At 37.5% G+C, this 105,722-nt stretch overlaps 4 protein-coding genes across 5 annotated transcripts; 3 read left to right on the forward strand and 1 right to left on the reverse strand.

Moving 5' to 3' along the window:
- Nucleotides 1–13,416: 13,416 nt before the first annotated feature.
- Nucleotides 13,417–22,308, reverse strand: LOC115927592 (alpha-(1,6)-fucosyltransferase-like). Its single transcript, XM_030993667.1, has 5 exons — nucleotides 22,239–22,308; nucleotides 21,565–21,820; nucleotides 17,169–17,345; nucleotides 14,706–14,856; nucleotides 13,417–13,590 (listed from the first exon to the last, which is right to left on the reverse strand). Exons 1-5 carry the CDS (start codon nucleotides 22,306–22,308, stop codon nucleotides 13,417–13,419), a joined length of 828 nt encoding a protein of 275 aa, XP_030849527.1.
- Nucleotides 22,309–41,323: 19,015 nt separating this feature from the next.
- On the forward strand, nucleotides 41,324–50,045 carry LOC586950 (alpha-(1,6)-fucosyltransferase-like). The gene is made up of 8 exons (XM_030992780.1): nucleotides 41,324–41,619; nucleotides 43,134–43,351; nucleotides 43,755–43,869; nucleotides 44,172–44,415; nucleotides 45,920–46,175; nucleotides 47,685–47,888; nucleotides 48,579–48,729; nucleotides 49,656–50,045. The coding sequence occupies exons 2-8, from the start codon at nucleotides 43,173–43,175 to the stop codon at nucleotides 49,827–49,829; spliced, it is 1,323 nt and encodes a 440-aa protein (XP_030848640.1). The 5' UTR covers nucleotides 41,324–41,619; nucleotides 43,134–43,172; the 3' UTR covers nucleotides 49,830–50,045.
- Nucleotides 50,046–60,397: 10,352 nt separating this feature from the next.
- Nucleotides 60,398–80,871, forward strand: LOC100889005 (alpha-(1,6)-fucosyltransferase). 2 transcript variants are annotated; one of them, XM_030992781.1, is made up of 8 exons: nucleotides 60,398–60,690; nucleotides 69,285–69,487; nucleotides 70,008–70,071; nucleotides 70,709–70,955; nucleotides 72,075–72,330; nucleotides 75,881–76,057; nucleotides 78,116–78,266; nucleotides 80,039–80,871. In XM_030992781.1, the coding sequence occupies exons 2-8, from the start codon at nucleotides 69,330–69,332 to the stop codon at nucleotides 80,204–80,206; spliced, it is 1,221 nt and encodes a 406-aa protein (XP_030848641.1). In that variant the 5' UTR covers nucleotides 60,398–60,690; nucleotides 69,285–69,329; the 3' UTR covers nucleotides 80,207–80,871. The 2 variants fall into 2 exon arrangements, with proteins under 2 accessions (XP_030848641.1, XP_030848642.1); XM_030992782.1 differs by having other exon boundaries at nucleotides 60,398–60,590.
- A 15,988-nt stretch (nucleotides 80,872–96,859) lies between these two features.
- Nucleotides 96,860–99,881, forward strand: LOC115927593 (uncharacterized protein K02A2.6-like). Its single transcript, XM_030993668.1, has 2 exons — nucleotides 96,860–98,674; nucleotides 98,964–99,881. The coding sequence occupies exons 1-2, from the start codon at nucleotides 96,860–96,862 to the stop codon at nucleotides 99,879–99,881; spliced, it is 2,733 nt and encodes a 910-aa protein (XP_030849528.1).
- The last annotated feature ends 5,841 nt before the right edge of the window (nucleotides 99,882–105,722 follow it).

The raw sequence follows: 105,722 nt of genomic DNA on the forward strand, positions 1-105,722 counted from the left end.
TGATTTTATTTTCTTTTGCATTCATGTAATCGTGCAGTTTTTCGATAACAATAATGATATAAAGTACAATAAGTATTTTTCTGACAATGAATGATAGATAAGCAAATACATATATATAAATTGTTATTTTCAAAAACGAAATGATAAACTGTCAAAAATACTAAGTTTCCTCAAACATTATAAACCATTATAAAAATATTTGCGGAAGAAGGACTGTCATTGTAAACAGATTGCTTGATAAAACTCATGAAATATATTAACACATTTATTTAGCAGTAACGGATAGGTAATTGAAAATACAAATTTCGATGATGATGATGCAGATGAGAATGATGATGATGAAGATGATGATGAAGATGATGATGATGATAATGATAAAGATGATGACGATGGCGATGGTGATAATGATTCAAATGAAAGAAGAGATGACATGATAAGAATGAAGAGTTGACACAGAAATTCTACCTTGAGTATTCTAGAGCTGATAATAACATCGTTTTAACTTCGGCCTTAAATGAGTAGAGGGAGCAACAAGATTTGATAGATTCTTGGAGAGAGTTCCATTAGGTCGGGATCATGGTGTCTTATGGATCTATGGGCAATAAGTAATTTCGGGTTTACTAGATGAAAATTTGAGGAATTACGGTTAGGGTAAGAATGAATAGCTTTATTCATAATGTAAAAGTTTGAAATGAAAGAGGTAGCATATTATTTAAATACTTAAACATGATCAGTATTAAACTTAGTAGCAAATTTATGTCGAATACTGTTAAGGTTTTCAGTTTGTAGAATATTGGACTTGTTTGAGATAAATATGGTGAGCCAGTACATATACGAAAGGCTTTCTTTTGCAATAAACAAATAGAGTTGATTTTGGTTTTGGCGCTGGTGACCCATACTAAATTGCAATATATTATATACGGTAATATCAATGAATCATAAAGCATAACAAGCGTATAACACAGGATTAATTTCTTCATTTTATATAATAAACCAAGATTCCTAGAAATAGAAATAGTGATATGACGTATATTTGTATTCCAGTTTAGATTTTCATCGATAATGACACCCCAAAATTTAGTTGTTCTCTTTCTTTCGAGAGGGACATTATCTATACTTATGTCGTAAGGAAAGTCAATGACATGAAAATTTACGTGCTTGAAAAACATGAAATTTGTTTATTTATATTAAGAGATAACTTATAATAATAATAATAATAATTTTTGTCCTGTTTTCCGTGAGGGCCCTGCAATCATATCATTACCCCGGTCATCGGATTCAGGCTTACCCGCACACAATGTATGCACATTCTCCACTCCCGGGGGAGCATTCCAGCCAGTGCATCATTTTTACAAGCGCACATTAGCTTTCGCATCCTACCGGGTACCCATTTAACACCTAGGTGGAGAGTGGCAAATGTAGATCAATGTCTTGCCAAAGGACGTTAGTGCCGCGGTGGGACTTGAAACGCGGGCCGTGTGATCCACAGTCCGGTGACATATCCACTCGTCCACGACACCTCTACAATTGCATTGAAACCATAGAGATAATTTTGGTAACGCATTTATGGCACGCCTTTAAATAAATATATGCGACACTTTCAAAAAATATATTTCACTCAAATGTATATATTCGACATTTTTAGAAAATATTTGACAAGTTTTATTTGACAAGAATTTTATTCGACATAACTTTCATTCGACACATTGTTCGTCAAAAATTGTATTGTCGACAAATTTATTCGACAAAAAAAATTTTCGACAAAATTTCATTCGACAAAAATTTCATTCGACACAAATTTCATTCGACAAAAATTTCATTCGACACAAATTTCTTTCGACACAAATTTTATTCGACACAAATTTCATTCGACAAAAATTTAATTCGACACAAATTTTATTCGACACAAATTTTATTTAGCCAGAATACATGCGATACTTCACACAACTAAACCTGCACCGTGCACACCCGCGCAACAGGCGCGTTTACGATACGAAGACTATAGATCCACGTCGCGGCCTATAGCCTCTGGTCAATGAACAGTGGGTTTGGATTGTTTGAGGGTGATGAGAGATGAGAAGAGGGAGGGCAAAGTCATGTAGCCTGGATGGTTAGGGGCTTGTTGGGGGGGGGGGAGGGCGTTAAGGGGGCACAAATTAGTGTCTATTACCTACTTTGTTCATTTTTTATTTACTATATAGATTGTTTTAGGGTGATACAAATGAAGGTGTGGGCATACTGATGTAGTCACCCCGGGTAAGGAGCTGGTGGATGGGGGTGGGGGGGTGGGAGGGGAGTTACGTGGAAACGAAGTAGGTAATATACACTCCTTTATATTCCAATAACGCCACCCCCACCACCACCACTATCCCCTATCCACTCAATTCCAGTCTACATCACTATGCCCTCCCTCTTCTCATCATCCTCATGCAAACAATCCTACCCACTGTTAATAATTAATAAAATAGGTAATATACTCATACATACACTGTATACATACTCTTTTAAAAAAGCAGGCCATTGAACTTCAATACAATTCAATGTATTTCTCCACAAATGCCAAACATAGGAAAATACATAAAATCAAATACATACATGCAATAAAACGACTCCAATATTTATGTTTGAAATAGAAACAAATCAGCAAAGGTAGAAAGGGTAGTCGAGGACTACCCCCCCCCCCCCAATAATAATAACAAATTATACAATCAAAAGTAAATATATGAGGTGGTACCAATAACGAGAAAGAAGAGGGAGAAAATATCAAAGACGGGGGGGGGGGGAGTGCTTCCGTGAATGTTTAACAAAAAATAGTAATGGATTAATTACTTGAGTATCAGGAATGACCTTAACTTAGCCTCAATGAATACAATAAAGGACAATTTATATCAGGTGGAACATGACCCCATAACATATAGGCCAATTGAAGGCTTTCCGTTTTTGTAAGAAAGTCTTAGCTATTATGGGTATATGAAAACTACTTACATTTCTTGCCATAGAAGAGTTCTGTATAAAAAGGTCATCATAGACAGGTAGCAAGTTGTTATGTTTGTACTGGAACATGAATTGAACGAGCTGCATTAACATTTCAAATATTCATCCGTTTTGAAAGGGGTGCCGTATGTGCACAACCCCCCCCCCCCCTCCCCCCCCCCCCCACACACACACACACAAATAGGTCTGTAGATTCGATAACCAGTGTGTCACTTTAACACCCGCACGTGCGTCTTATATACACATGTGCATATAGAGCTGTTGACTGTATAGTTAGGAACTAGAAATAATAAAAACATTTCTTTTTTAAACATCACTTTATTGTTCAAACTTGCACAACAAAGGAGAAGATACAAAAGCCCAGGACAATTCCATTTTACTGGAAAATGCAGGGCATTAAAAGTACATACAGTGTATAATGTTATATAACATCAACAAAGCAAAAGTATAGGATAAATTGATGGCTTGCCTGAGCCAGCTAGCCCAGCTAGCTATGTAGCTGCGCTGCATGCCTAGAATACCTACATGCCGGTGCGTGGGTCCGACGAGAGGCTATAGGCCTTCCTAGTCTTCGTACCGTAAACGCGCCTGTTGTGTAGTTTGCAGGCACAAACCCTGGTCAGTCTTAAAAGAGAGTCTGCAATATAAGACTACAATAGGCCATGTACTATAGCTGCTCCTGACACAACCAGCAGGTAGCTGGGCTAGGCTTCTCTCAAGGCACAATTATTTTTTGATAAAGTGTTAAATTAGGGTCTGTGCTTGCAGACTACCTGTTGCGCGCGCGTGTACTACTGCACGGTTCAAGTGGTTGTGTAAAGTATCGCATGTATTCTGGTTGAATAAAATTTGTGTCGAATAAAATTTGTGTCGAATAAAAATTTTGAGACGAATACTTTTTCGTGGCATGCATTTTGTATGGAACGCCGAATAGCTCCTTTGTTGAATACATCTTTTTCATTGAATACCTTTATTGTCGAAAAAAAAAGGAAAATAATTCCTTGGAATAAAAAGTAAAATAATTCCTTGGAATAATCTTTTTGTAGAACAAAACAAAATGTGCCAAATAAGATTTTGTAGAACTAAATTTTTGTCGAATGAAATTTTCGTCGAATGAAATTTTGTCGAATAAAATTTATGTCGAATAAATTTGTTGACAAATACAATTTTTGACGAACAATGTGCGAATGAAATTTATGTCGAATAAAATTCTTGTCAAATAAAACTTGTCAAATATTTCTGAAAGTGTCGAATATATACATTTGAGTGAAATATATTTTTTGAATGTGTCGCATATATGTATTTGTTTCCCTAAAGGCGTGCCATACGCATTATTAAGTGTATTTACTAAAGTGTTTAAATTAGGATGTGAACAGCAGATGTTCGTGCCATCAGCAATTAAAACAAATGATAATAAAGGTGTTGTATTGGTTAAATCATGAATATATAATAGAAAAAGCAAAGGGCCAAAAATTGATCCTTGAGGAACTCCACATTTGGTAGGTAAAAAACTGGACATAACATAATTATACATTGCATATTGTTTTCTGTTAGATAAATGGCTTTCAAACCATGACAATGCAACTCCACGAATACCATAAGAGTAAAGTTTTTTTCAGTAAAATTAGGTGGTCCAGTGTATCAAAGGCTTTTGATAAATCCATAAAAACTCCTATTACACGTTCTTTATTGGCCATAGCATTCGTTATTTTATCATATAATTGTAAATACTAAATCTTGGTCAGTTGAATGTCCTTTTCTAAAACCATATTGATTTAGATTAAGGAAATGAAAAGTATCTAAAAACTTATGAAGCCTATTGTAAATAATTTTTTCTAAGATTTCGGATATGCTGGGAAGAATACAAAATACTAGGCCTATAATTGCTAATTTCCGGAGGATTGTCTTTTTTTTAAAACAGGATTTATCTTAGCAATTTTCAAGGACTCGGGACATTTCCCGGTATTTATTGATAGATTAAAAATGTGAGTTAAAGGACAAGCGATAAAGTGTATGACGTGTTTAAAAAGGAAAGCACTAATTCTATCGTGACCCTGTGATTTATTTAATTTGAGATTTTTTAGTTATTTCGGTTATTTCATTAAGAACAGTGGGATTAAAAAAACAGTATTGAATTTGAAGGTTCAGGAAGAAATGTAGCAAAATTTTCATTCGGTGTATTAAGTTTATTTGCTAAATTAGGTCCTATATTTACAAAATAGGAATTAAAGGTATCGGCTACATCTTCAGACTTTATAACTCTATCATCTATTGTAAAATTATCATTGGGCAATTATTTTTTTTCTCCATAAAATCATTAATAATCCCCCAAGTAGATTTCATATTTGATATCACTCTATTGAGTTTGTCGGAATAGGACATTTTACGAAAATCTCGAATGATGTTAGTTAATTTATTTCGGTATGTTTTTATATTTGTTTTTGTTGTGAATACTTGAGTTCGTTAGATAAGCCTTATAGGCCCGAATTCACAAAAGGGGTTTGTCGATAAACCTTAATTTTCGTACGTCATATGACGCGTTTTTACGGGTGTTTTACAAACCTGGTTTGTAAAGAACAAAAGGAGGTTTGGCGAAACAAAAGGAGTTTTGTCGACAAACCTCCTTTGTGAATTCGGGCCAGAAAGTTTATTCCTTGCGTGTATTGATTGTAGCATTGCTTTTGTTATCATTTCTTCATATTGTACGCATCCCCTTTGCATTTATTCATATAAATAATTACTTTTTTTTTCATCGTAAGCTTGGCAAGCTAGGAGTGTCAGTTATTTGGGCTAGCTTAACCCATTGCTTACTGGAACCTGGTAGTCCCTGTATTGAGTCTTTGGGAATTAGATAATTCAGTAGTCAACGGCTTAACTTTCTTAATGTAAACAAAATGATACTGAATGTATCGAGAAAACTGTACTAATCCATACAAATGAGACTTTGATCTTGTATACATGGGTTATCACCACTTGCCATATTTGTGGCCATTTAATTGGCTTTTTATATTTCCTTTCATTTTAAGGGGTAGTTTAGTTTTGTTACAAAGAGCGCTACACAAAATATTTGTGTGTGAAATAATGAAAAAACTTAGTGTCAAATTTGAAAGAACATACAATTGGAATGACAAAAATCATCTTTGTTTGATCAAAATCGGTTCAGAGACGGCTGAAATATTCATAAATATAATGGTTTCGAATACGTGTGTACTGGTGTACCCCCACAAATATTAGATAATTTGAAAAAGCCGTTGAAAAAACAAAATAGGACCTTTTACGTCGTATTTCAGCCGATGCCGATGTTGGCTTTTTTGTTGGCATGTTTGTGTTGGTTTTTTTACGCATAACCAGCCTGCCCATGTATTGTTATTTTTAATTAAATGATGAATTAACGGTCACCGTATTTTTTGGAAAGTGGAGCTGAATTCATATGATCGTATTGGCTAAATTTCACCCATTTTGGGGTCTAAAATTACCTTCATACCAATTTTAGGTTCTAAAAGGGCACTAGAAATGTCAAAGATAAGAATAAAAGCAATAACCATGCACTTTGAAGGCATTTGCGGTCTGTATAAAGAACTTAACTATCCCTTTAAAGGAATGTTTAGCTTCTTTTTATTTCGATATAATTATCTTATTTGATATAACTCCAAATAGGTTTAGTGTTTATTTCATGTATAATTTTTTTATTGATTGATTGATTCATTCATTCATTCGGTTTAAAAACATCAACACGTAAACTTCAGGAACTCATACTAATTGGTTTACAATGAAATTGAATAGTGTAAACAAAATTGAACCAAAATATACACACTTAAGAAAAACATGTAATTTTACACACATGGAAATATGGTTGAAATACAATATTCAACGGCTGGCTACATGTAGCTAGACCAAGGCGAGATATGACGAGGAAATCAGAAAGAAGAGAAATGACGAGAGAGAGAGAGAGAGGGACAGGAAAGGGATGGTATAAAGAAAGAGAGAGGGGAGAGGGAAAGAGATGGGAGGGGAGATACGGAGGGGAAGTGAGGGAGAGAGAGAGAGAGAGAGAGAGTGGCGAGAGAGAAAGGGAGGGAAAGGAAAGGGGACGGTAGAAAGAAAGAGATAGAGAGAGGGAGAGAGAGAGAGAGAGTGGCGAGAGAGAAAGGGAGGGATAGGAAAGGGGAGGGTAGAAAGAAATAGAGAGAGAGAGAGGGGAGAGGGAAAGAGAGGGGATATATGGAGGGGAAGTGAGGGAGAGAGAAGGAAGAGAGAGAGAATAGAGAAAAAGAGAGAGAGAAGAGAGATAGGGAGAGAGAGAGAGGTATAGAGAGAGAGAGAGAGAGAGAGAAGGGGATAGAAGAGAGAGGGGAGAAAGAGAGAGAGAAAGAAGAGATTTTTAAATGGCAAAAGAAGAAACAAGATAGAAAAAACGTAACATTAATAAATTTCTTATAAACATCTACAATTATAAGATAAACCATATCTCATCAAATGTTATCAGATGTCCACGACAAACGAATGATGTTTTTAGTATGATGCAATTCTTGTTAGAAAGATCTGCCTCACTGTTTCATTCATTCGTATTTGTAGGGACAAGACTGTAAACATCTGGCAGAAATCCTGCGTGTAATATGACACATTTGCTGAGGCAAGAAAAAAATGATGGTCTGAAGAACAGGATGTACGTGAGGGAAATAAACCAGTATTCAGTAATCTCAAATAACAGTGCATAACACCCGCAAGTGTAACATTTTCCAACATTAACACGTGTATAATTACACACAGTCTAAGGTTCACAGAACATTATCCCTTGCCCCCTACTTTCCCATCCTCAAACAAGAACAGGAGACCGGGCATTTCTTCTTTAAGGGAGTTTACAGATACAAGGTCATTTGTACCAAAAAGGTAAAACCCACAGAGATGAATACTGGACATGCGCTCATGAAAGTTATGTAACATTATTTATGTATGCACCAACTGTACATTTTATGATACGCAGGTGGAAGTATTCTTTTCAAGAGGGCAAACAAAAGGTATTCATGAAGCACATCTAGGACTTTGGCAGTTATTATTCTAATATGCTGAAAGTGGAACTTCTCCATGTGTAAAAGATCTGTGGATATTTGGGTTCATTTGTACCATGTGCTATCTGTAAACCCCCTTATTGCTCCTCGCCTGTGGAATTCTCTCCCAACCTCTATTTGCGAAATTGACAACCTGGACCACGTCAAAGCTTCAATGAAAACTCACATCTTCCTTCAGACATTTAAAGCTAATTTTATTGGGGGAGCTTTAAAACATATATATGGCGCTAGTCAAATGCTGTTCATCATCATCATCATTAAACGAATAATTAATAACAAAGCTACATAATACATTTTGATTTAATTTAATTTAATTTATTTGTTTATTCACGGTAAAAGCCCAGTTCAGCTGTTAAACTGTTTTACAATGGGGCCGTGCATATACAATAAAACTACAAAGTAAACCCAAGAAAACATATATCATATAAAGATTAACAAAATAGTAGAATAACTGATGACACACGAAGAAGAGATAAATTATATGAGTTCGTTTGCATGTTTACGTAAATATAAGTTTGTTATAAGTTGGTTTTAAAACGCATATTGTAAAGAAATATCAAAGAATTTTAAACATGACATAAATATCATAAAAGATGCTGAAATATGATAAAAATATAAAGGATATACATGAAATATGGGTTTTCTAAATATATATATATGTTTAATTACGATTAAAAAACAACAATATTGGATTGCCAAGTTGTATTTAGGCAAAAAAACAAATAAGTCAATTATATTTTTAAACCTATAATATACAAGGGTGGTATAAATTAGTATTAGTACAAATATATACATACAATTTAGTGTACCTTTCCATCTCACTGTCACTTTCTGTAACAAAAATTAAAATTTGTGGAGGGGGGCATCTATTGTATTTAGCCAATTATTTCATTTCATTTCATTCAAAGGGACTCGGTAACATTGTTCAGATGAGAGAAAACGGTGCTAAAATAGTGACATCAATGCTAAATGTACAATTGTAGATAATCTAAAATATTGAGTTCAAGAGATTAGTATTAACGATAACACTAGGCACAGTCCAATGGGCATAAACAATAACTGCTATTACATCTGCGTGCAATCATGCAAGAAGCAGAGGAGCAGTAGCTTGCTGAGGTGTACTAAGCACTATAGCAATAGCGTGCATGCATCATTATGGCAGGCTATGCGCTTAAGAATGACACTTGGGAAAAGCTAATGTGAACGATTCCTAAATTCTCCCAACTATGATATCATTATAATCAAAATGAATTTAAGGTGAATGTAAATCATCACAACGCAATTAATTGGCTCTAGGTACCGTTCTTAACTATTAAGTGTTGACAGATTTTAAAAAAAACCTGTGTTATGTCTTATTTTCATTGAAAACGGTTGGAATAATTCCAAAATTGGTCGAAGAATTTACTGTCAGAGGGAGATACACATTGACGCCTCAAAGAAAATCATAAATATCTGGGGAAAATGCATATTTTTGAGGTTTCTTCTATCAGAAAAACTCGTTAATTGATTTAAAAAACACACACATAGGAGGTCTAACAATAAACAACTAAATAAACTAGTATCTCATTGAATTTATATAAGACTTAGAATTAATTCATTACAGAATTGAAGGAATGCAACTAAATTAGATGAGGAAGATATATGCTGTGAAGTTTAGTTAATCAAGAATGTAGCTCCTTCCTATTAATCTCAACATTCTTCGACAGTATTTAGATTGTGGTTTTACGACGGCTAGCTAGTTTCCAACTGAGCGAAGGTAATGTTGTGGTGTTAAGAATAAAAACATTTCATGGAAAGTTGGTGCAGTCAAGTTATGAATTGTTTTAAAGGTCAAGAAAGTCAATTTTTTCTTCGCAATTATAATGTATTATAATAAATCGCTTGATGAATTACGTGATAAGACATCTGTCGATGATGACTTTATTTTTTTGTTTCATTTATATGTTTATTTATGCATGTTCACAATTTCATAATTAATTGGAGTTAACATCAGATACAATTTAACAAAAAAAGTCAAATCAGTTTAAATTTTACAATCCATTTGAATTGACTTTACATAAAATAGAATGTAACAACGTTTTATCAAAGACAAGTTGCAACTAGTATACAGTTTAAAGAATAAACACACACAGGTGATGAAACATAACCATATAGAGCTTGAATCGTTACAACACCTTTCAAATCTATAATATATCTTGTACAGTACCCCAAAAAACGAAATCATGGGGGGGGGGGTCGATCGTAAAGTCTTCCTGTAAAGAAAACCTCATCCCAAGAAATAACTTTACTTGTTCTGAGAGATATATTATAATCTTGCCATACAATATTCCCCACTGAAGTGTATAAGAGAAGCATTAAGCAAGAATAATGTACCGTTTCTCAGCGCCACATAAGTCTTTCCATTTTCTTGATAACGTGACGTATTATGTTAAGTCGTTTATGAATGAAATGTTCTGAAATATATGAACGCCCATGTGGGTATGGTAATGAAGCATTTCGTTCACCTGTTATTATCCTCGGTACTACAATTGCCAGAACACAAATTGTACAAATAAGTTGGTGCTCTTCTGGGGTGAAACTTTCTCATGAATGAAATAGATTTTTAAACTGCTATACTCTAGTTTCTTTTAATGACTTAGTTACAATTGTTTCCCTGTTCTATATTTTCAACAAATATATTTTTTATTTTCTCAGCTATGAATTTTCCTCAATGAAAAGTAAAGGTTTTGTTGTTGATCTAAAGAAAAGTCTTTCCAATTAAAACAAGGTGCATAAAAGATCTACAACTGCAACTAATACGTCACATTTTCATGAAAATGGCTGCGCCCATGTCATGCTAAAAGGCATTACATCATGCCAAGAATATCTTCATTTATATATATCTTGTACATTTTCGTAAGGAATATTGTACATGACAGGGTAGGAATGCATCTCATTATTCAGTATGCCAACACTTGTTCTTTGGGGGTGAGTATCCATTAAAACTTACCTGTTCAAAAATGCCTTTGATTAATTAAATATTCCACATTTCATCTTTGTATTCATGTATATATCCTCATTTATGTCTACCTATATCTTTGATGTACACTGAAATTAAATAATTCATGCGCTCTGTATTAAAAGATTAAATACTAAGTCTAAATACAGTTTTTTGTTTATGTATACTCTCAACGTCCTGAGCATTTCTGCAAAATTGATATGGCGATTTACAAATATGATTAATAAAGATGAAGTTGAGTTCTGGTCATGCGATTGCATTGTGAAAGAAACGGTGTGGAATCGACCAGAAAAGGTTGATCATCTAGCACATAAAAATTCGTGTGTATTGCAAGGTTCTGGAATCATCAAAATGATAAAAAATTGGGCCAAGTCTTGGTAAAGTTACAAACACTGTACACAGAAAGATGTATAATTATGGGACTACACGAACACGTGGCGTAAAAATCCTACCCTGGATTTTTACGATGTTACATGACATATTTAGAATATTAGAAAATGATGGCCTTTCAAAAAATTAGCTTGAAGGCTTTGGGTATTAATGATAACAAGGCGATTTTTTAACGCTCATAATAATTAATCTTTCTAAAAAATATTCGGCAAAAAATTGCCCAACTTTTACCAAACATGAGGGCGATTATGTGTCCAACCAACTGTTGGGTAAATTAAAGATTTTGCATGATTTACCCAGTGTTGGGTAAAAAGAAAATACCCAACTTGTAACCAACAAAAATTTACCCAATCAAAAATTCACCCAATTCTCACCATAATGTGTAGCTTATATTAGATACTAGTAGGACAAATAAGTTGGATAAAATATTACATGCAAAAGGACATAAGTGCCGCGGCGGAACTCGAACCGCGGACCGCGGGATCCGCAGTCGTGTGGCATATCCACTCGACCACGACACCTCTAATTTAAGGGTATACCCTTATTGTTGTATAATAATGTTGCCCGACTTACGTTTGCCTAGTTACATCTGCCCAACTTATATTGAAGATGTAATTGGGTAAGTACATGTAGTAAATGATTGGGAGAAAATAACCCAAATGTTGGACAAAAATGGCCCAACTCTAATTTGCCCAATAACATTACCCAATTATTTCATCGGTTACTACATTGTTGGTAGGAAATAACCCAATTGTTCGACGACAATTTCCCAACATCGATTTGCCAAGTAACACCTACACAACCTATTTTTTACCTTTCATGACGTAACTTCATATAGTAAATGGTTGGGAGAAAATAACCAAATTATCTGACAAAATTTGCCCAACTTCGATTCACCCAGTAACATCTGCCCAACTTTTTTAACAGTGTATAGGCGGTATGGTGACAAAATGTGATTATCACCAATTTCTCCTTCAATCGTTATACCAGTAGGCCCGAATTCACAAAGCAAGGTTTGAGCTCAAACCTCCTTTTGTTTCGCCAAACCTCCTTTTGTTCTTTACAAACCAGGTTTGTAAAAAACGCGTAAAACGGGTCATATGACGTACGAAAACCAAGGTTTGTCGACAAACCTCCTTTGTGAATTCGGGCCATAGTGTTCTCAACAATTAACTCGCCAACAAAAGTCGTGTTCTCATTCATAGAACGAGCATTTCGGTGATTGACGCGTAACTGAGGAGCGTTACACGTAGTTCTTGCTGGAACAGGATGTTGTGTTTAATCAGCAGCAAGGAATCATAATGGTGTAGAAAGCGGAGTGTTGGCTCAGTCAGTAGAGCGTCCGCCTCACAACCGGGAGGTCGTGGGTTCGAACCCCGGCCGCGTCATACCAAAAGACGTTAAAAGATGGGAAGTTGTTGCTTCCTTGTTTGGCGTTCAACAATAAGGGATATAGCAACGTCGATCTGGCGCTGCTCAGTGGCTGCCGGGCTCACGATCAATTGGGCAAAAAGATTTAAAGGTTTAATACAATTTGGAGTGGACTATTAGGCTATTATTATTATTAGTATTATTATTATTATTATGTGGGAAACTATTACATTGCTGGCCCCAGGAAACAACAAAAGTAACACAGAAGAAGGATTTAAGCCACCCCATTATTCTTGTCATTGACCTTCACTCAGACAGTATAAGATGTGGTCAATGGAGGTCGAGGCTGAGTGAACATGAATCCATGTAACATTACACGTACAATGTAAGTTCAAAGGCTGCATACAGTGACTTTTTAATCAGCGGCTGAAAATGTTGCACCTTCAAATGTAAGAACATGATATGGAGGTATCCTGTCGGACCGTGGTAAACTTGAAGAAGAGACTGTTGACGTTCGCTATTAAACTTTATTATCAATCCAAAGAAATAATATACATCAAAGAGAGCCTGCGGGAATAGGCAGCTTATCAGGCCTCACACACCATCCAAGTAAAAGTTCTCAGCCCTTTCATACACAGGCATCTTTGCAGTTTTGCCTTTGGCTTTGGCATTCTGTCCCCACCAGAAGTATTCTCTGTCAACGCTGATGAGTTTCTCGGAGGCATCTAAATTGGAATGCTGCATCATCTCGTAAACCAGTCGACAAATCTGCGTTAATAAAAAGAAAATTATCTTTATTATGTTTTTGTAGTTGCATAGGGCATTTTCGTGCTATTACTTGACAATTTAAAAAAAAATTAAAAAGAAAAAATGTTGATTGTTTAATAGTTTTTGAACGGTCACAACTGTCCGTTTGTGATTTGGGATTCGATATCGATACGTAGTTTTGTGAGATGTGGGAGACCGAGCATAAGAGGAAAAATAGGATTGTGAATTGTGCAAATTGTTCACGTTGTTGAACGAAAATGGTGACCTACTGACTGAGAGTTCATTGTTTTCTAACTAATAAAGAAGGCAGGGAAAAACAGGAAAGCTTTTGAAGACTGGACGTCCTGGTGTGCTGCAAACTATGTGTGTGAGTTCTGGGCACATAAGGCGGTTATATCACAAGGCACTAGCTGGGCATGTATGATAATGAGGCACCTTATTCAAGGATTGAAGTTGCACATTTTGGTGTTAATTGTTTCTCGACTGCTCGCCAGTAACCGAGGTGAATTCCTGTATTCAAGATTTTTGCACTACTTCTTGCAGGGTTGAAAGTAGCTTATCCAACTTGTAAGAAGGAACCTATAACTCCAGACATTCTAAACAAGGTACGGTTATTCCAATTCTTTTAAGGATGCCAGACTGTGCGTTATGACGCAGTTAGCTTTTTAATATGCAGGCCTTTTTAGGCATGCTGAGCTAGTGGAGGTCAGAGTGTGTGATATCTGTGTACATACTTCACATGTCAAATGTTTCGTTCAGCATAGTACAACTGACCAATATCGAGAAGGTGCCTGGGTAATCTTTGCTGCAATAGCCAAACCAACCTGACCGGTTGCTATATTGAATAATATCCCCAAGCCCCTAATTGAATCATTCCAATCAACAGGTATTACACTTTAAAGTGACCCACCCCTCCCCCTAAATGATAGTAATAACGATGATAACAATAATAATAATACGAAGAAGGAATAGACATAATGTAAGACACGCCTTTTCAAGTTGATCGAAATAAAAATGAATAGGTAGATGAGTGAGTTCAAGAAAGAATGATTAAATGAATAACAATGATAGCATAACATGAAAGAGAAAATCGTCGAAATTGAAGAAATACATACATTTGAAGAGCAAGTGCAAACCACAAAATCCGAACGAGCCAGAAGATGTAGGTCTACGATGATACCCATCAAAGATTCCTCTGACCATCTTACTCTCACTCTCGCTGACTGAGATATATTATTGTCGCTCACAAACACATATCCAGGATATCTGTCAAAGAATAAAATCATGTTGCAATTTACTTATCAGCGTTGTCGTAGTCGTCTAATGGTTTAGACCATGATTGGCCAACCCGCGGTCCGCGAGCTCTTCTGGTGCAGCCCGCGGAGCTTTGAAAAAGTAAAAATAAATAAAGCTCATGAATGAAATGCGGTCCGCTTAGCATCGATGAAATAGGGTTAAAAATTTACACAAAGCTATCTCTATTTCCATAATTTGTTTTCACTAGTCACAACATATTGACTCGTTACTTGGTTGATACAAAAACTCAATACAATTAACGACATTAACATCACTCGCCGTGTTAATTTCAGTTTGTAATTTCCGCACGCAGTAATGTTTGTAAATATACAAATGTTGTGAATCGAGAAATATGTTTCAAATGACTTGACATATTAGTGACCGGTCTGACTTGCTGAAACTCTTCCATCAAATGCAACCCCAGAAATCACTCTAGAAAGTAAGCCTGATTTTTTTTTTCTCACTGATTTTGTTGTTTGCTTGTTTGTTTTTTTGCAAAATTGCAGGTGTGTACACGTATCGCATGAGAGTGTGTGTGTGGGGGGGGGGGGAGGGGTGGGGGAAGAATACTTACACTGTGAAAAGGTTGGGCAATATCTTTTAAACACTTTGCCTAACGTTGTGCCAATAGTCAACCCAACAATCTATTTGGCAATATTTTGCCCAGTGGTATTGGTAAACGTAAGTACCGTTCTTCACACGTGCATAATTGTTTCGTATTTTGACTAACATTTCGGCAAAGATATGACCCTTCAACTGCCCGACTACGGTAGCCCACTGGTTGGGAAAATCTTGACCAGCTGTTGGGCAAAATACGAACATATTGCCCAATAGATGGTTGGGTTGACTATTGGCACAACGTTGGGCAAAGTGTTAAAAACATTGCCCAACTTTTCCACAGTGTACGGCCCACCAAGTTATGTCTATTTTGAGCTGTGGCCTGCTAGCTTTAAAAGGTTGGCCATCCGTGGTTTAGACAGTAGAGATGCGAAGGTCACGGGATCTAAGCCTGGCAAGGAACTTCATAAAATGCTTGTGAAAATGTGATTTATTCGACATATGCAATTTCATATCTTCGTAGAACTTTATTGATCAATCTCTATGAATGTTTAGATTGATCAATAAAGTTTGGAGAAGATAGAAACATTATCTATTATCGATAATAGATCATATTGTCACAATAACTTCATTAAAAGAGGTAGAAGATAATTTATTCCAAATTCATGGGCAATAACGTATTCCCCTTTCAAAGCAACATCCATTTTTCCAAAATTGCTTTCTCCTCCCGCGTGTTAATCGTGAGCCAGAAAGGATGCAAAAGTACTTTTTTTTTTTTACAGAATGGTGAGCATCTCAAAAAGGCGCTTGGCTGTAATGCTTCCAGGAGACTGGGGAATTCTAATACACACCTCAGCGTCTACATTGTGAGCGATCTAGTCTGAATCCGATGACAGGAGTGAATAATAATAATAATACTACTAATAATAATAATAGCCTAATAGTCCACTCCAAATTTTATTAAACCGAAACAGAAATTCTTTTTGCCCAATTGATCGTGAGCCCGGCAGCCACTGAGCAGCGCCAGATCGACGTTGCTCTATAACGCCAAACAAGGTAGCAACAACTCCCATCTTTTATTTTATTTTATTTTTTTATAATTTTTTTTTTAATGATTTTTGTGATAATTTTTTTGGGGTGAGAATTATTTGTTTTTCGTGTTTTTTGATTATTATAATCTTTTTAAGAAAAAAAAAATCTTAATTTTTTTTTTCTTTTTTGTCTTCAAAGTTTACAGTTTAATGTGCACCGACAATTTTTTTTTTTTTGCGTCCGGTAAAAAAAAATTACCGGACGCATGATTTTGCCATGCATCCGGTAAATCTGTAAAATAACAACATTTTGTATTTTTGACAATTTTTGGGGCCCTAACTTATAAAACAGATGATGCACAGGTTTAATTAGTGGGTCGGTGGAATTGTGTGCACGTGGTACCTTTGAATTTGGTCTAAAACCATTCAAAGGTACCTTGTGCACACAATCCCTACCGACTCACTCAAACCTGTGCATCATTTGTATACTCTTCACTTTCGAAATGGAAACAGTTTTGTTTATTCATTGTCAATACTAATATGTATTGTTGAAATGGCAATTCATAATGCTGGATTGAAGACATAAAGAATTTTTTTTTTTCTTTCATCTAGTCAAAAATAAGAAGTTTAAGTATATGTATGAACTCAATTTTACAATATGGCCTTAAGCCACGAAGGCTGTCCTAAACTCACTTCTTCTTGGCTTCATAGAGTAGACCGACATCGTCTGTTGCTAAGAAGACTCTCCTGACGTTCACTGCTTGTCTCTTCTCCAATTGCTGGTAGTATTTCTCCACATGGTCCATATACTCCTCGATACCATGAAATTTGGCTTCCATGTCGAGTTTATCTGTCCGCCTGACATGAATGCTTTTTTGGGGGGATGGGGTAAAGATTATTGTGAAAGCCATATCAACAAGATGCTCGAAAGAACTCTACCCCTCAGCTCGTTTTTTCTGACTGTTTAAGCTTAAAAAAAAAATACATTTCATGTTATAACAGGTCTTTATCAATGCGACACGTACATTTCTCTATACTGTGTACTATTTGGCGATATATGTTATTGTGTGATATAAATTTACCGATGTTAAAAGGTAGCTTAAAACTGTCTAATCCGTTCGATTATTTATGTGTTAAAATTTAAGAATAAGAAGAAAAAAATGCCCGACATTGCATGCATGCCCACTGTTTACACACTTTCATTTGCAGTGTACAATTACGAATTAAAAAATGTGTTTCCAGACTAGTAGTAGTAGATAACAGGCACTTGGCAGATTTACGTATAGAGCTACTACTTGGTTAGCGCTCATGTCTGTCAAACCTAAAACTCCTGGCGCTCCACAATCATTACCCCGGCTTTAAGGCCGGCTCACATAGTAGCGGCAAAGAGCCCGCGAAAGGCGACTGGCGTGAAAATTACAACATGTTGGCGGTAAAGCAAAAGGGGAAAATCAAATTTCGCTGACGGGTGGGAAGACCTTCAGCGACCACACGACGGCAAGGGTCAAATGGCTGCGGCAGAGAACGGAGTCTAGCGACCAAAATAGGACGTTGTCTGGGCGGCGAGTGACGACGTCTCGACGGAGCCCGTCAACAAGGAGGCTGGCAGCGGATTGGCTGGCGGCCAGGAACGGCGGCTGACAGTGGGTTGCGGCGACGATGACGTGACTCAGCGGCCGACATCAAAGCCTGTGTGTGTGCGGGTCACTGACGTCAAAAAACGTGAAAAATCGCACTGAAAGTTGAAAATCGTGGACCATCGTTGCAAAATCGTAACCCATCGCAGATCGCCGTTGCAATGCCGCAGGTAGTCGCAAACGACAAGCCGTCAACAGTCACCAACGAGATGTGAGGTTACTTGCCGTTGTTTTTGCCGTCAAGGATCGTGACAAACACAACGACTACCAACGAAATTGTGACGACCTCAAAACAACTAGAGACGGAATCGCACGGCATGGAAACGTCTAGGAAATGAGGATTACCGTCTTTAACGAAATATGAACGGAATCACAACAATTTTTGTTGCTGCCATAATAATTATGCTGATTTGGTTAAACTTTATTATAGCGCGAATTAGGCGAAACATAGCTTCATGTTAGCTCGAGCAAGCAGCATACATCCAGCTACATATGACAGCCTAACCGTAGGCGGAGATAGGCCCTGTATTGTAGAGGGGATTTCATTCATAAGTCCCTCTAGCGTTCTAAAGTGGAAAGTCTTGTTGTTGTTTTTAAAGTGGATATACACGTCGTGCATTACCGCTAGCCTGAAGCACCAAATAGGATTCCTGCCGACACATGTCATGATAAGTTTGAAGAGTAATAATCAATGTATTATTTCGTTCATTTTCTGACCAAATGTGATGTATTTGTGCAAAGTTATGTTGCTTTAAAGAAGGGTTTATTGAAGTTTTTTGTTGTTGCATGCCCTCAAACTTTGCTGGATCCTGACCCATATTAAACATGGATTAAATACATTTTATGTGCACTTGAAAGCCAATATTGTGGGGCAAATGTTGAAACCAAATTTATTTGGGCTCAAAAATCGAGTTGTTTTCAAAGTTTTTACCTTTGTAAAATAAAACATTTTTTAACGTGAAAATTGAATTATTTACAGGATTCGTATAATGAATATTTAAGTAATATTGACTGACTTCTGGGCAATACGACATATATCGCCCGAACCGAAGGTGAGGGTGATATATGACAAGTCGTATTGCCCTGAATTAGGCAGTCAATATTACTATTATTAACCACATCAGACATCTAGAGCAAACAAGAAACTCTTACTATCTTATACTCTTAAATTATGTAGGCTACACAGGGTTTCCTACCATTAGAAGTCGCAAAAACATTGTCAAACCAGCACTGTTCATCCAGTGTTTGACAGATTTTCGATACACTGCAAACAGTTTGCCTAGGGTGTGATTGTTACGTCACAATGGAGTTCGCGCAAAGTGCGCATTTTTTAATACACGATGCGCGATGTAAATTACAACTGGCACTACATTATTGCGCACTAGTTTAACACGCATTTTGCCATTGACTTTTCAGAGCGGGCTAAAATATTTGTCCATTGACTTACTGTATAACCTATATTGCCCGCCAAAATACACACAAATCCCATTGACTCTTCTGAGCGGGGTAAAATATTTGCGCATTGGTTTTCTGTATAACCTATATTGCCCGCCAAATTACACACAAAATCCCATTGACTTTTCTGCGCGGACTAACTTATTGTAATTTTGTTGACTTATCCATCAAACCTTGAGTGCAATAACATTTAAAAATTGCCCTGCTCAGATGTCTGATACGGTTAATAATCTTAAATATTAAATAAATCCAGATATTTACTTTGATATTGCATGAAACAGAGCGCAAAAAAGTAATAAAATGAAGGAAATATCGTCGTTTCAAAATGTGCCTTCTCGGAGAGCTTTACGGTATGAGTCAAACCAGTCCGAGGACGCCGTATTAATAAAATAGACGTGTTTTTGCACTCTTGCCTTTAGGCTGATTATAGCGAGTTTTCGCTCAGCGACGGACAGACCTTCTACGACGAGGTAGACCACAGACCGCCCTCGTTACAATAAACGATTTCATTTTTCACCGGCAACGCACAATAACTTTGCAATGCAATGACAATGCCCTGCCACGCAATACAGTACAGACGCGACTACACGACTAGCACAACTTCTCTCGACCAAGCCACAAAACGTTTTTTTTTTATCATATTTCACCGATTCATCATTCAGTTTTAAAACAATTCATGTTATAACCATATTTATGTTGTTACAATGAAGAAACAATAACCAAGAAGAAAAATCACCTAAGACCCGTTAGCGCTGAAATTCGTCATCCTTTTTCCGTCCCCTGATGTTATCATCGCATGCAATAACAAATCTTTGGTACAAGCTTGCTGATTGGCTGTAGATTCACCTGAACGTCCGTAGATTCTAAAGGCCAAAAACCGTTTTGAATTTCAGTACCACAGCGGTCACTCCGCTGTTATATACTATGGTAGCTTCTCGATTTTGCACACGAACCGCAGATTCTCTGTCCGCGTCGAGCTTGCGAAAATTCCGTTATGACACCGAATTGTGCAACGACATGCAGCGACTAATTTTTAGGAGCTTATGCACGCCGTGTTAATACACTTTGAGACCTAAAAGGGACTTGGTACCATTGTTCAGATGAGAGAAAATGGTGCTAAGGTAGTGACTTCAATGCTAGATGTACAATTAAAGGTTATTTGAAAGTTTGAATGAAAACAGACCCTTAATAATGATACAAATTTGGAAAAACTGATCTAATCGATTCCTTAATTCTCCCAACTATATTATCAGAATTTAATACAAAAATTAAGTGAATGAAAATCATCACAAACAATGAATTGGCTTTACATGTATATACCATTCCAGACACTGAAGAATTAAAATATTTGTAAAAGCCTGTCTTACGAGTTATTTTCATAGGAAAACGGTTGGGAAAATTCTAAAATGGTTGGGGGAATTTACTTTTAGAGGGAGTCACACAGTAACGCCTTTAAATAAAAAACATAAATATCTTTGTGATTTCAGAATTTTCCAGAATCGTTTGCATGGTAGAGGGTTAGTACAGTGGAAGGGATATAATTAGGAAGTAACATTGCATACAAAAATTACGCAGTTTTTTCATCAACCTTCAACAATATTACCGACTCACTTTAACATTCGGGTTCTAGGACAAGAAAAATTACCCTCTGGGCAATCACCCCCGGAAAAATACCCCCGTAAAACTACCACCAAGAAAAATCCCTCCCCCCGTAAAATTACCCCCCCCCCCGAGGACAACTACTCCTGGGGTAGTTGTCCTCGGTGGTAGTAGTCCTCGGGGGTAGTTTTCCTCGGGGGTAATTGTCCTCGAGGGTAGTTGTCCTCGGGGGGTAATTCTCCGGGGGTAATTTTCCTGGGGGACTTTCCTTGAGGGGTAATTCTCCGTGGGTAATTTACAGGGGCGATAATTGTCCTTGGGGGTAGTTTTCCGGGGGATATTTTCCGGGTGGTGATTGCCCAGGCGGTAAGTGTCTTAATACGTTACATTCGTCTCACCCAACGATCGGATGTGTGAATCCCAAGGCAGTTGCCTTTTTGTCAATGAATTCTTGGGTTTGAGGCTGAGGTCTCAGAATGTAGGTAAAGATCTGTCCTATCCACCAGACGAGGGGTTTACTGTGGACCCTCCTCAGTCTCTCCGAGATATCTTCTGGAATCGCCAAGGGCAGGAAGTCAGGTATTTTGTTTGTTTTAGCAAACTGCCTTACGAGGGGGAGTTTCACCACTTGAATGCTTTCATTTCCATTAGGAGCTGTTGATGAAAAACAGGGTAAATGCATTCAGTTGATATATTTGTACCAATTTTTAATTCATATTATATATTTTCCAAATTAATTTTGATTTTTCACTATCAAGTGTCATATGATCGATTTACTAAATCTCCATATCATAACGCTACTTAATTTACCTGGGTGTGCTGTTTGTCATTGTACTATAAGTATAACAATTCATAATTAGTGTACATTAAATTGGTAAGTCAAAATTTCTGAGTTGACCACGAAAATAAAGGAGTAATTGAATTACTTAAAAGTAAAAAAAAAAAAAAAAGTAAATTGTGTCTTATACTATTCTAAATACCTGGGTATATCTTATTAATTGTTGGAAATATTTATTTGGTCCAATAATCTAAGATATTTTGCTCCTTGTGACCGGATGATCCTGCTACTTGCAGTGTCCGCTGCAGTACGCTGCAGTCTGCTGCATCCGGCTACTTGCAGTGTCCGCTGCAGTCTGCTTCATCCTGTTACTTGCAGTGTCCGCCGCAGTACGCGAGATAAGTTGTAGAGAACCTAACCCGGAGGAAATGATTGGCTCTGGGCACTGTTTCATAAAACTTGATACCGATAGCAAGTTACAAGCTATAGTTATTAGCTAATGGAATCATGACATGCGATTGGCTGAGAGAATTTTTCTCATAGAAATTTAGCATTTGTTTATAGATAACAACGTTTTATGAAACGGGCCCCTGGTTCTGTGCAGCTGAACAATTTTAGGCAGGTTTTTTCGAACTTATCATTGTGAGTTGCGGATGTATGATTCTGGGAAATAGATGAAATTGGAGACAAGGGAACTGGGATAAATTTTGAGTGTGAACTTAGTATTTCTGCAGGCACAGGCCCAAGGCCAAGCCAAAGGAAAAATGTTCTAACTATAAAACTATGACCGTAGTGGCTAAGGCCGTCGGTATGAGCCTTACTTGCTGCTTGGGTCAAAGCCATTATATAACGGTCATTAGCGCCAATAAGATATACCTAAATGAATGACTTGCACTCGACACACTCGTAATTTCAAGTTTAACCCGTTGACTACTGAATTATCTAATTCCTATAGTCTTAACAAAGGGACCACCAGGTTCCAGTAAGCAATGGGTTAAAGGATTTACGTACTTAATTTTGTGGAAAATTCACAAATTAAGGTTTTCATATGTGCTTCCACGCCGTACAAAACCCGAACAAAAAATAATGTAGAAAATAAAAAAATTACTTTACCTTGTTTTCGCGATAATTTGTGTGACTCCAGTCAAAGAATCCAAATGGATTCCATCACGACATTCTCATCAAACACGACATTGCCACCACACCACACACGACCTTTTATCTTTTAGGCTTGAACGGATTTTTGTCGTTTATCGCCTAGCATGACGTGTCGTTTGTTATGTTTGATGTGCAGTGATTGAGTCCTGCGTTTAGTCTATGTGTGTGATTTATAGGAAGACTACATTACTAAATTTATGTTAATGTTTATCATGTCAATATGACTCTCACTGAACTTTTTCTATAATCATAATTAAATGGTTTTCATGAGGCAAAGGAAAATGTTACAGAAATTGATTTACTACTTCATTATGCTATATTTGCAATTTATAAAGCGAGTGTTGTAGCAGCGAAATTAATAAGCAAACATTTTTTGTTCATGTTAAAATACAGACTAAAAGTAGAAGAAAATAAAACTGAGACAACAGATGTGAATACTAATGAGGTGATGAAGATAATTACTGATTTACAGGAAATGCACGTACAATTTGCTTTCAAGTAAATACAGATAAATAATTTGATCTCATTTAAACATGTGATTTTAAAGTACTTGTTATACATATTTATGTTTGATGTTTTCCGTGATTTTGTATCTGAATAAAGATTTATTTCAACAACAAAAAATAGTAATATTAATAATAATTAGATCGCGTAAGTCGCTGAAACCATACTCATTTACAAAATCATCGTTATCATCATCGTCATCATCATCGTAATCATTATCATCATCGTCATCATCATCGTCATCATCATCATCACCACCATCACCATCATCATCATCACCATCATCATCACCATCATCACCATTATCATCATCATCATCATCATCGTCATCATCATCGTCATCATCATCATCACCACCATCACCATCATCATCATCACCATCATCATCACCATCATCACCATTATCATCGTCATCATTATCATCGTCATCATCATCGTCGTCATCATCATCATCATCGTCATCATCATCATCATCATCAACATCACCACCATCATCATCATCATCACCATCATCATCATCATCATCGTCATCATCATCATCATCATCTTCATAATTATTGTTATAATAATAATTATTATTATTATTATTATTATTATTATTATCATTAGTATTATTACTATTGATAGTAGTATTAACATTTTATTTGTATAAATATTATCAGGTACAGTTTAATTTTCCGTTCCAGTATACCTACTTGGCCACTTATTGTAAGCTGTGGTCTCTCCTTGTTTATCAAGGCAGTTCTCACTGAGAGGGCGAAAGAATTTGTCCCATCCCCCCGGGGAATAGACCCATTTCAAGGAATTAAGGATGAGGGTTCTCTCACTGCCGTATGCCATAATCAGGCAGAACGACAAATGGTGAACACCGGATCCGAAGCCGACGCGATTGTTGAAATCACACACAATCTTCTTGGCTTTTCTGCAATCTGGAGGATTCTGGTGAAAAAGATAGGGACGATAAAATCACAAAGTATTGATCTAAACACGATCAGAACGAATTGAAACAATATCTAACTATTTCAATAACCTATTGTATTGCCCTCCATGTTCACATAAAGGCATTATACTGTTCGCTAATTTCATATGTGAACGTCATGTGTCGCCTTAATATTGCCCTTTTTTCTTTGACAATTTTTCTGATGACAGCTTCATTTAAATAAATACATGTATCTCTTGTTAATTTTGATGGAAACAAATGCCTCACTACATCTCTGCCTATTACTTTACCTGAAGGAAATGGAGTCTTTGCTGTATAAGATTTGAGAGCGTCATTAACTCATCTTGTTTCCACGATGAATTTCCATCCACTTGAGTCAGAGTGGCGTTAGCCGACAAGATGTACCTAGGTGGAAATACAAAATATGAAACAGCCGATGAAAACACACTTTTCCTTTAAAGGTACTATGTCCCATTTGCAGGCCGAAAAAATGAAAAAGTTAAATTCCAACTGCATTTGAAAGATAATACTAATTTAGAACTTCCCTAAAAAAGGTGGGGCTTGAAAATGTCTTCAAGTGGGAAAATAACGACTATTAGTTGTCAAGTCGACTTTAGGGCTATAGAGCCCAAAAGTACTAGTGTTGATTTTCAGACAATTGTACCGAATGGTCATACGTTTTATGCTGCGCAAAGATTCAATCAGTTTAATCTTGGCCATCACAAGAAGTGGGTTATTGATGTAGACAAATGCTCATGTACCCTTTACAACTCTTTTCATTTATGTTATTACCAAGGAAGAAAAAAGCCAGTCAGTCACTCAATAGTGTCTGATAGTGAAGTCTAGCAAGTAAACGGGTTTCCTTGCATAATTTGAATATGAGGACACTGCTAATGTTTAAATTTCACAGATAGGACATACATGACATATTCATAATTCCTGCAAAGTTCTACAGAATTTGAGGTTGGCTGCAAAAGGGACATAGTACCTTTAATAGAAAGACCAACCAATGAATAAAATAACAACGATTTTTTTTTTTCTTTGTGCATTAAAGACCACATTCATTCAGAAAGAGTCATCAAGTTCAGGTTAAAGGAACGGAAAATGATAAAAGCTTGAAATAATGCGTGGTCCAAGGAAACCAAATACTTTGATTTAAGTTATCTATAGGAAACAGACTGTTTTTCTTTAAACTGATGCCCAAGTAGAGTTTATATAAGGACAGTCCATTTTGGAAATAGCTTTTTTCTCTGTCTGTCTCTTCTCCCCTTTCTCCCTCTTTTGCCGGTTTTCGTGCAATTATTTAATAATTCACGGTAGCAGAAGTTGAGTTTGGCAGGAGGGATGGGGGGGGGGGGGCTGGATAGTGCTTCGTTCCTAGATCTGCCATTAGATATCAAATAGATAGAAAGAAAGAGGATGGGCAAAATAAGAGAAGAGACGATTACTTTTGTTCTTGGGAAGGTTTTATCAGGCTCATGTACAGTTGACTGACGTTGGTGAGCTCCGGGCGAGGGGATTCCTGCTTGGAAGACTTCATTCGCTGGATATACCGAGGAGATGTTTCTTGGTCAAATAGGATGAAAATGCTGATAAGCAATTCTAGCGTAATCGTCAAAAACAACTTGTAGAACGTATCCATGATCTCGACTTTCCTTTCCTAGACAACCAAAGCTTTTTCTGCTTTCTGCATAATAGATTAAGATAATAACATACACAGTGTTAAATTAATCTGTTTCACAAAAACAATGTCAAAGGTAGTAGACATTTCAGTTCTCTCGAAAACCGAAGATCGTTTTTCTCCTCGTTCTCCTCCTTCTTGTATTATTCTTCTCCTCTCCTTTCACCCACAGTTTGAAGGAGTATTGTCGTACCTCAAACATACTATTTCGTTTTTGATAAATAGCTATAAGTGCACTAAAATTGCTCAAAATTCACTAAATTTGACCAGGCTGAACTGACATCTTAGAAATTAGAGTTTAGTAAACTAGAATGATTGACTTATAGCTACCAAGAGATGGGTGTATTTCACAATGAGGCCGTGGCGCATTCCTATGTGCATCACCCTATACTCTCTAAAAAAAATCGAGTGGTCACGGACGTCACTCCTCTGGAGAGTGAATATGTAGTGAAAATAGAGTGAACATTCACTCTTTTCTTCTTAGAGAGCACTCTAAAATCAATAGATTTTCACTCCTTAACAAGTGATCACGGACGTCACTCCCAAGAAAGTGAAAATAGAGTGACAATTCACTCTTTTTTTTAAGAGAGTAAATAGTAGAAGTTAGGGATGGTCGGTCCGTATACGATAACTATGATAACGAAATTCCGGATAAAAGGTAGGCCTACACCCTACTAATATGTGTTTGGTGTTAGTATGCTAACATACATCAGCTTACCCACACAAGCCCAATATAAATGTTGAATTCAATTTCACAAATTAAGCAATGCTTAATGATAGCGTATATACGCGGAATTTTAATTATGCTAATTATATAATTTATGTATTGCAGTTACAACATAGATGTAAATATTCCTTACTACATTAAACAATGACATACTACATGGATAAATACTGGTTGAAAAGTAACTCGATAGGTAGCAATGAGAAAGGTGACAAGTGTAAGGAATTTGCGTTTATTACAAATCTCGTATATCATAGTTCAGGTCTAAAGGCTCATGTTTATAGCTGCCTTTGCCGATTGAGTAACAAAGTGCTAATGTAATATTCACTTGTCGTCCAGTAGAGCCCGGGCATGAGCTTCGCCTTGAAATCATTCAAGCATCTGACTGGAGAAAGGCACAATTAGTGTTTGGTGATGGTATGATCACCACGCCTTGTTTTATCTCAAAATAACCAGCAACCTTGACAAGTTGACCAATATAACGTCACAACTCGGTACTCTATCAATTTAAGGTATAAAGGCGTCATTTAAAAAAAAAGAAGCTTTGTATGCTCCTTATGATTAAATTGTGATAAATCATAATATGCCAGGAGCGTGCCAATATTTCATAGTAACCCCTATTCAATCCATAACAGCTACTAAGACTGTCTGTCAGTCTGACCGTAGCCTAGTGTTCAGGTACAAACCGTTGTTAGTCATTCTGCGTAACGGAATGTCTATAGTGAGACTTTGAGATATGGACTCTACAGTCCATGTACTATGTAGACCAGCCAAACATAAACCAAAAAAAAAGACTCAAGAAAGATATTCCATTGCATTTTTAACGCATGGCATCCATGCTAAAACCCTCGCACAACCTGCAGGAAATGAGTGGTTGACACACGGAATGGTTTTAATTATTACTTGTTAATGTTTACCAATAATGTCATTTTAGGCTCAGAATTTAAAAGAATGTTACAATTTATGATTTTGTAATTTTTGACCAAATATGTATTGATTCCACTAGGTTGATTCCATTGCTCTGTGATTAAGCCGAGATAGCTAGAAGTGAACTTTGTAAATAATAACTATGTTGTATTTTTGTTTTAATTTGTTAATCGCGCCCTTGAAAGGTTCCACCTCATAATTATAATGTATGCACGCTCGTTACGTCCCAGTTACGGGCTAGTCTGCAGGCACAGACCCTAATTTGACACTTAATCAAAAAATCATTGTGCCTTGAGAGAAGTCTAGCCCAGCTACCTACTGGTTGTGTCAGGAGCAGCTACAGTACATGGTCTATGGTAGTCTTATAGTGCAGATTCACTTTTACGACTGACCAGGGTTTGTGCTTGCAGACTGTAGACTGCTTCTGTTATTCATATTCATATCATGTTTTAATTAAAGTGCAGCTGCGCCTATTGATTGACACAATATATTGTTTCTCGCCATATTTGTGCATTGTATACACACGTGACTGAAAGTTGCTATTAAAATTGTAAATGTATGAATTTAGCACTGCCTGTCTCATTTTCACACGCTTAAAGGTAATACAAGTTTTGGTATGGGGTCAAGAATTTGGTTCAAATAAACATATTGGAAGCGTATACGATCCTACAATATTCAGTTATCGTTGTCGCGGTCGAAATCGACTCTAAAGTTATGAAATTGTAAATAATAAACACTTTATGTTGAATAGCTCCCTCTCAAGGTCAAGATATCAATTGAGCTACAAAACAATGTTTATTGACTAAAATCAACCGATTAGCTATTCTCGTTCGGAAATTATATACAACTACATACTCTAAAATTGTCATGGTCGCAGCTACCATTGTACGGCCGAAGGAGTTATTTGAAATTCATAAAAATTTACCGGGAGCACCGGTAAATCTATATATTCAAGTTTTTTTGAAAGCAGAAGTGTTTTAGGGGCAAAAATTTCTGGTGTTTTTAATACATCCACAGGAGCATCCAAATATATCAAAATTGTAAAGAATCACTATCCACCCATTTGTCAAATTTTCCCAAAACTTTGTAATACCTTTAATCTGCTGCAGAGCAAACGTAGCTCGCTCGACGTCACTACCAAACTAACCAATCAGCTGTCAAGAACGTCATGTTATATGCGGCGGCAAATATATTTCGTGAAAGTATAGAGAAAAGTATTAGTTCTATTAGCAAGCTAGTTTACTTTTGGGATTAAATCGCAGCAATTGTGATCTAGAAATGCATTGAAGTCCTCAGGTTTAATAGGATAGGTTACTCTTATATCATTCCTGAAAATCATTTTGCAGATAAACTTTCAATTTCCTAGAATGTTTGACTGTGTTGCAAGGGCAATGATATGCAATCATAACATACTAAGTCAAAAATATATCATACTCCACACTCGTCATATGCGCATGACAACAAACGCCTTTTACAACAATTATTGATCTCAAATAGTTTAACATTTATTATAATAAACCTACCAAACTGTTTAATACAGTACAATACTTGGTTGAAATTAGAGGAGTTTCAAGCGGTCTTCAATCGCATCCATCTGTTATTAAGCGAATAATCAAATACATGTCATGAATATTCATACATTTTGCTTCCCTCGGCAAAATGTTTGCCTATCTTCAATGGAAAAATAGACTATGTGATAACCGCTGAAATTGTGTTTTTCCGTCGGGCGTCTAATGCAATCATGTTTCTTTGGCATGATAATATGTGTAATTATAATTATACAGAAGCAAATTTGACATGTTGCAAACCTTCACACCTGCTTCCGAACTCAAAGTTTAAAAAAATATTATGCGATGTTGTACGATCGATTTCAATAATAATTCGGCCATTCACTGCGTCTGTTAAGAATTTTACTACGCGCGAAATAGGGTGCGATAGCATATATGCAGCTCAGTCTCGATCGTTATTATTTTTACCCTGCATATGCACTGCATTGCACACGTGCAGGGTCCATAATGACAAGCATCGAGTAGGCGTCGAAATGGACTAGGGAGGCTCCTTCGATAGATGATATACGTTTGTTGACCGTCAAATAATCACATTTTTCATAGAGGGGACTCGGGTCCCGAGGGAAAAAGCAAATTCTCCTCTGAAATCTGTGTACAGATATCAAAGTTATATGGATTTAGCAACTAAAAGCAAGACGTATACTCTGTTTTGCTCTCATTCAATGTTTATTTGACTATGCTAACCGTGCATGGTATACATAAACATGTCAGATCAAAAGAAGTTGAAAATTATACAGAACAAAATGATGAGATTCATCAACTGTTCTGGTCCAAGAACTCGTGTTGGCTACAGCAAACATTCTAAAGCTGCTTTTCTTGAAGTCAACCACATATCAAAACAACTTGTATTGCATCACGTGCATAAAATGTTTCTTACTAGGTCGAATCATTATTATTCGATCCAACTTCGATCCTGTTACTGACTTACATGATTATGATAGAAGAAAAGGCCGATTCAACTTCAACTTACCAGAAAGAGTGGGTAGTACTGGAAATTCGTTATTATTTCATTGCCATAAAACATTGGAATTCCCTTCCTAATGATATAAAGGAAATAGAAAACTTTTACTTGGCAGTCAGAGGAGAGAAGCGAACGACGTGTAATATGATTTAAATAGCCTGAACACATATTTTTCTTTCTTCTGCCGGTTCATACTTTTTTAATTTCGCATATACTTATTTTGTTGTACGTTATAAACATTCAACAAATTCAACCTCAGCTTCTTCATAATCCTCCTCTTTTTCTTCTTCTCCTTCACACACAAAAACGGAACTAAGTATGGTGAGTAAAAATCGTAGCCCACTCATTCAGTCGAGAGAATATATCAAATAAATGCATTATTTTACACATTTGGTGAATACACCACCTTTCTCTTAGTAAAAGTGTGCACATATGATATTTTAAACGAGTATGTGACCCGTATACTTTCTCGATCAGTCTTTTTACTCATTAAAGTACATGTAATATTGGATGAGTATTCTCCAACTTTAGTGACCGAATGAGTAAAAATATTCACAAGTGTGTAGAGTGGCTTTTTGCTCCCTAATAAATTATGTCACAGACTCTTTATCCGTTGGATGATTAAAAAACCAACAACCTCAGTCTCTTCGAAGCTTTACTCGTCTTAGGAGCTATCTTACTCTTTGCATGCGCGTAAATATTTCGCTGATGAATATTTGTACGCGTTCGTGAGCGTACGTACGTATCCGATTGTCACGTTTTGAGCGGCCGGCGAGCCACAGAATAAGTGTTGATTTGATTTTTCTTAATTTTGAATCAGTGTGTAGTAATATTACTGAAAGAGATACCTTGAAGTTTATTCAGACTTTTTCTAAAACAAATTAATGCTACCGATTAGATATAGAATCTAGATCTAATGCTGAAATGTTTAAGCTCTTATTGTGCATGACTGAAGTGTATGGAGTGCATGGCGAAGTCCTGCAATCGCGAGGCCCATAAGCAAGGCTATACGGGGCTCTCTCTCATCTTAACTACACTGTTGGTCATAATGGTGGAATATTTTTTTTTTACCCCAGTTTAGGGAAGGATTTAAAAAAATTATTTATTTCCTATAAATCTAGATAATGGCATACATTCTCAGATTTTATTGAATATTAATTTGCGAGTGTTTGTTTTGCGTGACTGCTTAATCATATGTGTGCTACTATGTAATCAGCTAAGGGACATACGTCCTTAAGTCATAATTGAAAGTAATGAGGATTAATGCCTCACAAAAGGGCACTAATATATAGCTGATCGACACGATTTTTGTCCTGGGACCTCACAGTAACGATGCCATTGCTAAGCCCCTGAATCATGACTGTAGGCAGTGTTTGCTAGGGTACGCGGCGCCTTCCACGAATCCCCCAAAACGAAAAAAATGCAATAAATTGTCAAAAATTCATTGCATTTTTCCCCGGCCCCCAACAGGAAAAAATTCATCTGTGTGGCCATGCCTTGAACCATAATGCATGGCCCTACAGAGGAATTTTCCCTGTGAAATGCAATTAATTTTTGACAATTTATTGCATTTTCTTCTTTTTGGGGGATTTATGGGGGCGGCCGCGTACCCTAGCAAACACTGCCTACAGTCATGATTCAGGGGCTAAGCAATGTCGTGTCGATCAGCTATATTAGTGCCCTTTTGTGAGGCATTAATCCTCATTACTGTCATTTATGTTTTAAGGACGTAGGTTCCCTACCTGTTTAGCATAATAGCACATACATGATTTAGCAGTCACGCAAAACAAACACTCGCAAAAAATATTCAATAAAATATGAGAATGTATGCCATTATCTAGATCTATTAGAAATAAATAATTTTTTAAAATCCTTCCCTAAACGCAAACTCTCACTCGTAAAATTGTGGTCAGGCGGCGTTGGGGTGAGTGGCTAAAGAATAATATAATCGTTAGCTTTCTGCTGGTATTAAACTTGTTTTGATTGTTTTTTGTCGGAATTTACTCATTCATATAATGGAACTACTTGCTCGATGAAGCCAGTGGCCGTGAGCACATAATTGTACATATAACTAGAACGCTCATAGTTGTTCGAAAAAATATGGCCAGCGCTCGTACGTGATCACATGATATCCGCCATCTTCGTTAGTCCTCTGTTTTGTTCACCGCTTTTTTTTAACGACATGCCAGGCTGTAAAAATCCTGGACTATAAAGCAAAATAGCGGGGTGTGCACTCGAGCGTATCTCCCGACGAGTTCAACGGCCACACGTCGATCTGTGCCGCGACCCCTGCACTCAACGCTGTGTGTTGTGGTCAACTTATTTTATAGACAATTCCAAGCAAACGTTTCCATATTGAAATCACATTAATTTTCAATAGCCTTGTCCATCATCTATACTAAACCAACTGTACGAGTATTAGGTATATACAGTGACGTTTTAAATTACCTGAATAAGATTTTCATGGGATACAATAGGATATAATTAAAGTAATAGTAGTAAAAATAATAATGATTATGATGATAATAGTATAGGGTTTCCCGGCCAAATTCGCGTGTTTGTCATTCGAATGCATTTACTTTGCATTTAAGTTAGCGCAGATCGGCTTTGCCATGCCAGTTATCATTCAATTTTACAGTTTTTGTAGTTAGGATTTAGGATTTAGGATTTAGGATTTTGGTCGAAGGGTTTCATAGATCTGTCATTCAATTTAAAAACTGCTCAACTAGCATTCAAATTAATATTCACTTGTCGAAGCGTAATTTTTATCATTCAAATTAACACCTGTCATTCATATTCGTAACATTTTTATTCAAGTTAGGAATGTAGGGGAAGAATTGCAACAAACTTTTACAGTTTTTAAATAATGCAGTTAAAATGCATGATTAGCCATTGGGTTTAAGCTGTCATTCCATTTATTTATTTTCAGGACAATGCAGGTGGGTGTAGTCAGACATAAAGTAAAGAAGGGGCAAAATCAAGGGATATGGCATTTCTGCACTGACATTTTCATATACCCGGGAAAGGTGGGGGTACCCTCAATCGCCCCTTTTTACTACAGACTCGGAATTTTACAAAAGTAATTCACATCGTCTCTTATACCCAGCACACCCCTCTGTTTTTCTTAGAGTTTCATAGTTTACTTTCCCGCCAGTAGATCGATGGCTAAAGACATGGCTAAATAATTAATCATGTTCAAATTGTTGACTCTAGTCCCTACCCCAGTCACAATATTCTACCCTTCTTCCATAATTTCATTATGGTGAAATTATAATAAATTTATGATGAAACAAGAGACAAACAAACTTCCTTACATGAACATTTACAAATATACTGAGCCATCATGTCCGTAGATGTAAGTCGTTTTTTCTTCTTATCAATCAAACTTAAATGCTGATGAATACCAGTTAAATCTAATAAGTATAAGTGTATAAATGCAAGAAAACGAAATATGATGAAATACACATGAAAAAACAATCTTGACAGAAAAAGAATGAGCTATAAAAAGTGTGTAATAAACGAGAAATGTATATTGACCATCAATTTAAGTGCACAAAGTGCTAATTTGAATGCTACAAATGAATTCGAATGCTAAAAGTACACCGTCGCGTTGTCAGAAAATCGTGTTGCGCCAAATCGAATGACCAAATAGCGAAAGAAGCACATTGTTCATTAATTTTAATGAAACATACGTAGATTCTAACGAAAATTCCATAGATTTGAAAACTAGAAAAGGGAACATAAACCCGAGGTATACCTGACTGCACTAAAACCGTCAAATTTGAACGCAACACAAATTAATTTAAATGACAAACTCGCGATTTGGGCCGGAAAATCCTATATTAATCATAATACAAATAGTAATAGTGATAATAATAATAATAATAATAATAATAATAATAATAATAATAATAATAATAATAATGATATTATAACAGTACTACTAATAATAGTTATAATATAGGATTTCCCGGGGATTTTCGCGAGTAGGTGATTCGAATTCACTTACTTTGCATTTAAGTAAGCGCAGATCGGCTTTGCCATGCCAATTATCATCCAATTTTCCCGTTTGGGTATTAAATTTAGGATTTTGGTCGAAGGGTTTCATAGACCTGTCATTTAATTTAGAGACTGCTCAACTAGCATTCAAATTTATCGTCACTTGTCGAGCCGTCATTTGTATCATTAAAATTCACACCTGTCATTCGTATTCGAATTATGTTTATTCAAGTAAGGAAAGTTAGGGGGAAGAAATGCAACACACGTTTATAGTTTAAAAATGAAATTAAATGCATGATTTGCCATTAGGGTCTTTTCTGTTATTCCATGTATTAATTGTGAGGACAATGCATATGGGTGTAGTCAGACATTAGGTAAAGAAGGGGCTAAATCAAGGGATATGGCATTTCTGCACGGACAAAATACCTACCCAAGTCACAATGTTGTACCCTTCCTCCATAATGAAATTGTGATAAATTTATGATGAAACACAAGACAAACAACTTCCTTACATGGAAATTTACAAAAATATTGAGACCATCAATTCCGTACATGTAAGTCGTTTTTTCTTCTTAACAATCAAACTTAAGGGAAGATGAATATCAGATAAATCTAAAACTATATAAATATTAAGTGTATAAATGCAAGAAAATAAAATATGATGAAATACACATGGACAAAAACAATTTTGTAGGAAAAGGAATGAGCTATAAAAAGTGTGTAATAAACGAGAAATGTATATTGACCTTCAATTTAAGTGCACAAAGTACTAATTTAAATGAAACAAATGAATTCGAATGCTGAAAGTACACCTTCGCGATGTCAGAAATCGTGTTGCGCCAAATCGAATGACCAAATAGCGAAAGAAGCACATTATTCATTAATTTAAATGAAACATACATAGATCCTAGCGAAAACTTCATAGATTTAAAAATTAGAAAAAGGAATATGAACCCAAGATATATCTGACAGCACTAAAACCGTTGAATTTGAACACAAGACAAATTAATTTAAATGACAAACTCGAGAATTTGGCAAAAAAAAACCTATAATAGTGATAGTAATAATAATAATAATAATAATAATAATAATAATAATAATAATAATAATAACAATAATAATGATAATAACAGTAATGATAATAATAATAACAACAATGATGATTATACTAGTACTTCTCATCATAGTGGTAATAATAGAAATGTTTACCCACTGAGGCATCATCTACATCAATGCTGTTCTTCCTGCGGCCATTGCAATTATCATTACTGGATGGAGAGTGATAAATGTCGATTAATAATGTCTTACCAAAAGACTTTAGTGCATTACTGAGATTCGAACCTTCAACATGTTCTTTTAATATTAAAATTGCCATTGACTTAATTTCCAAACAGGCCTACACCATACAATGTCTTACCAATCAGTGAAGATTTAAAGTTGTCTTCGATCCAATCACTTCTGCAGAACTCTTGAACCGCTGCCAGAGGTGCAAGAATGACTAACAGGAATAAAATGCTTTGGATATTTCCGTATTTTTTTTTTTGGGGGGGGGTACAAAATTGGTTTAGAGACGGGGGTCGATTTGTATATCTTTCATAAGCAGGTTTTAGAAACAGAAAAACACCTGGTAATTAGTCTATAAATTGTTTTTTAGAGAAATTTATCGGCGTGGAAGTAATCAAGATAATATAAAGCTGTGACAGGTGGTCGTATTTAATGAAACATTGATTTAATTAATAATGATGGTCATATGAAAGAAGGACATATTGACTTATCCTGAGCATATTTCTATTTTCAACTAACTGTCGTCCTTCTATATGTCGTTCCCTCCCTCGGGTCTCTCTTTTTCTCTTTCCCTTCGTCTCTCCTTTTCTCTCTCTCTCCATCTCTCTCACTCTCTCTCTCTCTCTCTCTCTCTCTCTCCCTGCCCCCTCTCTCTCCCTCCGTCCCTCTTTCCTTTGCTGTCTCTTTGTTTTTCGTTTTCTGCCCTCCTCGATTTCTAGTTGTATATATATATATATATATATGATATAAGCCTATATATATAATATATATACGTAATCTTACATGTTGTATTAGCATGACATCTATATATTACCCTTATACATTAACAAGACATCATAAAAAAGCTGGTATATAATCCTAACCCGTATCCTAACCCTAAACCTAAATTCAAAACAATATAAATAATTAATTAATAATAAAATGACTGATGAGGGAGTGCTGGAAGTTTATTGTGCCTAAATACGTACGTAGAGGGCAGTAATTATAATGTTCAATCGTTAACAGGACATGGAAATGCCCTGCTAATGACCATGTCTACTTAATGACTCATGTTTTAACTACATAGGCCTATGTCCTTCTAATGACGCTGTGAAGTATAATTTCATATTACATGCATGCTTACATACATACAGTATATATCATATAATTAAAAGCAAACGTAATTATACAACTATGCACTTCTCCTGGAAACGAAAGTAACATGAAAGAAAATGAAAGAATAACGCAACCGTTATTCTCTCATTTCCTTTTGCATTACATAATATTATACACGTAATGTATGTATAGAATGCATCCCAGAAAAAAACGAAACCCGAAACAAACGGTCATTGTAAGAAAAACTGAGGTGTCTAGATATAGTTTCTTGCTGTTGACAATGGAAGTAAAATGCTTCTCCAAAAACATAGTTTTAAAAATGGAATGTAATATAGTTTGGAGAATTAAGGAATCAATCACATCGGTTTTTCCCAATTTATTTTCATCAGAAATGGTTTATTTTTACTCAAAATGTCAGATTGTCTATAACTGTACATTTATCATCGAAGTCAGTACCTTTAATAGCACCATTTTCTTCCAATGAACAATGTTACCGAATTGTATTATATGTATCTTTGTTACTAATTATCAGTTTGTGTAAAGAAACGTTCGATATCATATTTATATATACATGTGCTGTAAGTCTGGACCCGTCGATGGAACAGCGCCATCATGTTCGTGGATGCGGGGTAGGGCCATCCAGTCGTTTATCTCTTATAGTATATACATATTATGTTTTGTTTCGATTATTGTACTTCTTTTTACATGGAAATAAATACAAGCGATATTTGATGGTGTAGGTTTCGGGTTTGAATATAGAGTATGTAGATGGCATTATGAAGGGCAGGCTAGACATTGCAGATGAACGAGCGTGTCCTAGACATATTATGTTTTGTTTCGATTATTGTACTTCTTTTAACATGGAAATAAATTCAAGCGATATTTGATGGTGTAGGTTTCGGGTTTGAATATAGAGTATGTAGATGGCATTATGAAGGGCAGGCTAGACATTGCAGATGAACGAGCGTGTCCTAGACTGTGTAGAGCAATGTGTTAGAAGTCTGCCAAATTTCAAATGAAATATGTGAAATTACTATGAAAAAAGAGCTGAAGGAGGAAGATAAAGAAGGGAGAGAGAGAGGGGGGTTGGTGTGAGAGGCTGGATGTTAAGACAGAGCGGAAATCAGTGGTATACCTTTATCCTGCATCAAATAAAAATTCATATTATATTAATAATAATTCTATGCGATCTTTTCGGGGAAATGGTGATCGAAGCATGGCTTTTTTTTTATTATTGAAGCCCGGCAGCAGAAACAACTTGAACTAAGACTACGTGCACAGCCTTGGCTTCGAAATACTGTAGTCATATTCATTTGTGTCAAATTGAAAAGTAACTGCGACACAAAGGAACTATTGTCGAAAGGGCGAATTTGGAGGTGTTGTGTTCCAGTGCACAATGCATTGAATGTTGCTTTTGAAATTGTCAATGTATATGAATGGCACAATATGCAGTAGTTTGAAGCTGGACAATAACCAACTCGGAGCCATTGTGATTGCGTCTGAAGCACAAAAGGATGGGACTCAAGAAGAGAGAGGGAGGGAGGGAGAGAGAGAGAGAGAGAGAGCGAGAGACTGGAGGTAGAGACAGAGAGAGATTCAAATTTCAATGGTATACTTTTAAGCCGCATCACATAATAATTATTATTGTTATTTATATAAGGCTTCCAAGTGGGACAATAAGACAGTGTATTTAATACCTTTAGCTCGGTACCCAGATGACAAATCAATATTGTTTTCATATTGCTCTGTCATCCTGGAACTTCAACTGTCGATGCAATGTTGTTTGATTATCGAATTGTGTTATTTTGCTAGTCAGCCTGTAATAGATAATACTACTAGTACTGTATGGCTTTGTTTTCGTGTGATATAATAAGAATATATTGCTCTCGCTATTTCGATAGATCGAGGAATATATTCTTTTATCACACTCAAAGCCATCCAATATCATATAAATATTATAATAATACAAATTGAACATCGATCTTTTCGGGCACATGGCGATCGAACCATAACTAATCAACTGAAGCCCAGCAGCAGAAACAGCTTGAACAAAGACTTCGTGCACAGCCTGCGCTTCGATACAATCATGTTCATTTATATATACATATGACGTCACATTGAATAGTAACTGCGAGACAAAGGAACCATCGTCGACCGGGCAAGAGTTGGGGATGTTGGCGTACGGAAGCGTTAAAATGCCATTCTACTTGACGACATGACGAGATATTTCATCTTGTCAAGTCGACTTAATATCCACATAATATCACTGGCGTACCTATGGGGGGGGGGGGGCAGGGGGGGGCAGAGTGCCCCCCCCCCCCCTGACGGGCTCCAGGGGAAAAAAGAAAAAGAGGAAAGAAAAGAAAAGAAAGGAAAAGGAAAGGAAAAGAAAAAAGGAAAAGGGAAGAAAAAAGGAAAGAAAGAGAAAAAAGGAAAAAAAGGAAAGAAAAAAGGAAGAAGAAGAGAAAAGGAAGAAAAAGGGAAAAGAAAAGGAACGGAATAAAACTGGGTAAATTAAAAAAAAAAGACCATGGCCGTACGCACCGGGGGGGGGGGGCAAAAGTAACCTCATGACCAGTTCGATCGCTCGAACTCCCTTCACTCCTTTTGCTTTTGAGATTCTTCGAAACTTTTAACGCATCTTTCCCCCTCCCCCACCAGAAAAATATTCCGCATACGGCCCTGAAAAATTAAAACAAATGAAAATAGGAAAATATAAGTGATATAACAAATGTGAAACTCTTCGCTGGCGCGAACTCCTTGCTAGCCTATTTTGTATTAAATGTTTTCACTTGCTCGTCCCCCTGAAAAAAGGAAAGGATTAGTATTGCCTAGAATACAATTGTGCCTGCCCAGACGGGCCCCGACCTGCAACCATGGCAACAATAACACACAATATATGTACTAAGTGTTACTAAAAGAGACTAATTCATTTTTCTCGCTCGCTACACTCGCTCGCGAATAAAATGAATAGACATTGCTTTGGAAACAATTATTGTGCCCACCCTTGACCTGCAACAATATCATTAAAAATGGAAGAGTTTTTTCGCCCTTTCGCCAAAAAGGAATTGAATCGCGTTAAACGCGATTGCGTCCATCCTGACCTGCACCAATAAAAACAAGTTTATTTATTAATTTCTATTAAAAGAGAATTTATTTTTTTTGCTTGCTCGCTATGCTCGCTCGCCAAAATGGAATTGACACCGCTAATGTACCCGCCCCAACCTGCAACAACCAGTTAATAATTATGTACCAAACATTATTCAAAGAAGTTTTGGTGTGCTCGTGCTCGCCAAAACGGAATTAACATCACCTTAGACATGATTGTGTAAGCCCTGCCCTGCAACAAAAAAATCTGAAATTTATGAACCAATTATCATTACAAAAATGTTGCTCGCTCGCTACGCTCGCTCGCCGAAATAGAAATAACACCGCTTTTAATAATCACGTCCCTGACATGGAACAATGAACCCAAGTTTATATACCATATTTTCCCTATAAAAGAAAAGTGATTTTTTTTTTGCTCGCTCGCTTCGCTCGCTCGCCAAAATAGAAATAACACCGCTTTTAATAATCACGTCCCTGACATGGAACAATGAACCCAAGTTTTATGTACCATATTTTCCCTATAAAAGAAAAGTGATTTTTTTTCGCTCGCTACGCTCGCTAGCTCGTGGAATTATCCACTAACCTGCTACAATATCATTAAAAAGAGAAATATAGGGGGTTGCCTGCCCGCCAAAATGGGATTGACATTGCCTTAAACACGATTGTGCCCGCCCCCTACCTGCAACAATGAAACAAATTTTATATAGCAATTCATTGAGAGAAAGATGTATTTTCGCTCGCTAGCTAAAATGGGTATAAAATCACCCTAAACACAATATTGTTCCCGCGCCCTGCATGGGACAATTGAACCAAGTTTAAGTGGCAATTATTAAAAAAGAACTGATTTTTTTTCTTGCTCGCTACACTCGTTTGCAAAAAAATGAAATTAACGTCGCTAACAAGTGAATGTTCCCACCCCCAACTTGCAACAATACCAGTTTATATACCAAACGTTACTTAAAGATTTTTTTTGCTCGCTCGCTCGCCAGAAGTGAAAATTAGCATCGCCTTTTTTGTTTGTTTCGGTCGCTTGCCCCCCCTGACGGAGTACCCCAGGTACGCCACTGCATAATATCCACATAAATTTTTGTGAACTCGACTTGGCAAGATAATTTATTTCGCCATGTCGACATTACTTTTTGGGTAGTCGACTTGGTAAGATAATATATGTCGCCATGACGACATGTATGTTTTAGAAGTCGACTTGGTAAGATAACTTATGTCGTCATGACGACAGGAACTTTTTGTGAAGTCGACTTGGCAAGATAATTTATTTCGCCATGTCGACTAATAAAAGTTGATAAGTCGACATGGTAGGTTAAATATCTTTACATGTCGACATGATATGGATATTAAGTCGACTTGACAAGATGAAATATCTCGTCATGTCCTCAAGTAGAATGGCACTTTAACGCTTCCGTATTGGCGAGATCGAGAATTGACACAATATTTTTGTTCTTGTCCGTCATGTTTTTGCAATGCATGCAAACTACGTTTGATGTTGCTATTAATTGTTTTACTTTATATGAATGCCACTAGTTTGAAGATGGACAATATCCATTTATGCGCTATCTTGATTAAATCGGATGCACAAATGATAAATTGATATCGGTGATTTTTTTCTTCGTCCGACAAATTGCTCATTTTAGACGGGTTCTCTACGTTGTCAACGTGCTTTTGGAATATACATTACGAAACTTAGAATAGCAGCTGACCTGTGTATCGGGTGAGATATATTGTGTATCGTTTTAAGTATGAAATTGTCTGGATTTTTAACACAGAACTATGATATGAATGTTTGCAAAATGAAACGAGTGTCATGTGAGTAGTACCGGGTGTTGTTATACGTTTGTGATAGGAGGTGGAGGCTAACAGGAAAAGGAAAATTATGGTGATCGCATGTTCTGATTAAAGGTACTATGTCCCATTTGCAGGCCATCAAAAATGAAAAGATTAAATTCCAACGGCATTTGAAAGATAATACTTATTTAGAACTTCCCTAAAAAATGCTCATTTTCGACGGGTTCTCTACGTTGTCAACGAGCGTTTGGAATTGACATTACGGAAGTTAGAATAGTAGCTGACCAGCGTATCGGGTGAGATATATTGTGTATCGTTTCGAATATGAAAATGTCTGAATTGTTCAGACATAACTATGATATGAATGTTTTAAAAAAAACGAGTGTATGTGAGTAGACTTATAGTACGGGGTGTAATTATATGTTTGTGAGAGGAAGTGTTAGAGGCTAAAACAGGGAAAGCAAAAAGTGATCACATTGCCAGATGTTAATAAAGCGAAATGAAGCACTAGAATTTGTTTTCTTACATAGTGATATGAGTTTAAGCAGTTGCATGTTTGTGTTTGATTAATTGCACCCTTCAAAATCATAATTTTCCTAGTTTTAATTTAACTTTTTTCAAACTCTAAGACAAAGGACAACAGAAACAAAGTAAACGCAAACATTGTAACCCGACCAGGGATTCACCTAAGTGAATGCTATAGGCAGTTTTCATTATTCTAGTACCTCCACTTGAAATTCATACTGTAATACTAAGACAATTTCCAAGAAATCAGCCTAGCCCATTTGCTGCTCAAGTTTAGTTAATTTTAATGCACTTGTAGCGTTTAATCAAGAACGAAATAGTATGTTTTAAATACGACAGTACCCTCTTCCAACAGAGGATGGAAGGAGGAGGAGGAGAAGAAAAAATAGAACGAGCAGGAGGAGAACGAGGAGAAAACGATCTTCTGATTTCAAGACAACTTAAATGTCCCCTACCTTTGACATTGTGTTGGTGATACAGATTAAAGATGAAGTTGAGTTCTTGTCATGCGATTGCATTGAGAAAGAAACGGTGTGAAATCAACCAGAAAAGGTTGATCATCTAACATATAAGAATTCGTGTGTATTGCAAGGTTCTGAAATCATCAAAATGATAAGAAATTTGGCCAAGTCTTGGTAAAGTTACAAACACTGTACACAGAAAGATGCATATGGGACTACACGAACACGTGGCGTAAAAAACTTACCCCCCGACTTTTACGAGTTACATGACATATTTAGAATATAAAGGCATTTGAAGAGCCATGCTTTTCAGGGAATATGTCTTATCTGATGTTCTTCCACATTTGCATGATAAGAATGATAACGCTCACAAATTATTTTTCACCTCTTCCCAGAACTCAACCTTCTTTTTAAGTTAACACTGTCTTTGTCATTATCTAAATCTATTATGCAGAAATCAGAAATCGGTTTGGTTGTCTAACACGGGAGAGTTATGAACATGGATACCAGGTACAAGGTGTTGTTGGTGATTACGCTAGTCTTGTTTATCAGCAGTTTCATCGTATTTGAACGAGATATATCTCCTCGGTATATCCAGCACATGAAGTCTTCCAAGCAGAAATCACCTCGCCCTGAGCTCCACAACCGAGGAAAACCTGACGAAGAACAAAAGTATTATTTTTGACCTTACCCTCATTTCGACAATCTTTTTTTCTTTCTGTCTATCAGAATCATATTGATATACAATGGCATATTTAGGAAGGATGTACTAGAGGAGAAGAGAGATACAGACTGAGAGAAAGAGAAAAAAAACACCTGGAAACAGAGCTATTTTTTTTTAATGGACTGTCCATATGTTAACTCTACTTGGACATCAGTTGAAAGAACCTCAGTCTGTTTCCTTAATTAATTTGTATTCTTTCAATTTAAACTTCATGACCCTTTGTAAATGAACATGGTCTTACACGAAGAACCACATAATCTTTGTTTGGGAATGTGTTCATCGGTTGGTGTCTTTCTGATAAAGGAATAGTGTGTTTTCATCAGCTTTTATATCTTTTAAATTTCCACCCAGGCCCATCGTGTCAGATAACAACACTCTAAGTCAAGTGGATGGAAATTCATCATGGCAAGAAGGCGAGTTGAGGAATCTATCAAATCTTATACAGCAGAGACTCCATTTCCTTCAGGTATAGTAATAGGCAGAGATGTAGTTGGGCATTTTTTCCTCGAGTTTGCCAGGAGATACATGTATTTATGTCAGTGATGATGTCATCAGGCTATTGGTCAACGACACAAAGGCAATTTAAATAGCATTACATGACGTTGCCATTAAAAACGTGCGAAAAGTACAATGTCTTCATGCGAACTTGATTTCTAACGGAGGGCAATAAAATAGGTTATTGATATATTTTTTATATTTTATTTAAGTCGTTGTGATTGTGTTCAAATCAATAAATTGTGGTTTCATCGTTCATATCTTTTTCACCAGAATCCTCCAGATTGCAGAAAAGCCAAAAAGATCGTGTGCGATTTAAGCCATCGCGTTGGATTCGGATCCATCGTTCATCATTTGTCGTTCTGCCTGATTATGGCATACGGCAGTGAGAGAACCCTCATCCTTAATTCCTCGGAATGGGTCTATTCCCCAGGGGGATGGGACAAGTTCTTTCGCCCCCTCAGTGAGAATTGCCTTGATGGACAAGTAGAGACCACAGCTTACACTAAGTGGCCAAGTAGGTATCCTGAAACGGTACATTAGATTGTTTCGAATAATATTTATAATAATATAATTATAATACTACGCTGTCGCTCATAAAGGTGGAATATTTTTTTTTTATTCCAATTTATGGAATTCTTTTAAAAATAATCTAAAAATAATAGATCTAGATAATAGTATACATTCTCAGATTTTATTGAATAATAATTTGCCAATGTGTTTTTTGCGTGACTGCTTAAGCATGTGTATGCTACTATGCTTATCAACTAGGGGACCTATGCCCTTAAGTCATAAATGGCAGTAATGAGGATTAATGCCCCACAAAAGGGCACTAATATAGCACATCGACACGGTTTTGATCCTGGGGCCTCACAGTTACGAGGCTATTGCTTTGTCACTGAACCATGACTGTACGCAGCGGGGGCTAGGGTAGGGGGCAGTTTCCATAAATTAAAAAAAAAATGCAATACCTTTTCAATAATTTATTGCATTTAACCCCGGTGCCTAACATTAACAAAATTCTGTGTGCCCTTGCCTTGAGACATGATGCATGGCCTTCCAGAGGATTTTTTTTTATGTTGGGGACCGGGGTAAAATGCAATCAATTATTGAAAATTTATTGCATTTTTTTTGGTTTTTTTTATTTATGGAAACTGCCCCCTACCCTAGCCCCCGCTGCGTACAGTCATGGTTCAGTGACAAAACAATGGCCTCATAACTGTGAGGCCCCAGGATCAAAACCGTGTCGATGTGCTATATTAGTGCCCTTTTGTGGGGCATTAATCCTCATTACTGTCATTTATGACTTGAGAGCGTAGGTCCCCTAATTAATAAGCATAGTAGCATACACATGATTTAGCAGTTCCGCAAAACACACCTTGGCAAGTTATTATTCAATAAAATCTGAGAATGTATACTTTTATCTAGATCTATTATTTTTAAATATTTTTAAAAATAATTCCGTAAATTGGTGTGAAACTAAAATATTCCACCTTTATGAGCGACAGTGTACTAATAATAATATTGCTCATTCTTGTTCAACTGCAACGCTCCAAGCTGTACAGATCAATACTTTCAAGTGAAGCCCCCATCACACGTACTAGCCACTGTTTACGATCTGTTTAAGAACTCCTTGGTCGGGAAGGGTGATCTAGGACTTTAAGCATGTTCAAAATTTTCCCCGTCCGGCAATTAGACGTGGTGACAACGTACTTAAAACGAGATGTACGTACTACGAACGGAATAACCGCACTTCGATCCTATATCCTTCATAGTACGGCAATCAGTCCGTTCGTAGTTCGTCCATCTCAGTCTGAGCCCGTTTGGCAACATTTTCGAGAACGTAGTAAGAACTAGTTTGGTGTGATGAGGGCTTAAGTAAACAGAGATTATAGACAGATGATATGATGGATGATTGTGAAAAATCAATAAATAATGGAAAATTATGCAATATGTTGTAGAAATCGGTAGAAATATATAACAACTGAATGCATGCATCTTTTTTTTTTTTTCATGTAAAGCTCCTGATGGAAATGATAGCATCCAAGTGGTGAAAATCCCCGTCATAGCAGACTTTGCAAAAACGAACACAAAGCCAGACTTCCTACCTTTGGCGATTCCTGAAGACATCTCTGAGAGACTGATGAGAGTCCACAGTAAACCCCTCATCTGGTGGATAGGACAAATCATCACCTATATTCTGAAACCTCAGCCTCAAACCCTAGAATTCATTGACAATAAGACAACTGCCTTAGGATTCACTCATCCGATCGTTGGGTGAGACGAATGTTAAGGTCTTTAAGTGTAAAACGGTGCATAAGCCCCTGAAAATAGTCGCTATTTCGTTTCCATTATAAAGTGCGTCCCAGAAAAAACGAAATCGAGAGTTATCGATGTTTTATCATAACTTAATCATAATTATAGTTAATAAACGACACGTATTTTTAATGCTTAGACCCTCTTCTTTCATCTGATGAACTCGTATGCATGAGTAATTAAAAACAGTTTGAATATTAAAAGGGTACCAAAAAGTCATTTGGCGTACGGTATCTAATTGTTGAAAAGAATATCACATTTCTAGAAAGTTTATCTTCAGTCTTTTCATATGACACCTCAATCACGACAAATGAGCCAGAAATAACAAAGTTCTGTGTGTTTAAAGCTATGCTCGCATTTCCATAATTGTATTAAATGAATTTGTTTTCACTGGCTGTCTGCTGTAGCAACACAGAATACGAAATGAATCGGAGTTTATTTTTTGTTGTTGCTACAGCTAGCAAGATGCTATGTTTCGCCGAAATCACGCTAAAGTTTAACCATATCAACATTTAAAGGCTGAGTAGAAACCGATAAGAAAGAGCATGCCTTGGCATGAGTCGGTTTATCGCCTACGTTTTATACAGTAGGCTTGCGGATGCACCATGTGAGAGAGGGGAGGATTGAGGAGTCCTGAAAATTTTTCTTGAGGGTGTGTAGTCCTGAAAAGGACTGTCGGTTATCTTTCTTAGCGCTGATTCGAGAGGATGGGTGGCGGGAGTGAGCCACTATAAAATAGCTCTAGTATTTAAGCATCGCGGTTGGTCAAAACGCGTTTGGCCTGTTTTAACTTAGGCCTAGGCCTGGGGGTGTTCCACAAAGATCCTAAGTTGAACTTATCTCTAAGTTGGACTTAAAAATTATGGAAAGCCATTAGCTTCTTTGAAAATATTTTGTAAAAGTTATTTTGAAAGGCATTAATAAATTATTCAAATCATTCATATTTTCTATCATCAAGGAGATTTCATGTTCTGGATGTGGAATTTATAAAAAGTCTAAAATACTTGAATTTCTGTTTTTTGAATATATTTCATTTTAGGACTCCAATTGCTGTCCATAATTTTTAAGTCCAACATAGAGTTAAGTTCTACTTAGGATCTTTGTGAAACACCCCCCCCCCCCCCTGTACTAGTATGGATTTAATAATGGAATTTTGGATCAATAGCAAGGTCTAATTATCTTTTCATTTGCTAAAACTAACATAACTCTTTTTGCAGCTCTATACTACCATTTAACATCGGTTAATGTATATCACACAATAACTCATGTTGCCAAATAGTACATAGTATAGAGCAATGTACGTGTAGTATGATTAAGACTTGTTTTAACCTGAAGTGTATTTTTAGCTTAACCAGTCAGAACAAAACAGAGCTGAGGGGGCAGACTTATTTCAAGCATCTTATTGACTATTGACTAGGTGGCTTTTTCAATTATCTCCCCCTCCCCCTCCCCCCCCCCACAAAAAAAAAGCATTCAGGTCAGGCGGACAGATAAAATCAAGAGCCGGAACGCCAAAAACAACTTCAAGGGGGAAGCCAAATTTCACGGAATCGAGGAGTACATGGACCATGTCGAAAAATACTACCAGGAATTGGAGAAGAGAAAAGAAGTGTCCGTCAGGAGAGTCTTCTTAGCAACAGACGAGGTCAGTCTGCTCTATGAAGCCAGGAAAAAGTGAGTTTAGGACACCTATCGTGGCTAAATGCCATATTGTACCAAAGCACTACTGCAACATTGAATTCATACATATATATGTATACATATATATATATATATATATATATATATATATATATATATAAACTTCTTAATGTCGACTAGATGAAAATAACGACAACAAAAAATCTTCAACCCAGCATTATAAATTGCAATTTGATCAAATGAAATGTATCATTATTATTAATCCAAATATATATTAGTATTAACAATGAATACAAAATTCATTTCGATTTCAAAAATGAATGTTACAAATTATTACTATAATCGATTATAGATAATGTTTATATTTTCTCCAAACTTTATTGAAAAGTCTAAACATTCATAAAGTTTAATCAATAAAATGCTACGAAGATATGAAATTACATATCTCGAATAAATCACATTGTCACTATCATTTTATGAAGTTCTTTGAACGGGCTCGATCCAAAGACCTTCGTCATTCTATTATCTAAACTACTCGACTACGAATACGCTAAGAAGTAATTTGCAACATGATTTAATTTATATAGTAGGCTTGCGGATGCGCCATGTGAGAAAGAGAGGGAGGATTGAGGAGTAATGAAAAGGACTCTAGGTTATCTTTCTTGAGGGTGTGTAGTCCTGAAAAGGATTGATTTAATTTGTTTGCATTTTATTCTTTGACAGATATCCTGGATATGTGTTTGTGAGTGATAATAATATATCTCAGTCAGCGAGTGTATCATTAAGACAGTCCGAGGAATCTTTGATGGGTATGATCATAGACCTTCATCTTCTGGCTCGCTCGGATTTTGTTGTTTGCACGTTATCTTCAAATGTATGTATCTTCCATGTTATATTATCATTGTTATCTATTTATTAATTCTTTCATTTTCTCATTTATCTATCTATTCATTTTATTCCGATCAACTTGAAAAAGTCTAACATTTTACCGATTTATTCTTCTTATTATTATTATTGTATTATCATTATTCAAGTACACTTGAGGGAGGGGTGGGTGATTTTAAATGTTTAAACTTGTTCACTTGAATGATTCGATTAGGGGTTTTGAGAATATTATAGACAGAACGCTGGTAAATAGTATTCCCTTTGCAGTGCACGTCATCCCCTCCCCCTTCACACTCCCCTTCCCCGTATCAAATGTCCAAAATCGTACTTCTTCCTTCAGGAGAAAAACGGCACATTGGATATATAGGTAAAACATAATCCTCGCTAAAAAAATGATGTAAAATGAGGCAAATATAATATTATACAAATAAATAATACACAGCAGTGAGGGCATTAAGAATTACACACACAAGGTCCTTTTGGAACAGTATAACACGCCCGAGGCGATAGCCGAGGGTGTTTCGAAGGTACCGAGTGCGGGTAATTTTACTAGTGCCCGAACAAAATGATGTGTATTATTTGTTTTATAAGATGATGTTTTAATTGTTTTAAAACATGATTTTACTAATGACCGGTCATTATTCAATTTACGTGTAATAAATGCCTGGTCACGTGTACGCTCTCGACCAATCATTTGATTAGGATTTGTTTCATCATAAAATGCCATGCCCACATATCATAAACGGCCAGTTGTGACTGTTTGAATACTCACAAGCAATCTTTTTTCTTTTTTCTTTTTTTTTTAAATAGAAAGTGTCAAGTTCTCACAAGGTAATGCCCTATTCCTAAACTAAAAATAGCTAATTATAATAGAAATGACAACTTGCATACTTTATTTTCTTTTTGTTAACGCAGATATGTCGACTGGTTTACGAAATGTTACAGCATTCCCATTTCGATGCCTCCAAGAAACTAATTAGCGTTGACAGACAATACTTCTGGTCTGGTGAGAATTCCAAAGCCAAGGGCAAAACTGCAAAGATGCCTGTGTATGAAGGGGCTGAGAACGTTCACTTGTATGGAGTGTGACGCCTGATAGGCTGTCTTAATCCACAATCTTTCTTTGATTTTCATTCTTTGTTTGGTGTGATAGTAGAGTGAGTGAACGTTAACAATCTCTTCTTTAAGTTTATCAGCTGAACTAGGCTTTTACCGTGAATGAACAAATAAATAAAATTAAATTAAAACAAAATGTATTATGTTGCTTTGTTATCAATTATTCGTTTGATGATGATGATGATGAACAGCATTTGACTAGCGCCATATATATGTTTTTAAAAAATTCAAAGGCGCGAGCTCCTCCAATAAAATTAGCATTAAATGTCTGAAGGAAGATATTCATTGAAGCTTTGACGTGGTCCAGGTTGTCAATTTCGCGAATAGATGTTGGGAGAGAATTCCACAGGCGAGGAGCAATAAGGAAGTTTACATATAGCACATGGTACAAATGACCCCAAATATCCACAGATCTTTTACACATGGAGAAGTTCCACTTTCAGCATATGAGAATAATAACTGCCAAAGTCCTAGATGTGCTTCATGAATATCTATTGTTTGCCCTCTTGATAAGAAAAATTCTACCTGCGTATCATAGAATGTACAGTTGGTGCATACATGAATAATGTTACATAACTTTCATGAGCGCATATCCAGAATTCATTTATGTGGGTTTGACCTTTTTGGTACAAATGACCTTCATCTGCCCATGCGCAGATTGTATCTGTAAACTCCCTTATAGAGGAAAATGCCCGGTCTCCTGTTCTTGTTTGAGGAGGGGAAAGTAGGTTGTGAACCTTAAACTGTGTGTAATTATACAAGTGTTAATGTTGGAAAATGTTAGACTTGCGGGTATTATGCACTGTTATATGAGATTGCTGAATACTGGCTGATTTCCCTCACGTACATCCTGTTCTTCAGACCATAATATTTGTCTTGCTTCAGCAAATGGGTCCTGTTACAAGCAGGATTTCTGTTAGATGTGTACAGTCTTGTCCCTACAAATACGAATGAATGAAACAGTGAGGCAGATCTTCCTAACAAGAATTGCATCATACTAAAAACATCATTCGTTTGTCGTGGACAGCTGATAACATTTGATGAGATATGGTTTATCTTATAATTGTAGATGTTAATAAGAAATGTATTAATGTTACGTTTTTTCTATCTTGTTTCTTCTTTTGCCATTTAAAAATGCTTTGTTATTAATTATTCGTTTGATGATGATGATGAACAGCATTTGACTAGCGCCATATATATGTTTAAAAAAATTCAAAGGCGCGAGCTCCTCCAATAAAATTAGCATTAAATGTCTGAAGGAAGATATTCATTGAAGCTTTGACGAGGTCCAGGTTGTCAATTTCGCGAATAGATGTTGGGAGAGAATTCCACAGGCGAGGAGCAATAAGGGAGTTTACAGATAGCACAGGGTACAAATGACCCCAAATATCCAAAGATCTTTTACACATGGAGAAGTTCCACTTTCAGCATATGAGAATAATAACTGCCAAAGTCCTAGATGTGCTTCATGAATACCTTTTGTTTGCCCTCTTGAAAAGAATACTTCCACCTGCGTATCATAGAATGTACAGTGGGTGCATACATGAATAATGTTACATAACTTTCATGAGCGCATATCCAGTATTCATTTATGTGGGTTTGACCTTTTTGGTACAAACGACCTTAATCTGCCCATGCGCAGATTGTATCTGTAAACTCCCTTATAGAAGAAATGCCCGGTCTCCTGTTCTTGTTTGAGGAGGAGAAAGTAGGGGGGCATGGGATAGTGTTCTGTGAACCTTAAACTGTGTGTAATTATACAAGTGTTAATGTTGGAAAATTTTAGACTTGCGGGTATTATACTGTTATATGAGATTGCTGAATACTGGCTGATTTCCCTCACGTACATCCTGTTCTTCAGACCATAATGTTTTTCTTGCCTCAGCAAATGTGACATATTACGAGCAGGATTTCTGCCAGATGTTTACAGTCTTGTCCCTACAAATACAAATGAATGAAACAGTGAGGCAGATCATTCTAACAAGAATTGCATCATACTAAAAACATCATTTGTTTGTCGTGCACAGCTGTTAACATTTGATGAGATATGGTTTATCTTATAATTGTAGATGTTTATAAGAAATGTATCGATGTTACGTTTTTTCTATCTTGTTTCTTCTTTTGCCAATTAAAAATCTCTTCTTTCTCTCTCTCTCTCTCTCCCTCTCTCTTCTATCCCCTTCTCTCTATCTCTCTCTCTATACCTCTCTCTCTCTCCCTATCTCTCTTCTCTCTCTCTTTCTCTATTCTCTCTCTCTTCCTTCTCTCTCCCTCACTTCCCCTCCATATATCCTCTCTCTTTCCCTCTCCCCTCTCTCTCTCTCTCTTTCTTTCTACCCTCCCCTTTCCTGTCCCTCCCTTTCTCTCTCGCCACTCTCTCTCTCTCTAACTCTCCCTCTCTCTCTCTCTCTCTCTTTCTTTCTACCCTCCCCTTTCCTGTCCCTCCCTTTCTCTCTCGCCACTCTCTCTCTCTCTATCTCTCTCTCTCTCTCTCTCCCCCCCTCTCTCTCTCTCTCTCTCTTTCTACCCTCCCCTTTCCTGTCCCTCTCTTACTCTCTCGCCACTCTCTCTCTCTCTCTCCCTCACTTCCCCTCCGTATCTCCCCTCCCATCTCTTTCCCTCTCCCCTCTCTATTTCTTTCTACCATCCCTTTCCTGTCCCCCTCTCTCTCTCTCTCTCTCGTCATTTCTCTTCTTTTTGATTTCCTCGTCATATCTCGCCTTGGTCTAGCTACATGTAGCCAGCCGTTGAATATTGTATTTTAACCATATTTCCATGTGTGTAAAATTACATGTTTTTCTTTAAGTGTGTATATTTTGGTTCAATTTTGTTTACACTATTCAATTTCATTGTAAATCAATTATTATGAGTTCCTGAACTTTACGTGTTGATGTTTTTAAACCGAATGAATAAATCAATCAATCAATAAATAAACAAATTATACATGAAATAAACACTAAACCTATTGGAGTTATATCAAATAAAATAATTATATCGAAATAAAAAGAGGCTAAACATTCCTTTAAAGGGATAGTTGAGTTCTTTATACAGACCGCAAATGCCTTCAAAGTGCATGGTTATTGCTTTTATTCTTATCTTTGACATTTCTAGTGCCCTTTTAGAACCTAAAATTGATATGAAGGTAATTTTAGACCCCAAAATGGGTGAAATTTAGCCAATACGATCATACTAATTCAGCTCCACTTTCAAAAAAATACGGTGACCGTTAATTCATCATTTAATTAAAAATAACAATATATGGGCAGGCTGGTTATGCGTAAAATAACCAACACAAACATGCCAACAAAAAAGCCAACATCGGCATTGGCTGAAATACGACGTAAAAGGCGCTATTTTGTTTTTCAACGGCTTTTTAAAATTATCTAATATTTGTGGGGGTACACCAGTACACACGTATTTGAAACCATTATATTTATGAATATTTCAGCCGTCTCTGAACCGATTTTGATCAAACAAAGATGATTTTTGTCATTTCAATTGTATGTTCTTTCAAATTTGAGACTAAGTTTTTTCATTATTTCACACACAAATATTTTGTGTAGCGCTCTTTGTAACAGAACTAAACTATCCTTTTAAATGAAAGGAAATATAAAAAGCCAATCAAATGAACACAAATATGACAAGTGGTGATAACCCATGTATACAAGATCAAAGTCTCATTTGTATGGATTAGTATAGTCTTCTCGATACATTCAGTATCATTTTGTTTACATTAAAGGGATCGTTTAACAGTGGTAAATCTGAGATACACGGCCCTACGTGTTATCATTGTCTGTGATATGATGTAATATTGAAGCCCTAAAAAAATTGCGCTTCAAAATGATCAAGAAGTGCCTCAAACAAGTAAAAATCTTTGAGTGACTGGTTTTACCATACTCGTTTTCCCCAATAGACTGTAGTGTTATTAAAACCGTCAGGCGAACGGTTTTCAAAATTTGTAATTCCAATCATAAATCTCTTGATAATCAGACAGGCGATTGGCTTGTAAAAGTCATGGGGTTCCTGACTGACCTAAAGGTTTATAATTATCATTGCATCATGAGCTAAATCCAGAATTTTATTTCAGAATCTGAGACAAAGTTACCGGATCCCTTTAAGAAAGTTGACTTCTGAATTATTCCACTGTTAAGCCGTTGACTACTGAATTATCTAATTCCCATAGACTCAACACAGGGACTACCAGGTTCCAGTAAGCAATGGGTTAAGCTAGCCCAAATAACTGACACTCCTAGCTTGCCAAGCTTACGATGAAAAAAACCAGTAATTATGTATATGAATAAATGCAAAGGGGATGCGTACAATATGACGAAATGATAACAAAAGCAATGCTACAATCGATACACGCAAGGAATAAACTGTATGGCCCGAATTCACAAAGGAGGTTTGTCGACAAACCTCCTTTTGTTTCGCCAAACCTCCTTTTGTTCTTTACAAACCAGGTTTGTAAAACACCCGTAAAAACGCGTCATATGACGTACGAAAACCAAGGTTTGTCGACAAACCCCCTTTGTGAATTCGGGCCTATAAGGCTTATCTAACGAACTCAACTATTCACAACAAAAACAAATATGAAAACATACCGAAATAAATTAACTAACATCATTCGAAATTTTCGTAAAATGTACTATTCCGACAAACTCAATAGAGTGAAATCAAATATGAAATCTACTTAGAGGATTATTAATGATTTCATGGAGAAAAAAAATAATTGCCCAATGTTAATTTTACAATAGATGATACAGTTATAAAGTCTGAAGATGTAGCCGATACCTTTAATTCCTATTTTGTAAACATAGGACCTTATTTAGCAAATAAACTTAATACACCGAATGAAAATTTTGCTACATTTCTTCCTGAACCTTCAAATTCAATACTGTTTTTTTAATCCCACTGTTCCTAATAAAATAACCGAAATAACTAAAAATTCTCAAATTAAATAAATCACAGGGTCACGATAGAATTAGTGCTGTTATTGCCATATGGCCCTGTGGGAATACTTGTAGTTGGGTCTAAATAATATCTGACATAGACAGTGACTAGTCTTCATCCTAGACTACTGTAGTGTATTACTGTGTAGGTTATGTCGTCTGCTACTGTGTAAATTCATTTTACACCTTTCTATCACTGTCACTCATCACTTCAGTGTAACTGCTTAACTTCGTTAGACTAGGCTACTCGTTCCAAACACTCCACATGTAGCTCTTCTTTGCTCTCTTCATCGCTCTTTCAAGTCTCTGCTCATTTAATGTGCACACATACTTAATGACATACCTATGCCATCCCTTGCAATGATCTCGATGCGATTGTCGTCACACATGTTCCACATACCGACATTCGTGTAGCACAAATTGACTCAGTCTGAAAATGTCCAATTATTTCCATTATAGTTATAATATCATAATCACATGAAGACTTCCGATGAACATATTCAAGCGATGATTAACAGAGGTCATAGTATAGAATTCACTTTCTGCCTGTTATGGAGCTTATAAGCTTATGAAGGAGGTTGAAAACTGGTAGGCCTTCCGACATTCTTCCAACAACTACAAATTCGTTTCCCTAGCTACCACGTTCTTCTAACCTGCCGCAGAGGGCCTAAATTCAATTTCTGCCAATAACAAGTGCTTTCCTTCTTAAACACGTCATACACTTTATCGCTTGTCCTTTAACTCACATTTTTAATCTATCAATAAATACCGGGAAATGTCCCGAGTCCAAGGTACAAGGTCACGTGACCTTTTGTCCTTGCATGTCAGCCCGAAAATCGCTAATTTTCGTGATTTGTGTACAAAACATATGGAAAAGTCATTTTTCTTAAAAACAGATCAAGCATGGGTTATTGGGTCTTGTTTAAAGTTTAGGTGGTTGTTTTGGGTGTCAAAATAGTTGAATTGTTGTAAGAAATGAAATAAAACAACAAAAACAATGAAATACATAAGTTAAAAAAACATTGAAATACATAAGAAATTATCAAAACAAGGGATAACATAAGGAATAAGCTGGCTCTTCCAATTTGTTTGTTGTATTATTATTCAGAATGGTCTAATGAATATATGTAGTGAAAAAGAATGCCTAATTATGAATAATGTATGATTTATGGGTAAAAATGTGAGTTTTATGACTTTATTTGCATAAATTACCATAAATATGCAAATGAGTGAATTTTTCGCAAAATTGAAATTATCATATTATTCTATACACTTCACTTGACATGCGAGCAAATTTTCGCGGCGATCGGCCGCTTCGCGGCCGAGATCTTAAGGGGGGCCATAATGCCCCCCCCCCCGGCCATACTAAGACCTCAAATAGCCCGGCCTTATTAGGGTTAATCTAAATCAATATGGTTTTAGAAAAGGACATTCAACTGACCAAGATTTAGTACAATTATATGATAAAATAACGAATGCTATGGCCAATAAAGAACATGTAATAGGAGTTTTTATGGATTTATCAAAAGCCTTTGATACACTGGACCACCTAATTTTACTGAAAAAAACTTTACTCTTATGGTATTCGTGGAGTTGCATTGTCATGGTTTGAAAGCCATTTATCTAACAGAAAACAATATGCAATGTATAATTATGCTATGTCTAGTTTTTTACCTACCAAATGTGGAGTTCCTCAAGGATCAATTTTTGGCCCTTTGCTTTTTCTATTATATATTAATGATTTAACCAATACAACACCTTTATTATCATTTGTTTTAATTGCTGATGGCACGAACATCTGCTGTTCACATCCTAATTTAAACACTTTAGTAAATAAACTTAATAATGCGTTACCAAAATTATCTCTATGGTTTCAATGCAATTGTAGAGGTGTCGTGGACGAGTGGATATGTCACCGGACTGTGGATCACACGGCCCGCGTTTCAAGTCCCACCGCGGCACTAACGTCCTTTGGCAAGACATTGATCTACATTTGCCACTCTCCACCTAGATGTTAAATGGGTACCCGGTAGGATGCGAAAGCTAATGTGCTTAGATTAGCAAGTGTGCGCTTGTAAAAAATGATGCACTGGCTGGAATGCTCCCCCGGGAGTGGAGAATGTGCATACATTATGTGCGGGTAAGCCTGAATCCGATGACCGGGGTAATAATATGATTCCAAGGCACTCACGGAAAACAGGAAAAAAATATTATTATTATTATAAGTTATCTCTTAATATAAATGAAACAAATTTCATGTTTTTCAAGCACGTAAATTCTCATGTCATTGACTTTCCTTACAACATAAGTATAGATAATGTCCCTCTCGAAAGAAAGAGAACAACTAAATTTTGGGGTGTCATTATCGATGAAAATCTAAACTGGAATGAACATATACGTCATATCACTATTTCTATTTCTAGGAATCTTGGTTTATTATATAAAATGAAGAAATTAATCCTGTGTTATACGCTTGTTATGCTTTATGATTCATTGATATTACCGTATATAATATATTGCAATTTAGTATGGGTCACCAGCGCCAAAACCAAAATCAACTCTATTTGTTTATTGCAAAAGAAAACCTTTCGTATATGTACTGGTTCACCATATTAATTCCAAACAAGTCCAATATTCTACAAACTGAAAACCTTAACAGTATTCGACATAAATTTGCTACTAAGTGTAATACTGATCATGTTTAAATATTTAAATAATATGCTACCTCTTTCATTTCAAACTTTTACACTATGAATAAAGCTATTCATTCTTACCCTATCCGTAATTCCTCAAATGTTCATCTAGTAAACCCGAAATTACTTATTGCCCATAGATCCATAAGACACCATGATCCCGACCTAATGGAACTCTCTCCAAGAATCTTGTTGCTCCCTCTACTCATTTAAGGCCGAAGTTAAAACGATGTTATTATCAGCTCTAGAATACTCAAGGTAGAATTTCTGTGTCAACTCTTCATTCTTATCATGTCATCTCTTCTTTCATTTGAATCATTATCACCATCGCCATCGTCATCATCATTATCATCATCATCATCATCACCATCATCATCTTCATCATCATCATCATTCTCATCTGCATCATCATCATCGAAATTTGTATTTTCAATTACCTATCCGTTACTGCTAAATAAATGTGTTAATATATTTCATGAGTTTTGTCTGGGGCTGTCGTATTATCAAGCAATCTGTTTACAATGACAGTCCTTCTTCCGCAAATAATGTTATAATGATTTATAATGTTTGAGGAAATTTAGTATTTATGACAGTTTATCATTTCGTTTTTGAAAATAACAATTTATATATATGTATTTGCTTATCTATGATTCATTGTCAAAAAAATACTTATTGTACTTTATATTATTATTGTTATCGAAAAACTGTATGTTTATATGAATGCAGAAGAAAATAAAATAAAATCAAAATCAAAATCAAAAGAACGATTACATGAACTTACTTTCTCGTACATGTAGTTGTGAAATCAAGTTGCAATGACTTTCCTTCCTTTTTCTTGATGTTCCTGTACCTCTTCGAAGAGTCTTAAAATGTTGAACCATCTATACATTGAGCAATGTTTTCTGTTGTATTGCATATACAATAAATTCTGCGACAGCTTCTGATATATTTATCCTACTACTACTATTACTACTACTATTACTACTACTACTACTGCCACTGAAACGTATGTCTCCGCATAGTCTCATTGGACAACGCCCCCTATCGTCAGAGTCCAGCAGCCTAACATGTTAGCCTACTGACTTTTACCAAAACAAATCGTTAAAAATTCATTTTGTGTTTAAACGACAAGCACATCCACCCCGACGTACGTTGACACTAGCTCTTTCATTGGAACCCTCATGTCCCATTGACTTTTGAAATTTCATCCACCGTAATTTGGTCAAAATAGGTCGCTAGCTCGCCATTGTCTATGTAACACATGTGAAACAAGTCGAACTTTGGACACAATTTGACACACGATTGTGAGGTTATAGGTCAAGCACACGAAGGATAACAAACATGAATTATCATAGATCAGTTCTGATCGGTTTATTATGTCCATTTCAGCCAATCCCCCACCGTAATTTGTCCATTTAGTATAGGCAAGCATTTTGCCGAGGTAAGCAAAAACATGAACATTCATGATCGCCATGGACTATTCGATTATTTACAGAAGGGTGCAATTGTGCACCACATCAAACTCCTAACTTTAAGTCAAGTATTTCATTGTATCAGATATCAACGATATTTTAAAGATATGGAAAATGTTCTTGTATGTTATATTTAGCAAAGCAATCTCACATACAAATTCCCTACCAAGTGTCGTCTAATCCGCCGAAAGCAGTCTGCTATATACGTCCAGCGAGTGAAAATGAGACAAACGGAGCAATATGCTAATACTACTACGACTACTGCTACTACTACTTCTACTACTACTGCCACTGAAACTAATACCACTACTAGTACTACTTCTACTACTACTTCTTCTACCACTGAAACTACTACTACTAATATACTACTACTACTACTACCAGAGGCGTACGCAGGGGGGGGGGGGTTGGGGTTCAAACCCCCCCCCCCCCCTTTTTGTATTTTTATGTGTGTAAACCCCCCTAAAAAAACCTAAATCCCCCCCCCCCCTTTGGATTTTTTTTTTTTCGTATCATTATTAAAAAAATAAAAATAAAATAAAAAAAATATGCCCACGGCTAACCTAAAAAAGGTGACCCCCCCCCCCCCCCCAACGAAGAAAAATGTCAAATTTTCAAATTTCGAGACCAAAAAAAAAAAAAAAAAAAAGTGTCCGCTTACAACCGCTTGAGACAACCGGAGCAATATGCTACTACTACTACTACTACTACTACCACTGAAACTAATACTACTACTAGTACTACTACTAGTACTACTACTACTACTTCTGCCACTAAAACTAATACTACTAATATACTACTACTACTACTACTACTACTACTGCCACTGAAACTGATACTACTAATATACTACTGCTACTACTACTGCCACTGAAAATACTACTACTACTACTGCTACTACCACTACTACTGCTACATGTACTATTACTATTACCAATAGTTTAATACTATATTGGATTACATTTACAAATCAGTACCCAATTACCACGTAATGCATCTGCAGTAAAATAATAAATTCCCATCTATGAAAAGTGATAGTTTGAAGTCCAGTGAAAGAAGATATTTTAAAGAGATAGAGACATAGCGAGATTCAATGCCGTGGTATGCTTTTATCCTGCATCGATTGATAACAATTAATATTATATTTATAACTATTTCTTAACGATCTTTTCGGGGACATGGTGATTGAAGCATGGCTAATCAATGGGAGCCTGTGAGCGAAAACGTCTGAAACCAAGACTACGTGAGCAGCCTGAGCTTAGTCATCTTCATTTTTGTCAAATTGAATATTAACCGCGACACAAAGGAACAGTTGTCGACGGGAAGATTTTGGGCGATAGCGAGAATTCACACAATAATTTGCCTTTTGCCTGCAACATTTTTTCAATGTATACACACTTCATTGAATGTTGCTATCAAAATTTTAAATGTATGTGAATGCCACAATATGCACTAGTTTGTAGATGGACAATATCAAGCTCGACGCCATCTTGATTAAATCTGAAGCACATATGAGCATTTGATTTTTGTCTTCGTCAATTTTTTTTATTATCGACTTTGTCAACGTGCTTTTGGAATATACATTACGAAAGTTAGAATAGCAGCTTACTTGTATATCGGGTGAGATATATTTTGTATCGTTTGGAGCATGAAAATGTCTGGATTTTAAACACAGAACTGAGATACGAATGTGAAGAAGACGAAGAAGACACGAATGTATGTGAGTAGACTATGTAGTATGTTGTGTGCAGTTGTATGTTAATGTGAGGAAGTGTTAGGCTAACAGGAAAGCCATCAGCATATGTTATTATTACATTCTTTCCCGGGGAAACAAGGTAATGACATTTGCTGATGTTGATAAAGCAAAATGAAGCAGTAGAACTTTTGTTCTATACTTACTGATATGAGTTAAACCTACGTATTAGTCCATTGCCTTATAAAGGGCTAGGTCATAATACGAAATATGATATTAATATCACCTAGCCGTCATAGGCAGGCTCCGATGGGGGGGGGGGCAAACATTCCAGGGGGCTCACCTTTCAGGGGCAGTGGCGTAATCAGCAAAAACTCTTTTTTTGGGGGGGGGGGCAGAAGAAAAATCTTACATGTTACCTGCAGGCCCCGCGGTACTTTTTTCAAAGTTGGGTATTTACGATCAGGTAGAGCGTAGCGAGCATAGCGAGTGGAGCATAAATTGGCGTGGGGTCAAAGGGGATGAGCCAAATGAAGTTCAAGGGGTTTTAGACAAATGCCTCTGTTATCTCACAGATTGTCAACTTACGTATCGATCAGGCATGCGTACCTTTTGTCGTTAAAACGGTACACATTCTTCCTTTACTGAAGAAACCTAATCTTGATTCTGAATTACTAATAAGTAATTATCGTCCAGTTTCTAATCTCCCGTTTTTGTTTAAAATACTTGAGAGGGTAGTGTTTTTTTTAGATTAAATGATTACTGTCTCGATAATGACCTCCTTGACCCATTTCAATCTGCATACCTCCCCCACCACAGTGTAGAAACCCTCCTTGTTAATGTATTTAACTTTATACTCCAGGAGATGGATGCATGGCGGAACTGCTACGGTACTCCTTGATTTGTCTTCCGCCTTCGATACTGTTAACCACACTGTTTTGTCACTCGGTGTTAGAGGTCAAGCCCTGGAATGGTTTAAATCATACCTGTCATGCCATTCTCAAGCTGTCTTGATAAATGACAGCCTTTCAGATTGTGTACCACTTATATACGGAGTTCCGCAAGGTCTGTGGGCGGGCCCACCATGTTTTCGTTATATTTAACCGGTTTGAAGAATATTTTTCATCACCATTCTCTTTCTTATCATGTTTATGCCGATGATATTCAAATATATACTTCTTTCAAACCCAATCAGAGCAATAATGCAGCCAGCGCTATCCACAACATTGAGACTAGTGTACAAGATGTTCATATTTGGCTGCACTCACACTCACTCAAATTAGACAATCTTGTCAAATGCGAATTTGTAATGTATGGTTCTAAGACTCGGTTTAATTTATAGAGAAGATTTCAATCACTTCAAATACTCTTGCTGGACATGAAATTACCTTATCCAATGTATGCCGCAACCTTGGTGTGTTTCTCGACTCGAATATGACAATGTCTACACAAATTCAATATGTCTCAACATCAGTACGTTATCAGTTACGCAATTTAGGTTTTATTCGTATAAGATATGCGCCTATCGCTATTATAAAATCCTCTATTGATAAATAAAAGGAGGTGCGGAATGTTCAGGAAAATTAATTCCTGTTTACTCTCCTTTTCTTTGAATGGAATACCATTTTAACGTGATTTAACTCAGGTTTTAATATTTTTTATTTGTGGTTAGAAAATATAAACCATTTTTACTCCTTTTCTTTTCTCATTGGGGGCGACTGCCCCCCCCCCCCCTCCTCTCTTTCGGCGCCCCTGGTCTCGGGAACCATTTTTACGTGTGAAGATTGGTTTAAATGAAACCAAACCTTCATTCGTAATCACCCATTTGTAAGTACCTGATAGTGATAGAAAGGGCACTGTTTAGACAAAATGAAACTCATTTTCAGTAGAGCGCATTGTCTAGATCACGTGGCCCTTATATGGAAAACCTTGCTTTATTAAAGCCTAGGTGACAACTAAAGTGCTCTCTAAATGTGAAGTGCAAGAGCTTACGATCATTACTGCAGTCATCATAAAATGGTTCCTATCTCAACTATATCTACGTTAGTTGTAATACTCCATCCAAATGAAATCATAAAAACTGAATCATTTTAGTAAATTGAAGACGAGTATCTTTAATTCACTGATTGGCAACTAGTCATTTCCTCACCGACTGTCGGATGTTAAACAGTGATCAAGGTCCTGTTTCATAAAACTTGATATTAATAACAAGTTACAAGCTACTGTTATAAGCTACTGTTATAAGCTAGTGAAATCATGGCATCTGATTGGCTGAGAGCAAATTTATCATAAAATGGTCCCTATCTTAACTAAATCTATGTTAGTTGTAATACTCAAAATCAAAATTATATCATACAAACTGAATAAATCTAGTAAATTGAAGACAGGTATCTTTAACTCACTGGTTGGCAACTAGTCATTTCCTCACCGACTGTCGGATGTTAAACAGTGATCAAGGTCCTGTTTCATAAAACTTGATATCAATAACAATTTACAAGCTACTGTTATAAGCTACTGAAATCATGGAATCTGATTGGCTGAGAGCAAATTTATCATAGAAATTTAGCATTTGTTATTGATAACAAGTTTTATGAAACGGGCCCCAGAACTTCATAGAATCTGTAGATATATTTGTCACGGGAAGGGAAGAGAAAGCGTGAAATTTATGACAAGAGGAATCCCAGAAACCTATGTAGTGTCACAGAATAGATACGTGTTATATCGAGCTTTCACAAACAATTATCGTAGTATCTGACTTGCCTTACATTCCTTTTGTACAAACTATAATAAGGCTTTAACTCATAGCCTGCCATGTGGCTGCATGCACGCTATCGTTATAGTGCTTTGTACATGCGAGCAAACCACTGCTATGGTGCCATGTGCGTGCACACTTTTGTAGTAGCAGTTATTGTTCATGCTCATTGTAGTGTGCTGTGTTCATAGAATCATCGCGTTAATCAGATTATTGCAATATAAACTTGGCTCTGAAGGATTTGGGGCTTGGCCAATGGGGATTAGCCCTGTGGCATGATAAGAGTTAATAAATATCATTTCGCTCGAGGAGATTATAAAACGATACTCTTCTGTCATTCTGAAGAAGAAAAAAAATCATTATAAAAAAGTTACTTCCCCAATAAAGGCGTTGTTAAAAATGTTTCCAGTTTTAATTAACAAATCTTAGATGCATGGCCCTATATAAGTGTTATCAGTGTCTGATGTGGTGTAATATTGAAGTCCAACCAAAATTAGCTTCTAAAATTATCTTGAAGTGCCTCTAAAAAGTAAAAATCGTTAAGTGACCGGTTTTATCATACTCATTTTCCCCAAAAGACTGTAGTGTTATAATAAACGTTACGAAAATTGATTTTGACATTTCAATTTCCAATCATAAATATCTTGATACTCAGACAGGCGATCGGCTTGTAAAAGTCATTGGATTCAAAACCGACCTAACGGTTTATAATTATGATTGCAGCATGCAGCGGTGGTGATCTCGGGGGGGGGGGGCACGTCCCCTCCCCTTCAATTGTTATAGGGGGGTCGTCCCTCCAACCCCCCCCCCCCCTGAAAATTGGAAAAATTGAAGCAACAAAAATGTATAGCAATTACCGACTACAGACTGGAACACAATTGTAGGCTCTGGAGGGCCCAAGAGTGCAGCGTAAAGAATAATACAATTGCAAAGAAAATCACTCGCTCGGACGCTACGCTTCCTCGCATAATAGCGATATCAATATACATGTACATAACAGAGGCCTAGAGTGGAAGAGAAGTCCCATCCATGCCCAAGCTTCCTACCTACTAAAATTTACCTACTAAATATTTACAACCCTTCGGACTGCACACTAAGTACCAGTAAATAAAAAGTGAAGCGTGAAAAAGTATATTGCTTGTTTTTATACAATAGTTTTGCTAAGGAATGTAATTTTTTTAATACAACAAAACTTCAAAAACCGGTGAGGGGTAGTCACTTCCGTCACCTTCGCCCCTCTCGTTCACTATGCTCCCTAGTCCCTTGCATTTCGTCCCCCCAGTCATGGACAAAAATCGCCATCCCTGCCTGGCAGCAGGAGCTAAATCCACGATTTTTTTTAAGAATCTGAGGCAAAGAAACCCAATCTCTTTTAGGGCAAATAAGCATAGCTAAGGGTCCAAACAAAATATAACCTCAAAATAAATACATATTTTCTTCAATGCAAACAAGCATAGCTAAGGTTCCTAACAAAACATTTCTTTTTCTTAAATTAGTTTTATTTGCAATTCACATCGTCACAAAATATAACCTCCAAATAAATACATATTTTTCTTCAATGATACAGAGACATGATTGAATGAAATAACATTCAGTAAGCTTTCAATTATACTATACAGATACCATTCCATTTGTGTTCTTTTGAAATTCAAAACGGTTGAGTTTAAAGGATATTATACGTTCTGTTTTTGCTAACTGTATTAAAGAAAACAGGAAGGATTTAAATAAAGGAACGATGTTTTGACATTTACATGAAGAAAGAAAAAAAGTTGATATCATAGTGTTTAGCAGATAAAAGTGTTCTTTTTCTAATGTTCCAAAGCAAATTTCTATACGTGATAATCTAATGAGTCGGATCTTTTTAGAAATTAGCCAACTGTACGATTCACCCCAGAATCTTGAGAAAAAAAAGGCATTGAAAACATTAATGAATTATTGTTTGTTCATTTAGATTATAAAATGTAAATATATTTTGTTCAAAAATTCCAATTGTATACAAGAAGGAATTTGAGGCAATTTTCCTATGAATAAATTTGAATTGAAAATGTCTTAATTTATCTATTGATGACTTATATATCACATTAAAACGAGACCTCCATATTTCGTCATCTGATAATTGTAGTGAGAGATCATTTTCCTATTTTGATTTGTTGATCTGTTTCTGACAAAGCCATAGTATGACTATGTATAAAAGTAGAGTAACATAATTCAAAAACTTGTTTGTGTTTGAGGAAATTGTTTATTCGATGAGCAAGTGGCTAATTTAATTCATTTTTTCTATAGATTGGCTCCTTATTTCCATTTTCCATTCATTTCGGATAGCAGATAAAAAGGAATTATATACCAGAGGTACATAACCATCATTCTGAACAATAACTTCAACAATTTTAAAATGTTCGTCTCGTGTTAAAATATCAGAAATGTTAATCAAGGATGAATCAAACCATTTTTGAAAACATTTATTTGTTTTCCATCAACTCAAATGTAAAAGTTGAACCACAGAGGTTGATATAGTATTTCCTTAAACTTAACAAGTTGTAGTATCTGTAATATGACCATGAAATTAAAACATCATTCCAAAAGGGCTCAACAATAGTATTTCCTTAAACTTAACAGGTTGTAGTATCTGTAATATGACCATGAAATTAAAACATCATTCCAAAAGGGCTCAACACTAGTATTTCCTTAAACTTAACAGGTTGTAGTATCTGTGATATGACCAGGAAATTAAAACATCGTTCCAAAAGGGCTCAACAATAGTATTTCCTTAAACTTAAAGGTAATACAAAGTTTTGGTATGGGGTCTTTAATATGGTTCAAATGAACATATTGGAAGCAATTACGTTCCGACAATATTCAGTGATCGTCGTCGCGGTTGAAATCGAGTCTGAAGTTATGAAATTGAAAATAATAACTATTTATGTTGTATAGCCCCCTCTCAAGGTCAAGATGTCAATTAAGCTATACAAAAATGTTTCTTGACTAAAATCGACCGATAAGATATTCCCATTTGGAAATTATATATGACAACTACATATTCTGAATTTCTCATGGTCACAGCTACCATTAAACGGCCGTAGGCGCTATTTGAAATTTATCAAAAGTTACCGGGAGCACCGGTAAATTTTTATATTCAATTTTTCTCAAAAGCAGAAGTGTTTTAGGGGCTAAATTTTCTAGTGCTTATATTACATTCACAGGGGCATCCAAATATATCATTTAAGCGCTTAGAGACATATTTTGTGATAAGCGCTATACAAATGTTGTTAATTATTAGTTATTATTATCAAAATTGTATAGAATCACTATCCACCCAGTTTTCAAAATTTCCCAAAACTTTGTATTACCTTTAACAGGGTTGTAGTATCTGTAATATGACCATGAAATTAAAACATCATTCCAAAAGGGCTCAACAATTTGAATTAGAGGTAAGATGATTTTGGCACAAATTCCATAATATAAAGTTTTCCTCGCAAATGCAACGAAGGGACTGTTTGAAATTTCCGTTTCCCGTTATTTTCGTCATCTAAGAATCGTTTCATCCATGGAATTTTTATTGCTCGATTAAAACGTAATAAGGGTTACATGTTAAGACCACCGTAAGTGTAGTCATTGTATAACAAAGAGCGTTTAATTTTATCAATTTTTTTACTCCATCAAAATGTAAACAACAACTGTTGAATTCCGTTAACAAATGTAACTGGAGGGTTGAAGACATAACATAACAGATAGTTCAGTTTAGGAATGACCAATGTTTTTCATACCATAATATTTTCAATTTGTTTAGCCCATGAACTATAATCCTGCTAATACCTGTTGTCATATTGCCATCAATATACTATACATGTTCACTGAAGATTTAAATGTACAGTATTTTTTTCCACTCAAAGTGTGCAGCCTGGATAGAGAAACATATATGTTTAATCGTGCCATACATACGTTTATAATATCTATTACTTCAAACTCGTAATTAAAATTACACCATTGGAAGGGTGTATTAAATCCCCACTGTCCTACTTGTAGCTACTTGCTCCCTCTATATAGAAAACTTCCCCAATCGGTGCCTGTTGGTCCCCCATGATCCTCTTTTGCTTATGTTAGTTGAGAGCTGAGTTAATAAGATAGCCACCTGTCAGTGACCTCGCTGTGTGGTCTAATCCCGTCTGGCCCAATAGTATTTACGGTCTTTAAAGGCACACTGTCCTACTTGTAGCTACTTGCTCCCTCTATATAGAAAACTTCCCAAATCGGTGCCTGTTGGTCCCCCATGATCCTCTTTTTCTTTATGTTAAATGAGAGCTGAGTTAATGAGATAGCCACCTGTCACAGTGACCTCGATGGCTCGCTGTGTGGTCTAATCCCTTCTGGCTGAATTAGTAAAGCCTACCTTTAATATATATTAGGTCAACAAATAGAAAATCCTCAATTTTTATATTCTTTCAAATTTGGAACCTAAAATGACATTATTAGTAGCAATTTGGAAAAACGATAAAACCAACAAATTTGTGTGGCATCCACACTTTTTCCATAGCCTGATATTTTTGCAAAAGTTCAGCAACGATGCCATGCATTACGTAAACATGCCATGGCATATCTTCCTTGAGTCTTTTTCTTTGTTTGTGATTGGCTAGCTCTCTATAATATAGTACAGGTACTCACTATGAACATGACGGACAAAGAAAGCGGACAAAATGTACAGTTCCTCATTCTACCCTCAAAAATTGCTGTGGTATATAAAAGAACATCCCTTCACTGCTATTATGTAAAGATGTGTAGAACAGGTGTCACATGTATATTCACCTGTGCTACTTATTTTTACATAATAGCAGTGAAGGGATGTTCCTTTGTCTACCACAGCAATTGTTGATGGTAGAATGAGGAACTGTATATTTTGTCCGCTTTCTTTGTCCGTTATTTTCATAGTAACTACAGAGTACATACCTCATAGTCTCATTTTTCAGACATTCCGTTACGCAGAATGACCAACAACGGTTTGCACCTGAAAAATAAGCTACGTTCAGACTGATAGCATTAGGGACTTTTAGATTTACACGACGAGAGCGTGGACTGCCGCGTGTGACATTGTGTTAAAGCACTGGGTCGTGCCCGGCAGTGCCTTAAAAGGACGTCACATTACCTTAAAAGGATGTCACACCTGGCGGTCCACGTTCTCGTCGTGTAAATCTAAAAGTCCCTATTAGTAGCTTGTGAGGATTGAAATAGGGTGACTATTGAATGCTCCTGGCATAATACATTTCATTCCAATTTCACCAAAAGGGGCATTCAAAACTTTCTTGAAAAGACGTCGTCTATTATATACCTTGAGCTGATAGAGTACCAAATTGTGACGTCATAATGTAAATTGGTACATTTTTGAGCAATTTTAGTGCAATTATAACTATTTATCAAGAACATAAGGGTATGTTTGGAAAAGGGTGGAAGAAGAGGAGAAGAATAATAAAAAGAAGAAAGTGGAGAAGAAAGAGGAGACATGACCATTTGCCTCAAGAGAACTGGGGCCCATTTCATAAAACTGTTTATCTATAACAAATGCTAAATTTCGATGACAAATTTGCTCTCATCCAATCAGATGCCTTGATTTCAGTAGCCTATAACATTAGCTTGTAACCTGTTATTGATATCAAGTATGCTCTCAGCCAATCAGATGCCATGATTTCAGTAGCTTATAACAGTTATTGATATCAAGTTTGCTCTCAGCCAATCAGATGCCATGATTTCAGTAGCTTATAACAGTAGCTTGTAACCTGTTATTGATAGGGCCCTGAAATGTCTACGACCTTTGACATGGTTATTGTGATAGAGGTTAATTTGATACTGTCTATGTTTGTTATCTAAATCTATTATACAGAAAGAAGAAACAGGTTTGGTTGTCTAACGAGGGAGAGTTGTGATCATGAATACGTTGTACAAGTTGTTGTTGACGATTACGCTAGCCTTGCTTATCAGCATTTTCATCGTATTTGAACGACAAATATCTCCTCGGTATACCCAGCCCATGAAGTCATCCAAGAAAGACTCGACTCGCCTGAGAATCTCTGCCAAAGAACAAAGGTAATTGACCTTTCTCTTATTTCGCCAATCCTTTTTTCTTTCTATCTATCAGAACTATATTGATATACAATGACATATCTAGGAAGTGATCACTATATAAACACACCCCACCCCCCCCCCCTCCCTCTCACCTGCAAAACTTAATCTCCGTCCTGCCGTGAATAGACTAAGATTTGCTGGAAAAACTGGCGAAATAGTGAGAGAGGGAGAAGGAGAGACGGAGACAGAGAGAGAGAGAGAGAAAGAGAAATAGAGAGAGAGAGCTATTCATGTAATGGACTGTTCATATTGTAAAGAACAATAGTCTGTTTCCTATAAATAAGTCTAATATAAGTATTTCGTTTCCTTGGATCAAACTACACATTTCGAGCTTTAATTTTTTTTTGTTTCTTAAACTTCGTTATCCATTGTAAATGAACGTGGTGTTACACGAAGAGCAACTTTTTGCTGATTTATTAATTGGTTGGTCCTTCTGCTAAAGGAATGGTATGTTTTCACCACTTTTTCTATTTTTACCTAGATGGAAACAAAACGAGTTGAGGAAGCTATCATATCTTATACAGCAGAGACTCCATTTTCTACAGGTATAGTAACAAGATGGAGTTAGGTAAATTTTTCTCCAGAATGCTTTGAAGATACATGTTTTGTTTATGTTAGAGAAGATGTCATCAGGAAACTTGTCAACGAAAAACATGACCGCATAGAAGGCAATTTCAACAGCGAATTTGATATGTTTAAACGATACAATGCCTTTATCCAAACATGATTTCTAACGGAGGCCAATACAATAGGCTATTGACAAAGAATTTTGTTAAAGCCCCACTGTCCTACCTGTAGCTACTTGCTCCCTCTAGATAGAAAAAAGGCCTAATCGGTGACCATTGGTCCCCCATGATCATCTTCTTTTTTTTAGTTAATTGAGAGCTGAGTTGATGAGATAGCCACCTGTCTTGACCATGCTGTGTAGTCTAATTCCTCCTGGCCAAACTATAGTACAGTCGGCCCTTAAAAGTCGTTGCGATCTTGTTCAAACTCAATCAATTTTTGGTGTTTTTTTACGTCCTTCTCAATAGGGACTTTTAGATTTGCACGACGGAGAACTGCCCTTTTAAGGCAATGTGACGTCACTGCCAGTGCCTTAAAAGGACGTCACATTGCCTTAAAAGGTCAGTCCACGTTCTCCGTTGTGCAAATCTAAAAGTCCCTATTTTGTTTCACCAGAACCCTCCAGATTGCAGAAAAGCCAAGAAGATTTTATGCACCTTTAAAAAGACAAGCGGGTTCGGTAGCAAGGTACACCATTTGTCGTTCTGCATGTTGATGGCGTACGGGAGTGGGAGGACCCTTATTCTTGAGTCCGGCGAGGGATGGGCCTACTTTAAGGAGGGATGGGACAAGTGCTTCCGCCCTTTCAGTGAGACTTGCCTTCATGGAACAGGCGAGACTACAGCTTTCAACAAGTGGCCAAGTAGGTGTCTTTGAATGGGACAGTTCTTTCGTCCTGATAATAATGATGATGATGATGATGATCGATATAACTATAATTAGCTAGCTATCGTCGCTTAATTTGTCAATGACGTTCATTTCTATGTTGATTTTGTTCTAACATGTTTTGAGTAAAATGCCGGATTTAACGTACGTAATGTACGTAAGTTCGACCTACCGTCCCCATGTAGCTAGCATGTAGCTAGCCTCTTGTCGATGGCCCTAGCGCTGTTGAAGTCCGTAAATTCTGGCTCGCTTAAATCGCTCGCAAGAATTTACATATTCCAACAGCACTAGGGCCATGGACAAGATGCTAGCATGTAGCAGGCTCTAGCATGGGCTGGGCCAAGGCTGTGGGGATGATCATCGTACAGTCTTGATGTAGAATCCAAGTCTAAGGTGTTTTACATGTTGTTGGCACTAAGTTAGGCCTACTCTATCATAGAGTAAATCAAATCAGTGACTAACAATATCTATCTTCCCTGTGTTAGCTCTAATTTAGCTTCAGTTTGACAGTTTTATCTTTGCCAGAAAGTGTTGCTAAGGCTGTCATAAGTAAGCGCGATCACTCTTAGCCGTAATAGCGATCTTAATGATAGCATTAATCCCAAATGCCTGAATGAATCATTTCCTAAAAGTGATATTGCTCTTAGGAGTGATATTGAGCCTAAGAGCAATTTAATCTCATTTTGGGATCGATTTTAGCCGTTAGTGAATCATCCCCCTGGTCTACAACTTGCATAAATTGGGACTTTTAGATGTGCACGCCGACATATTAGACTGCTACGTGTGACGTCCTTCTAAGGCAATGCGACATCCTTTTAAGGCACTGCTAGTGCCTTAAAAGGATGTCACACGTAGCAGTCCACTATGTCGAGGTGCAAATCTAAAAGTCCATATTTCCACAATCATACATCTGCAACTTACAATGATAAGTTCGAAAAACCGTCATGATATGAAGTCCAAGAAAATCGAGTTTGCAGACAGGTAATATGATCGATGATTGTGAAAAATAAAAAACATAATTGAAAATTATTCAACATGTAGTAGAAATTGGTACAAATATATCAATTGAATGCATTTCTTTTGTTTTCATCTACAGTTCCTGATGGAAATGAAAGCATTCAAGTGGTGGAGCTCCCCCTCATAGTAAAATTTATGGAAACTAACGAAAAGCCAGTTTTCTTGCCCTGGGCTGTTCCAGAAGACATCTCGGAGAGACTGAGGAGAGTCCACAGTAAACCCCACATCTGGTGGATAGGACAGATCATCACCTACATTCTGAAACCTCAGCCTCAAACCCAATCATTGATTGACAATAAGACAACTGCCTTGGGATTCGCACATCCGATCGTTGGGTAAGACGAATGTTAAGGTCCTAAAGATAAGCTTAATTTCTGGTAATGATAGAAAATAAATTATCACATAATCCAACAAAACTTACTGAACGTTCAATGGCACTAATGTCCTTTGGCCAGACATTAATCTCCATTTGCCATACTCTACCCAGGTGAGGTAAATGGGTACCCGGTAGGAGGAAATTCCTTGACTGCTTGAGCACCTTTTAATGGTAGCTCGGTTAAAGCCGGGGTATTAATATGATTGGAGGGCCCTCAGAGAGAACAGTATAAATATTGATGAGAAATATTATTATCATTATTATAATATTACAAATAAATGACTTGTACCAAACGAATTTATTTTGGAAAAAATGTATAGGGGCTGAGTAATGAGCATAGAAAGATAAGGAAATCAAGGTGGTGGCCGGCACCATGTGTTTTTGTGCGTATGTTTTTATTTCACTGGTTCAAACAACCAACTTACTGTGAGGTAAATAATCATTCACGCAGAGCTGCAAGGCTCTCTGTCCAAGTTTTAAGGAGAGAAACAAAAGTGGGGTCCTGTTACCCCACCTGATTTACATTGGTTCCTGTTTTATAGTGGTGGCTCTGTCCACGTTTTAACGAGAGGAACGAAAATGGGGTCTTGATACCCCACCTGATTTAAATAGGTTCCTGTGTTATAGTGATGGGGTATAGTTTTAACGGGCGCTTTTCGTAATGAAAAAATATTTATAATTCTTCATAATGCCTACACATGGAAGCAGGGGCGGCGGAGCGACCTCCAAAGCGAGAGGGGGCACCAACATATAATGGCACATTCTAGAGAGAAAAAAGGGCTCCTACAAAGGGATATCTCAAATAGAAAAATGTATACTTTTTTAGACATTGGTACAAACACCTATATTATTTGTGATTACATTATCCAATGTGTCATATTTTATCCAACATGTTGTTACAATGTCCATGCATACCAGCTTCGTACCGGGTTCTCGCCGGGTTATGGGAAAAGAGAAACTACGGAAAGAAAACAAAGAAAGAAAGAAACAGATTTTTTGTAAAGGAAGAACAAAACTGCAAGAAAAAGAAAAAGAATTAAATAAAAGGAAGACGAATCCAAAAAGAAAAAGGAGAAAGATATCATTAATACTATGTCTTAAATTCCTTTTTCTTTTATCTACCTCTTGCTTTTTTTAATTACCATTTTCTTTTTGTCTTTCCTTTCTCTTTTTCTTCTATCTTTCTATATCTCTCTCTCTCTCTTATTTTGTTCTCTTCTAATCTTCAATTTTCTCTTCAGTTTCTTCCCTTTTTTAAAGAGGGGGAAGGGGGTACATGGCAATTCATTATTTGAAGGTTTACACACATTTCCGTGGGTTATATGCAGCACCCACTAAACAATTCCATCTAGGGTTGCTGCAGGAGCCCCAAAACCTTTTGATCCAAGGCCTGATGTGAAACAAAAACATGGAAACTGGAAGAGAAATTGTGATGAAATAGGGAACCTAAAATATGATTTTTTTTTTGACAAATCGATCAATCAATATCAACCATCTACTTTTTTTTTCATGCAAAACAGACAATCACACTGTGCCACATTGTATGTACCTCAGCACAATTAAGTTGTATGATCAAATGCAAGTTAACATTTAATATTTCTTTAATCTTAAGTATGTTGAATATTAATTCAAATTATTTGTATGCGCCTTGAGCATCTTTAAAGATTGATATGTTGCGCTTGATAAATATTGTTATTATTATATTATTATTATTACTATTTCATTCAATTATTAGTTCATGATTTGATCAGAGGCAGCGCTCCAAGGGGAAGGTCAGGTCCCAATTTTTTCCAAAAATGCTCCTTTTGTCATAATACAATAATAAGATAAGTGTTCCCTTTTCCTCTGATAATTTCCCTATTAAAATCTGAGAGGTGCCTCTTATCCTTTGACAATTTCCCATTTTTTCCTTTTCATTAGAGCATTTTTCCATTTTGGTTGAGTACCTCTTTTTACTTTTACTTCTACCCGTGCTCCTATTTTGTTCCAATAAGTGCCTCTTTCTCTTTGATAAGTGCCCACTTTTTGCTTTCTCTATAACATGTGTGTTAATCAAGGCCACTAAAAGCACAATTTTCTGTAATTACCTAAAGGTTTACTCGCTACGCTTGCTCGCATTTATAGTTGATATATTTATTTTACCTAATGAGATTGTGCTTTGAACCCCCTTAGGATTATTTTTTCTCTATATAAGATGTAATTTTTCACACTGCCACCTCACAATTATTAATTTGTTTTTCTCGGTCGCTTCGCTCCCTTGGAAAATAATAATCAAAACATCAGACTCAACTGCTAATATGATGCTGAAACAGTTTCCTGGACAATTGAAGAGAGAACCAAATATGGAAATCATCCCTGAAAATGGAATCAAAATGTAGGGGTATACAAAATGTATGAAACGATTTTTTTTTTTGCATTCAGGTTTCCCTTTGAAGGTGCCCCTTTTTCAAGCAAGTGCCCCTTTGTTGTTGGTGCCCCCTTCCCCACTTTGGAAGACGTCCAGCCCCTCTAGTTTATAGTGATTAGTTATATGTACTCGGCGAAACATTGCTGCAGCTATCGCTAGTTAGCTCGAGCGAGCAGCATACATCAGTTCTAGGACAATTCTCCCCCCCCCCCCCCCCAAAAAAAAAAAAAAAAAAATTACCAGCGGGAGAATTACCCCAAAGGACAATCCCCCCCCCCAAAAAAAAATAATAATAATAATAATAATAATAATAAAAAATTTAAAAAAATAAATTAAAAAAATAAATAAATAAATAAATAAATAAATAAAAAATAAATAAATAAATAAATAAATAAAAATGATAATAATAATAATAGTAGTTGTTATAATAATAATAATAATAATAATAAATAAATAAATAAATAAATAAAAATATCCCCGAGGGCCCGTGGACACTACCCCCTCCCCCCTCCCCCCCCCCCCGGGAAAATACCCAGCAGGACTCCCAACCACCCCCCCTTCCTCTTGGATTATTATCCCCCGAGAACAATTACTCGCTTGGTCAATCACCCCCGCCCCCCTTCCCCCCCCCCCCCTCCCCCTTAGACAATTACTCCCCGAAAAAATTCTACTTTAAAGACCAACTTATTATCAGGGTAGACTTCCTCATTTGAAAAGGGGGCGGAGAATTTTCATGGGGGTGTCCAGGGGGGTGTCCAGGGTGGCTGTCCTTGGTTGTCCTCGTAGGGAGGGGGATGTACTAAGCGTTAAACTCCAGACCTGCGTCCACCGATGGGCCAGCCGAGTCAACCCACCGGTTGTAATAGTTATATCCCATACGTAACTCCGCCAAGCGCATATCATTTACTACTGATGGGAAGTTGGGAACACAATTTGTAATTTAAGTGTAGCATTAATTAAGAGTTGTTATAAAATGAAGTGTATTTTAAGCTTAACCAGTTACAACAACAAAAAAAGAGCTGAGGGGTGGAGTTCATTCGAGCATCTAATTCACTGTTGATTTGTTTTGTTTTTTAAATTATATTTTTCCCTCAAATAAAAGCATTCATGTCAGGCGTACAGATAAACTCGTTAGGGAAGCCACATATCATGGTATTGAGGAGTACATGGATCATGTAAAAAAATACTACCAGGAATTGGAGAAGAGAAAAGCAGTGTCCGTCAGGAGAGTCTTCTTAGCAACAGACGAGGTCGGTCTGCTCTACGAAGCCCAGAATAAGTGAGTTGAGGACAGTCATTGTGGCTTAAATCCATAATGTAAAAGCATTACCGCAAAATTGAGCTCATAAATGTACCTAAACTTCTAAATTTTAACTAGATGAACAAATTAAGATTTCTTTCATTCTTTAACCCTACATTATGAATTGCAGTTTGATCAAGAAAAATATATAGTTATTACAAATAAAATTAAATTACACGAGGTTATTAAGTCATATTAAATGAAGCTTATACCTTAGTCTAAATTCCTTTTTTTTTAAATCCGGTTTCGGTTTAAAATTTAGGTAATTATTAGAGACTAGAGACGCACACAATTCTGTAAAAAATTACTTTCGCATCCTATGTGGTCTACGGTTTGGTTGTATTTTCCGTATAAAAATTCAAATACATACGAGAATACAATTTACAAATATAATACAAATCAAGAATTAAAAACGGCTGGAATGCTCTCTTCAGAGCCATTATTAAAATGGCTCATGATTTAATATTTAGGTAATTATTCTAGCTCCAAGTTATAATTTCCATTACAATTTAACATTTGTTATTTGATAGTTTTCCTAATTATATGTACGTGACAGACATTACGATATCCCAGTCAATATGTCATTTTTAATTCATGTGGAAACTAAGTTGTAATTTAATCTAATATAAATCTAAATTTATTTCGAGCCTGAAACATAAAACGATGTCTTGAGGCCTTTATAGATATAAAAACATTATAAATAATTTCTCATCGGTCATATGATTCAGGCTTGATCGCACATAACGTATGAACCCATGTCTGTATTCAAATTCTCCACTCTCCTGCAAGCATTGTAGCCAGGAACCTTTTTAGAGACGCACACAATTCTCTAAAAATTAATTTCGCATCATTTGTGGTCTACGTTATGGTTTAGTTTGGTTTGGTTATATTTTCCGTATAAAAATTCAAATACATACAAGAATACAATTTACAAATATAATACAAATCAAGAATTAAAAACGGCTGGAATGCTATATTCAGAGCCATTATTAAAATGGCTCTGTTCTTTCTAGAGGTACATATATCTGAGAGGAAAGAAGTAATGTAGGAAAAAAAGTACATTGCTTTAATAAGTGTTTACGTTATTGTAAATGAATTTGGAAATTATCTTTTACGTCTTTTAAAGCCCGTCTGTACTAGTTTGGCCAGGAGAGATTAGACCACTCAGCGGGGTCACTGACATGTGGCTATCTCATCAACTCAGCTCTCAATTGACATAAGAAAAAGAGGATCATGGGGGACCAACATGCACTGATTAGGCATTGTTTTATATATAGAGGGAGCAAGTAGCTACAAGTAGTACGGTGGGGCTTTAAGGAAATAATTGTGACAATATAAATTATTGATCTTAGATCATGTTTTCTATCTTCTCCGAACTTTATTGATCAATCTAAACATTCATAGAGATTGATCAATACAATTCTACGAAGATATAAAATTATATAGGCCTATATATAAATCACATCAACACAATTAAGCATTTAATAGAGTTGCTTGCCCGGGCTCGATCCTACGACCTTCGCATCTCGACTGTCTAAGGGTATGTTTATGCTCAACTTTTTCTAGCCAGAATCAGGCATCTGTTACGCGTTTAGCTCAAAACACGGTTGCGTCCTTTCTCATTTTTGTAGAATCATCGAAAAACGGCGATCACGATCGCCGATCGTAAACTCACAAAAAGGTGCGTTTACGATTGGCGATGCTGCAAATTCGGCGATTCTGGGAAGCTTAAACGCACAATGATTTGTAAACGCGTTTAAATAGGGTCAACACACTGACCTCTAGTGGGTCTACGTAGCATGCGCAGTGCAGGTTTGCGAATCCAGCTGCAAGGCCACCTTGCCAGATTTGCCTGGAGGAGCCAGAGAAGTGAGCATAAACAGTACACCGTGGAACTGCGATTACGATGAGCGTTTCAGATCGCTCATTCTACCTTCAAAATCAAGCATAAACGCATCCTTAACCACTCGACTACGACAACGCTGCGAAGTTATTCGAAACATTACTTTATTTTTCATGTGTTTTATTCTTTGACAGATACCCTGATTATTTGTTTGTGAGTGACAATAATATATCTCAGTCAGCCAATGTATCATTACGACGGTCAGAGGAATCTTTGATGGGTATCATCGTAGACCTTCATCTTCTGGCTCGCTCGGATTTTCTTGTTTGCACTTGCTCTTCGAATGTATGTATTTCTTAATTTTCGGCAATTTTCTTTTTCAAGTTATTTATCATTGTTATATTCATTCTTTTATCAACTCATTTATCTACTTTTGCATTAAATGGTACACAAGAAAAGGCCGATAGAATTGCCGATGAAAAGAAGAGAAATAGGCGATAGCAGCAGAAATACTCTTTCTAAAGGTGCGATACCGATGAAACGGCCACTGTGAACGGCAGGGGCGGCGATTCCTTTTCATGACCGGAGGGACGACATGCGGGATCTTGTACAATATTTCTACTAAATTTTAAAGGAGTTTACGCGAGGGAGCGTAGTGACCTAGCGAGAAGATTTTTTGCATTTTTAAGTGTATTGCAGTCTTTAGTCAGTATAAAGTACAGTCACAAAGGTTCGTACGAACAATGCGTTCGTATAAATTTCACTTTTTTCCATTGTCTTTCCGAATTTCCATTGGCTGAAAATCATTCGTATGGCGTTCGTAGCAGTTCGTAATGGCATTTGTGACCGAGGCTTTAGCTAAATAATTTGTTGGCACTTTGCAAATTTTCCGGGGGGGGGACCATCCCCCCTAACAAAAAATGAGGGGGGGCGTGTTATTCCATACCACTAATGCGTCGCAGAGGATATTTCGACGCTTTGAGAGGGAACTTTTTTTCTCGCGCCATGCTCAAAATTAAGAAACTCTGATCGTGCAGCTCGCCGGTATATGCATGTGATGTGCGTTAGCTGCACATAATACTACTAGGCCGATAGAGCTCTGGGAAAGTTTAATTGAAGTTATACTGCTATCATTTTCTCCCTTATCTCTCTCATTTAAAATACTAATGAACAAGTGGCCCTACCGCAAGGGAATGTAATATGTACAACCAGGCGCGGATTCACAAGGGGGAGGCTTGACGGCTCCGCCCCCCCCCAAACAAAAAATTAAAAATTAAAAATAAAAAAAATATTGAAAAAATGAAAAGAAAAAATTCTCACGAATTGGGCCAACAACAAAAAACAGTGCTCTTACTCCCCCCCCCCCCCGCACATTCACCTGCTGGCTCAGTCGCCGCTAATTATTTGCTCAAAAATTGGACCAAGAAGGTGCCCTCACGCCCCCCCCCCCTCTTTTTTATGACGTTTCTTTATACGATTTGTATTACTATGTTTTCTTTCCTTTGGGGGATCGCGTGTGAGTTTCCGAACAATAACAACTGACTGTTAGTGATCTGTGCGCATGAAATTATGTATGATATTCTATGTGTCTCCATTTACATAGTATTTAAGCGAGAATATTGGTCAAAAACTAAACGTGATAGTTTGTTTTAGTCATCACGGTATTAAACCGATCTCTGTTGAATTACATTAATTGTATAAAACCTAGTAAAATTATTGTGGTTGTTTTTGGATTCAGCCTTGCCGTTTTAGACCTGATGGAGCATTTCCCATCTTAAATTAATTCGTACTAAGTATTGTCGACAATTTCAATAACGCAACGTGTAGTGTCGTACTACACGCGTGCATTATATAGTAATTGTGTCCTTTACTAAAACAGCGCTCCATTTAGTAATGAGAATAGGCATTTTGAAATCTTTATTTTGTTCTGTGTACGATATTACGACTAGAAAAGCTTCTGTCCGTTTTTTATTTTTTATTCTTCGGAAACTCACGAGCAAAATGAATTATTTTCTTCTTTTGAAAAGAAATTGTCAAGTTCTTACACGCGGAAATGCCCTTTGCAAAAAAAAGGGCTAATTATATGAGGAATCTAAAAATTCGCATTTTCTTTGCAGATATGTCGACTGGCTTACGAGATGATGCAGCATTCCAATCTAGATGCCTCCAAAAAACTCCACTGCGTTGACAGACGATATTACTGGCATGGGGAAAATATCAAACTCAAAACAGCAAAGATGCCTGTGTATGAAGGGGCTGAGAACTTTCACTTGCATGGTGTGTGACGCCTGATAAGCTGCCTAGCTTATTCCACAAGCTCTCTTTGATAGTTATTATTTGTTCGGCGTGATGGTGAACTAAGCGAACGTTAACAATCTCTTCTTTAAGTTACCAGAATCCAGCGCGATAATAATAATTACAGTGCTTATATAGCGCATAACACTTACTTTGTCAGAAGTCTCTAAGCACTCTACAATAATGCAGCATAATTACCCTGGCTTGAGCAGTGCAGCTGTTACGCGCGCTGCGTTTCGATACTTTCTGACAGATTTCTCCATTTGATTTTCCTACATTTGAAGGTGCAACATTTTCAGCCGCTGATAAAAAGTCGCTGTATGCAGCCTAGCTTTGAACATACATTGTACGTGTAATGTTACATGGATTCATGTTCCCTCAGCCTCGACCTCTATATGACCTCATCTTATATTGTCGGAGACTCTGAGGCCCGAATTCACAAAGGAGGTTTGTCGACAAACCGAGGTTTGTGTACGTCATAATCGTTTTGACGCGTTTTTTTTTTTACAAACCTGGTGTGTAAAACCTGAGTGCGGGCATATGATTGAAACCTAATCTTGGTTTATAACAGGAGACACTGTGTCGTGATTACCACATTTTGGCTGATATAAAAATTACTCTACCAAATTCTTTAAAAATCGTGATTCTAGGGTAAAAAAAGGGTCGATTAAACGCACCCTCAGGCGCGTACGCAGGGGGTGTTTTGGGGTTAAACCCCCCCCCCCCCCCCCCTTGAAAAAATCCTGCGTACGCCCCTGCGCACCCTTAAGCAGGGCTCCCACTTAGCCAAGTTGGAGCCTCGAGTTGTGGCGAGCTGGCGCGATCTTATGGCAAGCAGTTTTATCATTAAAACATATTTCTTGATATCAAGAATTTAATTCTTGATATCACGAAATCGAATTCTTGATATCATGAAATCGAATTCTTGATATCAAGAATTACCATTGCTTTACAATTTGAAAATCGTGCCGGGAAATATTTCGCTCAGTGGGGGGAGGGGGGGGGGAGGGGAGGGGGGAGTAGTGAGCACTAATTTTGATTTTTTTTTTACCTTGAAAATTCGCCCCCCCCCCCCCCCCCCCTTGAAAGGGGGAAGGCATCTCAAAAGGCATCTCAGGGGTTTTATACATTCAATTATAGTCAGATGAGCATAATTTATACCTTATTTGTGACACTGGCAGGTCACGAATTGGCGTGGGGTCCAGGGGGCGGAGCCACCAGAAGCTCCGGGGTTTAAGTAATTTTATAACGGTCAGACAAGCATGCAGGGATCCGCCTTAGGGCCCCAGGTGTTTTAGAGGGGAGGAGCCCCGGAAACTTAGGGGTTTTAGGCATTTAATTACGGTCAGATGAACATATTTTGATACCTCATTTGTGACACTGGCATAACACTAAATAGCGTGAGGTCCAGAGGGCCGATACCCCAGAGGGTTTTAAGCATTAAATTACCGTCAGGTTAGCAGCCAGCCGTCCGCCTTAGGGCCCTAGGTGGGGTCCAGGGGGCAGAGCCACCAGAAGTCAAGGGGTTTTAGGCATTTATTTACGGTCAGATGAGCATATTTTGATACCTTTTATTTCCTTCTCTTTTTTATTCCTTCTTTTTTTTCCTCCCCCCCCCCTTTTTCCCCCTCCCCCCCCCCCTTTTTCCCCTTTTTTGTCAGGGGGGGGGGGCACCTGGATCCGCCACTGATTGCAAACCTCATGTTCTTGATAAAGCTGTGGAAGATATTCTAGGTTATGATCAATTGTGAGTGTATCTTGATGAAAACGGTTTCATGTATAATATTCACTATGAATATGACTGACAAAGAAAGCGGACAAAATATTCAGTTCCTCAGGTAGACAAAGGAACATCCCTTCACTGCTATTATGTAAACATGTGTAGAACAGGTGTCACATGCATATTCACTTTTTACATAATAGCAGTGAAGGGCTGTTCCTTTGTCTACCTGAGGAACTGTATATTTTGTCCGCTTTCTTTGTCCGTCATTTTCATAGTGAATGCTTGACTGAATGGCAACAAGTTGTTGCCTGACATAGCAACCAGGCATGAAGTCAGGTGGTAGATTGATTCTAAGCTTTGCATTTATACATGTCTCTGGTATATAATGAGTTTGATGTATAATGCTTGACTACATCGCTGGTACGTTGCCGGACATTTGTCCCTTCCACGTTTTCTTTTCATACCACGTTGCAGAGCCCAGCGTTACAAACAATCGGCAGTTCCCTCTCTTGTTCGTTTGCTAAATTCGATCAACTGAAATCTTGTTAGATCTGTTTTATGTATTGTCATTTTTCGAACTCTCTCCCTCTCTCCGTCTCTCTCTCTCTCTCTCTCTTCCTCCCTTTCTCTAGCTCTTTCTCTCTCCTTCTCCTTTCCCTCCTCCCCTCTCCCACTGTTTCTCTATTTCTGTCTTGTATTTCCTCTTCTCAATTTTCTGACAATGTGATAATTACTCATTAATAATGTTCACCAACATGTATAGGTCATTGACATTCACCAATTTTAAACAGTATAAGAACAATTCCATAATGGCATTCTTAGTCACGTAGCATTTGACATTTCCGTATTATGTGCATTTTACTTTTACAATGCTTCATTAAGCTGAATCAACTCAATTCTCGTTCAATTGCTTACATTTTGTTTTTGTCATGAATTGAACTCTCTTTTTTCTCGTTATCCTTTCCCTCTCCCTCTCTTCCACTTTTCACTCTTTATTTCTTCTTTCTTCTCTCCTTCTCCTTTCCCTCCTCCCCTCTCCCACTGTTTCTCTATTTCTGTCTTGTATTTCCTCTTCTCAATTTTCTGACAATGTGATAATTACTCATTAATAATGTTCACCAATATGTATAGGTCGTTGACATTCACCAATTTAAACAGTATAATAACAATTCCATAATGGCATTCGTATTAATGTATCATTTGACATTTCCGTATTATGTGCATTTTACTTTTGCAATGCTTCATTAAGCTGAATCAACTCAATTCTCGTTCATTTGCTTACATTTTTTTTGTCATGAATTGAACTCTTTTTTCTCTCGTTATCCTTTCCCTCTCCCTCTCTTTCACTTTTCACTCTTCATTTCTTCTCTCTTCTCAATTCACTGACAAACTGATTATCACCATTTTATAACTTACAATCTTTTTTTTTTTTCTTCATACTTTAAGTTATTACTGAATTTTTAATTCAACTGTTTTTAATGCATTTTTATATGATACAATGTGAGCAATGTAATTTAACTTATTACTGAATTTTTAAATCTACTGTTTTTAATGCATTTTTATATGATATATTGTAAGCCAATTATTGTTAGTCTTTGGACTTTTTATTTGGTATATTTGTAATAAAACCGAAATTGAATTGAATTGAATTGAAATAGCAACGAGGTATGCAGCCAGGTGGTAAATTGATTCTAAAATCTCTTTGTATAAATGTCCCTGGTATATAATGAGTTTGATGTATAATGCTTGACTACATCGCTGGTACGTTGCCGGACATAGCAACGAGGTATGCAGCCAGGTGGTAAATTGATTCTAAAATCTCTTTGTATACATGTCCCTGGTATATAATGAGTTTGATGTTAATTGCTTGACTACATCGCTGGTACGTTGCCTGACATAGCAACCAGGCATGCAGTCAGGTGGTAGATTGCTTTACCTCTTATTGATAATGTATTTCAGTAGTTTTAGACTATTCATGCGTTCGGCACTACACACTATGAACATGACTGACAAAGAAAGCGGACAAAATATACAGTTCCTCAGGTAAACAAAGGAACATCCCTTCACTGCTATTATGTAAAAATGTGTAGAACAGGTGTCACATGCATATTCACCTTTTACATAATAGCTGTGAAGGGATGTTCCTTCGTCTACCTGAGGAACTGTATATTTTGTCCGCTTTCTTTGTTCGTAATGTTCATAGTGACATTAATCATCGTACTTTGGTTGATCGCTTTTGTCATACCTTTGAATTGGTGGTACAGAATTTAAATATATATATGGCGTACCTCAAGGACAAGCCATCGGCCCTCTGGAGTTTAATTCGTACACAAGACTGAAGTCCACTGCACTGGCGTACTAATGGAGGGGGGGGGGGACTTGGGAATGGGGCAGTTCAAATTCAAACGTGCTTTTTAAAAATTCGATACAAGTTATTTACAAATGTTCCTGAAATGACATGATATTCCGGGCGGGGGGGGGGGGGGTGGGGTTCTCATCTTTGTTATTATTATTCTTGTCTTAAAACGGTTGTTGGAAAATGACAAATTCCAAAAGTTAAACTGAGGCAAAAAAAAAAGTGCCTCTTTTTACAATAGGAAATGTGCCTCTTTTTAAAATTTCGAATAGGTGCCATTTTTCATTGCCGGTGAGTGCCCTTTATCAGGTGCGAGAAGTGCCCAATTTTGACCTCTGATCATTACTCATTTCAAAGTAAAATGGACTCGCTCCTTTCCTTTTCTAATAAATGTCCATTTTCATTTGGATAAGTGCCCCTTTTTCCTTTCACAATAAAATTTGCTCCTAATTTAAAGCACATAACAGCAGATTATTCCCTTAATTGCGCCCAATTTAAGGTTGATATAATCATGGCTTTTATCAACTATCTCTTCAGTCTTCCATGATTAGATTGTGTTTGAAACCCCATCAGAATTCTTGTTTGCCTTCTTCATAGGATGTATTTTTGTCTGCACTGCTACCCTTGAAAATCTTAAACTTTTTTCTCGCTTGCTTCACTCCCTCGCAAATAAATATATACAGACCACCACACCTAACTGCAATGTATGATACTTAAGCAGTATTTAATTGCACCGTGTAAAAAAACAAAACATTGAAATCACCCCTGATTTACAACAAATGCCCATTATGTCACCTGGTGGTGACGCGGAATTTGTTTCTGCCCCCCCCCCCCCGGTGTTTTTCCTTATTGACCCACTGAGTGATGTAGTGAATGCTCAAAGAAATACACACCATAATAAGCCAGTTCAGGGTTGCATGCAGTCTGAGCAAGAATTCTGAGAATGAGCAGCTCAGATAAAGGTCATTGCAGAACAAATTGTGAAATACACGGAGATGGAATACTGGATACGTGCTCATGAAACGGGACCTGTCAAATGTCAGTGAATGTTATCAAAAGTTTGTTACCCTGGCCTTTATATGCAAAACTATATTTATAAACAATGAATAATTTCCCACTTCTGGAACCCCGTGGAATGACTAATGCATGAATAAGCCAGTTCATAGTTGCAGTCTGAGCATGAGCAGATTGTGAAAGACAAAATACTGGATACATGCTCATAAAAGTTATGTAATCATTATTTATTTATGCTCAAGCAGAGCGCTCCGTGATACACAGGTGGAAGTATTCTTTGAAAAGGGGAAACAAAAGCTAAGTATATGTAGCATCTCCATCGCTGTAGGAGTGATTATTTCAAAATGTACAACGTGGGCCCTCTTCATATTGTTTTGAAGATCTGTAGATAATCGGGGTCATTGCAGCTATGTGCTAACCGTGAACTGGTCTATTATAAAATTAGTGTGGGCGTGATGTAAAATGTTGGGGCGAGAAGAATTTTCTGAGGTTGAATTGTGACAAAACAGAAGTGCTTGTACTTCACATCGAGTCTCAGTTCCGTAAATCCTTGCCTTTGCCAGATTTTCTTGTAGACGACATTATATTAGAAAGTTTAGAAACCACTGAATCTGCAAAAAACATGAATGCTCACATCCAAAAAGTGTGCAAGCCAGCTTCGTATGGTATCCACAAACAAAATTAAACAAATCGAATAATTTGAGATAAATCCATGCTAAACGACATATTCATGCATTGGTTACTTCCTATTTTATAGACTTTTGCAACGGCCTTCTTGTTAATTTACCAATCTTCAATCTCGCCCACCTTTAGCGTATCCAAAACCTTGCAGCACACCTGGGGGGGGGGGGGGTTCTCAAAACTTGTCATCAGTGACGAATGACAGTTCTTGTTATCAGCTACTGAAATCCTTGCATCTGATTGGTTATCAGCAGATTTGTCACTGGTTTTTGTCATTTGTCATTGAAAAAAAGCTTTGTGAAACGCCCCCCTGGTCACCCGCTCAAAGTCATATGAAAACATTACTCACGTTCTCCACTGGCTATCAATACCTCAAAGTTTGATGCACTATTCCCAATATAATCCCCATATTAAGTTGATAATTTGCACTGCAAAATTAGGCCGGTAATTTAATATCTTGTAATAAATGTGAAACTGGTGCTTTGCCCGCAGTGCATGGAAAAGCGGCTCGGAGTGAAAATTTGTGAAATGTTACACACCCCATTGTTACGCTTTAGAACTCACAGCATATGCGTTTGAATACTATTACAAGAATTTCCACTCCATCCTATCCCATAAGAAAGTGAAAAGTATGCCGCAGATCTGCGGCAGACTTTTAGTCTGCGGTAAAGAGTATGCCGAAGTATGCAGCAGAAAGAAATTTTGCTGCAGACTTGTCGCATATATACCAGTATGCCACAGGAACAATCTGCGGCAGATCTGCGGCAGAATGAAACTTTGCTCCAGACTCGCTGCATACCAGTCCCGCCCCCCCCCCCTTTCGGCAAAAGTCCGGTGTGTAAAGTCAATACGGCTCGACCTTTTTCTTTTGTATATACGAGCCTTTTTCAGCACCCCCCCCCCCCCCTTTCAGCAAAAGTCCGGTGTGTAAAGTCAATACGGGTCGACCTTTTTCTTTTGTTACGAAAAGGACATTTTGGCAACACGCATGGGGTCCGTCCGTTCTCGGAGTGGGGGGGGGGGGGGGGGGGGCCGGGATACCAGTATGCCAAAGAAAAGTGGGAAATTATACAGTCTGCAGCAAGGCTATAGGCGGCCATTACCGCGTAATTAACCAACCAATTAGTAGTACCATTAGGTTGCAGGTAGTACCATTAGAATGCAGGCTGGTCTTGTAAATTCCTCTGTTAATTGTCTCTTTAGCTTCTGTCAAACCAAAGAATTTTGCTTAAAGTTCTAACTGGTACCATGAGAGGAATTCGTAACATAAGAGGAGACTGAGGAATTAACGGACTGTTTCAAACTTTGTTGTTTTGCCATATGTGATCTTATCTAATTCAGCCCCACTAACTCACTTTTTTGTTGTAACTCTTCTGTAGTATGCACATTAGCACATGGATCTGTGACTCTACTCTGCATGTACTATATGTATTCCTATACCTGTACCTCTACTTCTGTGTTAAACCCACATTTGTAAAAATGTTGAAGCAAATAATTCCGTCTGTTCTAGCTAGCAGTTTCTACTTATTCAAGGTGCTAAAATGTAATGATGCAATGATCTAACTATATTTGCATTCCGTAAATTGTTTAGCTCTAATTCTGCCACAGGGCTAATCCCCATTATGCCAAGCCACAAATCCCCCCCACCCCCCCCCCCCCCCAGTGCCAAGTTTATAACGAAATAATCGGATTAACGCGATGGTACTATTAGTAGCGAGTGCAAAACACTATAGGCACAGTCCAATGGGCATGAAGAATAACTGCTATTACGAATGCGCGCAAACATGCAAGAAGCAGTAACTTGCTTGCGTGTACAAAGCACTATAACAATAGCGTGCATGCAGCCTTATGGCAGGCTATGAGTTAATGAAATGATTCCACGCTTTATTAAAAGTCTTGGCATGCTAGTTTTTCTAGTTGGTTATTTTTAAACCACCTATGTTGTCTATTTCAACCATTTAACGAGTTTAATTATTTCTGATACTGATGTAAACCTGCAACGATATGCATTGTCCCCACAGCTATTGGGACATATTTATTTCTCAACTTCATTTTTTATTTTTCTTTGCCGATGCTTGCCGACCATAGGGTGTTGCTTTTGGTGTATGATTATACCTGTACTAACTGTACCGATGTTACTTTTGTACTTTAAATTGAATTGTAATATATGTCTTTTTGTTTAATTAATCATTGACTTTCAATACCATAGATGTATCGAATTCTGGATCCCTCGGTGGAACAGTGCCACCCAGTTCGTGTCAAATAGAACCACGCGGCTCTCCACATTTCTGTCCTCATATCATTGACACATTTGGTCACACTCAGGATAGTTAACTCATAGCCTGCCATAAGGATGCATGCACGCTATTGCTATAGTGCTTAGTACACCTCAGCAAGCTACTGCTCCTCTGCTTCTTGCATGATTGCACGCAGATGTAATAGCAGTTATTGTTTATGCCCATTGGACTGTGCCTAATGTTTTGTACGCGCTATTGATATTACCATCGCGTTAATCCGATTATCTCGTTATAAACTTGGCACTGAGGGGCTTTGGGGCTTGGCACAATAGGGATTAACCCGGTGGCAGGATAAGAGTTAAAAGGTTGCACAGTTCATACAACCGCCATTTTTCAGATTCTTGTGGACACATCTCAGGCAATTGTGTGAATGGAGAGAAAAAAAAGTTGTATTCATGACCTAATACATAAAAAATGTCATTAATAATCTCAAAACAGTTATGGACGAATTTTTGACGTCAGTGCTCACAAATAAACATTGTCCCTCTAATGGGCAAAGCTCACAATTAATGCATCCAGCGCAAAACCTATGGCGTGTCAAAGGTCACGGTTTTACTTGTCGTCTTTAGGACTAATTAGGAGGGAATACATGACGGACAAAGAAAGAGGACAAAATATACAGTTCCTCATTCTACCCTCAACAATTGCTGTGGTAGACAAAGGAACATCCCTTCACTGCTAAATGTAAACATGTGTAGAACACGTGAATATGCAAGTGACACCTGTTCTACACATTTTTACATAATATAGCAGTGAAGGGATGTTCCTTTATCTACCACAGCAATTGTTGAGGGTAGAATAAGGAACTGTATATTTTGTCCTCTTCCTTTGTCCGTCATATTCATAGCGCATACTGTGTATGGTCGAATCTCTTTGAAATGTGTAACCTCTGGAGCTTGAATCATACAAGATTATGTGCAAATAAAATATTAGAAAGTCTTTAAAAATCGAGACAAAAATAAATCGATATGAGAAAGTTAAGCAATTTCTTTCGTTTTAGGGGTCAATACTAAAAGAATTTGAGCGAGATTTGATGGAGTCGATACGGGTTTGAATTTAAAGATAAAGACCAGTTATGGTCATGCGATTGCATTGTGAAAGAAACGTAATGGAATCGATTAGAAAGGTTGATAATCTAGCATATTAATATTAGTGTGTACTGCAAGGTTCTGGAATCATCAAAATGATAAAAATTTGGCCCATGCAGTATTGATAAAGTTACAAGCACTGTACAATGAGACTATACCCCCACACGTGCGTTCTATCTATCAGGACCAAATAAAAATAGATATAATAATGTACCAAATATATCAATAAGTAGGCGGTTTCTCGGCAAAATTTGTATGATCACGTATTTGTCACATGATTGGTACTAAGAGCTTCAATTTCATTTTTTGAGAGGGGGGCGTTTCCAAAACCGGTCTTTATATATCTTTTAAAGTATGGAGATTGAAGGGCAGGCACGAGCATCTCCTCGACTATTTTGTTAGAAGTCTGCTAAAGAAATCGGGAAAAAAAAATTATAGACTAGGCGAGGTTCACATTGTAACAGATTTTTAAAGAAAATGTTAATGCTTTAATTACTCAATGTTTCCTCCAATGAAATTCCCACTCGTGTAACTGATCAATTTACCTTGTTACTTGATAATATAATAACCAATAATGCTTGCTCAATCCAATCGGGGTGATTATTATCGATATCTCTGGTCGTGTTCCAGTTTATTGTATTTCTGACTCTGATTTACTTATTTCAAATACAGAAGTGAGGAGTGTCAAAAGAGATTTAAATGAAGAAACTACCCCCCCCCCCCCCCCCCCTCCCACTCCGAGAACGGAGGGACACCGTGCGTGTTTCCAAAATGTCCGGGACTAAGGGGTACTTATCACGCACCAAAATCCGACTCGTAGTCCCGGCCCCCCCACTCAGGTTTCAAAATGACCGCATGCGTGTTGCCAAAATGTCCTTTTCGTAACAAAAGAAAAAGGTCGAGCCGTATTGACTTTACACACCGGACTTTTGCTGAAAAGGGGGGGTCCGGAAAAAGGCTCGTATACAAAAGAAAAAGGTCGAGCCGTATTGACTTTACACACCGGACTTTTGCTGAAAAGGGGGGGTCGGTTGGAACACGCATATGCGTACCCTAAATAACACTGAGTGGGGGGGCCGGGCTCGTAGTACACAAAAGTCCGGCCCGTATTGCTTTACACACCGGACTTAGGGGGTGTTTTCAAAAGGAGAGAACGCGCATATGCGTACCCTTAATAACACTGAGTGAGGGGGCGGGAAACTATCATACATTTTCCACATTTCATTCAATCGGGAAAATGGTAATTTGATAATAATGATGACCAGGGCCCCGTCTTACAACGAGTTACAATCGATCCAAATCAATCGTAAGTCCTCAAATCAATCGCAAGTTTGCAGTCTCCTATCTCTTATGTACATAGTTACGATTGATATCAATCGCAAATAAGTTACGATTGATATCAACTCTTTGTAAGACGGGGCCTAGAACTATGATAACTTTATTAATAAATTCATAGATGCATATGATACATTTTGCCTGCTAAAGGTACAGTACTTCTAAATATAAACGGAGGAATAATCCATGGTTTTCAAAGGAAACATGTAAAATGAGTAAGGAATTGTTGTTTGTACAGTCAAACCTGCTTTAGTGACCATCTGTCAACAAAGGCCACATTTGTTGTTTCCCTTGAAATGGTTTCTCATTGAATCATGTACTAAAGGAACCTGTCTACAAAGACCACTTTGTGTGTTTGCCTTGGGTGGTCGCTATATACAGGTTTGACTGTATATGGTTATTCTTCGTAAAAAGAAGTACTATTGAATTAGGTTAGCACGGTAATATTAAGATATTATAATATGAACATACAGTTGTATGTTCAAAATTCTGTGCAATAAAGAATCAATGATTGATGATAAAGCCATTTGTGAAGCAATGAATGAATATTTGCATTAATATTGGGTATAGTTTGAATCGCTGATTTGATAATTTGCAGTGATATTCATTGTACCAGTAGCCTATTATACAAAATAATACCACTTGTAAATAAATCTGTAATTTTCATTTATTTATTAATTCAGTTCTTAATAAATAACAGAATCAGTTTACATTAAAACATATATTAATAAATATGAACTTATTTCAAACAGAACTGGCAATGGCTCCAAGATTAGCAAAGCCTGATGCCTTGTGAGCCCTGACAATTAATTACAGGCAAACAAGAACTTAGGGGTTACTGGTGATGCAGAATTACAACAAAGAGAAGAGAATGATGATAGGTAGAACATGAAGAGTGATTAGGAGAGAGAGAGAGGGAGAGAAAGAGAGCAAAAGAGAGAGACAGAGCGAGCAAAAGAGAGAGACATAGCGAGCAAGAGAGAGAGAGAAAAAAAGAGAGAGAGAGAAAGGGCGTGGTGTGAAGTGAGAAGAAGTTACAGATCATTACAAATCGTATTGCTAAACAAACATGAACATGCATTGATATGAAAGAGTACGTTATAAGAATAAAATGTAAAGAAAAACATTCATGATTAGGCAGTATATTGGGAAAGCAGCATTCTTTTCACTGCTGCTTTAAAAAAACAAAAACGGAGTGTAAACACCAAAATTACATCTCTAAGAGGGATACATTCGGATGAATATCAAATCATGAATATTAATTACATGATTCAAAAAAATAATAATGTTAAGCTTGCACATTAAGTCGCATTTGATACAGGCACCAAATAAGCACATTATAGTGAGCATAATTAAAGGCAATTAGACTCACAAGACCACTGTAGCGTAACACAGGAGGTAAACGGGTGTCGGGTTTCGTTTCATTATCTGCCATTCGGAACCCGCCGATTCCGTAATTTTGGAACTCGAGGTAATGATTGAGAGGGACTGACAGCAATAAAAGATGTATGACGCCCTTAGATGCCCCTTCAGCTAGGGTAATAACTCCAAAGCTCTTCGGAAGCGAATAGGGACATTACAGAACCGAACATTACTATTATAATTAGATGTTCAGGGTTGCAGTCGCGCTACACTGGCGGAACTCTGGCACATTAAAGGGGCAGATTGTCATGTTAAGCCCCACTGTATATTCCTAAGATGCCCTCGGATCAAGCCCTAAACTCCCCCACATGCATGCCGAACAAAGATTATAAGCTATAGAGCTGGCTTGATCAATACTGGAACATTAGAAGCTGTCTGGCTGCCGGGGAACCCCAGTCCAGTACGGTGATGAAGCATGGAAAAATTTGAGGGTGTTTTCCCTTGATTGATGAGTCATCCCTCCCAGTAGTTCCCGGTAGAACTATCACGCTGCAGCCTGACCTGATATACCGTGAGTTTAGTCTGTGCAGGTGGATTCTGCAGACGCAATGAATGGCGTCATCGAAGATTTTTTTTTTTTTGTACATCATTTATTTTTCCACACCCTGTTTTGTTCTTCTGTTTTAAACTTGGAAAACGTCCAGTTTGGGTAAATAGAATATCTATATTAACTATCGTGTTATAGCTCTCTCTTGAAGATCTTCAGTTAAATGAATTTGCTTGAAGTTGAAACCGAACTCCTTAATTCCTTTCAGGATAATTTCAAAGACATTTTTATGACGCCCATTTAAATAATGCTTGCAAATCTAATTATGGAATGATTTAAGATAACAAATCATGATGTTATAGCTACTTGCTCCCTCTATATAGAAAACAATGCCTAATCGGTGACCATTGGTCCCCCATGATCCTCTTTTTCTTATGTTATGACAACAGTTCAGGACAAAATCATGTATGACGTTATGTATTATATTCTAATTTATCTTCCCAAATGTATGTTTAGAGTACTACTGTAACTCTATACGAATCACACAGAGACAAGGTTGTTGTCATATCAAACGATATTGATTTATATATGAGTAAAATTGAAATAATTGTTCACATAACATGACTTATGTTTCTTTACATCATAATTAATCCTACAACAAGAAAGATTGTTTTCATATTATATTTGTGCATAAGCAAAATTTCAAAAGACGATACATAAAGAATGAAAAGTGTTTACTTTTATGCCTGATAAGTTATTTACAGGACAAAGTCTTAAAATAGAAACTGATATTACCACTAAAGAAAGAAATAAGTGTTTAGTATCGATTGATACGATTGCCAAGAATATTCAGAAAAAAGGATAATTAGATCCATACGATTGACTTGTGAAGTTAATGAAACGTGCTAGTACAAATGTTGGTGTTATAATTGCACAATATATTTTTCATAAGCCCATGTGGAATAATCTTATCGAAAGTATTCTTCTTTTTTTTAAATTAATATTTTGGGTTCAAGACAAATTAGTTGTACAAAGAGTAGATATGGTAGATATTCAAATATATGTATGTTGTTGTTTGATAAGACTTTTTCTTTTATGACTAACAGTCATTCTTAGAAAAGGAGGAGTTAAAGTGTCTAGGAAGAAGACTAGCACAGGAGGTCAAAGGGCGACTGCAGAGAATGTTATGGCAGAGAGTTCATGAACTAAATACATGAAAACCGAAAATGTTTAGATTTGCTCTTTTTTGTCGTTGTGAGAACGTGTTTGTGCTGATCAACGACTCTTCCAACACGTCACATGTCTCAACCAAAAATCTACAAACGGACTTGCATTGTTATGATGATGTATACATTTACTACACAAAATTTCATAAAAATGACAACACAACAAATTAAAGCTGAGAAATTGTAGAATAGTAAAACAAAGAATAGATAGAAACAAAATGTGTTAACGCAAAGAGTAGCATCTCCTCGTAGGGTGCAAATGGCCTATATTTAGCAATGTTTACATATTTAATTAGCTGTGACTTTTGACGTACATACTCCGAAATCGAACTTAGGCTATATTTAGATATCATGTACCTTCATATCAAAATTCATCTAAAATTTGTTATCCTAGTTATCGAACGGAAACCACATTTTAGGAAACATCTTTAGGTATTTTCGAATATTCTATGAGCTATGACCTTAGACCTTTGACCTAAATACTCCAAAATCGTACTAAGGCTGTACCTTCCAGTGGCGGATCCAGGGGGGGGGAGGCACAGGGGGCACGTGCCCCCTCCCCCCCCCCCCCCCCCCACGGAGCAAATTTAAAAATTTAAAAATTTTGTGACCAAAAAAAAAAAAAGTATTACTAACCGAAAGGCATGTCTTGTTTTGTACCTGTTGAACAGGAGGCAGGCCTACATCACAAGGGGAAAAAAATATGAAGAAGAACTCATAGAACTTGATGTTGACAGCTCTGGCAGCAGACCTATCAGCAAGGCTGCTTTCAGCAGGGCATCCGGAAGCAAGGGTGGGCTACATACAAGAAGCGGGATATCTCCTCTTCAGATTTGGCCGAGGTACAGTATTTCTGCAAATTGCTAATTGCCAAAAGTGAACACCCAACTAATTTGTTGGTCTCCATGTTACTCATATACTCCTGTTCGCGTCTTTTCAGCTGTCAAGACAGGTCAGTTCCACCAGGGCTACCATAACTGAAGCTATGATTGTGAATAAAGGTTGCGAGAGTCAAAGGATGTTTGCTGAGTTGGTGTTTCACGAAACCAGCAAGATGAATGACGAGGTCTGGAATACATTCTATATCGAGGCAACACAGCAGCTTCCTCGATTCTGAAGTATCCAGATCCAGAAGAATCAAGAACGACAGCAAATCCAGCAACAGTTCCAGCCTCCTCCATGTTATATATGGTTTAGAGTGGCAGTGCGCCCTCTTGTGTTATGTACTGACTTGACAACCAGAATGAAGATTACTAGAATAAAGCACTAACCAGTTGAAGTTGTAAACTTTAAACAGACTTTATTGCCTATTATGTAGAGTCAAACAAAAGCATAAAACATGGTGTCAGAAGTGTGGTGTCAGAAGTGTAGTGACCATGGACTCATTCCTGAAATCGGCGTACAGCCAGGAAGAATAATTTACAGAGTCGAACTGTTCACGTTCCGAGCAAGTTTGCAGCAACCGAGTACACGCGAAGTCGTCGTACAGTGGACAGATTAGCGAATGGTTCGTAGCATAGCATCCATAAACGCGACGTCGTTGAGCAGCGGAGAATATGACTTATGAACATTGTCGCAATAGACTTGACTCGTCAGTCGATGTAATGTGAACTATCAATAATAATTACGATGTTTAGTTATTTTGGTTGTTTTACGTGTGCATTGTTTGGAATGAAATGGTGTGGATTTATGGAAAGAGTGCATTAATATCAGAATTAATACTCGATAAGTCCAATCCGTCTGGTTCATTCAGTGGGTTTCGCAGTATAGTTTACTCCGTATTAGAATTTGCTGATTTGTTACTGTAAGTGTAATTGTATAGGCGGTAGAGATAACCATGTCTAACACTGAGGCAGTACAAGATCCTCCCCAGAGGGGAAGTGAAGAGTCAGAAGGAGTAAATGAAACTGGGACTAACCAGGGTCAGGTCTTGAGTGATAACAATACTGATAATGATAGTGTTAGGACCAGAAATAGGCCGGGCAGTACAAGTAGAACAAATGTGCCACTCCCAAGACCTCTTTCGGTAAAAGGGGATATAAAGAAAAACTGGGGTATTTTCACCCAGATGTGGGACAGTTATGAGGTCATAACTGGGTTAGAACACGAAAGTAATAAAATTCGTGTGGCACATTTCATAACGGCACTAGGAACTGATGCATTGGAGATTCAACAAGGCCTCCCTTTCAGAAATGAGGAGGAAAGAAAGAGTTATAAATGCATAAGAAAACTCTGGTCTGAATATTGTGTCGGGCAAACAAACATTACTTTTGAAAGATATCAGTTCAATAAGTGTGTTCAGAATACTGATGAGTCAGTTGAGAATTATTATGTGAGGTTAAGGTCTCTTGCAAGTACTTGTGAGTTTGGTACTCTAACTGATGACCTCATCAGAGATCGAATCGTTCTAGGGATTAGAGACGATAATACAAGAAAACGTCTTTTGCAAGAGCCAAATCTTACTCTGTCTAGTTGTTTGGATATTTGCAGAGCTATGGAGTCGTCCAAAGCTCAGAGCAAAGCCATGCAGGAACCAGTATCTGCCTATGCAGTGTCCCATAAACCAAAGGTTTGGAAGCATAGTGGGGGTAAGGGCAAGAAGCTAGCTCCTAAATTGATTAATTGTGGTTTCTGTGGTAAGCAGCATGAAAAAGACAAATAAAAATGCCCAGCTTATGGCCAAAAGTGTAAGCTGTGCAAAAGAGAAAATCATTTCGCTGTGAAATGTAGACAGAATAAGAACAAGGCTCACAGAGTAGAGACAATTGAAGAGGATGAAGATTCTGAACAAGAGTGTGTATATGTTTCTCTGATAGGCACAGATGAAGCATTTCAGGTATCTGCTGATAGTAAGAGTCCAAATTATCAGAAAAAGATCATTGCAAAGTTTAGAATCAATGACGAAGACGAGATTGGTATGCAGGTTGATTGTGGAGCGACATGTAATGTTATCCATCTAGAAGATGTTCCATCTGGGACAGAGTTAACTAGTACAAATCAGGTTCTGATTGTGTATGGTCAAGGAACAGTACCAGCTTGCAGGGAAATGCAAGTTGCATCTTAGGAATGTAAAGAATAACAAGAGGTACTTAGTTCCATTTGTTGTTGTGAAGGGCGAAGTCACAAGACCACTGTTGGGAGCTAGTACAGGCCAGCAGATGAAGTTGATCAAAGTACAGTATGAAAACATTGAAGTTGTTCATGCAGTAGCTAATGATGATATTCTGATCCCATACAAGGACGTATTTACAGGGTTGGGTAACATGCCAGGAGTAGTTCATTTGACCTTAGAGGCTGAGGCGAAGCCAGTAGTGATGCCCCCTAGAAGGGTCCCTCTTTCAATTAAAGAAGATTTGAAAGAAGAGTTGTGTAGGCTTGAAAAGCTGCAGGTGATTGAGACGGTAGAAGATCCTAGTGATTGGGTATCTAGTCTTGTAGTAGCTAGGAAACCAAGTGGTAAATTGAGAGTATGCATCGATCCGCAACATCTTAATAGGTCGTTGAAGCGTGAGCATTACCCATTGTCAACGATTGATGATGTCCTACCACAGTTAGCGAATGTGAAAGTTTTCAGCAAGGCCGACTTGAAGGAAGGTTTTCTACAGTGTAAGTTGGACGCAGAATCATCCAAGCTTACAACATTTCAGACACCTTGGGGTAGATATAGGTTTCTTCGCTTACCCTTTGGTCTATCACCTTCGCCTGAGCTCTTCCAGAAGCGCCTAGATCAGTGCCTTGAAGGCCTACCAGGAGTATTCGTCATAGCAGATGACATTCTCATAACTGGACAGGGTGAGACACATGCAGAGGCCTGCATAGACCATGATCGTAACATGACTAGTTTCCTTCGCCGATGTCGCGAGCGAGACATCAAGCTGAATTCTAGCAAGCTTGAGTACAAATGTAAGGAGGTGCAGTTCATTGGTCACCGACTGACCAAGGAAGGTGTTCGGCCCGATCCTAGCAAAGTCGCAGCTCTCGTTGACATGCCACAGCCAGTAGATATACCTGGAATCCAGCGATTTGTGGGAATGGTTCAATACTTAGCAAAGTTCTTGCCATCATTGTCGGGGCTCAGCGAACCGTTACGTAGGTTGACCCACAAGGACACTCCCTGGAACTGGGAAGAAGAACAGTCTAGAGCGTTCATCGCGATCAAAGGACTTGTTACAGAAGCACTGGTTCTCCGATACTTTGATCAGCAGTTGCCGGTAGAGGGTCAAGGTGATGCCTCACAAAAGGGCCTGGGTTTCGTGTCGACTCAGAATGACCAACCGGTGACATACTCAAGTAGAGCGTTGACTGAGGCCGAAACTAGATATTCTCAGATCGAGAAGGAACTTCTTGCGCAAGTTTTCGGACTTGAAAGAAACCATCAGTACGTGTACGGTAGAAAGGTGATCCTTTGGACAGACCACAAACCGCTAGTGACAATAACGCGTAAACCGTTGGCTTCTACACCAAAGAGACTGCAAAGATTACTATTGCGAATGCAACAGTACAATGTAGAGATCTTCTACAAGCCGGGTAGAAAGATGTACCTAGCAGACACCCTGTCGCGAGCATACTTACCGAACTCCGAGCAATCGCCGACAGAGAAAGAAGTTGAAAGCATTCACATGCTTGAGGACATAGCGGTGTCGCAGAAGACGTTAGCGCTCATCAGGATTGAAACGCAACAGGATGAAAGCCTACAAGCGGTAAAGGGACTGATCCTTGAGGGGTGGCCCGAAGACAAGTCTCGTCTGCCACCTGGGACTTCTCCATACTTTGACATCCGTGATGAACTAACGTATGATGAGGGTATAATCTTCCGCGGACAGCGTTGTGTAATTCCTGTCAAAGTGAGACCTCGTGTGAAACAGCGACTTCATAGCGCACACACAGGAATACAGGCCACACTCGCAAGGGCCAGAGAATGTGTATTTTGGCCAGGGATGACAAGCGATCTTACAGACTATCTCTCACACTGTGAAGTCTGTGCAACCTTTGCTCCGAAGCAAAGAAGTGAACCTCTGATCAATCATGACTTGCCGAAACGTCCGTGGCAGAAACTCGGTATAGACTTATTCGAGTTGAACAACAAGAACTATGTTTGTGTTGTGGACTATTTCTCAGACTACTTCGAAAGTTCTTCCTCTGCCACACAAGAAAGATACCAGAGCAGTCGTCAGGCGACTAAAGAGCATTTTCGCATGTCACGGTATCCCAGAAACCATTATGTCGGACAATGGTCCCCCATTTAACTCTCAAGATTTCGCGACCTTCATGCAGGAGTACGAGATTGAGCACATCACGAGTTCCCCATATTATCCCAAGAGCAATGGGAAAGCGGAGAGTGCCGTCAAGATTGCGAAGGGTCTCTTACGTAAGACAACTGAAGCTCAAGAAGATTTTCAGCTAGCTCTTCTAAATTGGCGTAACACACCCACAGCAGGACTTGATAGCTCGCCAGCTCAACGCCTGTATGGTCGTCGCACTCGCACTCTTGTACCAACCGCGTCCAAGCTTCTGATTCCACGCACACAAAATAGAGTTGTCGCAAAGAAAGCGGAAAAGCAGAAGCGAAAGCAGTACTACGATAAGAGCACGAAAGAGCTACCACCATTGAAACGCGGAGATATTGTTCGTGTTCAGCCGCAGTCTAACGCACAGAGTAAGCGATGGCACAAAGCGAGAGTAGAGAAACAAGTTGATTCCAGATCATATCTAGTCAGGTCAGAGAATGGCAATATAGTTCGACGAAACAGGAAGCACTTGCGCACATGTAGTAGCGCATTCAGTGACCAGTCAGATATATTCTCCACGCCTACTAGCGTAACTCGCGAACAACCAGAGCCATCAACATCCGAAGCGAAGCGTAGCGACACAAATTCACCAGATCACGTAGCGAAGTCTCCTCGTCGCGAAGCAAATAATGATATTCGCGAACCCCAGCTCGCTGAAGAGACTCAAGAACCACCAAGAACAGCTCGCCGTAGTACCAGAGCTCGCCATCCACCAGCTCACATGAAAGATTTTGTTGTTTATCATTAAATAAACATTATGTGTAACTACTTTATATAGATGTAGACAGACAACTATATATTTGTTTCATTAAGAGAAAGTTAATTGTTTATACAGGAAAGTCACCTGTTAATTAACAAGAAAGAAAGTTAGTATGTTGTTTATATTGATTGGTTGATGTTGTTTAGACAAATCAAAACAAAAGTATTTGATTTTGGATCTATTTGAAATTTGATGAAGATGATACATAATCTAAGCCAGTGTTCCAAAGGACTAATCGAGAGAAAACAGAATTTAAGCTCATATGTATTGTCTCAAAAGAACAACAAAACCACTCAAGTGTAATTATGCATCCATGCTGAAGTTGATTTATTATGATACTATTTCTATAAACACAGATATTTCCAGAGGATTTATAATCAGGTGGGCTGTATATAATACAGACCACCTTATGTTTTCGTTAAAATTGCCTTTATTATTATTTCTTTATTTTATTTCTAACCACTTTTTTGTTAACAAGATAACTTGAAAATGGTTAAATCAAATGCCTTGAAATTTGGCGCATATATGTATAGGCATATGGACAAAGCACGGTAAGCTTTTCAACCTTGACCTTGACTGACGACGTCATCTAGGCGCCATTTTGTGAAATTTTCTGAAAATAAGCTCTTGATCATATCTTCATAACCAAAAGGTATTTCTCATTCATATTTATTATGATCAAGGTCAATATCAGTCCAGTCAATTTCAGGTCAAAAAACGCGCGCGTGCGCGTACGTCCGCGCGTCAATGCGCGCGCAAAATTTTTAAATGCTCAAAATCGTCTCAAATTTATTTTGCATACGTTTCAGGTCATTTTAAGCATTTTATAAAAAATCGCGCGTATGAGCATGCGCGCGCGTTTTCGCGCGTAACACCATTAAAAAACATAGAGTCGCCATTTTTTTTTCTTTCATGATATTTCTCACATTTTTTCAAGGAATTTGATTCCATGTTTATCTCTTTATGACCATTATTAACGAGATGAGCGTAAATTCAAGATAAATGTCAGTGCGCGCGAGGTCTTTTAATACATAGCATATATGGGCAAAAACATGCCTATACAAAATCCGTTATAGCTCTTTGGAATGCACCGGGATCCTCAATTTTTTTTCATATTAAGATAGAGTATGAGTCGGAAATATGATTCCATGTCTCATTTGGCCATTAAGTGTATCGTGACATCATCACAATGGCCTTGGAACTCAAAATATGAATTTGCATATTATGACGTCAGCATATTTATGTAAAATTGATTGTATCTCTGTAAATATTGATCAATTTTCTTCAAAATTTCGATATGTTGTAGTTAAGACAATTCTCTACAAGCGCAGTAATAACCATTTTTCATTTTGATGACGTCATCATAGTGAAAATTTTGATTAAAGGCCTCGTGTCAAAAACTTCATAATTTGCGTGTTATGCCTATAGAAGGTGAATTTAGTTCACGTTATGAATCTACATGATATTGTCTTTTAAGAATTTGTAAGCAGTATGTCGCTTATTTTTGCTCTATTTTGTCTCAAATGTTAGTTGACCAGCCCACCTATACTTGTTCCAAACAAGTATTATATGTCTAGTTAGATTTATGTGTACTGACATGGGCATTCATACACGCATTTCAGGCCGACAAACTAATATACAGGTATTAACTTCTTAAAGAAGGAAGGATGTTATATATGGTTTAGAGTGGCAGTGCGCCCTCTTGTGTTATGTACTGACTTGACAACCAGAATGAAGATTACTAGAATAAAGCACTAACCAGTTGAAGTTGTAAACTTTAAACAGACTTTATTGCCTATTCTGTAGAGTCAAACAAAAGCATAAAACACTCCACAACCCTTCCAGCAGCACTACAGTTTGTCACAGGGTCAACCGTCCAGGGGCCACCAGTACAGTTTGTCACAGGGTTAGCAATACAGTTGTTCGCAGTCACAGCAGTCCACATTGCAGGATTCGCAGGCACATTTCAATATGCCTGTTTGGTCTCCCCCTCAACAGCCAAGCTCATCATCTGCTGGACATGCCAAGAAACAGTCGTCCTACTCCATCCTAACGACGTTGTCTGACCCAGGGGCTACCAACAGGCTGATTCGGCAAGCCTATGATACTACTTCTCAGTTCTACACGTTCCAGCCTTCCAGGCCCCTGATCGTCTCCTGAACGTGTCTGGCACAGACCTGAATGTTCCTGGACTCGCGGCAGTATATATCCACTCCGAAGCCATGCAGAACTCCTACCGAGCCATGTACTGACACTTGACCAACACAGTGAAGGGAGTGATCACAGCACAGGACGGTGCTGATACTGAGGGTCAATGACTGTTGCTGGGTTTATGGACTGTGAATCATGAGATCTTTTTTATCAGTGTTTCAGGATGATGAAAGACAGCTGGAATTTTAACGAGAAGTTGAGGCCTGCTGGTGTTAGGATGGAGGAGATAATTCCTACCTCCTACACGGTGGTATCGGCAAGCAGAGATGCACTGATGCCACATAAGAGATACTTCAAAACCGATGTGGAAGCCCTTGGCCATCTAGTTCCTGATAGAGTTGTTCTTGTGACCAGAGACAATACAGCCACCAAAAATAGCCACACCGCATTAGAGATTTTAGGCATGAACATACTGCAGGAACGTTGGGATCATCTGTTCAAAGCCGAAGGACAAGACTACTTGACAAAATTACAGTGGCCTGATCCTAGTACAGCCTGGCAGAAGGCTTTCAAGGCATTTAACAAGCGTATCCAGTTGAGCCAGTTGAGCCAAGCGAGGGATGCCATCGGAACAGTCCGGCTCAGACAGGAAGGAAGTGTTAATTGTGATATCTGCACATCAGGCAGTGGTGATTGAAGCACAAAGTACAACTGGAACGAGTACGGGCCCATTTGAAGTGCTTCTAGAGCCAGGAGAATGTAGCGCCTTACCAGTAGGAATAGATATCCATATAGTTTTTATTGAAAGCATAATAGATGATTTTTTTTTTTGTTTAGAGACAGGATATGACTTTTATTAACATATTTTATTTTGGGTTTTTGATATTTGCAAAGAAAAAAGGTATGCGATAGGAAATTGCATAATTTTTGTAAATCGACATGCCTTTTCATGTACTTGTTACGCTGGTTTTGGGTCTGGTATGGATCTGTCCGACATTTGATATCACCCCATTTATTTCATCAAGGTAAAATTATACAAACTGCTTGTGATGCAGGGATGACATTTGGACATGAAGTGCTAACTTGCGCATTTTGTGCAAATTGAATGATTAGTGCATACCTATTTGAGTTGTAGATTTGAAGATAACTTTTTGGTGAGACGACTTATGAGTTTGAAGCCTCGACACAAGCAGCAGTCAGCCATATTATTATATTTGTATATGTATGTATAGCGTATACTGTGTTTTACGAGCTTGCGAAATGACACTTAACCCTTTGCTTACTGGAACCTGGTGGTCCCTGTGTTAAGCCTATGGAACCTATACAATTCAGGAGTCAATGAGTTAAAGGGGACATCCTTGCTGGGTACATGGAAAGATACAGGTAATGGTGAAGTTTAATATAGGTGTTATGTCGCCAGGTGGTTATTTATTTATGAGTTATAGGTTTGTTGGTATAGTTGATGGCTTTAGTATTGTTCCGTCGGTCATCGAGGATGATGAGGAATTAAGTGGGGAAGGATGTTAGGGGTTAGGAAATCACCCTGTCTTTAACCTGTAGAGGGCGTTGTGCCGAGACAAGCCGGCACTCTTTGCTTGTCCCTGTCACAGGATCTGTCTGTCTGCCATTGATTTCAAGATCACACAAGACCACCTCACATATATATACCTGCAGGTATTTTTAAAAAAAATGACGGGAAATGCTATCTTTTGTTTACATGCGTGCGTTCTCATATTTATTCTTTTCATGGAAAAAAAGTGTTTCTTTGACTTTGTATTGCTTGTAATTATGTTTGTACTTTCAAACTATTTCAGACTGACATCTTCTGTTTTGTTATGGTTTATTCATTTTGTGATTTTGACATCTCAGTCTGTTTGTGCGAGTTTGTTCGTTTGTTTGTGTGTGTACGTTTGTGGTCCTGTTTGTATGTTTGTAACATTGTTTGGTGGAGGGTGTCTTGTGTGTTTGTCAGGTGTTAGAATATGTATGTGTGTTGGCATATGTGCAAATGCACATGTGTGTTTGTGCGTATGTTTTATTTACTTATGTGTGTGTAATTTGTGTGTGTGTCTACATCTGTATATCCTTGCCCGACTCTGTTAGTGAGACTGTGTGAGTGTGTACGATTGGAATGTATTTCAGAAGTAAAACAATATTTACTGTAAGCACACTGCCTACAGGAGAGTTGACATACTCCATTAGGTAGTTCCTTTGCTCTTTTGCTGCTCTGCTTGTGTTGCCAGGATACAGGTGTTCCCGGATGTCTGCCAGGTGGTCTTCCTGTCTCCACGAGCCTTGGTCAAGTGTAGCTACATCAACTGTAGGGTTTCTGAGTAGCAGCAAGTGTTGCAGGACACAGAATGAATGGATAATAATATTTAGTTTTTATATAGTGCTTAAAACAATGTCTCTAAGCGCTTTACAAATATACTATTACCCCAGTCATTGGATTCAGTGCTTGCCCGCACACAATGTGTGCACAATCTCCACTCCCTGGGGAGCATTCCAGCCAGGCGTTACTTGACGCTCAAAAACTGTTTGACCAACAATGACGGTAGCATCCTACTGGGTACCCATTCAACACCTGGGTGGAGAGTAGCAAGTGCAGGTAATATCTTGCCAAAGGATATTAGTGCCATGTCGGAATTCGAACCCTTGACCTTCGCATTTCTAGTCAAGCGCCTTAAACCACTCGACCACGACACTCCAATGGGGATGATCTTGATGACTCTGTCTGGAGATATAAAGGGCAAAGTGACGAGAAGATCAAAAGCGGAACCGAGCTGCCGGAAGTCTGAAAGCATTTTCCACAACTCTTCAGGCTCGCTAGAGACTGTAGTTGTAGACTCTATGTTGCTGAGTCGTGTTGCGAAGCGGCAGAGGCTTCATCAGCCATGTCTTGAGAGCAAATGTGTCGTCTCCTACAAGGAAGTATTCTAGTGACTGGTCATCATGAGGCAAAAGGTCTGCTTCAGGCAGATTCAGTTTGGCTCAACTGTTTCCTTGAAAGACCTCTTGTTGAATGTCCAATGTCCATGAATTTGTAGTAAAAGGGAGAAAAACCCTTTATAGTTATAGAAAAAGCTGCCAGTCTTTGGAGGTTTCTTGATGGCAAAGTGTTTGCCATCAATCAAACCTACGCAGTGAGGAAGATTGCAGTTGTAGAAAGATTGTGCCACTTGTTACCTTGTTTCCATCCCTCTGGAGTATCTGGGCAAATGAGAACTTTTTCAGATAATTCGATTATTGCCTGGCACACTTGTGGGATAAACACAGAAAAAGTGTTGTGGGCAACTCAGAATCCATATTGAAGTGTCTTGTAGCTGTTGCCGGTGGCCAGGAACCTCAAGGTGACAGCCAACTTATGAGCTTCTGCCTGCATTTTTACAACAGTCCACTGTAATTGGAACAGCAGCGATGTGTTCTAAGCAGCAGTGGATCTAGGGGCAGAAAACAAGGTTTATGTACCACCACCACCTCCACCACCGCCCTCACCACCCAAACAGACACCAGACATCAACCACCGCCACCCGCTGAACCCTCAAAGCAGCCGCCAGCCTCACAGCTACAATGCACAGCAGACTACAACGCCGCCTACATCGGGGACACACACAGCGTCTCGCCGGATTCGAAACTCTCCGCAACCCGGAGACTCCAGCCCAGACAGACAGTCAGACG

This window comes from Strongylocentrotus purpuratus, unplaced genomic scaffold, assembly GCF_000002235.5.
Source record: "Strongylocentrotus purpuratus isolate Spur 01 unplaced genomic scaffold, Spur_5.0 spur5_scaffold_20, whole genome shotgun sequence".
Taxonomy (NCBI): domain Eukaryota; kingdom Metazoa; phylum Echinodermata; class Echinoidea; order Camarodonta; family Strongylocentrotidae; genus Strongylocentrotus; species Strongylocentrotus purpuratus.

Excerpts from the sequence above, each read along its gene's own strand:
- LOC115927592 (XM_030993667.1), bottom strand. The coding sequence starts at position 22,308 with ATGAAGCAGACTGCAGCGGACACTGCAAGTAGCCGGATGCAGCAGACT. Across the intron at positions 21,821-22,238 it reads AGCGTACTGCAGCGGACACT|CTCCTAATGGAAATGAAAGC; the intron begins GCAAGTAGCAGG and ends TTTCATCAACAG. Across the intron at positions 14,857-17,168 it reads CTCTATGAAGCCAAGAAGAA|ATATCCTGGATATGTGTTTG; the intron begins GTGAGTTTAGGA and ends ATTCTTTGACAG.
- LOC586950 (XM_030992780.1), top strand. The coding sequence starts at position 43,173 with ATGAACATGGATACCAGGTACAAGGTGTTGTTGGTGATTACGCTAGTC. Across the intron at positions 44,416-45,919 it reads AGCTTACACTAAGTGGCCAA|CTCCTGATGGAAATGATAGC; the intron begins GTAGGTATCCTG and ends TTTCATGTAAAG. Across the intron at positions 48,730-49,655 it reads TTTGCACGTTATCTTCAAAT|ATATGTCGACTGGTTTACGA; the intron begins GTATGTATCTTC and ends TTGTTAACGCAG.
- LOC100889005 (XM_030992781.1), top strand. The coding sequence starts at position 69,330 with ATGAATACGTTGTACAAGTTGTTGTTGACGATTACGCTAGCCTTGCTT. Across the intron at positions 69,488-70,007 it reads ATCTCTGCCAAAGAACAAAG|ATGGAAACAAAACGAGTTGA; the intron begins GTAATTGACCTT and ends ATTTTTACCTAG. Across the intron at positions 70,072-70,708 it reads AGAGACTCCATTTTCTACAG|AACCCTCCAGATTGCAGAAA; the intron begins GTATAGTAACAA and ends TTGTTTCACCAG.
- LOC115927593 (XM_030993668.1), top strand. The coding sequence starts at position 96,860 with ATGGTCAAGGAACAGTACCAGCTTGCAGGGAAATGCAAGTTGCATCTT. Across the intron at positions 98,675-98,963 it reads TCTTCCGCGGACAGCGTTGT|ACTACTTCGAAAGTTCTTCC; the intron begins GTAATTCCTGTC and ends ACTATTTCTCAG.